The 141718-nt window shown below is 48.4% G+C and overlaps 6 protein-coding genes across 15 annotated transcripts in view; all 6 read right to left on the bottom strand.

Annotated features, from left to right (window-relative positions):
- LOC140404687 (interferon-induced very large GTPase 1-like) overlaps positions 1-3560 on the bottom strand; it is a 16100-nt gene extending 12540 nt beyond the window's left edge. Inside the window, exon 1 of the mRNA XM_072493348.1 lies at positions 3214-3560. Within this exon, the coding sequence (XP_072349449.1) occupies positions 3214-3517 (304 nt within the window). The 5' untranslated portion in view covers positions 3518-3560. The remainder of the gene's footprint in view (positions 1-3213) is intronic.
- A 24089-nt stretch (positions 3561-27649) lies between these two features.
- LOC140404809 (transmembrane protein 272-like) lies at positions 27650-33814 on the bottom strand. Of its 4 annotated transcripts, none has more exons than XM_072493544.1 (5): positions 33745-33814; positions 32492-32595; positions 30295-30345; positions 29639-29842; positions 27650-28038 (listed from the first exon to the last, which is right to left on the bottom strand). In XM_072493544.1, the coding sequence occupies exons 2-5, from the start codon at positions 32565-32567 to the stop codon at positions 27833-27835; spliced, it is 537 nt and encodes a 178-aa protein (XP_072349645.1). In that variant the 5' UTR covers positions 32568-32595; positions 33745-33814; the 3' UTR covers positions 27650-27832. The 4 variants fall into 4 exon arrangements, with proteins under 4 accessions (XP_072349645.1, XP_072349644.1, XP_072349648.1 ...); XM_072493543.1 differs by having other exon boundaries at positions 32492-32627; positions 33745-33779; XM_072493547.1 differs by lacking the exon at positions 33745-33814 and adding an exon at positions 32967-33537.
- Positions 33815-41563: 7749 nt separating this feature from the next.
- LOC140404807 (transmembrane protein 272-like) lies at positions 41564-63730 on the bottom strand. 3 transcript variants are annotated; one of them, XM_072493540.1, is made up of 5 exons: positions 63583-63730; positions 53847-53950; positions 44862-44912; positions 43667-43870; positions 41564-41977 (listed from the first exon to the last, which is right to left on the bottom strand). In XM_072493540.1, the coding sequence occupies exons 2-5, from the start codon at positions 53920-53922 to the stop codon at positions 41781-41783; spliced, it is 528 nt and encodes a 175-aa protein (XP_072349641.1). In that variant the 5' UTR covers positions 53923-53950; positions 63583-63730; the 3' UTR covers positions 41564-41780. The 3 variants fall into 3 exon arrangements, with proteins under 3 accessions (XP_072349641.1, XP_072349642.1, XP_072349643.1); XM_072493541.1 differs by lacking the exons at positions 53847-53950; positions 63583-63730 and adding an exon at positions 51620-51762; XM_072493542.1 differs by lacking the exons at positions 44862-44912; positions 53847-53950; positions 63583-63730 and adding an exon at positions 51620-51812.
- Positions 63731-64411: 681 nt separating this feature from the next.
- On the bottom strand, positions 64412-82333 carry LOC140404684 (uncharacterized). 3 transcript variants are annotated; one of them, XM_072493342.1, is made up of 7 exons: positions 82256-82333; positions 80829-81768; positions 79447-79497; positions 78284-78505; positions 66975-67116; positions 66102-66242; positions 64412-64936 (listed from the first exon to the last, which is right to left on the bottom strand). In XM_072493342.1, the coding sequence occupies exons 2-6, from the start codon at positions 81043-81045 to the stop codon at positions 66119-66121; spliced, it is 756 nt and encodes a 251-aa protein (XP_072349443.1). In that variant the 5' UTR covers positions 81046-81768; positions 82256-82333; the 3' UTR covers positions 64412-64936; positions 66102-66118. The 3 variants fall into 3 exon arrangements, with proteins under 3 accessions (XP_072349443.1, XP_072349444.1, XP_072349445.1); XM_072493343.1 differs by lacking the exon at positions 80829-81768; XM_072493344.1 differs by lacking the exons at positions 64412-64936; positions 66102-66242; positions 66975-67116; positions 82256-82333 and adding an exon at positions 76984-77134 and having other exon boundaries at positions 80829-82249.
- Positions 82334-88958: 6625 nt separating this feature from the next.
- On the bottom strand, positions 88959-106962 carry LOC140404686 (uncharacterized). Of its 3 annotated transcripts, none has more exons than XM_072493345.1 (4): positions 106852-106962; positions 99663-99713; positions 94285-94443; positions 88959-89460 (listed from the first exon to the last, which is right to left on the bottom strand). In XM_072493345.1, the coding sequence occupies exons 1-4, from the start codon at positions 106874-106876 to the stop codon at positions 89084-89086; spliced, it is 612 nt and encodes a 203-aa protein (XP_072349446.1). In that variant the 5' UTR covers positions 106877-106962; the 3' UTR covers positions 88959-89083. The 3 variants fall into 3 exon arrangements, with proteins under 3 accessions (XP_072349446.1, XP_072349447.1, XP_072349448.1); XM_072493346.1 differs by lacking the exon at positions 106852-106962 and adding an exon at positions 101037-101166; XM_072493347.1 differs by lacking the exon at positions 99663-99713 and having other exon boundaries at positions 106852-106928.
- Positions 106963-116960: 9998 nt separating this feature from the next.
- Positions 116961-139752, bottom strand: tm4sf21b (transmembrane 4 L six family member 21b). Its single transcript, XM_072493341.1, has 5 exons — positions 139324-139752; positions 123538-123603; positions 121122-121279; positions 120001-120202; positions 116961-117240 (listed from the first exon to the last, which is right to left on the bottom strand). The coding sequence occupies exons 1-5, from the start codon at positions 139501-139503 to the stop codon at positions 117229-117231; spliced, it is 618 nt and encodes a 205-aa protein (XP_072349442.1). The 5' UTR covers positions 139504-139752; the 3' UTR covers positions 116961-117228.
- Between the last annotated feature and the right edge of the window lie 1966 nt (positions 139753-141718).

Below are 141718 nucleotides of genomic sequence, written 5' to 3'. Positions count from 1 at the left end.
CAACAGGTGAGGGAATTCCCGCAGCTCCCGACGCAGGAGGTGCAGGATAGAGTGATCTCAGAGACATGGGTGGGGGATGGTAGGGTGTCGGATATATACAGAGAAATGAGGGACGAGGGGGAGATCATGGTAGATGAGCTGAAAGGGAAATGGGAAGAAGAGCTGGGGGAAGAGATCGAGGAGGGGCTGTGGGCTGATGCCCTACGTAGGGTAAACTCGTCGTCCTCGTGTGCCAGGCTAAGCCTGATACAATTCAAGGTTCTACACAGGGCGCATATGACTGGAGCACGGCTCAGTAAATTTTTTGGAGTAGAGGATAGGTGTGCGAGATGCTCGAGAAGCCCAGCGAATCATACCCACATGTTTTGGTCATGTCCGACACTACAGGGGTTTTGGGTGGGGGTGGCGAAGGTGCTTTCGAAGGTGGTGGGTGTCAGGGTCGAGCCAAGCTGGGGGTTAGCTATATTTGGGGTTGCAGAAGAGCCGGGAGTGCAGGAGGCGAAAGAGGCTGATGTTTTGGCCTTTGCGTCCCTAGTAGCCCGGCGAAGGATATTGCTTATGTGGAAGGAAGCCAAACCCCCAGGCGTGGAGACCTGGATAAATGACATGGTAGGGTTTATAAAGCTAGAACGGATAAAGTTCGCATTAAGGGGTTCGTCTCAAGGGTTCACCAGGCGGTGGCAACCGTTCATTGACTACCTCACAGAACGATAGAGGAAATGGGAAGGCAACAGCAGCAACCCAGGGGGGAGGGTTCTCAGGGATGTCTCTGTATATGTATAGATATTTGTATTAGGTAATCTATATTGGACTGTTGGATTGTATTTTTGGAGAGTAATTATTTTTGATAAGGCAGTTGCCATTTAGTTTTTTGTTTATATATTATTTATTTATTTGTTAAAAACTGGCCACTGTTATTTATATTGCTTTATTGTTGTTAAAAAGGAAAAACTTTGTATTGTTATGTTTGGCCAAAAAATTTGAATAAAATATATATATATTTTTTTTTAATGAATCTTGTCAAAAAGAAAAAGGAAGCATCCGTACGGTCTAAAAGGCTTCGGACAGATGAAGCCCTTGAAGAATACAAAGCAAGTAGGAAGGAACTTAAGGTAGGAGCTAGGAAGGCTAAAAGTGGTCATGAAATGTCATTGACAAAATCCTACGGCGTTTTATACATATGTAAAGAGCAAGAGGGTAGCCAGAGAAAGGGTTGGTCCACTCAAGGATATTGGAGTGAATCTATGTATGGAACCAGAGGAAATGGGCAGATACTAAATGAATTCTTTGCGTCAGTATTCACCAAAGAGAAGGGCTTTGTGGATGAGGAGTATAGGGTAGAGTGTGTATATATTCTGAGTCATGTTGATATTAATAAAGAGGTGTTGGGCTACTTAAAAAGCATTAAAGTAGGTAAGTCCCCAGGGCCTGATAGGCCGATGGGCCTAAGGTCAGTGCAAGGGAAATTATTGAAAAAGATTCTTAGATACAGGATTTACTCACATTTGGAAACAAATGGACTTATTAGTGATGGACAGCATGGTTTTGTGAAGGGGAGGTCGTGCCTCACTAATTTGATCAAGTTTTTCAAGGAAGTGATAAAGATGATAGATGAGGGAAAACCAGTAGATGTTGTATACATGGACTTCAGTAAAGCCTTTGACAAGGGACCTCATGGTAGACTGGTACAAAAGGATCAGAGGAGAGCTGGCAAGTTGGATACAGAACTGGTTTGGGAACAGAAGACCGAGGGTAGCAGTAGAAGGGTGCTTTTCTGAATGGAAGCTGTGACTAGCGGCGTTCCATAGGGATCAGTTCTGAGGCCTTTGTTGTTCGTGGTGTATATAAATGGTTTAGAAGAAAATGTAGCTGGTCTGATTAGTAAGTTCGCAGACGACACAAAAATTGGTGGAGTTGCGGATAGTGAAGAGGATTGTCAGAGGATACAGCAGGCTATAAACTGGTTGGAGTCTTGGGTGGAGAAATGGCAGATGGAGTTTAATCCGGACAAGTGTGAGGTAATGCACTTTGGAAGGTCCAATGCATGTAGGAATTACACATTAAATGGGAGAACTCTTGCGAGTACTGACAGCCAGAGAGATCTGGGCGTGTATGTCCACTGATCACTGAAAGTGGCAATGGATGTGGATAAGGTGGTCAAGAAGGCATGCGGCATGCTGGCCTTCATCGGTCGGGCATTGAATATAAAAATTGGCAAGTAATGTTGCAGTTGTACAGGACCTTAGTTAGGCCTCATTTGGAATATTGTGTACAATTTAGGTCGCCACACTACCAAAAGGATGTGGATGCTTTGGAGAGGGTACAAAAGCGGTTTACTAGGATGGTGCCTGGTATGGAGGGCACTGGTTATGAGGAGAGGTTAGATAAACTCGGTCTGTTCTCACTGGAATGATGGAGGTTGAGAGGCGACCTGATAGGAGGTCTACAAGATTATGAGTGGCATGGACAGAGTGGATAGTCAGATGCTCTTTCCTAGGGTAGGAGATTCAAGAACTAGGAGACAGAGGTTTAAAGTGCACGGGGAAAAGTTTAGAACTGATGTATGAGGCAAGTTTTTTTACACAGTGTGGTAAATATATGGAATGCGCTGCCTGGGGAGGTGATGGGAGCTTTTAGCGGCATTTAAGAGACATCTAGACAAATATATGAATGGGGTGGGAATGGCAGGATAAGGACTCCGTAAGTGCATACGGTTTTAGTTTAGGCACGTACCAAGGTCGGCACAGGCTGGGAAGGCCGAAGGGCCTGTTCCTGTGCTGTATTATTCTTTGTTCTGTTCTTTGTTCTTTCTTTGTTCTAAGCCGCAGGAGAGTGATGGCAGGAGGTGTGTTGTGGGGGGTTGGGAGGGGATAGGGGTCAGCAGCAAGGGCAGGGGGATGGTTCTCAGCAAGTTCCTCTCCCCTTTCCGATGCCAGACTCCTCTGTCAAGAACTGAGTGCCTTTGAACGTAGGGCACATCACCCTGGGAATCCACAAGAAACCCCACACGTGTTTGCTTATCATGCTCCCCATATGGCAAGCTCCTCGCCCACATCTGCTATAATAGCAAGGTCCTGTAGAGGTGGGAAGTGGTCAGGGTCCCCTCCTGCCTGATGAAATGCGCCCTGCCAATAAATGCGCCACTAGGAAGGACACAAGCTTCCACTGTAATCTTGCAATCTAATTGTTAAGTTAATAAATGCAAACACTTACCTCTTGTTGCAGGATTAAAGTCAGACAATACATCATCCAATCCTGGCAGTTCACTCTGTAAGCTTTGCAGAACCCCTAGAAAGTTCTCACAACTTCCCTCTCCCTTTTCAACCACAACATTTATAAGTTTTCTGATTTTTGCCATGGGGTCGGCGATCCCATCTATCTGATTGTACTCCTCAAATGTGATGATAAGTGTTGCATCCAACTCATCAAGGATGATGTTTGGTCGTTCTTGAAGAACGTTCATGAGCTTTCTCCGCATTTTCCGTACAATCTCTGACGGACTGTGTTCTCCAGCCATTCTCCAGCCAAATAGCAACACCTACAAGGAAAGCTGAACAGCCATTATATTTTGAAAGGATGTAACATGGAAACATTCTGTGTTGCATTCTTATCTGCTATGATATTGTAAAATCTGATTCCTAGCCACGGATTCAGAATAATATTCCCATAGTGCCAGTGAAAAATAATAAATTAAATTTAGTGCCATTTGAACTGTGATTTATAAATGTATAGATATATATATTAATGTGATGTGGACATCACTGGCAAGGCCAGAATTTATTGCCCATCCCTAATCTCTCTTGAAAAGGTGGGATTGAGCCACCTTCTTAAACCGCAGTTCGTAATCTGTCAATGCCCGCTGCTTTGGAGCTGGGCGGCAGCGGTGCGCAGGGGCCTTCTGGGAGGTGAGTAGTGTATTTAAAAAGCCTTACCTTTACAGGAGCAGCCCTTTGGATTTCGGCGGCAGCGGTGCGCAGGGGCCTTCTGGGAGGTGAGTAGTTTATTTAAAAGCCTTACCTTTACAGGAGCAGCCCTTCGGATTTCGGCGGCAGCGGTGCGCAGGGGCCTTCTTGGAGGTGAGTAGTGTATTTAAAAGCCTTACCTTTACAGGAGCAGCCCTTTGGATTTCGGCGGCAGCGGTGCGCAGGGGCCTTCTGGGAGGTGAGTAGTTAGTTTAAAAAGCCTTACCTTTACAGGAGCAGCCCTTCGGATTTCGGCGGCAGTGGTGCGCAGGGGCCTTCTTGGAGGTGAGTAGTTTATTTAAAAGCCTTACCTTTACAGGAGCAGCCCTTCGGATTTCGGCGGCAGCGGTGCGCAGGGGCCTTCTTGGAGGTGAGTACTGTATTTAAAAGCCTTACCTTTACAGGAGCAGCCCTTCGGATTTCGGCGGCAGCGGTGCGCAGGGGCCTTCTTGGAGGTGAGTAGTTTATTTAAAAGCCTTACCTTTACAGGAGCAGCCCTTAGGATTTCGGCGGCAGCGGTGCGCAGGGGCCTTCTTGGAGGTGAGTAGTGTATTTAAAAGCCTTACCTTTACAGGAGCAGCCCTTTGGATTTCGGCGGCAGCGGTGCGCAGGGGCCTTCTGGGAGGTGAGTAGTTAGTTTAAAAAGCCTTACCTTTACAGGAGCAGCCCTTCGGATTTCGGCGGCAGCGGTGCGCAGGGGCCTTCTTGGAGGTGAGTAGTTTATTTAAAAGCCTTACCTTTACAGGAGCAGCCCTGAGGATTTCGGCAGCAGCGGTGCGCAGGGGCCTTCTTGGAGGTGAGTAGTGTATTTAAAAGCCTTACCTTTACAGGAGCAGCCCTGAGGATTTCGGCGGCAGCGGTGCGCAGGGGCCTTCTGGGAGGTGAGTAGTTAGTTTAAAAAGCCTTACCTTTACAGGAGCAGCCCTTCGGATTTCGGCGGCAGCGGTGCGCAGGGGCCTTCTTGGAGGTGAGTAGTTAGTTTAAAAAGCCTTACCTTTACAGGAGCAGCCCTTCGGATTTCGGCGGCAGCGGTGCGCAGGGGCCTTCTTGGAGGTGAGTAGTTTATTTAAAAGCCTTACCTTTACAGGAGCAGCCCTTAGGATTTCGGCGGCAGCGGTGCGCAGGGGCCTTCTTGGAGGTGAGTAGTGTATTTAAAAGCCTTACCTTTACAGGAGCAGCCCTTAGGATTTCGGCGGCAGCGGTGCGCAGGGGCCTTCTTGGAGGTGAGTAGTGTATTTAAAAGCCTTACCTTTACAGGAGCAGCCCTTCGGATTTCGGCGGCAGCGGTGCGCAGGGGCCTTCTGGGAGGTGAGTAGTTAGTTTAAAAAGCCTTGCCTGGTCCCGTGTCTGTTCTTCTTTTCTGTTTTATTTGTTTTTATATAAGGCGGGAACCGGAAGTTCGACCTCTGGCAAGTCCCCCCCCCCCAACCAATAAATTCTGGTGGAGAGGAAACCCGAGACACTACACTTGTAGTGTCTCCCACCCGCCCTCCTCCTCTAACCTAATAATAAGACCCATTGGTGTAAGGTAAGTGCCATATTATATTATTATATTATTAGCATTGTGCAGGTCAAGGATCGGTGGTGGAGGAGCAGTCTCTGTCAGCGAGAGAACCTGAGAACATCTCAGACACTCAGAAGGTAAGTAAGTAAGTGATTTTTACTTTTATACCTTTTTTCAAATTGTGTGTGTCGGGGGGAAACTGAAGTGACATCACAGAAAAGCTGTGACCTGAGTGGCTGGTTGGGATTCTAACCTAAATTTTTAAAAAAATTTGAGTATTTGGGAACTAATTAAACATAATAACTTAATTATAATTTAGAGGATATCTAAGCCAGAGATCGGAGAGTATTATAGCTAGCTATCGCATTTCTATTAGAAATCTAGTGCTAGGAAACAGATAGTTGACAGTAACTTTGCAATTTAAAAAAAAAAGTAATTAAAAAAAGACAAATTTTAATTTTAATTAATTGACGCAATGTCAGTTAGAGGGGTGCTGTGCTCTGACTGTGAGATGTGGCAGGTCCGGGAGGCTTCCAGCGTCCCGGATGGCTTCATCTGCAGAAAGTGCACCCAACTGCAGCTCCTCACAGACCGCATGGTTCGGTTGGAGCAGCAATTGGATGCACTTAGGAGCATGCAGGTGGCGGAAAGCGTCATAGATCGCAGTTATGTAAATGTGGTCACACCCAAGGTGCAGGCAGAGAAATGGGTGACCACCAGAAAGGGCAGGCAGTCAGTGCAGGAATCCCCTGTGGTTGTCCCCCTCTCGAACAGATATACCCCTTTGGATACTGTCGGGGGGGGTAGCCTATCAGGGGAAAACAGCAGCAGCCAGAGCAGTGGCACCACGGCTGGCTCTGATGTTCAGAAGGGAGGGTCAAAGCGCAGAAGAGTAATAGTAATAGGGGACTCTATAGTCAGGGGCACAGATAGGCGCTTCTGTGGACGTGAAAGAGACTCCAGGATGGTATGTTGCCTCGAGGGTTGTAATCTCGGGATTACTCCCTGTGCCACGTGCCAGTGAGGCTAGAAATAGGAAGATCGAGCAGACAAACACGTGGCTAAACAGCTGGTGTAGGAGGGAGGGTTTCCGTTTTCTGGACCACTGGGAGCTCTTCCGGGGCAGGTGTGACCTGTATAAGATGGACGGGTTGCATCTAAACCGGAGAGGCATAAATATCCTGGCCGCGAGGTTTGCTAGTGTCACACGGGAGGGTTTAAACTAGTATGGCAGGGGGGTGGGCACGGGAGCAATAGGTCAGAAGGTGAGAGCATTGAGGGAGAACTAGGGAATAGGGACAGTGTGGCTCTGAGGCAGAGCAGACGGGGAAAAGTTGCTGAACACAGCGGGTCTGGTGGCCTGAAGTGCATATGTTTTAATGCAAGGAGCATTACGGGTAAGGCAGATGAACTTAGAGCTTGGATTACTACTTGGAACTATGATGTTGTTGCCATTACAGAGACCTAGTTGAGGGAAGGGCAGGATTGGCAGCTAAACGTTCCAGGATTTAGATGTTTCAGGCGGGATAGAGGGGGATGTAAAAGGGGAGGCGGAGTTGCGCTACTTGTTCGGGAGAATATCACAGCTATACTGCGAGAGGACACCTCAGAGGGCAGTGAGGCTATATGGGTAGAGATCAGGAATAAGAAGGGTGCAGTCACAATGTTGGGGGTATACTACAGGCCTCCCAACAGCCAGCGGGAGATAGAGGAGCAGATAGGTAGACAGATTTTGGAAAAGAGTAAAAACAACAGGGTTGTGGTGATGGGAGACTTCAACTTCCCCAATATTGACTGGGACTCACTTAGTGCCAGGGGCTTAGACGGGGCGGAGTTTGTAAGGAGCATCCAGGAGGGCTTCTTAAAACAATATGTAAACAGTCCAACTAGGGAAGGGGCAGTACTGGACCTGGTATTGGGGAATGAGCCCGGCCAGGTGGTAGATGTTTCAGTAGGGGAGCATTTCGGTAACAGTGACCACAATTCAGTAAGTTTTAAAGTACTGGTGGACAAGGATAAGAGTGGTCCGAGGATGAATGTGCTAAATTGGGGGAAGGCTAATTATAACAATATTAGGCGGGAACTGAAGAACATAGATTGGGGGCGGATGTTTGAGGGCAAATCAACATCTGACATGTGGGAGGCTTTCAAGTGTCAGTTGAAAGGAATACAGGACAGGCATGTTCCTGTGAGGAAGAAAGATAAATACGGCAATTTTCGGGAACCTTGGATGACGAGTGATATTGTAGGCCTCGTCAAAAAGAAAAAGGAGGCATTTGTCAGGGCTAAAAGGCTGGGAACAGACGAAGCCTGTGTGGCATATAAGGAAAGTAGGAAGGAACTTAAGCAAGGAGTCAGGAGGGCTAGAAGGGGTCATGAAAAGTCATTGGCAAATAGGGTTAAGGAAAATCCCAAGGCTTTTTACACGTACATAAAAAGCAAGAGGGTAGCCAGGGAAAGGGTTGGCCCACTGAAGGATAGGCAAGGGAATCTATGTGTGGAGCCAGAGGAAATGGGCGAGGTACTAAATGAATACTTTGCATCAGTATTCACCAAAGAGAAGGAATTGGTAGATGTTGAGTCTGGAGAAGGGGGTGTAGATAGCCTGGGTCACATTGTGATCCAAAAAGACGAGGTGTTGGGTGTCTTAAAAAATATTAAGGTAGATAAGTCCCCAGGGCCTGATGGGATCTACCCCAGAATACTGAAGGAGGCTGGAGAGGAAATTGCTGAGGCCTTGACAGAAATCTTTGGATCCTCGCTGTCTTCAGGGGATGTCCCGGAGGACTGGAGAATAGCCAATGTTGTTCCTCTGTTTAAGAAGGGTAGCAAGGATAAGCCCGGGAACTACAGGCCGGTGAGCCTTACTTCAGTGGTAGGGAAATTACTGGAGAGAATTCTTCGAGACAGGATCTACTCCCATTTGGAAGCAAATGGACGTATTAGTGAGAGGCAGCACGGTTTTGTGAAGGGGAGGTCGTGTCTCACTAACTTGATAGAGTTTTTCGAGGAGGTCACTAAGATGATTGATGCAGGTAGGGCAGTAGATGTTGTCTATATGGACTTCAGTAAGGCCTTTGACAAGGTCCCTCATGGTAGACTAGTACAAAAGGTGAAGTCACACGGGATCAGGGGTGAACTGGCAAGGTGGATACAGAACTGGCTAGGCCATAGAAGGCAGAGGGTAGCAATGGAGGGATGCTTTTCTAATTGGAGGGCTGTGACCAGTGGTGTTCCACAGGGATCAGTGCTGGGACCTTTGCTCTTTGTAGTATATATAAATGATTTGGAGGAAAATGTAACTGGTCTGATTAGTAAGTTTGCAGACGACACAAAGGTTGGTGGAATTGCGGATAGCGATGAGGACTGTCTGAGGATACAGCAGGATTTAGATTGTCTGGAGACTTGGGCGGAGAGATGGCAGATGGAGTTTAATCCGGACAAATGTGAGGTAATGCATTTTGGAAGGTCTAATGCAGGTAGGGAATATACAGTGAATGGTAGAACCCTCAAGAGTATTGAAAGTCAAAGAGATCTAGGAGTACAGGTCCACAGGTCATTGAAAGGGGCAACACAGGTGGAGAAGGTAGTCAAGAAGGCATACGGCATGCTTGCCTTCATTGGCCGGGGCATTGAGTATAAGAATTGGCAAGTCATGTTGCAGCTGTATAGAACCTTAGTTAGGCCACACTTGGAGTATAGTGTTCAATTCTGGTCGCCACACTACCAGAAGGATGTGGAGGCTTTAGAGAGGGTGCAGAAGAGATTTACCAGAATGTTGCCTGGTATGGAGGGCATAAGCTATGAGGAGCGATTGAATAAACTCGGTTTGTTCTCACTGGAACGAAGGAGGTTGAGGGGCGACCTGATAGAGGTATACAAAATTATGAGGGGCATAGACAGAGTGGATAGTCAGAGGCTTTTCCCCAGGGTAGAGGGGTCAATTACTAGGGGGCATAGGTTTAAGGTGAGAGGGGCAAGGTTTAGAATAGATGTACGAGGCAAGTTTTTTTACGCAGAGGGTAGTGGGTGCCTGGAACTCACTACCGGAGGAGGTAGTGGAAGCAGGGACGATAGGGACATTTAAGGGGCATCTTGACAAATATATGAATAGGATGGGAATAGAAGGATACGGACCCAGGAAGTGTAGAAGATTGTAGTTTAGTCGGGCAGTATGGTCGGCACGGGCTTGGAGGGCCGAAGGGCCTGTTCCTGTGCTGTACATTTCTTTGTTCTTTGTTTTGTTCTTTGGCACGCAAACTTGATTGTAGCTTTGGAGCGACCAAAGTTCGCAGCGCTGGCTGCCTAAGCACTCAACAGGGGCGGGGGGGGGTGGGGAATGAGCAGCTTTCGCGGGGAGAGCTCATGTTAGAGACAGCCAGCTCTGCTCTTCTGAACGGCAGTCTGTCCCACTTACAGTATAGTGACAGTAGAGTGCTCCTGATAAATTTCACTTACAGGTAAAGTGTCTCAAATCCGGCTATTGGAAAACCAGTGATACCTGAAAAATGGCAATTTTCTTTTAGCCTGCTTATAACCCGCGTGGCTTTGGTTGCTGGCTGACATCTTTGGTCTATTTGTGTAGCTGGAAAATCCTTGGAGCTGCACCAATTTGGCTCTAACTCCATTGGGCTCCAATTCCATCTCCAGGTTTGCTGATGACACGACAGTAGTGGATCAGATCTTGAACAAGGATGAGTCAGAGTATAGGAGGGAGATAGCGAACCTAGTGGAGTGGTGCAACAACCACAATCTCTCCCTCAACGGCAGCAAAACTAAGAGCTGGTCATTGACTTCAGAAATTGATACACCCCTGTCTGTGGAGGTGGAGATGGTTAACAGTTTGAAATTCCTAGGTGTGCACATCACCAACAATCTGTCCTGGTCCACCCATGTCGACGCTATGACCAAGAAAGCACAACAGCACCTATACTTCCTTAGGAGACTAAGGAAATTCGGCATTGACTGTTACAGCCTCTCTTCATAGCTGAAACGCTCCAGCCTAAGCAGCATCCTGGTGAATCTCCTCTGCACCTCCACATTGACTGTTACCAATTTTTACAGATGGATCATAGAAAGCATCCTATCTAGCTGCGTCAGAGCCTGGTATGGAAACTGCTCGGCCCATGACCGTAAGAAACTACAGAGAGTCGTGAACACAGCCGAGTCCATCACGCGAACCTGCCTCCCATCCATTGACTCGGTCTACACCTCCCGCTGCCTTGGGAAAGTGGACAGCATAATCAAAGACCCCTCCCAACCAGGATATTCTCTCTTCCAACCTCTTCCATCAGGCAGGAGATACAAAACCCTGAGAACATGCACTGACAGATTTAAAAACAGCTTCTTCCCCGCTGTTACCAGACTACTGAACGACCCTCTTATGGACTGAACTGATCTCTCCACACATCTTCTCTACTGAGTAGTACTACACTCCGTATGCTTCACCCAATGTCAATGTACTTACATTGTGGATCTATCGTATTTATTAATGTATGGAACTATCTATCTGGACTGTACGCAGAACAATACTTTTCACTGTATCTTGGTACATGTGATAATAAATCAAATCCAAATCCAATGGACTTTCATTGTAGAGCAGCAGGAACTTAGACACATGCAAAACAGAGCTTCTGCCATGTTTCTGGCAAAGTCACATTAGTGGGCCTGAAGCAGCTCCAAAGAATTTTGTGGCTTATCTTGCAGCATTGCATCTACTTATTTCGAAACTGCTCTTTGTAATCCTTGCTTAAAAAACACCCCCTCGACATTCAAAGGCAATTAGGGATGGGCAATAAATGGCTTGCCTGTCCAGTGATGCCCACATCCCAGGAATGAATAAATACCCAATCCTATCTAACCCAAACCACCTCACCTCAGAGCAGGGAAGATCCAAAATCCAGCACAGACTCAGCCACAAAGTTGCCAGTTTTGAGACACTGGGCTTGTACAGTACTGCAATTCTAACACAATGAAGATAGAAACATCACGGCAGAGAGAGAGAGCTGGTTCACTGATGCAGACCTGTCATACAGTGCAGAGGAGGCCCTTCGGCTACACGATAAAACTACACCAAATATACATTAATCCTGCTTTCCAGCACTTGTGACATTTCAAGTAATCATCCACATACATTTTAAAAGTTTATAAGGTTTCCCGCCTCTATTATCCTCCCAGGCAATGCATTCCAGATTTTCACCACCCTCAGGGTGAAAAGGTTTTTTTCTCAAATTCCCTCTAAACTTCCTGCCCCTCACATTTAAATTATGCCCGCCCTGTTATTGATCCTTCAATTAAGGGGAACAGCTGCTTCCTATCCACCCTGGCCATACCCTTCATAATCTTTTACACCTTAATCCGGTCGCCTCTCAGCCATCTCTGCTCTAAGGAACTGTGGTAGTCACCACTGATGTATATATTGTATATATAGGATGTTGATATAGGTGCTTTACGGTACCTATGCTGGCTCCGCCCAGTAGGGGGAGTATAAATATGTGTGCTCCCAGTACAGCAGCCATTTCGTCAGCTGCTGTAGGAGGCCACACATCTCAGTGTAATAAAGCCTCGATTACATCCTACTCTCGTCTTTGTGTAATTGATCGTGCATCAGGAACACAACCTCAGCCTTTCCAGCCTCTCTTCATAGCTGAAACGCTCCAGCCTAAGCAGCATCCTGGTGAATCTCCTCTGCACCTCCTCCAGCCAAATCACATCCTTCCTATAGTGTGGTAACAGGAACTGAACACAGTACTCCAGCTGTGGCCTAACCTAAGTTTTATACCGCTCCAACGTAACCTCCCTGCTCTGAGTTTATTAACTTGAAACCAGCGGACCGAGGATTTATTGAACGATATACAATACTCTGCCTATGGCAGAAACTCTCTCCCAATCCAGTCTTTGTTGGGATAACCAACAACTCCGGGCCCCGCTCGAGCCAGCTTTATACGCAAGTCTAACAAGCTCCAGCTGGGTGGCCTCTGCTCTCCGCCCCCCTACCTGGGAAGCTCGTACTCCGCAAGCCTCACGGGGAGATCAACAATGGTTTCCTCGTGGGGGTTATGACTGTAGCGCACAAAGACTCACGAGAGACGAATAGAGATGAAGTCGATGAGGCTTTATTAAGCGTGACTTGTTCCCCGCAGTTCAGTAACAGACTGGCCTGCGGGGGAGAACTCCTGGTTCTTATACTCCGCCTTCAGGGCGGAGCTAGAGGTCAACAGCCAACCAGGACCCGGGATCTGTCAGCCAATGACATCACGGCTTCACAGTCCCACATGACCCCTAATGCATACTACCACAATGACACTGAGCAATCTGATGGAGTAAACAAGCTACTTCACATGAACCATTTAATCCATTGGTGGTTTGAATTATGTTATCTCTGTACCTGGTCTCTAATTAAACACAACCACATTACAGAGGATTACATCGAGCACACGGCGTAGAAACAGGCTATTCGGTGTAACTAACCCGTCCAAACTAACAATTATGCTTCACTTGAGCCTTCTTCTAATTGTACCAGTGTAACCCTGTGTTCCTGTCTCTAATTATTATTCGCGTTAGTTAACCTTTCCAAGAGTGAGTTTACTGTAATTACTGAACAAGTATAGCAGCAGCACACCATTAAAATATCCTGACAGGTGCTTCAGTAACAGTGACAAACCACTAAACAAATTTACAAATCTTTGTGAGATTTCCACCTCGCTGAGGCCACTAAAATGAAATTCATTGACTTTAACTAGAACCAGTAGTTCAGTAAAGAAAAAATCAATGACTCACCTAAACCATTAGTTGTGTGTTATTCACTCCTAAGATTAGCTCCGGTTCTCGGCTGGAATGAGTAGTATTTGCATAACAGCTTATATAGTTTACCTGGGGCCCGCCCATCACATGCTTTCCAATAAATATTATAGTTTCCGTTTCATTTTTTCCCCAAGACATTTAAAGTACCCAATTCATTATTTTTTAAGGGACAATTTAGTGTGGCCAATACACCTACCCTGCACGGCTTTGGGTTTGTGGGGGTGAGGCCCACGCACACACGGGGAGAATGTGCAAACACAGATGGTGACCCAGGGCCAGGGTCGAACCCGGACCCTTGGAGCCGTGAGGCAGCAGTGTTAACCACTGCGCCATTGTGCCGCCCAGTTTTTGAAATAGTTGAATACTGCCCCCTACTTCCACCCATAGCAAAAAGTTACTTTATAAACACAATGAGTGGACAATTCCTCCGAGGATCTCTTTCCATAGAACCCCTAGAGTGCATTGAATCTGCACCAACCCTCTAAAAGAGCACCCTACCGAGGCCCATATGCCCTATCCCTGTAACTCCACCTAACCTGCACATCTTTGGATACCAAGGGGCAATTTAGCGTGGCCAATCTACCTAACCGGTACATCTTTGGACTGTGAGAGGTGTTGTGCCTTCTAAACCACAGTGTGTATTTAACCCGTATACGATGGACAAATGTCCACACAAGTTGCTTAATACAATAATTGTTTATTATACACACATAAGGTTAATGTTAGTCAATCACATACACACACAAGTTGAACTCTAAACTAATACACTAGAAAGATCTTAACTTAACTTCCAGGTGACTGACAAGTACAGATCAGATATGGCCTTATCTGTAATCTTATAGTCTGGCAGTACTGGATGTCTGTTGCTGGTCGTCTGTGTCCTCAGCTCTGGTCCCTCTGTGGATGGTCTTCCTCTTGGCTGGTGAAGGGTTCACTGCTGTTGGCTGTCGAAGCTGCAGTCAAGAGAGCGATTCTAAGGTGGTGCAGCACTTTTTTTAACCTGCTTGGATTTTTGTGGGCGGTCTCTGGGTTATTGTCAATCAATTGATAAGGGCTCGATCACCCTGATCAATCAAGTCTAATCAGGGGCTGCCACATCGATTTTGGGGTGGGCACTCAGTAGCCATGCCTGGAAGTGTTGGGGGGCAGGCCGCTGTGTCTGGTAAACAAGTGTGATTGACAGGATAGTCCTATGGCTCCTGGGGTGGCCTGGAGATGGTTAAAAACGTCTGAGCTGCAGCTTTTGTGTATCTGCAAGCTGCAGCTTGCCTGTCCCTGACTTTGACCATTTTTCCCAGCGTGCTTTCCGGGAGTCCATTTTAGATGGCCACAGAGGAAACTGGAGCACCCGGAGGAAACCCACGCAAACACAGGGAGAATGTGCAAACTCCACACAGTTGGAATCGAACCCGGGTCCCTGGTTAACCCACTGAATCTCTGATTCAAGGCCTGTTTTCCGGGTTAGAGATTCCTGTTGGAGTTGCAATACAAGACTGGGAGAGCCCTTCAGGACTACTAACCTTGTGCATGATTTTTCTCACTTTCAGGGAAATTTTGATAAAATGACAGCGGCTGTCATTTTTGGTGAGATTTGGATCAGTGTAATTCCAGTGGTAGAGAACCTGAGAACGGAATTTCCCGCACACAAGCTGTCCAATGGCTAACTGCACAAAGATCAGACTTGCATTTATATGGTGCCTCGCACAACTTCTGAACATCCTCAAACACGTAATGACCAAAACAAAAGGCTTTGTGGTGCATTGTTGTAATGTAGGACCGTGGCAGCCAATTCACACACGGCAAGAACCCAAAAGGAGCAATGTGACAGTGAACAGGTTGAGTCAGAGCCGTTCATGACACAGAAGAAGGCCATTCAAATCCATGCCTACTGTGGAAGTGTAGGTTTCTGGCTAATACATAGATACATAGAAGATAGGAGCAGGAGGAGGTCTTTTGGCTCTTCGAGCCTACTCCGCCATTCATCACGATCATGGCTGATCATCCAACTCAATAGCCTAATCCTACTTTCTTCCCATAGCCTTTGATCCCATTCTCCCCAAGAGCTATATCTATTCGCCTCTTGAATATATTCAATGATTTAGCATCAACTACTTCCTGTGGGCTGCACAGTAGCATAGTGGTTAGCACAGTTGCTTCACAGCTCCAGGGTCCCAGGTTCGATTCCTGGCTTCGGTCACTGTCTGTGTGGAATTTGCACGTTCTCCCCCGTGTGTGCGTGGGTTTCCTCCAGGTGCTCCGGTTTCCTCCCACAGTCCAAAGATGTGCAGGTTAGGTGGATTGGCCATTCTAAATTCCCCTTAGGCAAAAAGGTTAGGTGGGGTTACAGGATAAAGGGGGATAGGGTGGAGGCGTGGAGCTTAAGTGGGGTGCTCTTTCCAAGGGCCGGTGCAGACTCAATGGGCTGAATGGCCTCCTTCTACACTGTAAATTCTATGGTAATGAATTCCACAGGCTCACCCTCTTTGGGTGAAGAAACATCTCATCTCTGTCCAAAATGGTTTACCCTGAATCCTCAGACTGTGACCCCTGGTTCTGCACACACCCATCATTGGTAGCATCTTCCTTGCATCTACCCTGTCTAGTCCTGTTAAAATTTTATAAGTCTCTTTGAGATCCCCCCCCTCATTCTTCTGAACTCCAGCGAGAACAATCCTAACCTAGTCAATCTCTCCTCATATGACAGTCCCGCTATCCCAGGAATCAGTCTGGTAAACCTTCGCTGCACTCCCTCAAGAGCAAGAACATCCTTCATCAGAGAAGGAGACCAAAACTGCACACAATACTCCAGGTGTGGCCTCACCAAGGCCCTGTATAATCGCAGCAACACATCCCTGCTTCTGTACTCGAAACCTCAGGCAATGAAGGCCAACATACCTTCTTTACCGCCTGCTGCACCTGCATGCTTACCTTCAGCAACTGGTGCACAAGGACACCCAGGTCCCACTGCATACTCCTCTCTCCCAATTTACAACCATTCAGGTAGTAATCTGCCTTCCTGTTTTTGCTCCAAAGTGTATAACCTCACATTTATCCAAATTATACTGCACCTACCATTGATTTTCCCACTCGCCCAACCTGTCCAGATCATGCTGTAGGATCCCTGCATCCTCGTCACAATTCACCTTCCCACCCAACTTGGTATCGTCTGCAAACTTTGAGATGTTACATTTTGTTCCCTCATCCAAATCATTAATATATATTGTGAATAGCTGGGGTCCCAGCACCGATCCCTGTGGTACCCCACTAATTACTGCCTGCCAATTTGAAAAGGACCCTTAATTCCTACTCTTTGTTTCCTCTCTGCCAAGCAGTTTTCTATCCACCTCAATACATTTCCCCCAGTCCATGCGCTTTAATTTTGCACAATAATCTCTTTTGCGGGACTTTGTCAAACGCCTTCTGAAAGTCCAAATATACCACATCGACTGGTTCCCCCTTGTCGACTGTACTGGTTACCTCTTCAAAGAATTCCAACAGATTTGTCAAGCATGATTTTCCCTTCATAAATCCATGCTGACTCAGACTGATCCTGCCACTGTTTTCTAAATGTTCCGACATAAAGTCCTTGATAATGGATTCAAGAATTTTCCCCACTACCAATGTTAGGCTTACTGGTCTATAATTCCCTGCTTTCTCTCTACCTCCCTTTTTGAATATCGGAGTGACGTGAGCTACCCTCCAATCTGTAGGGACCGTTCCAGAGGCTATAGAATCCCAGAAGATGACCACCAATGCATCCACTATTTCCAGAGCCACCTCCTTAAGCACTCTGGGATGCAGATTCTCAGACCCTGGGGATTTATCCGCCTTCAATTCCATCAATTTTCCCAGCACCATTTCTCTACTAATGTTGATATCCCTCAGTTCTTCCCTCTCACTAAACATTTCATTCTCCAACATTTCTGGTATCTGATTTGTGTCTTATTTTGTGAAGACAGAACCAAAGTGTGTATTCAATTGCTCAGCCATTTCTTTGTCCCTTATTATGCATTCCCCGGTTTCGGTCTATAGGGGGCCTAAATTTCTCTTTACCAATCTCTTTCTCTTCACATATCTGTAGAAACTCTTAGTGTCAGTCTTTATGTTCCCTGCAAGCTTCCTTTCATACTGTGCTTTCCCCTTAATCAATCCCTTCGTCCTTCTTTGCTGAATTCTAAACTGCTCCCAATCCTCAGACCTGTTATTCTTCTTGGCCAATCTGTATGCTTCTTCCTTGGATTGGATACTATTTCTAATTTCCTTTGTAAGCCATGGATTGGCCCTCTTACCCATTTTGCTTTTGTGCCAGACAGGAATGAACAGTTGCTGTAGTTCCCTCATGTGTTCCTTGAATGTGTGCCATATGTTTAATATAACCAATGCATGATGGTATGCTTGGCCATAATTATAATGTCCCCACAAAACTACTGATAGGGCAAGAATAGGAAACTACCTATTTGAAAAAAATATTTGCATAATTCACACCTAAAACCACCGACCTTGTACAAAGCGCTTTGACCTGGTTAAAGTGAGTATGCAGCCCCGTCTTTAATCAGTACAACTAGACAAACAAACCAGACATCTGGTTATCAAAAACTGTCACATATGGATAGAAAACCTATTGTATTGTAGTTTTGTTTCTTCAATCGATAAGTTTTTGAACATAGCTACACACATAAGCTAATTAACTCAGTCATGATTACCGGTTTACTCCAGCTTATAAATATAGCAAATAATAATAACCTTTATTATTGTCACAAGTAGGCTTACATTAACACTGCAATGAAGTTCCTGTGAAAAGCCCCCAGTCGCCACATTCCGGCGCCTGTTCGGGTACACAGAGGGAGAATTCAGAATGTCCAATTCACCTAACAGCACATCTTTCGGGGCTTGTGGGAGGAAACGCAGCACCCGGAGAAAACCCACGCAGACACAGGGCGAACATGTAGACTCCGCACAGACAGTGACCCACGCGGGAATCGAACCTGGGACCCTGGCGCCGTGAAGCAACAGTGCTAACCACGGTGCTATCATATTGCCCAGCCTTCACCTTCCTCCACCTTCACCCGATTTTTATTTCTATCAATGTATTTCCATTTTCTTCATCGATCTGTTTTTCCCTCACCATTGTCCCTCCCCCCCACCCCACCCCACCCCACTTGGGCCATCTGTTACCTTTTCCAGTTGCCCTTTGACACACTGCTGACCTTTGTTCTTGCCATTGACACATTCTGATCTCTCAATGTGCCACTATCAGCACTCTTCCTAGCCTTGAGCACCCCCATTTACATTCCTTTGGTTTCCTGTCCTTGACATCTTTGTCAATCTCCACGCATCGCTGGCCCCCTATCCAGCTCCACCGCTCCAAGCCCCCACAAATGTAAATCTGACCCTCTTTCCAGTTCTCTCCAGCTTTGGCAAAGAATCACCCAGCTCAAAACGTTAGCTCCCTGCTCTCGCCATAGATCACAGAATCGCTACAGTGCAGAAGGAGGCGATTCGGTCCATCGAGTCTGCACCAATCCTCTGAAAGTGCACCCCACCTCGGCTCACACCCCTGTAACCCCATCTAACCTTTGAATACTAAAGGACAATTTACAGGGATGGGAAGTTGTGTGTGGAGTCTGAAGAGATAGGCGAGATACTAAATGAATATTTTTCGTCAGTATTAACTCAGGAAGAAGAGAATGTTGTGGAAGTAGGCTGCAAGTGTTGGGCACACTGGATAAGTGGAGCTTGTTCAAGGATCAGCTACTGCGTGTTCTTGATAAATATGTACCGGTCAGGCAGGGAGGAAGGCGTAGAGCCTTCTGTTGTGAAGGTGACTGAACAGGTAGACGAGGGTAGAGCAGTTGATGTGGTGTATATGGATTTCAGCAAAGTGTTTGATAAGGTTCCCCACGGTAGGCTATTGCAGAAAATACGGAGGCTGGGATTGAGGGTGATTTAGAGATGTGGATCAGAAATTGGCTAGCTGAAAGAAGACAGAGGGTGGTGGTTAATGGGAAATGTTCAGAATGGAGTACAGTCACAAGTGGAGTACCACAAGGATCTGTTCTGGGGCCGTTGCTGTTTGTCATTTTTATCAATGACCTAGAGGAAGGCGCAGAAGGGTGGGTGAGTAAATTTGCAGACGACACTAAAGTCGGTGGTGTTGTCGACAGTGTGGAAGGATGTAGCAGGTTACAGAGGGATATAGATAAGCTGCAGAGCTGGGCTGAGAGGTGGCAAATGGAGTTTAATGTAGAGAAGTGCGAGGTGATTCACTTTGGAAGGAATAACAGGAATGCAGAATATTTGGCTAATGGTAAAGTTCTTGGAAGTGTGGATGAGCAGAGGGATCTAGGCGTCCATGTACATAGATCCCTGAACGTTGCCACCCAGGTTGATAGGGTTGTGAAGAAGGCCTTTGGAGTGTTGGCCTTTATTGGTAGAGGGATTGAGTTCCGGAGTCGGGAGGTCATGTTGCAGCTGTACAACTCTGGTACGGCCGCATTTGGAGTATTGCGTACAGTTCTGGTCACCGCATTATAGGAAGGACGTGGAGGCTTTGGAGCGGGTGCAGAGGAGATTTACCAGGATGTTGCCTGGTATGGAGGGAAAATCTGATGAGGAAAGGCTGATGGACTTGAGGTTGTTTTCGTTAGAGAGAAGGTGGTTAAGAGGAGACTTAATCAAGGCATACAAAATGATCAGGGGGTTAGATAGGGTGGACAGTGAGAGCCTTCTCCCGCGGATGGAAATGGCTGGCACGAGGGGACATAGCTTTAAACTGAGGGGTAATAGATATAGGACAGAGGTCAGAGGTAGGGTAGGTTCTTTACGCAAAGAGTGGTTGAGGCCGTGGAATGCCCTACCTGCAACAGTAGTGAACTCGCCAACATTGAGGGCATTTAAAAGTTTATTGGATAAGCATATGGATGATAATGGCATAGTGTAGGTTAGATGGCTTTTGTTTTGGTGCAACATCGTGGGCCGAAGGGCCTGTACTGGGCTGTATCGTTCTATGTTCTACTATGGCCATTCCACCTAACCTGCACATCTTTGGAATGTGGGATGCTGTCAGACCGGCTGAGATTGTCCAGTGTTTTCGTTTCAGATTCCAGTATCCGCAGTAAATTGCTTTTAGCTATAATCTGTGTTCCTTGTGCACTTATCATAGAATTTACAGTGCAGAAGGAGGCCATTCAGCCCATCGAGTCTGCACCGGCTCTTGGAAAGAGCACCCTACCCAAGCCCACACCCCCACGCTATCCTCATAACCCAGTAACCCCACCCAACATTAAGGGCAATTTTGGACACTCAGGGCAATTTATCACGGCCAATCCACCTAACCTGCACATCTTTGGACTGTGGGAGGAAACCGGAGCACCCGGAGGAAACCCACGCACACACGGGGAGAACGTGCAGACTCCGCATTGACAGTAACCCAAGCCGGGAATCGAACCTGGGACCCTGGAGCTGTGAAGCAACTGTGCTAACCACTATGCTACCATGCTGCCTTATCATCCACTAAAGGGAAATTCCTCCTGCCATAATCATGGACAGCATTGTCAAATCCCCCCTTTACTCCAAGGAAACCAACCTCAGCATTTCCGACCTAACCGGATTGCTAAAATCCCTCAAACCTGCAATCATCCGGCCAATTCTCCTCTGCGAATTCTCTGGGATCCTCCTAAATTGTGGTGACTAGAACCGGCCCAATACTCTAGCATTACAGACAACAGTCGGAATTCTCTAGCCGTTGGGATTCTATCTGTTGGCCCAGGATATACAAGACGAGCTCTCACAGGAAATCCCTGAAACTCCCAGGGACGTAGCAATTTAATCTATTAACGTGTTCTGCTGTCAAGAACTGTGGAATTCTAGGACCAGCGTGTTTACTGAAGTTGAAAGAAGTGGAATCAGGTAAAATGTATGGTTTAGAACTCTGGAAACTGAAACTGCCTCTGACACAGATTTAGTATTTCCTGGAAGTCATGTGTTGAGACTGAGTAACGCGTGTTGTATAATGCCACCCACAGTAGGCAAATAAGGAACAGAAGATTTTCAGGATAGCCACAGGATATCTTGTTTGTGAAGTTAGTGGTAAATAAGCACCATTAGTCACCGGAGGATTTTCCAACAGACATTTACAACCGGCACCTGCTTAGTTCGATCACAGGAGTGAGATATCGCTGTACAGGCTCCCTAAGTTTAAATTGCCTTTGGCACAATCATTGGCCAGATGCACACTCAGTGGGCCTGGAGATGGACACGGAACACGTGCCCAGCCGCGGTTGGCCCTGGAACACAACTTCAAGCTGGCTGACCGATTAACGACCATGCAGCCTGAACCCGCACTGGGAAAGGCTGAGGCTGTGTGGGGAGGACGGGAAGTGGGCAGGAGCCACGACAAGGGAGGGCGGGGGCCATTCTTTCGAATGCGCTCACCCCGGGGGGGAACAGCCCCCCGCGAAGCTGTCTCAGGGAGCTGCTGACCCATGCAAACTCAATATCGGTGTTAAAACAGTGCCACGGATGTCTAGGCAGCACAATCAAGCACATTTGTTAACTTTATTTTAGCCTTTAAGCTTCACCCCAACCTGGATCGAGACAATAGCTAAAGTGTAATGGTCGCCTGGCCATTCAACCCGCACTGTAAAAGCAGACAGGCCACGTAAAATTGCATTCAGCTAGCCCCTTAATGGACTAATAATAATATTTATTATTGTCACAAGTAGGCTCACATTAACACTGCAATGAAGTTACTGTGAAAAGCCCCTAGTCACCACATTCCCGTGCCTGTTCGGGTATACGGAGGGAGAATTCAGAATGTCCAATTAACTTAACAAGCACGTCTTTTGGGACTTATGGGAGGAAACCGGAACACCCGGAGGAAACCCACGCGGACACGGGGAGAACGTGCAGACTCCGCACAGACCGTGACCCGAGGCCGGAATTGATCCCGGGTCTCTGGCGCGATGCTTGAAGCAACAGTGCCAACCATAAAGCACCTGCTTGATTTTCAGTGGACATGCTTGTGAGTTTCACACACACCACTGACCAAAATATTACTCAAACGTGAGTCGATGTGGGAACATTCTCACGATTTCCCCTGCTTCTGAGTTGGGCACACACAAATCGCCCAATCAATGTAACATTCTGACCATAAAAGAGACTGGAGAGACCAGGGCTCCTCATTAGGACAGGTGTTCAAAAAAATGTTAGTGCGTCATTAACTGGAAGATACCAATTTATTATCACCAGCAGAATTTATTATCACCAGCAGAATGAAGTGAGTGGCTAGTTTTCCTTCTGCGCAGAGAATTGCGAACACATTGAATCACACAACATAAAAAAGCCACGAGGTTTGCTTGTGTCACACAGGATGGTTTAAATTAGTCTGGCTGGGGGGGGGGGGGGGGGGTACCGGAGCAATAGGTCAGGTGGTGAAAAGATGGAGGGAGAACTAGGGAATAGGGCCAGTATGGCTCTGAGGAAGAGCAGACAGGAAGATGTTGCTGAAAACAGCGAGACTGGTGGCCTGAAGTGTATATGTTTTAATGCAAGAAGCAGAACAGGTAAGGCAGATTAACTTGGAGCTTGGATTAATACTTGGAACTATGATGTTGTTGCCATTACAGAGACCTGGTTGAAGGAAGGACAGGATTGGCAGCTAAACGTTCCAGGATTTAGATGTTTCAGGCAGGATAGAGGGGATGTAAAAGGGGTGGAGGAGGTGCGCTAATGGTTAGGGAGAATATCACAGCTGTACTACGGGAAGACACCTCAGAAGGCAGCGAGGCTATATGGGTAGAGATCAGGAATAAGAAGGGTGCAGTCACAATGTTGAGGGTTTACTACTGGCCACTCAACAGGAGATTGAGGAACAGACAGGTAGACAGATTTTGGAAAGGAGTAAAAGCAACAGGGTTGTTGTGATGAGAGACTAACTTCCCCAATATTGACTGAGACTCACTTAGGGCTAGGGGCTTGGATGGGGCAGAGTTTGCAAGGAGCATCCAGGGGGCTTCTTAAAACAATATGTAGATAGTCCAACTAGGGAAGAGGCGATACTGGACCTGGTATTGGGGAAATGAGCCCGGCCAGGTGGTAGAAGTTTCAGTAGGGGAGCATTTTGGGAACAGTGACCACAATTCAGTAAGTTTTAAAGTGCTGGTGGACAAGGGCAAGAGTGGTCCTAGGGTGAATGTGCTAAATTGAGAGAAGGCTAATTATAAACAATATTATGTAGGAACTGAAGAACCTAGATTGGGAGCGGATGTTTGAGGGCAAATCAACAACTGATATATGGGAGGCTTTCAAATGTCAGTTGAAAGGAATTCAGGACCGGCATATTCCTGTGCGGAAGAAGGATAAATATGGCAAATTTAGGGAACCTGGGATAACGAGATATTGTAGGCCTCGTTAAAAAGAACAAGGAGGCATTTGTCAGGGCTAGAAGGCTGGGAACAGACGAAGCCTGTGTGGAATATAAGGAAAGTAGGAAGGAACTTAAGCAAGGAGTCAGAAGGGCTAGAAGGGGTCACGGAAAGTCATTGGCAAATAGGGTTAAGGAAAATCCCAAGGCTTTTTACACATACATAAAAAGCAAGAGGGTAGCCAGGGAAAGGGTGGGCCCACTGAAGGACAGGCGAGGGAATCGATGTGTGGAGCCAGAGGAAATGGGTGAGGTACTAAATGAATACTTTGCATCAGTATTCACCAAAGAGAAGGAATTGGTGGATGTGGAGTCTGGAGTAGGGTGTGTAGATAGCCTGGGTCACATGGAGATCCAAAAAGGTGACGTGTTGGGCGTCTTGAAAAATATTAAGGTAGAGAAGTCCCCAGGGCCTGATGGGATCTACCCCAGAATACTGAAGGAGGCTGGAGAGGAAATTGCTGAGGCCTTGACAGAAATCTTTGGATCCTCGCTGTCTTCAGGTGATGTCCCAGAGGACTGGAGAATAGCCAATGTTGTTCCTTTGTTTAAGAAGGGTAGCAAGGATAATCCAGGGAACTACAGGCCGGTGAGCCTTACGTCAGTGGTAGGGAAATTACTGGAGAGAATTCTTCGAGACAGGATCTACTCCCATTTGGAAGCAAATGGACGTATTAGAGAGAGGCATCACGGTTTTGTGAAGGGGAGGTCGTGTCTCACTAACTTGATAGAGTTTTTCGAGGAGGTCACAAAGATGATTGATGCAGGTAGGGCAGTGGATGTTGTCTATATGGACTTCAGTAAGGCCTTTGACAAAGGTCCCTCATGGCAGACTGGTATAAAAGGTAAAGTCACAGGATCAGGGGAGAGCTGGCAAGGTGGAATCAGAACTGGCTAGGTCATAGAAGGCAGAGTAGCAATGGAAGGATGCTTTTCTAATTGGAGGGCTGTGACCAGTGGTGTTCCACAGGGATCAGTGCTGGGACCTTTGCTGTTCGTGGTATATACAAACGATGGAGGAAAATGTAACTGGTCTGATTAGTAAGTTTGCAGATGACAAAGGTTGGTGGAATTGCAGATAGCGATGAAGACTGTCAGAGGATGCAGCAGGATTTAGATCATCTGGAGACTTGGGCGGAGAGATGGCAGATGGAGTTTAATCCGGACAAATGTGAGGTAATGCATTTTGGAAGGTCTAATGCAGGTAGGGAATATACAGTGATTGGTAGAACCCTCAAGAGTATTGACAGTCAGAGAGATCTAGGTGTACAGGTCCACAGGTCATTGAAAGGGGCAACACAGGTGGAGAAGGTAGTCAAGAAGGCATACGGCATGCTTGCCTTCATTGGCCAGGACATTGGAGTATGGAGTATAAAAATTGGCAAGTCATGTTGCAGCTGTATAGGCCACACTTGTTGGAGTATAGTATTCAATTCTGGTCGCCACACTACCAGAAGGATGTGGAGGCTTTAGAGGAGGGTGCAGAAGAGATTTACCAGGATGTTGCCTGGTATGGAGGGCATTAGCTACAAGTTGAATAAACTCTGTTTGTTCTCACTGGAACGATGGAGGTTGAGGGGCGACCCGATAGAGGTCTACAAATTTATGAGGGGCATAGACAGAATGGATAGCCAGAGGCTTTTTCCCAGGGTAGAGGGGTCAATTACTAGGGGGCATAGGTTAAGTTGCGAGGGGCAAGGTTTAGAGGAGAAGTACGAGGCAAGTTTAAAAAAAAAAAAAAAACAGGGTAGTGGGTGCCTGAAACTCGCTGCCGGAGGTAGTGGTGGAAGCAGGAACGATAGTGACGTTTAAGGGGCATCTTGACAAATACATGAATAGGATGAGAATAGAGGGATACGGACCCTGGAAGTGCAGAAGATTTTAGTTTAGATGGGCAGCATGGTCGGCACAGGCTTGGAGGGCCGAAGGGCCTGTTCCTGTGCTGTACTTTTTTGTTCTTTGTCATTTGGCTCCGAGTCCAAGGACCCACCATCTTCAGCTGCTTCATTAAACACCGTAAGGTCAGACGGGGCAGATGCTCGCTGATGACTGCACAATGTTCAGCACCATTCACAACTTCTTAGATACCGAAGCAGTCCTTGTTCAGATGCAGAAAAACCTGGACAATATCCAGGTTTGGGCTGACAAGTAACATTTGTGCCACACAAGGACCATCTCCAAGAAGAGAAAATCTGATCATCGCTCCACGACATTACCATTGCAGAAACCATCACTATCAACATCCTGGGGGTTGCCATTGATCAGAACCTGTATCAGTCATATAAATATGGCTACAAGAGCATGCCAAAGGCTGGGAACCCTGCGGGGCGTTAAGTCACCTCCTGCCAGTAACTACAAGGCACGAGCATGATGGAACACTCCTCACTTGCCTTCAACAAGACGATTCTTGACACCATCCAGGACAGCAGCCCCGCTTGAGTAGCACCACATCCACAAACATTCATTCCCTCCGCCACCAACACACAGTAGCAGCCGTGTAGATGTATTGTCGGAAGTCAATAAAGTTCTTTAGCACTTTCCAAACCCACGACCACTACCATCTAGAAGGACAAGGGCAGCAGATACCTGGGAACCTCACCACTGTTGGAGGGAGGGAAGGGGGAGAAGGAGGGGGACAGTCCTTCCCCATGCTTAATACCAAGCGTGGCCAAGGTGCAGAATATACTCTAGGTGAGGGACTTCAAATGTCCATCACCAAGAGTGGCCCAGTCTCCAAAGTAAAGGCGTAAATCTGTTATTGCTGTATGGACTTTGATCATCCAGTCCAAGTCTATGAATATGTAACAAACTTCTAGACACAGCAGGACAAAGAACAGACAAAATAAGCCATCAGACTCCTTAATGAGCTGATGGCTGGTCAGACAAAGGAGTTGCAGAGGACAAGGGTCTTGATTGGAACCACCATGGATAAATATCCTGTTTTTCCCATCAACCAGTTGGGGTCTGGCTCAGACAATGGCCAGTGGTGGGTGTATACATACGACTCAATCCAAGCTTCAGTACAAGAAAGCAGCATCTAACAGATAGTGTGATAACCTCAATCATCCATTGCAAGAAGAAAGGACCCTGGGTTTCAAACCCAGAGAAGACATCAACATTGAGTGATTGTAACTTGCCAGCCTCCTTTACCAAGTGTGGGTAAAACCTACAGCTCAGTTGGGAGTCTGAGTCACATTTTCTTGGGAGTATAAAATGTGAACCTGTTCATCCCATAAATAAGGGCACCAGAGTAAAAGTTAAGTAATCTGGTCAAACGCATCAGAAAGGTACAACAGATTGAAGAGTCATTAACAGTACTATCAGGTAGCACTCACTCAGCAATAATCTGCTCAGACACACTTCCTGACCCCATTACAAGGCTGGTTCAAACATGGACAAAGAAGGTGGGGTGGAGTTCTCACGTTCTGCCAGACCCATTTTCTGGTGCAGCACATCCCAGCAGCCAGCAGGGTCTCCGTTCCTGCAGATGACCAATTGGGTTTCCCCCATTGTGGCCACCCCCTGCCATTGGGTGCATAAACAACTTGTCTCCTTCACCTCAACCCCTTCTTAAAAATCCCGCACAAAACCCTGACGCTACGTGTTGTAATCTCTCAGGTACAGTCAATATTGAAACTTTTCCTTCTGGTAAATAGCCAAACAGATGTCAACTGTTTTCTCTCCCTCCAGTTGCCGAGATCAAGCATCAGATCAACCTCAAGATGAGGTGATGCTGTTTTTTGTCAGCTTGGATCTTGTAGGTTGCTCTCATGGAGACTAGTTTTTCCAGCATTCGGTTCTTACCCAACAACCACCCAATTTAAAAATAGATTAAACGAGAAGTTCTTGTTCAGAAAGTATGTAGAGTTTGGAGCAGGAAGACCAATGTTTCGTCTCCCTCTCTTCTCCTCCTCCCCCTCCCCCAGCACTTTGTGGCACACTTGAAAACATCAGACATATCCAACAACTTTTTAATAAAAATTACTTTCAGAATTGAATTACATACAAGTGAAGGCTGTGTAGCTTAAAGTTTAAAAAAAGTGGCCAAAACATGCACTGTCAGTTAAATCTGTAACTTCCTCTACCAAAGACAGGCACATCTGGCAGGGAGTCGGTGCAAATTTCTTTACATTCAAGTATTCACCCCACTCTCCCACACCGGAAGGTTCCACCCAAGGCACAGGCACAGAGCAAGCCACAAAACCCTAGAAACAACGCAATCCCAAGGAGGATGTAAGTGACAGTTGTGGCCCAGAAGGCAAAAAGGTATAAGGTTTTATCACAGTAATTAGGGGAAGCTTTATCAATGTAATCTGGCTCGTAGATTCTGTAGATCCAAACATTCCCTAGAAATGTCAGAAACACACAATTAGTTACTCCCATCACACTCTCAGGAAATTGCATTAAATCCAATGTGCTCTAAAAAAAATAAACCAGATACAGCATTGTTTGCAGTTCCCAGTTTATGGTGTAATATTTCTGACAAGTTTGGGCTGCACCATCCTAGAGGTCACCATCAATGTCACCACACGCATTGCAACTAACTGCACGTGGGGGGAATGCACCCTCTGCTGTTGTGGTACCAGCAAACAGTCAAAGCAATATTCTAGTTAGTCAATGTACTCTAAACTACTGGTTTTCAGAATTGCCTTGGAGGTTCCTCTGATCAACTCCTTACTGCCAGCGTTACTAGGGATGGGGGAAGTAATGCCATGTTTAAATCATTTATAAAATAGATTTGGTACCAGTTCTGGGCAGCTCAAGAAAGACCCACATTAGGTGAAGGAATCATAGCATTGCAAGTGACCACCTCAACCTTTTGGCCAAGGTGAGGCATCAGATTAAGCCCAAGAGGAGGTATTTTCATGTCAGCTTTGATCTGGTCAGTCTCCCTTGTTGAGACCTCAAATTTGAATTGTTTTTTTGAACAAGCAATGAGATGGAAGGGCTTACCCTGTCCACTGCACATTGACCAACATGGCCGCTCAGGGAAGCAACTGAGATAGCATCGATCGTTCATATAATTTTTAGATCCAAGCCTAGGATGTGAATCCCTGTTTTTCTGTCTCGTCATTGATTATTAGCTAGCAAGTCTGGAGTCAATGGAGGCAAAGGATAACGCAAGACAATAATGCCATATTTCAACTAGATAGAAACAATCAGTTTGTTTAGCAAGTTCTGGGTGCCAGTGGGGTAGAGAAGAAAGAGAGAAAGAGAGAGAGAGAGAAAGAAAGAGAGAGAGAGAAAGAAAGAGAGAGAGAGAAAGAGAGAGAAAGAAAGAGAGAGAGAGAAAGAGAGAGAGAGAAAGAGAGAGAGAGAAAGAGAGAGAGAGAAAGAGAGAGAGAGAGAAAGAGAGAGAGAGAAAGGGAGAGAGAGAAAGAGAGAGAAAGAAAGAGAGAGAAAGAAAGAGAGAGAGAGAAAGAGAGAGAGAGAGAGAAAGAGAGAGAGAGAGAGAAAGAGAGAGAGAGAGAGAAAGAGAGAGAGAGAGAGAGAAAGAGAGAGAGAGAGAGAGAAAGAGAGAGAAAGAGAGAGAAAGAGAGAGAAAGAGAGAGAAAGAGAGAGAAAGAGAGAGAAAGGAAGAGAGAAAGAGAGAGAAAGAGAGAGAAAGAGAGAGAAAGAGAGAGATCTGGGGCTCACTAGAGAAACCCTAAATTTGCCATTTTGATCTTAAACCCTAGGAGACTTATTTGCAACATTGACCTCACCTTGGACTGAACCTGGAGGTTTGTGGATGATGGCAGTGCGGGGGATAACTTTTAAAAACATTAAAATCAACAGCCAAAGTCGGTAAATTGTTGAAACAGGAGTTATGGTTTTCTCCCCTCTTGCACACTTTACTAGGGAAGGATGAGGGGAACACGCAGGGCAATTCTGAAAATTGGCACCCAATAGATACAACTTGCACATCCTAAATATCTTAACAAGCAGTACAATCAATTAAGTTACCTGTTATAAACCAGATGAAGGAGAAAAGGGATATCACACTTTTCCAAACCCGGCCAATTTTATGGATGGCCAGAATGTTGCTCTCATCGTTTGGGGTACATGAAACCACTGATATCATCATGAAGAAGAGCGTGAAGCTTCCAGAAACAATTAAATAAATTGGGATCAAGTATTGCTTGGTGCAAGAATCCAAATAGATGGTGCCTATAAGGAGAGGGGAAGAAATTTAACACTCTTGGAATTAATTCAGATGTCACAACACCAGGCGTAGACTATCCAGTATTCTTTCCCCAAGGATGTTCCTTGTCAAATTCCCTTATTCCCAGTTGTGAACAGCAACAATATCGCCAGAATTTGCTGCTTTTCTGGCATTAGGAGGAAAGAAATTTTAAATATATTGCCCCACTTATGAGTATTTTGATCTACCCAGTTAAATTCGATATTTTCTTTAATCTTAAAAGCTACTGGAGCTCTGGGCCAAATTCTTAAACCAACAACCTGTACTCCTAACCAAAAATGTCACATGTTTAAACAGTCTAAATAAACAGCATGACTATAAATTTACATCTCGATAATATCTCACTTCTGCAACATTAATGCAGAAACAAATCTAGATCAAGTTGAGGCACCAATATTCTATTTAATAGAAATCTCACCAATTGTGATGGAGGCGATTGCCAAGAGAGAAGTCATAATTTTCATGGACACTGAAAAGAAATTTAAGAAGTTCAATGTACAACACTTGGGAGGAATTATTTTCCAAACCACCACTAGAGGGGGCTGCTGGTCGGCTCAGCCAGTCTGCCCTTTGCGAGAGCTATCCAAATTGGTCAAATTCCACAATCCTCCCCTCCCAAATCAGTTTCCAAAGGAACGGATTTAAAAAAGTTTGAGGGCAGCACGGTGGCACAGCGAGTAGCCCTGCAGCCTCACGGCACAGAGGTCCCAGGTTCGACCCCGGCTCTGGGTCACTGTCCTTGTGGAGTTTGCCCATTCTCCATGTTTGCGTGGGTTTTGCCCTCATAACCCAAAAAGATGTGCAGGCTAGGTGGATTGGCCACACTAAATTGCCCCTTAATTGGAAATAATTGAATTGGGTACTGCAAATTTTTAAAAAAGTTTTATTGATTCGGTTGCCACCCTGTCAGGCGTTGCAAACAAAACAGGACTGGCTGTAACAAATTTGCTACTTTGAAAGGCAGAGGAGGAACAGGAATTTGCATAATTGTGCATCGATCTTTTATATGCAAGTGGAATTTGAGGTTTTAAAGGACAAAGCTCGCTAATGTGGCAGGTCACAAGACTAGAACTTCATCTACAGCAGCCCATTTTCCACAGCTGCCCTTCAATAAGAATACTTGGTTTACTAGCATGTGCATTTTTTTTAAATAATGAAGCACTGTGCGGTTCTTGGATCAGTTTGAGATAGGGAGGATGGGGAGGTTCTGGCAGGCTTAAAGTGGACAAACCCCTCAGGTCCAGATTAAGTGTGTCCCAGGCTGCTATGGGAGGCAAGGATGAGATTACAGAGGCTCTGACCCAAATTTCTGACCACAGGGAGGTACCAAAGGACAGTTAATGTGGTTCCACTTTCAAGAAGGGTGGCAAAAATAAGCCAGGGACTCATAATTGGTGGGGAAACTATTGGAGAAAATTTATCTCCACTTGGAACGGGGTTTGATCAGGGACAGTCAGCATGGCTGGTCAGAAAGAGGTCATGCCTGACAAATTGGATGGCGACAGGGTACAGATGAGGGTACTTGTTATAACCTGCCTACTGACGATTGGCTGGGGACTAATGGCTATCCCACAATCCTATGGGAGTATGAACTTCCCCAATGAGGGGGGCGGAGAAACTCCTACTATAAATAAGCTGGCCAGTCCAGGAACCAGGAGGAAGGAGAAGGTAGCAAGGGAAGTTACTGCTACTGCTATGTATATATTGTTATTAGTAAATAAACTTTATTATTTTGTATCCTTAAAACTCGTGCTGGATTCTTCGGGGCCCTTACAAAAGTACTGCAGTTAATGTAGTTTACATGGATTCAGCAAAGCCTTTGATAAAAGGGACCATAAGACCATAGAGTGGAAGGCCATTCGGCCCATCGAGTCCACTCCACCATTCAATCATGGCTGATTTCAACTCCATTTACCCGCTCTCTCTCCATAGCCCTTAATTCCTCGAGAAATCAAGAATTTATCAACTTCTGTCTTAAAGGCAGCAAAGGTCTTAGGTTACAGGGGGATTGGTCAGATTAACCCTGAAGAGAGAGTGATACACTTTGGAAGGTGGATGGTGAAAGGCAGGAAATTGAGAGGATTTGAAGAAAGTTTTTTTCCCCCACCCAAAAGGGTGGTGGGAGTGTAGAATGCATGGCCAGGGGGGCAGCACGGTGGCACAGTGGTTAGCACTGCTGCCTCATGGCAGCAAAGTCCCAGGTTCAATCCCAGCTCAGTCACTGTCTGTGGAGTTTGCATAGTCTCACCCCCACAACCCAAAGATGTGCAGGGTAGGTTGCCCCTTAATTGGGTCATCTAAGTTTATTTTTAAAAAGTATAAAGCATGGCCAACAAAGTTGAAGGGGGAGGAGTAGTTGAGACAGGAAACCTCAATATTTCCAAGTACTTGGAGGAGCACTTGAAATGTCATTACAGTCAAGGCCATGATCTGGGGATTAGTGTAGATTATAGTCATTCTTTTGGTCAGTGCCAGCTTGATGGGCCAAGGTCCCATCCGCCAAAGCAAGAAAATAGCTTCAATAGAGCATACACAAAATGGACATTCAATACATCATCACATTTCACTTGTTAGTATTGAATCAGTTCATCGATTCCAGAGAACTTAAATAGTACCTGACGCCAGTGGGGAAGACGGAGGCTCTTCAATAGTCCGGAGCAGTGGAGTGTACAAGCTACTTTCCAGGTCCATGTCAACAGCCACTTCCTATCCAATGAACCTACAATTAGGGCCACTTCCTATCCAATGAACCTACAATTAGGGAGGTGTATCCACATTAAACAGGCAGCTAACAATCATGGCCCAACTGACTCAGTCACAACTTGGGGGGAGCCCATCAGCCAGAGTGTAGACAACACATGGGAAAAAAATTCTCATCTATTCACACACACACCACCTGAAAAATTCCTGGCTTGCTGAATTAGCACATCAACTTCAAAATGAGATTGGAGAACTACCTCATTCTGCCTGCAAAGCAAGCATGTTGCTTTACCCACATGTCTACCAACATTGTTGAAACAACCAATCTTTGGCAGGCAGTAATACATCAGCATGTTACTGTCCCTCCCACTTTACCCATTCACCACTTACCAGTTTGAAGTTAGACACAAACAAGGGGGTATTGGGTAATGGAAGACCGTCCTCAAAATCGAATCTACCACAAATAGGAACGCTAGCTGATAATTAGTTTGGCACAGGTCACCCTTTTGTTTTTGGCTCTTCCCAAAAAGCACCAATTGGCACTTCCCACCCACCCCAAAAATACAAGAATGACAGGACAGCGCTGGATAATGGGAACAACGCATTTCAGATGACTGGGGGGTGGGGAAATCAGCCTGCAAGCAGAACAAGAATTTAAACTTTATCAAGTCCTAGGATTACATCATGGGTTCCTCAATTACATGAAACACCAATATATGTTTTCCTCCGTTGGTCAACACACAGACGCTACTTACTACCCGCAACTATCAACCAGGATTATACAGATTATCTTTGAAACGGTTTTTAAATTAAATCCGATCGGAATGATGATTTAAATAAGTTTAAAAACTCAGATGACAATCTGAGACACACTTAAACTGCCCCTCCTGGCCACCAAACAGCTGGGGCTGGAGCAACAAATTCAACCCAAAGTTGCCGTCTCCAGACACTGGTTAAGACAGGAGCTCTTGTAAATTTTAAATTAACCCCTTGAGGGTGTAGAGGCACAAGTTTTAACTCCCACTGCCTCAAGGTAAAAAGCTATCGAAACCAGAAAGCTGAGACTGTTGCTCAATAAGAACTATTCTGACAATCAAAGGCATTAATTTTGGAATGACCGGGGGGGGGGGGGGGGGGGCAGCTCCGGGTCTAATTCATCAGAACTCACCCAGCTCAACGAGCAGAATACAGAACTAACCCTCGCCATGTCCATTTATAAAAGGACCCTTTCAATTTCTTCAAACCCAAATTCTCCTGTTCACGTTTGACTTTTAATTGGCTGTTTGCAGAGAGCCAATCCAAACGCGGTTGCACCAAACGGCACATGAGAGTTTATCTGGGATTGCATGTGGGTGGCAAGTCATTGAGATTTCCAATGGTCGCACTCTTTACCTGCTGGAGAGGGAGGCCATTTATTTAATGGGTCACTAATGGCCCAGAATCACCAAGAAAACATGATCCAAAAGGACGAGTTCCCAACCACAGGAAGCTCCCACAACTTTACAACTAATTAAGTATTCTTTGAAATGTCCTCACTTAATGTAAATACTGTGGCTACCAGGGCAGGTCAGTGTTATGATATGCAGATAATGATATACAGACAGGCAGCTAATGAACACAGAGAATAGAGCATGACCAATGAGCAGGCAGGACACTCAGGGGTGGTATCTCACTATAAAAGGCACTGGGCACTCACAAAGAACAAAGAAATGTACAGCACAGGAACAGGCCCTTCGGCCCTCCAAGCCCGTGTCGACCATGCTGCCCGACTAAACTACAATCTTCTACACTTCCTGGGTCCGTATCCTTCTATTCCCATCCTATTCATGTATTTGTCAAGATGCCCCTTAAATGTCCCTATCGTCCCTGCTTCCACCACCTCCTCCGGTAGCGAGTTCCAGGCACCCACTACCCTCTGCGTAAAAAACTTGCCTCGTACATCTACTCTAAACCTTGCCCCTCTCACCTTAAACCTATGCCCCCTAGTAATTGACCCCTCTACCCTGGGGAAAAGCCTCTGACTATCCACTCTGTCTATGCCCCTCATAATTTTGTATACCTCTATCAGGTCTCCCCTCAACCTCCTTCGTTCCAGTGAGAACAAACCGAGTTTATTCAACCGCTCCTCATAGCTAATGCCCTCCATACCAGGCAACATTCTGGTAAATCTCTTCTGCACCCTCTCTAAAGCCTCCACATCCTTCTGGTAGTGTGGCGACCAGAATTGAACACTATACTCCAAGTGTGGCCTAACTAAGGTTCTATACAGCTGCAACATGACTTGCCAATTCTTATACTCAATGCCCCGGCCAATGAAGGCAAGCATGCCGTATGCCTTCTTGACTACCTTCTCCACCTGTGTTGCCCCTTTCAATGACCTGTGGACGTGTACTCCTAGATCTCTTTGACTTTCAATACTCTTGAGGGTTCTACCATTCACTGTATATTCCCTACCTGCATTAGACCTTCCAAAATGCATTACCTCACATTTGTCCGGATTAAACTCCATCTGCCATCTCTCCGCCCAAGTCTCCAGACAATCTAAATCCTGCTGTATCCTCTGACAGTCCTCATCGCTATCCGCAATTCCACCAACCTTTGTGTCGTCTGCAAACTTACTAATCAGACCAGTTACATTTTCCTCCAAATCATTTATATATACTACAAAGAGCAAATGTCCCAGCACTGATCCCTGTGGAACACCACTGGTCACAGCCCTCCAATGAGAAAAGCATCCCTCCATTGCTACTCTCTGCCTTCTATGGCCTAGCCAGTTCTGTATCCACCTTGCCAGCTCACCCCTGATCCCGTGTGACTTCACCTTTTGTACTAGTCTACCATGAGGGACCTTGTCAAAGGCCTTACTGAAGTCCATATAGACAACATCCACTGCCCTACCTGCATCAATCATCTTAGTGACCACACTAAGTGTGATGTACACTCCGCCTCTTTCCACTGATGAACATCGACAGAGTGAGTCAGGGTGTATGTACAGTATCACACCTCTAGCACGTGGCTAAGAGCTAGTCTGGTTCAGTCAGATAGAGTAACCACACTGTCCTGGCTTGATACAATTCACACCTCTTTAACCTGGGGTTACCCCATCTCTGGATCTGTAAAGATTTAATCACCTGCTAATGGTCGCATTCCAAGCATTGTTTGGCATCTTTGAATCTGTCTATATATGTGTTTCTGGAACATACCTCTTCATTCACCTGAGGAAGGAGCAGCGCTCCGAAAGCTAGTGACATCGAAACAAACCTGTTGGACTTTAACCTGGTGTTGTAAGACTTCGTACTACACTTAGGTTAGCAGAGAGTCAAACTCATAGAGAACTGTGCTACTGGTGCAATAAACCTGATTGAACTAACTTCAAGGTCTGGAGTATCTTTTGGTTAAAGCTGCATCCAGTTGAAGCCTGTGTTATCCCAGAGTACCTAACACATCGGTCAGAGGTTGGGAATCCTGCGGAGAGTAACTCACCTCCTGATCCCCCCCGCCCCCCCAAAGCCTGTCCACCATCTACAAGGCACAAGTCAGAAGTGTGATGGAATACTCTCCACTTGCCTGGATGAGCGCAGCTCCAACAACACTCAAGAAGCTCAACACCATCCAGGACAAAGTAGCCCCGCTTGATTGGCTCCCCCTTCCACAAACATTCACTCCCTCCCACTCCCTCCACTGCTGACGCACGATGGCAGCATCTTGACTTGGGAATATATCAGCCGTTCCTTCACTGTAGCTGGGTCAAAATCCTGGAACTCCCTCCCTAACAGCACTGTGGGTGTACCTACACTGGATGGACTGCAGCGGCTCAAGAAAGCTCACCCACCACCTTCTTGAGGGGCAATTGGGGATAGACAATAAATGCTGGGCCTAACCAGTGAATCCTTGTGGTAGTCACCACTGTTGTATATACTGTATACGAGGGGTATTACGGTAAGGCTCCTGTACTACAGGTACGGGGGTAGATCCCTGCCTGCTGGCTCCGCCCAGTAGGCGGAGTATAACTGTGTGTGCTCACCGAGGTGCAGCCATTTCGGCAGCAGCTGTAGGAGGCCACACATCTCTGCGTAATAAAGCCTCGATTACTCTCTACTCTCGTCTCGTCGTAATTGATAGTGCATCAATCCTCACATTCCAGAAAGGATATATTTTGAAAACAGTCATACTGTAGGAAAAGTGACAGCCAATTTTCGCACATCAAGCTTCTACAAACAGCAATGTGCTAACGGGCAGCTAATCCGTTTAGCAATGTTGGTTATGGAATAAATATCGGGCCAGGGTGAACTATTCTGGTCTCCTTTGAAATACTGGCATGGGATCTTTTACATTCACCTGAGAGAGGTGGAGGGGCCTCAGCTCTCCAGCTTCCAAGATGAGTCATATTGGATTCCAGATGTTAGCTCTTCCAGATGTTAGCTCTGTTTCTATCTCCATAAATAACAGCCTGTCCTGGTCCCCCCATGCCGACACTATAGTTAAGAAAGCCCACCAACGACTCTACTTTCTCAGAAGACTAAGGAAATTTGGCATGTCAGCTACGACCCTCACCAACCTCTACAGATGCACCATGGAAAGCATTCTTTCTGGTTGTATCACAGCTTGGTATGGAGCCTGCTCTGCCCAAGACCGCAGGAAACTACAAAAGGTCATGAATGTAGCCCAGTCCATCATGCAAACCAGCCTCCCGTCCATCGACTCTATCTATAATTCCCGCTGTCTCGGAAAGGCAGCCAGCATAATTAAGGACCCCACGCACCCCGGACATACTCTCTTCCACCTTCTTCCATCAGGAAAAAGATACCAAAGTTTGAGGTCACGTACCAGCCTACACAAGGACAGCTTCTTCCCTACTGCCATCAGACTTTTGAATGGACCTACCTCGTATTAAGTTGATCTTTTCTCTACACCCTAGCTATAACTGTAACATTATATTCTGCTGTCTCTCCTTCCTTCCCTATGTACGGTATGCATTGTTTGTAGAGCATGCAAGTAACAATACTTTTCACTGTATACTAATAAATGTGACAACAAATAATCAAATCAAATCACTAATGCTGTCAGACGTTTGAGATTTCCCAGCATCTCCTTCCTTTTCACCTGAGTTTAATGACTCACCCAAAAGACAGAATCTTCTGACAGTGCGGCAGTCTCACTGGAGGTGTTGTCTTTGATATTTGTGCTGCTTCAGAGGGGGCACTGTGGGTTTGAAGAAGAGCAAGAGAATCCTTCTTGGTGTCCTGGACAAAATGGCTTTTTCTGGTCACCATCACATTGGTGTTCGTGAGAGTTTCCTTTGTATAAATTGGCGGCTGCGTTTCTTACACCATAAGACCATAAGGCATAGAACATAGAACAGTACAGCACAGAACAGGCCCTTCGGCCCTCGATGTTGTGCCGAGCCTTGTCCGAAACCAAGATCAAGCTATCCCACTCCCTGTCATTCTGGTGTGCTCCGTGTGCCTATCCAATAACCGCTTGAAAGTTCCTAAAGTGTCCGCACAGCAGGCAGTCCATTCCACACCCTAACTACTCTCTGAGTAAAGAACCTACCTCGGACATCCCTCCTATACCTCTCACCCCTAACCTTATAGTTATGCCCCCTTGTAACAGCTACATCCACCCGAGGAAATAGTCTCTGAACGTCCACTCTATCAACCCCCCTCATCATCTTATAAACCTCTATTAAGTCGCCTCTCATCCTCCTCTGTTCCAAAGAGAAAAGCCCGAGCTCCCTCAACCTTTCCTCATAAGACCTACCCTCCAAACCAGGCAGCATCCTGGTAAATCTCCTTTGCACCCTTTCCAATGCTTCCACATCCTTCCCATAGTGAGGTGACCAGAACTGCACACAATACTCCAAATGTGGTCTCACCAGGGTCATGTACAGTTGCAGCATAACCCCACGGCTCTTAAACTCAAGCCCCCTGTTAATAAACATTAACACACTATAGGCCTTCTTCACGGCTTTATCCACTTGAGTGGCAACCTTCAGAGATCTGTGGACATAGGAGCAGAATTAGACCATTCGGCCCGTCGGGTCTGCTCCGCCGTTCGATTATGGCTGATATGTTTCTCATCCCCGTTCTCCTGCCTTCTCCCCATAACGCCCGATCCCCTTAACACCATAACAGTGACCAAACCTGGAAAGTCATTTTTTTCTCAACATTTCCTTCCCGTGGATGTACAAATACTGAAAATGGTGGGGGACATTATAAACTACAGATGTTTAGTCCTCCGTGCCCAGTGGGCACCACAGGGGGTGGAGTGTATCACCGCCCAGGAAATTACATTGTGGTTTAGTTAGCTACGTTTCCTTTGCCGTTTTGATATTTACAGTGCCCCCACCAGAGGCTATCACTCCCTCTCTTTTTTGATTTATTGAGTTTTCATTTCTCAAAAGATTATAAACATGTTGGGGGGGTGGGGAAAGTCATGGACCCTGTTTTTTTAAGTTGCGTTTTCTCTGCCCCCCCTTCTCCACCAAAGTAATTTATAGAACATACAGTGCAGAAGGAGGCCATTCGGCCCATCGAGTCTGCATCGACCCACTTAAGCCCTCACTTCCACCCTATCCCCGTAACCCAATAACCCCTCCTAACCTTTGTGGTCACTAAGGGGCAATTTAGCATGTCCAATCCACCTAACAAGCACGTCTTTCGGGACTTGTGGGAGGAAACCGGAGCACCCGGAGGAAACCCGCGCAGACACGGGGGAGAACATGCAGACTCCGCACAGACAGTGACCCGGCGGGGAATCGAACCTGGGACCCTGGCGCTGTGGAGCCACAGTGCTATCCACTTGTGCTGCCCAATTTAATCACTGCATTTGTGGAACTGGCTGAAGCTGAAATATGATTAGAAACAGAAGTTGCATTGTAGTTTGGCCAGCAGCTTAACTGTAAATGGTGCACATGTCAGGTGTGATTCATCAGGTACACTTTTGTGGGTGTGTCAAAATGGAGGCCCCCACAATCTACGGGCCATCCAGTGGCTTAAATTAAACCAGCAGGTTTATGGGAGGGACTTCAGTCAACGTGTAATCTCCTTCACTCGATGAAAACGGCTTAGCTTAAGGAACACAGTTCCTTCATAGTTAAACATGGTCTGTGGCACCTCAGAGCAATCACCCTCTTCCCCAGCAGAATGCGTAGATCATGCAGTCACTGAATCACAGAACCACGCAGTGCGCATGAGGCCCTCATCGACTCTGCACCGATGCAGGAAAAACACCCGACCTGTCTACCTGAAGCCGGTAGCATAACCAAAGACTCCCTCCCACCCGGGTTAACCTCTCTTCCATCGGGCACGAGACAGAAAAGTCTGAGAACACGCACTAACAGGTTCAAAACAGATTCTTCCCCGCTGTTACCAGACTCCTGAATGACCCTCTTATGGACTGAACTGTTCTCTCCACACATCTTCTCTACTGAGTAGCACTACACTCCGCATGCTTCACCCGATGTCCATGTATTTACATTGTGTATTTACCGTATGTCCTATGTTTTTCATGTATGGAATGATCCGTCTGGACTGTACGCAGAACAATACTTTTCACTGAACCTTGTACACGTGACAATAAATCTAAATCTAATCTGATCCCATTTGCCAGCTCTTGGCCCATAGTCTTGAATGTTATGACGTGTCAAGTTCTCATCCAGGTATTTTTTAAAGGATGTGAGGCAACCCGCCTCTACCACCCTCCCAGGCAGTGCGTTCCAGACCGTCGCCACCCTCTGGGTAAAAACGTTTTTCCTCAAATCCCCCCTAAACCTCCTGCCCCTCTTGAACCTGTGCCCCCTCGTGACTGACCCTTCAACTAAGGGGAACAGCTGCTCCCTATCCACCCTGTCCGTGCCCCTCATAATCCTCTCCACCTCGATCAAGTCGTCCCTCAGCCTTCTCTGCTCCAGCTAAACAACCCAAGCCTGCCCGACCTCTCTTCATAACTTAGACGTTCCATCCCAGCAACATCCTGGTGAATCTCCTCTGCACCCCCTCCAGCGCAATCACATCCTTCCTATAATGTGGCGACCAGAAGAAACTGGTGGAATTTCAATTTAATTCACAGAAAGACGGATGGAGGATACAACTTGCAACTAACCCGTAGGTCAGAATCAGAATCTCATGGGACCATAATTCTACTGTTGCTGATGCCTTGGAGGCCATGTTGTTGAACACCACCCAGTTTTAAACGGGAAGGAAGCTAAGGGCCGGTTTAGCTCCGTTGGCTGGACGGCTGGTTCATGATGCAGGGCGAGGTCAGCAGCGTGGGTTCAATTCCCGTAGCGGCTGAGGTATTCATGAAGGCCCCGTCTTCTCAACCTTGCCCCTCGCCTGAGGTGTGGTGATCCAAAGATAGGCGGGTTAGGTGGATTGGTCACGCTAAATTGCCCCATAGTGTCCAAAAGTTAAGTGGGGTTGCTGGGTTACGGGGATAGGGTGGAGGTGTGGGCTTAGGTAGGGTGCTCTTTCGAGGGCTGATGTAGACTCGATGGGCTGAATGGCCTCCTTCTGCGCTGTAAATTCAATGATCCCCCAGGTTAAATCACCACCAGTCAGCTCTCCCCCTCAAAGGAGAAAGCAGCCTGTGGTCATCTCGGACAATGGTGACTTTACCTTACAGGTTTGTGCAGTTAGAGGGAGATTGAATTTATAAACTCAACTCCCCACAGCAATGCCCACCATTCCCATCCCCCTTCAGCTTCCAGGAGTCAGGAAAAGTCAACTGCAGTCATAGCTTGTCAAGGAAGCCACCTATCTCTTTATCAATGGAAGTTGACGGGTTTAACAGACACAAGTTTCAGCTGCGCTAAAGTCCTCGACCTTTTCGTCAGACTAGACTTGGAGCTGAAGTTTGACGCAGAGCCATTTGCCTCAAAATTCATTCGCTGAATGGAGGGGACTGGAGTTAGTTACTGAGATGTTGGTGAGAAATATTTTCATAGACAAAGGCGTAAACAAAACATTTCCTGGCTCCCAGAATTGCATACCAGATAGGGTTTAATTCCATAAATGTAGAATGAGGTTGTACAGATAAAACATGAAGGTGCCTTTTAAGGTAATTTTTTAACAAACTGTCCAAAACATGCGCGACGAACTGGATTATAACCAAATCGCGCCATTCACAGAAACATTCGGTAAGGAGTTGGCGCAACTTTCTCATATTGAGATGAGACGAGCAATTTGTCCATTCGAGCATTTAGCCATCGCTTCGCCTAATCCAGGCCGTTCCACCCAAAACACAAGCGCAAAATCCCAGAAATAGCATTAACGCAAAGAGAATATAAATGACAGTGGTGGACCAGAAAGCAAAAAGATACAAGGTTTTATTGCAGTAATCAGGAGATGATTGGTCAATATATTCCGGTTTGTAGATGCTGTAGATCCAAACGTTCCCTAGAAATGAAGAGAATACGACATTTGTTACTTACTCCCCAAAACCTTCAGTGCCGAGAGCCAGAGATCACGTCCCCCATAAATGTTCGCACTTTCTGCACCTTCCTTCAGGAGCTGACTTGCAGCATCCATCAGCTATAAGAGTAATTCCAGAGGGCGGGAATCCTGTGGAGAGTAACTCACCTCCTTACTCCCCAAGGCCTGTCCACCATCTACAAGGCACAAGTCAGGAGTGTGATGGAATACTCTCCACTTGCCTGGATGAGCGCAGCTCCGACAACGCTCAAGAAGCTCAACACCATCCAGCACCATAGAAAGCATCCTATCGGGCTGCATCACAGCCTGGTATGGCAACTGCTCGGCCCAGGACCGCAAGAAACCTCAGAGAGTCGTGAACACCGCCCAGTCCATCACACGAACCTGCCTCCCATCCATTGACTCCATCTACACCTCCCACTGCCTGGGGAAAGCGGGCAGCATAATCAAAGACCCCTCCCACCCGGCTTACTCACTCTTCCAACTTCTTCCATCGGGCAGGAGATACAGAAGTCTGAGAACACGCACGAACAGACTCAAAAACAGCTTCTTTCCCACTGTTACCAGACTCCTAAATGACCCTCTTATGGACTGACTTCATTAATACTACACCCTGTATGCTTCATCCGATGCCAGTGCTTATGTAGTTACATTGTATATGTTGTGTTGCCCTATTATGTATTTTCTTTTATTCCCTTTTCTTCTCATGTATTTAATGATCTGTTGAGCTGCTCGCAGAAAAATACTTTTCACTGTACCTCAGTACACGTGACAATAAACAAATCCAATCCAACAAGGAAGCCCCGCTTGATTGGCTCCCCATCCACAAACATTCACTCCCTCCACCACCCACAGTGGCAGCCGTGTGTACCATCTACAAGATGCACTGCAGCAACTCACCAAGGCTCCTTTGACAGCGGCATCCAAACCCACCATCAATATATCACTGTTCCTTCACTGTGGCTGGGCCAAGATTCTGGAACGCCCTCCCTACACCCGGGCAGTACTCCGGGTGTATCTACACCTTAGGGCAACACCGTGGCACAGTAGTTAGCACTGCTGCCTCACAGCGCCAGGGACCCGGGTTCGATTCCAGCCTTGGGTGACTGCGTGGAGTCTGCACGCTCTCCCACTGTCTGCGTGGGTTTCCTTTGGGTGCTCCGGATTCCTCCCACAGTACAAAGATGTGCAGGTTAGGGTGGATTGGCCATGATAAATCGCCCCTTAGTGTCCAACGGTCAGGTGGGGCTACAGGGTTACAGGTATAAGGCAGGGTAGGCCTAGGTAGGCTGTTCTTTCAGAGGGTCAGTGCAGATTCAATGGGCTGAATAGCCTCTTTCTGCACTGTCGGGATTTTATTCTAATCTATGATTATGAGGCTTGGCCAACTGTGAATTTCCGTTGGGCATAGGATCCTTTGGGAAGTGGGCCGATGTTTTCTCGAAGCACACACGGGTAAGGCAATGGGACCTGAGGTATATCTGTCCCTTGTCATGTTGCTCGCGGCACGTGGGGAAGCTCTTGCAAGCAACCAAAGGGGAATGCGCATGACCGTAAGGCGTGAAGAAACGAGCAGAGTATCTTGCCCTTCGGCAGATCGCTACTAAGTACAGCGCAAGTTTCATCAAACAGGGAAGAAGAAAAAAACGTTACCTGCTATGAACCAGATGGTGGAGAACAGCAATTCCAATCTGTCGCAAACCCGGCCGATTTTGAGCAAGTTCGAATTATTACTCTCGTCATTTGGGGGACATGGAATCAGGGATATCATCAGGAAGAAGATTGTAGTGCTCCCAGAAACAATGAGAAAAATTGGGATCATGTATTGCTTGGTGCAAGAATCCAAATAGATGGTGCCTACAAAGGGAGGGGAATGAAACAGGGAGAAATGTTAGCAAAAGAGGCCTATGCAAGCCAAGCGTGTTTCGCACTATTGGAATCAGTTCAAAAGTCATAGGATTTAGGGTCAACTAGGCGGCACTCCCACTTCCACCCGCCTCCCCCATATTGCTGGGATTCCTTGCCCCACAAAAAGTTAGAAATCCTGGTCGTGAAAGCTCCCACAGAACTCGCAGACTTTGAGAAAAGGGAAGCTAAACGACCTAACTCTAATTTAATCGCCCCTCGCCCTCCTCCATCCTCCCGTGTAAATAGTTTGATCCACCCAGTTGAACCCTTCGCATTTCAAAACATGCTTAAATCAAATCAGATTTAGGGCAGCACAATTGGATAACATTGTGGCTTCACAGCGCCAGGGTCCCAGGTTCGATTCCCCACTGGGTCACTGTCTGTGCGGAGTCTGCACGTTCTCCCCGTGACTGCGTGGGTTTCCTCCGGGTGCTCCGGTTTCCTCCCACAGTCCAAAGACGTGCAGGTTAGGTGGATTTGGCCGTGCTAAATTGCCCTTAGTGTTCAAAATGGTTAAGAGGGGTTATTGGGTTCCGGGGATAGGGTGAAAGTGAGGGCTTAAGTGGGTCGGTGCTCGGTGCAGACTCGATGGGCCGAATGGCCTCCTTCTGCACTGTATGTTCTATGTTCTCTCAGATTGCTCCTGAATCTTACAAAGTAAGGAGTTCCTGGAGTTTCTTTCATTCGACTGCTCAACAACGAAAGGATCAAATCCTCAAAGCGACTGGCTTCTGAGCGAAAGCTGTTGCAGCCAGCATTGAAGCCCGACACAGGATGTTTAGTCACACCACATAAAGCAAAAAGCCACAACTAGACCACGATCCTTCTCCCCAGCCAACCTGTGTGGCATCCGCAATGAGCCAAAACAAACAGTGAAGCAGAACCTAGACGGGCAGCTTTTAATTGGAGACACCAATACCCTTTGAAATAGAAATCTCACCAATCGTGATGCAGGCAATTCCCAAGATAAGCGTCAAAAGTTTCATGCACACTGAAAAGGAATTTTCAAAAAATTTAATATGCTACATTTGAATATATTCTATTCCAGAACAATACAGTGCAGAAGGCTGTTTAACCCACTGTGCCTGGCCTTCAGTTACCTGACCCCTCCCGTTTCCTTCCAATCCTGCAAACATTCAAAGCCCAAGGGGCTGAAGTGACATATGAATTAGGAGGAGCCCCCTCCCCTTTTCAATAAGATCGTGGCTCATCTGACTGTGACGTCAACCCCACATTCCTGCCTCTCACCCCATAGCCCCTCACCCTATGTAACCTTTCACCCCCCTCAATCAAGAATCTATCCAGTCAATTACTAGGGGGCATAGGTTTAAGGTGCGAGGGACAAGATTTAGAGGAGATGTACGAGGCAAGTTTTTTACACAGAGGGTAGTGGGTGCCTGGAACTCGCTGCCGGAGGAGGTGGTGGAAGCAGGAGCGATAGTGACGTTTAAGGGGCATCTTGACAAATACATGAATAGGATGGGAATAGAGGGATACGGACCCAGGAAGCGTAGAAGATTTTACTTTAGACGGGCAGCATGGTCGGCACGGGCTTGGAGGGCCAAAGGACCTGTTCCTGTGCTGTACGTTTCTTTCTTCTTTGTTCTTTGCTCTGCCTGAAAAAATATCCAAAAATTCTGCTTCCACCGCCTTGTGAGGAAGAGCGTTCCAGAGACTCCGCCCCCTCTGAGAGAAAATATTTCTCCTCATCTCCGTCTTAAAGGGGCCACCTCCTTATTTTTAAACAGTGACCCCTGGTTCTAGATTCTCCCACAAGAGGAAACATCCTCTCCACATCCCCCCTGTCGACACCCCCTCAGGATCGATCGAGTCGTCTCTCACTCTTCAAACTCCAGCGGATACAAACCCAACCTCTTCAACCTTTCCTCATCAGACAACCCGCCCGTTCCTGGGATTAGTCGGGTAAACCCGCTCTGAAAGGTCTCTAACACATTGACACCTTTCTTTAAATAATGAGACCAATACTGTCCACAATACTCCAAATGTGGTCTCACAGGGAGCACAGTGGTTAGCACTGTTGCTTCACAGCGCCAGGGACCTGAGTTCGATTCCCGGCTTGGGTCACTATCTGTGCGGAGTGTGCACGTTCTCCCCGTGTCTGCATGGGTTTCCTCCGGGTGCTCCGGTTTCCTCCCGCAAGTCCCGAAAGACGTGCTGTTAGGTGAATTGGACATTCTGAATTCTCCCTCTGTGTACCCGAACAGGCGCCGGAGTGTGGCGACCAGGGGCTTTTCGCAGTAACTTCATTGCCTTGCTAATGTAAGCCTACTTGTGACAATAAAGATTATTAATTATTAACTGAGAGAGAATGCCACGCAGACACGGGGAGAAGGTGCAGACTCCGCACAGACAGTGACCCAAGCCGGGAATCGACCCTGGCGCTGTGAAGCAACAGTGCTAACCATAGTGCTGCCGTGCCGCTCATTATCGCCAATCGAGTGATTAACGGATTTCTAATGAGATTGAGGGGTTTGGGAATAGCGTGGGGGGGGGGGGGCATTGATGTAGACAATCGGCCACAACCATATTGAATGGGGGAGCAGGCTCGAGGGGCCAAATGGCCTCCTCCTGCTCCTATCTAACGAACTGAGCTGACCAGTCGCCTCCATCCAGTGGGAGCGATCCATCAAGCGTTTTTCAAAGATATGTTTTTATCGAATATTTTTTGATCAGTGCGCAACAATGAAACAGGAAACCAGCGGCCTGGCGGCACAGTGGTTAGCACCGCTGCCTCAAGGACCGAGGCCCCAGGTTCGATCCCGGCTCTGGGTCACTGTCCGTGTGGAGATTGCACATTCTCCCCGTGTCTGCGTGGGTTTCGCCCCCACAACCCGAAGACATGCAGGGTAGGTCACGCTAAATTGTCCCTTAATTGGAAAAAAAATAATTGGGGACTCTAAATTTAAAAAAAAACAACAATAAACCAGGAAAACAAATCCAAAACGCCAGTACAGATTAAACGGCTGTCATCTCTTGCAGAACCCCTCAATTGCACCCCTCATGGTGAACTTAATTTACTCAAGGATTAAAAACTCCAAAGAATCCCCCAGTCACACTGAGGTATTGGGTGGAGAAGCTGACCTCCTCTCCAACAGAACCCGCCTGCAAGCGATCAGCGAGACCTCCACCCCCGCAACCGTCTGAAGCTCCTGCAGGTCTACTCCATCAAGAGATTAATGTAAGTGCAGAGGCCGAGATGGGGGAGCATTGCAGGTAATCTTGCATCGATCTCTCAGATGCAAATTGGATTAGCCAAATGCAAAAGAGTTTAGGGGGTTTGAACACTCAAGGCTTGCTGATGTGACAATTCCCCCAGGGCTGATTGGAGGATCGCTGCACGGTCACAGACCCCTTAATAATGGATCACGGACCAATTATACAGGAGGAACAAAAAGCAGATTGGCAAGTATTCTTATTTCCCTGTTTTACTGGTTTCTTTCCGTTTTGGGTGGACCGGATTTCTCCCTTAGAGCCGGGAATCTGGAGCCCCCGGTTCAATCCCGGGTCTGGAACACACGGCTCTGTTGCCGGCTATGGTGATATGCCTGTGAATAATATTGTATTTAGTTAGCAATGCAACCTCCAACCAGCTGGTGGCGTCAGACGCCGGTCATGCGACATCAGACTCTCGCCAGTTGGTAGTACGGCGTACAACAGGACAGTCGCACATCGGGTAATTCCAGGAAAGTTCACAAAACTCAAATAGTAACTTACTCTGTATAGTATTTTGTTTGTTACCTTTCCACGTGTTAATCAATATACATCAATCTAGTTAAGTCACCAGCAGTCCTGTATGAATCATTGCAAAGACAAGGTAACAGAGCATAACATGGTACCAGGAGTTTTGAACATTTGAAGGTAACAGCAGAAAAAAACGAAGCCAAACCATCCGAAGAACGAAAAAGAGAAGATTCTTCCACCGACCTGGTGAACTACGGCCATTGGCGACTCAACGCAACAAACGGCGGTCAAGTTCGAGGTGGAAGGTTTAAAGGCAGCTTCAAGTCTCGGATAACGTAGACGAAAACGGGCGCATTTTCAAACAGCAGTTTAAACTCTATGTCTCAGCCCTTGCCCTGCAGGCACAGCCTGAGGAAAAGCACATTGCATTGCTGCTCATGGTGGCAGGTCCACAAGCATTTGAAATCTACAATACCTTCGCTTCTGATAGCGAAGAGGAAAGCAAGAGCTACGATGAGGTGATAAAGTACTTCGTTCGGCATTGATCTCCGAACAAAAATGAAACATTTGATAGATATATTTTTTGAATGCTTACCCAGAAATCAGGCGAATCTTTTGACAGTTTTGTAACTGACTTGAAGCTGAAGGCCCAGTCCTGCAATTTCAGCGATCTGAACTAAAAGTGAAGAAGTCCTTCTGAAAAGTCGTGACAATAGTAAGGACAAACCTGATGCCAGCGAAACCAGGTGGAAAACTTTAGTGTGGATGAACAACACTGGTAAGATGCGACCTCGACATGGGAACGAGGGCCAACCTCCTCAGCCTGTCTAATTTGCACAGGCTGCACGTTAAGCCGAAAGTTGACGATCGACTGGGACTGCCGATACACTACGGCGGGAAGGAGATTGGGCTGGGTGTAGCCATCCGGGGTGGCCACTCACAAAGGAAACATGGGCACTTGCAAAGACTCAAGGGAAATATGGCCAATACAGGATTCAGGCAAACTCAGAGCCGAAATGTATATTTGCTAACAGAGAACCAGACAGTATCGAAACCCCGAGCCGATTTGCATTCTAATGGCCCATTTCCCCAGGACAAAGGACTGGTACTCAGGTATCAGATACAGATCCAGACACATTGGCACCACTCCCTTCACCCAGGAAGCCCAAACAGCCAAGGTCAATAACCGTTCAGGCCACACCCCAGCCATCAAGGCACCCGCCCCTCTATTGGCTCAAATCGAAGGCAGTAATCGAAACCTGCCGAATTATTGGGTCCAAAGCTAAGGACCGCCCAAAACAGCGGGAAACCCAAAAGGATAAAGAGAGACACTGCACTGGAACTCTTCGGCCCGGCTTATACCTGAAGCCAACTGCAGCACCATGACCAGAAGCAAGTTCAAGATAAACGATCGCTACCAGACGAATGAGCCCAGCCGAACCGAAGTTACTTCTCCAGACCCAGTCGCTCCAGATCCGAACAAAGGCCTTGTTCCTCTGCCAAAGCTGGGTGCCTGAAGGTAAGTACAGGTTGTTGTAGTGTTAGGTATAATTTAGCTTGTAGTGTTTTTATGTTGCATGTGTGAGTTAATCTTGTGTGTAAATAAACTATTATTGAACTTGAATTAACTGACTGGTTGTTGGGTCTTTGATCAATATCCGGTTGAACCTTGTGGTGGTATCATTTGATGCCTGGCGACTCTGAAAGCAATATCCTCATTAATAACGGTCAGACTAGGGCAGCACGGTGGCGCAGTGGATTAGCCCTGCTGCCTCACGGCACCGAGGTCCCAGGTTCGATCCCGGCCCTGGGTCACTGTCCGTGTGGAGTTTGCACATTCTCCCCGTGTTTGTGTGGGTTTCGCCCCCACAACCCAAAGATGTGCAGGGTAGGTGGATTGGCCACGCTAAATTGCCCCTTAATTGGAAAAAATGAATTGGGTACTCTAAATTAAAAAAAAAAAAAATAACGGTCAGACTAATATCTGACTAAAGTAGATACCCCAGACTTGGCAACATTATTGGCGTCTCCGAGCCCAATTGGCAACATTATTGGTGACGCTGGTGGGATAGTATTCCACTCATTAAAGGAGCAACATGGGTGAATGTGAGCTGCAGTCATTCGATGAGAAGCTAGCGGAAGTCCAGGCGGAGGACGACAAATCAGATGAAGAGGTGGAAGAGCCAAAGGGAAGTCCAGATCTATGGTTGACAGTCTTCAGGAAGGTGTATATACTCAGCGTTATAATACAGGAGCATGAAATACGATGCAGAAAGTAGAGACTCGGAGGGTAAGTCAGATGAGAACGACTATGAAATGCTAGTCAGGTTGTTTTGCGGGAGTGATGGGAAGCTAGATGAGGAAGCCCACGAAGCGCTCCTCCGGTGGTTTGGCGGGAATGGCGAGCTGATCACATAAAAACTGGCTCCAGAGGCATACTGAAGCACGCCAACGTGAGACGTCTCACCCGACGATCCACACGCTAATGCTCACATGGCGAAGGCCAGGGGCAAAATGGGGGCTACCAACACCAAGTGAAAGAAGAGGAGCAGTCCCAAAATCAGTCGCAGAATCGTTCTCAAAACAAAAAAGGAAGAGAAGGAGAGTGGGGGATACCGTGGGGCCCACTGATGACACCGAGAAAGAAGGCGTCGACAGTGTGGCCGACAGGGCAGAGAATACACAACGACGCAGCAGCAAAACGCATTGTGTAAAGGCACGAAAAAAGCTGGTGACGCAGGCATGGTCAGCAAGGATACAAGTCTTCTGAACACATCGCGTCAAAAGGATAAGGCACAAAAGGTTGGCACAGAAACCAGTCTCCAGAAAGATGACAAGAGCCCAGGCGATCAGTGGGGTGATCCCGTCGGAGATGCACAAGGGATGCACTTAGTAGGCATATCATGTCAATGGAAGCAGAGTTAAATCTGTATATACAGATGCCACATGTCTAAAATAATGATACCAATCATGTTTTGTATATAAATGTTAAATCTCCAAGGGGGATGTGGTGATATGCCTGTGACGTACAACAGGACAGTCGCACAGAGGGTAGTACCAGGAGAGTTGACGAAACTCAAATAGTAACTTGGTCTGTGTAGTATTCTCGTTGTTACCTTTCCACGTGTTAATCAATAAATCATCATTCCAGTTAAGTCATCAGCAGTTCTTTATGAATCATTGCAAAGACAAGGCAACAGAGCACAATATCGGCCTGCCAGGAAGTGGGATTTTCCAGGCCGGCGGTGGGGGGGTTCAGTTAGCCCGGAAATTGAGCAAACGTGGAGCGGGCATGTTAACGGGCCCACGTCTGACCTTCCCAAATACATCGGCCGGGGGGCCTCCTCTTGGAAATCGCAGCAAACGCTAATGGGATGGCCTCGAAACCACTTCAAAATCTAAATGCATTTCCCCTTCACCCATCTGCTCCTGTTGCCCCCAAGCCTCCCCTCGCACACACACCCGGCCCACCCCCTTGACTGTTTAGCTAGCTTCTCTCAGGAGTCAAAGCGGCATTTTAAGGTGTTTATAAATACTTACACAGTTGTTCTCAGTATTTATAGACACTAAACACTGGATTGCATCCAGGAGCACATTCATCTCCCAAGTAAATAATTAGAAGTCAGGCATGCTAATCTCTGCAAACGTCTAAACTGCAATTGAGAGAAAACGCAGTCGAACGTGCTTCTGTAATCGGAACCTGTTACTTGTTTTACTCAGCTCTGGGTACAGACTGAAAACATATTTGCCGTTTGTTGTTATTTTGAACATCAGCTCATTTCTAGCCTTGCCCCACATCCGATCTCTCGCTCAACAGCCTGTCAATTGGCAGAAGCCAAAGATTTGGCCGGTGTCCTGTACAGCGGCGAGTTAGATTCCATCGTTATCGTGGTTCATCTAGATACTAGTCATGCTTCAGTAACCCGTAATTTTCTGATGAACTGGGGAGTTGGGGAGGAGGGGGAATAAAAAGGAGGTGAAACCATTTTAACTGACCTTTGAAAATCGTTTCCCTCTCCATCCAGCTGCTGTTAAACACGACAGCCGCGCTGAGCCGGGTAAAACCTTTGAGTATGTCAATCTGTAAATAAGAGAGGGTCTGTTCTGGGCCACGGGCACCCGCCTGCACACCCCCGGCCCTCCCTTTGGAGGGTAGGAATGAGGGCGTGACTTCCACTCGCCACAATAACCCTTCATTCAATTTGGGTGCAGAAGCATTTCATCACCTTCGAATTTGCCAGTAAAATCAAGCACTCACGTCAGTTATTTTTAGTGATGTGTTTCTCCGAGCTGTCATGCCAGAGTCGAGTGTGGATCAAAAGCAGACTGGCCAAAAATACCAAGCTCTGCCTGTGTTTATAACAGCAAAAGGGATTATTATTTAAATGATAAAATATTAAAACATGCTGCTGTGCAGAGAGACCTGGGTGTGCTAGTGCATGAGTCACAAAACGTTGGTTTACAGGTGCAACAGATGATTAAGAAGGCATATCATGTCAATGGAAGCATAGTTAAATCTGCATATACAGATGCCACATGTCTAAAATAATGATACCAATCATGTTTTGTATATAAATGTTAAATCTGGAAGGGGGATGTGGTGATATGCCTGTGAATAATATTGTACATAGTTAACACTGCAACCTCCAACCAGCTGGTGGCGTCAGACATCAGTCATGTGATATCCAACTCTAGCCAGTTGGTAGTAAGACGTGCAACAGGACAGTCGCACAGAGGGTAATTCCAGGAGAGTTGACGAAACTCAAATAGTAACTTGGTCTGTGTAGTATTCTCGTTGTTACCTTTCCACGTGCTAGAGGGATGGAGTTTAAGACTAGGGAGGTTATGCTGCAATTGTATAAGGTATTAGTGAGGCCACACCTGGAGTATTGTGTTCAGTTTTGGTCTCCTTACCTGAGAAAGGACGTACTGGCTCTGGAGGGTGTGCAGAGGAGATTCACTAGGTTAATCACAGAGCTGAAAAGGTTGGATTATGAGGAGAGGTTGAGTAGACTGGGACTGTACTCGTTGGAATTTAGAAGGATGAGGGGGGAATCATATAGAAACATATAAAATAATGAAGGGAATAGATAGGATAGATGCGGGCAGGTTGTTTCCACTGGCGGGTGAAAGCAGAACTAGGGGGCATAGCCTCAAAATAAGGGGAAGTAGATTTAGGACTGAGTTTAGGAGGAACTTCTTCACCCAAAGGGTTGTGAATCTATGGAATTCCTTGCCCAGTGAAGCAGTAGAGGCTCCTTCATTAAATGTTTTTAAGATAAAGATAGATAGTTTTTTGAAGAATAAAGGGATTAAGGGGAATGGTGTTCGGGCCGGAAAGTGGAGCTGAGTCCACAAAAGATCAGCCATGATCTCATTGAATGGCGGAGCAGGCTCGAGGGGCCAGATGGCCTGCTCCTGCTCCTAGTTCTTATGTTCTCAGAAACCCTCCTTCACAATAGCACACAATGTATGCAAGCCATGAAAATAGCCTGAACAGCTTTAATCTGCACTATCTCCGAGGAATATTGGGCACCTCCTGGGAAGGCAGAAGGAAGTTCACCAGTGTGCAGGGATTCTGGAGTCAGCGGTGATGCCATTGGCTGGGCCGTGTGACCCAAATGGACGACGGCCGCGTCCCCAAAGAGCTGGCGAGCTTGCTGTCGGCACAGCAGGCTGTGCGCGCGCCTGCGGCCCATGGACGTCCGCACGTGAGACGCCAAGCCGAGATCGGAGTCGATACGAGGGAATTCCTCGCTGGGGACGGACAGTCAGGAAGGGCACGGAGAAAGCAGAGGGAAAAGGAAATGGCCAGATGGCCAAATCTGTTCGAGGTCTATCCCGTTTAGGTGGTCGGGTCACACAACGCGAGGGAGGGTATCTGCAATGTGAAGACGGGACTCTGTCTCCACAAGGACTGTGCGGTCATCACTCCTAATGATATTGCCATGGGCAGACGCATCTGCCACACACAAATCAGCCCCTACAGCCATGTTTAATCCAGAAGTACCATTCCATTCTCCCTGGAGACGGACAGATGCCATCATCATCATTCTCGCAATTTTTAAGAACATTAACATTTTTTAAAAAAGGTGGAATTCAGACAACATGCACTGAATTGCAAGTTAATCCAATTGGACCACATCCAATAGAGCTTTTTACTGTTCGCATATCTGTCTGTTGAATATATTGTCCCAAAACCAGCCCATTGACTTCAACGCACCTGATGCCGCGGGGGAAGATGGAGGCTCTTCAAACGTCCACAGCAATGGGGTGTACAGGTTACTTTTGGAGTCCATGTCTTCAGTCACTTCCTGTCCACTGCACCTACATTTAGGGGGAGGTGTATCCACATTAAACAGGTAAACAAGCATCTTACTTTCACCCAACTAACTCAGTCATAGGCAAGACTCTTATCCGTTTCTAGGTCAATTTGCTTGGACACCCTGGCCAGCATCAAGCACCGCCATTTTAAGCTCGCTGACAACTGCACGCTAGCAATTCCGGGTTTTCTTAATTAGCGCGTCACCTCCAGACATAATGAGATCCAGTTTTCAGGGTCACCTTTTTTGGGAAGTCAGATAACCCCAAGAGGATAAAAAAAACGGCAAGAGGACAACGGAAAAACGCAGCACCTATAGGGCGAGAAACCAAAGCTAACGTTTCGAGTCCATCTGGCATTTCCCGGGCAAGAGAATAAATGCCTCGTGACCTGCATGTTTAACATTGCTGGAAATTTAGGGCAGCACGGTAGCACAGTGGTTAGCACAATTGCTTGACAGCTCCAGGGTCCCAGGTTCGATTCCGGCTTGGGTCACTGTCTGTGCGGAGTCTGCACATCCTCCCCGTGTGTGCGTGGGTTTCCTCCGGGTGCTCTGGTTTCCTCCCACAGTCCAAAGATGTGCAGGTTAGGTGGATTGGCCATGCTAAATTGCCCTTAGTGTCCAAAATTGCCCTTAGTGTTGGGTGGGGTTACTGGGTTATGGGGATAGGGTGGAGGTGTTGACCTTGGGTAGGGTGCTCTTTCCAAGAGCCGGTGCAGACTCGATGAGCCGAATGGCCTCCTACACTGTAATTTCTATGATAAATTTGAAGCGTTGGAAGCATTTCCGCTTTGCAGCAGCAATCTTCCAGCATCTTATCTCACAAACACAGCCTCCCACCCAGCCAGCAGACATGGCTGTTTCTGATAGGAAGCTACAAAGATCTAGACATTGACAGAGTAACACCCTTTGACGAGTAATACTTGTACCTTCTCTGCCATTAGTGGCTGAGCACTGTAAGAAGTCTCACAACACCGGGTTAAAGTCCAACAGGGTTGTTTCAAACACTAGCTTTCGGAGTGCTGCTCCTTCCTCAGGTGAATCTTTAGTGGGTCATTATTAGTCATTAGTGGCTGAATCAGAGAATCATCATGGAAAGCTCACACTGAAAAAAAAATAAAGGCCACTCGGCCCATATTGCGCTGGCCCAGTCTGATCCCACCTTCCAACACTTGTTCCATCGCCTCCCAGGTTATGGCGTTTAAGGTGCATATCCAGGCGCCTTTTTATTTTAAAAATGTATTGATTGAGGCTTTGCATTTTAGAGAATAACGCAATCAAATTACAAAGCTACAAGATAATACATGGCCATGAGCAAAACGGCTCAACCTGCATGAGTACAGGACAGAACAGGAGATCAACTTCACAACGGCTCGACTTAATCATCAGACAAAACGACACTCTCCTACGACCCCACCAAAAACCGAGCGATAAAGTCATGAAGACACAATAAAATTGCGCACACCTTCCCACGCCGCAATCATTGCAATAAATCAGGACAAACGCCTCGCGACGTGATCGGGGGCGCTCCAGAGTACAACTCCCCCGGCCCCAGCCTCGCCAAAGGCACCCGTGACCCATCACAGCCTCCTCTCCTCGGATATCGGCGGACCCATCTGCACCCGCGCAGGAGCCAAGCACGGATTCACCAAGCCCACCCTTGCCGCAAGAACAGAAGAAGATACACAAAAACCCCGGTTCAACGGGGGTTGTATACGTGCCGCGCAACGCAGCTTAAACCCCAACCCAGGCCCAGAGCAGGCCTAAATCATTCCCATATCATCGTGGAGAGGGGGCCAGCCACAGAATATTCAGATTACAATCGAATCACATCGGAGATCAAGAAGGAAAGGAGGACTCGGACCACCAGAACGAACCCGCCAGATCACATACCAGTGGTACAAGGAAGAAGTAAGTGTCGTGTTGGGTGTTCTGGTCTACAAACAGGTCAACATGGCTGGAGATGGTGTAACTCTATTTTATTAACAACTCAACTGTAATAACATACTGTAACTTTGGGTACGTGCATTACCAGCTTATCTGTGGACCCTGTCCTATCACTATCTAGGTGAGGCACTCAGCACATGGTGAATGTCTGAGAGGCAGGCTCTGAGCTCGGTGCTCTGAGCTGGCTGCTGCTAGAATGAGCGGGAACTCTGGTGTCCCCTGTCTTTATAGTGCATGTGCTCTCACTGGCGATTGGCTGCGGTGTTATGTATGCTGGTTGGTCCTACTGTATGTCCATCAGTGTGTCAGTGTGTGTGTGATTGCACCATGATATGCTGATGTATATCATGACAGTAAGGAGACTTAATGGCGGATCAAGGCCTCCCAAAGAATATAAGAGAAGGAAGAAGAACTGCCAGAACCAACCCATCAGATACCAAAAGGATCAGGACCCATCCTATACCTCAAACTTTCCTGGTGTCCATCAAAGAAGAGAACAGGCCCCTCAACAAGAAGCCCCCCCCCCACCCTCGGGGGGATAACAAGATATCCACCAAGTACAGAACCCGGCCTGTCCCCAGGCCCCCATGCACCCGGGAAGCAAAACCCAGCAGGCACTCCCGAAAAGGGACACCCCAGGCTTTCAGGGGCAACGGGAAGGACTGATTCCCGGGATGGCGGGACTGAGGATGGGATTGAGTGGGTGAGGATTGTACTCGCTGGGGTTCAGAAGAATGAGGGGGGGGGATCTCATAGAAACCTATAAAACTCTAACCGGACTGGACAGGGTAGATGCAGGAAGGATGTTCCCGATGGTGGGGGGTGTCCAGAACCAGGGGTCACAGAGGATACGGGGAAGACCATTTAGGACAGAGATGAGGAAAGATTTCTTCACCCAGAGAGTGGTCGGCACAGAAAATAGATCAGGCCAAAACATTGTATGTTTTCAAGAAGGAATTAGATTTGGCTTTTAGGGTGAAGGGGATCAAATGATATGGGGAGAAAGTGGGAATTAAGTAATTCAGTTGGATGATCAGCCCTGATCATAATGAATGGCGGAACAGGCTCGAAGGGTCGAATGGCCTCCTCTGCTTCTATTTTCTATGTTTCTCTGTCTAAACTAGCCAAGGTACCGGGTCTGGCATAGTCAAAGCACCACCCCCAACACAGGAAACTCCAATCCAACACACCCCAATAATCTACGCCCCAGCCAAGCCCACATCCTTCCAACCCTGGCCAAGGCAATGCACTGTCCCCACTCACAGTGAAAAAGCGGGGACAATTATTCCAACCCGAGCCAAATGGGGCTTCAACACCGGGGAGAAGAACCACCAAGACTCCCAGCAACTGGGCGCCCAGGAGGGAGGGCCGATTCCCCAGATACAGAAGAGAAAAAGACGCTTGTGAGATGCGTTGGACTGAGTTCACACACTCCGCAGCTTCTTGCGATCTTGGACCGAGCAGTTGCCATACCAGGCTGCGAAAAATGAAAATCGCTTATTGTCACAAGTAGGCGTCAAATGAAGTTACTGTGAAAAGCCCCTAGTCGCCACATTCCGTCACCTGTTGAGGCTGGTACGGGAATTGAACCGTGCTGCTGGCCTGCCTTGGTCTGCTTTCAAAGCCAGCAATTTAGCCCTGTGCTAAATCAGCCCCTGCTGTGATATGACCTGATGCAGCCAGATAGGATGCTCTCTTTGGCACAACTGTAGCAGTTTGTGAGAGTCGATGCAGACATGCCAAATTTCTTTAGCTTCCGTAGGAAGTAGAGACGTTGTTGGGCTTTCTTGACTGTTGCATCAACGTGAGTGGGCCAGGACAGATTGGTGATGGTGACCCCCTGGAACTTAAAGCTATCAACCATCTCTACTTCGGAGCCATTGATGTAGATGGAGCTGTGTGCCGTGCTGCGTTTCCTGAAGTCGATGATCAGTTCCTTGGTTTTGCTGACATTTAGAGAGACGTTGTTTTCGGTACAACAAGTGACCTAACTCCCTTCTGTGGTCCAGCCAAGAGGTGCTCCTCCACCTCTTCCACATGAAACCATTCTAGCTGAGCACACACAAAAGTGCTCTGTACCAGTCCTGCAATTGACTCCTCACACTTTCGGACTCACCCGGCCGTCCCATTTTTCTTCCTCCCCTGGGGGTGACACTCACCCCAGGAGACACCCGACCCACACAGCCCCATGTGGTGAATGTAAATACAGTTAATTCACCAGCTATGTTCTATATTATTAACCCTGTGGGTTTTATCTGTGGGCCATTGTATGGCTTCACCCACAGGGGGCGATGTTGGAGGATGTTGGAGCATGTAAGGGCTCAGCCCATGGCTCCGCCCCTTTGAAGGAGTATAAGAGTAGCTGGCCTGTGGGACTGTCCTCAGTATGTACCAGTCGCAGGCAGGCAGAGTTGATAGTTAATTAAAACCACTGTTTTACTCCGACACGGGTTCTTGAGTGAATTGATGGTCGCATCACCCCATTAAACAAGGATTGCGAAATCTGTAAGGGACTATTACACACATATACAATTCAGAGAGGTTGTAATGTACTACATTTGGTTTTTGTTACAGTGTGGGGGAAGGGAATCGGGTAGTAATAAGAATAACGGACGTGACCTTAAACTCCCCTCCAGAATGAACTCCATACTACTTTTCTATCTGGGTCTCCTCATCCCAGAATGGTCACAACAACCCCGGATTCCGGAGGCCACACCAATTGAAGAGCAGAAGATCAGCCTCTGATACCCCGGATACATGTGGTTCATCCCACCGTACGCAGGCGAGTGTGAGAATGGTATCCTATGAGTACACCCGAATCAGAGTGTCACTATGGGTGTAACAACCAAAGAGCGATGTACAGGAAGGATAATGGGAGCTCTGATTAATGCTCCCGAAGGACCACCCTCACTAGAGATTAGAACATATAACAGTACAGTATAGGCCCTTCAGCCCACGATGTTGTGCCGACCATTTATCCTAATCTAAGATCAACCTAACCTACACCCCTTCAATTTACTGCTGTCCATGTGCCTGTCTAAGAGTCACTTAAATGTCCCGAATGACTCTGACTCCACCACCTCTGCTGGCAGTGCATTCCACACACCCACCACTCTCTGTGTAAAGAACCTGCCCCTGACATCTCCCCTATACCTTCCTCCAATCACCTTAAAATTATGTCCCCTCGTGACAGCCATTTCCACCCTGGGGAAAAGTCTCTGGCTATCCACTCTATCCATGCCTCTCATCACCTTGTACACCTCTGATTGGTGGGCACATACCAACCATGGGTGCATGGAGCTGGCTTGCCCAGCCCATGGCCCAGAAAAAGGGCTGGAACTAAGACAGAGTTGCCCCGGTGAGGTTATTCAGGGTGAATATGTATACTACAAAATTTGGAATGGGTTAAAACCTACAGTAACCACATCCCTTCCCACTTTTCCCGAAACCACCCCAGGCCCCCAAAATAGGTTAATACTGAAACATACAGGGACATTGGTATTTTAGAAGACAAAAACAGGAAGGCAGATTACTACCTGAATGGTTGTAAATTGGGAGAGGGAAGTGTGCAGTGGGACTTGGGTGTCCTTGGGCACCAGTCGCTGAAGGTAAGCATGTCGGTGCGACAGGCGGTAAAGAAGGCTAATGGTATGTTGGCCTTCATTGCGAGAATGAAAAGACTTAATTACCTGCAAAGATTCGCATTCAAAGTATCATCTTGCAACATTGACTTTGTCTATACATGTGTTTGTGGAACCCACCTCTTCATTCACCTAAGGAGCTGCGCTCCGAAAGCTAGTGATTCGAAACAAACCTGGTGTTGTAAGACTTCTTACTGTTTCATAGCAAGAGGTTTTGAGTATAGAAGCAGGGATGTCTCGCTTCAATTATACAGGGCCTTGGTGAGGCCACACCTGGAGTATTGTGGGCAGTTTTGGTCTCCTTCTCTGAGGAAGGATGTTCTTGCTCTCGAGGGAGCGCAGCGAAGGTTTACCAGACTGATTCCAGGGATGGCGGGACTGTCATATGAGGAGAGATTGGCGAGGTTGGGATTGTTCTCCCTGGAGTTCAGAAGAATGAGGGGGGATCTCATAGAGACTTATAAAATTCTGACAGGACTAGACAGGGTAGATGCAGGGAAGATGTTCCCCATGGTGGGTGTGTCCAGAACTAGGGGTCACAGTCTGAGGATTCAGGGTAAACCATTTCGGACAGAGACAAGGAGACATTTCTTCACACAAAGAGTGGTGAGCCTGTGGAATTCATTACCACAGGAAGTAGTTGATGCTAAAACATTGAATATATTCAAGAGGCGGCTGGATATAGCACTTGGGGAGAATGGGATCAAAGGCTATGGGGAGAAAGCAGGATTAGGCTATTGAATTGGATGATCAGCAATGATTGTGATAAATGGCAGAGCAGGCTCGAAGGGCCAAATTGCCTCCTCCTGCTCCTATCTTCTATGTATCTATGCACTACGAATTGGTACATGTAGTGGTAGATCTGGACGGGCTACAATTATCAGACTGGTGTCCCTCCCCATTAAGGAAATTGTACCTCCACCTGACCCAGAGGTTACTTAACACAAAGACTGGGACAGACTAGGGAAGAGAGGTACCCAGACGTAAGGGGCGCAAGAGGATGGAAACGTGAACGATCTGGCAACCGCATATGGGGCAGGGGTATCGAGCGTCAACGCGCTTGATTTGGACGACAAGCTCAGAGTCTTAACCCCACAAATTGAACGGATCTTGGACAGCTGAAATGACAACACTTGGCCAGACGCTGAGGGAGATCTGACAGGGAACACGGCCAGTAGCCTTCTGAAATGAAATGAAATGAAAACCGCTTATTGTCACAAGTAGGCTTCAAATGAAGTTACTGTGAAAAGCCCCTCGTCGCCACATACCGGCGCCTGTTCGGGGAGGCTGGTATGGGAATTGAACCGTGCTGCTGGCCTGCCTTGGTCTGCTTTCAAAGCCAGCGATTTAGCCCTGTGCTAAGCAGCCCCTATTTGGTTACTGTCCTGGAGGGACACGCCCAAACGATAAATCGGATTGCCCGAGGGAGGGTGGAGGATGATGCCAGGCAGCAGAACTGAACGCTGTGCATCATAGATGACCAGTGGATGGTCAGGCAGCTGCGTGAGAACCTCGACCCGGTTAGCAACGGGAAAGTTGCGTCCTGGATCGGCGATGGACCAAATTGAACATCAACACTGGGGAAAAGACACCCCCATGCAACGAACTGCCAATTGCAAAAGATAGCCAAGATCTGGTCTAATGATAGTAGGGAAACCCCGGGAATTGGGCGCAGGATGATATTAGGGATCGCAGTTATACTCAAAGACAAAGTCGAGTGTGAACTCTTCGACGTTGAAAATATTGGAGTCATTCAAGGATGGATGTGGATGGGGTATCAGGGAACTCTCCCATAGGTTATCGAAAAAGGAGGGAAGTTCGTGGCACCGGTCTGGACTTATGTGAACACACGGACAAAACGGTCATGTGCCCATACCCGGTATATGAGAATGAGCAAGCCCCGGGTGGATTCAGGACAACCACCAACCTGAATTGTACACTTGAAATTAGAAATCTGGAAAGGAATGTCACCGGGTAGCACACAGAGAGACGAGGGAATATTGCATCACGACCTCACTAGCAAACTACCAATATGGGGCGGCCGCACGTACCAGCCACAATACTTCTTTCTGTTTTACACCACATATTCCCGCTGGGTTAGAGTTTACTGAGATGGTCGACATACACCAGAGGGGAAAAATTATTTATTAATGCGAGCAGTGGAATTAAGACAAAATTAGGCTGAATATTTCAAAATATTGGACAGCACTTGTGACCGAAAAGCTCTAACAAATTTGGACACATAATAATAATCTTTATTATTGTCACAAGTAGGCTAACATTAACACCAATGAAGTTACTGTGAAAATCCCCTCATCGCCACATTCCGGCGCCTGTTCGGGTGCATGGAGGGAGAATTCAGAATGTCCAATTCACCTAACAAGCACGTCTTTCGGGACTTGTGGGAGGAAACCGGAGCGCCCGGAGGAATCCCACGCAGACACGGGGAGAACGTGCAGACTCCGCACAGACAGTGACCCAAGCCGGGAATCGAACTTGGATCCTCAGCGCTGTGAGGCAGCAGTGCTAACCCACTGTGCCACCTGGGAGCAAAACAATTGTTTTATTTTTTTGGCTAGAACTATACAAGGCGCCAGTTAGACCACACCTGGAATACTGTTTGGTCACCTTATCTAAGGAAAGATATACCGGCATTGGAGGCCGTCCAGTGAAGGTTCACTCGGTTGATCCCGGGTAGGGAGGGATTTGCTTATGAGGAGAGGTTGAGTAAGTTGGGCCTGTCCTCATTGGGTGTTTAGAAGAATGAGAGGCGACCTTATTGAGATATATCGGATTCTCAGGGGGTTTGACGGGGTCGATGCTGAGAGATTGTTTCCCCTTGTGGGAGAGTCTGGGGCCAGAGGGCAGAATCTCAGAGTGAGGAGGGGGGGTCGCCCATTTCAGACAGCGATGAGGAGGAATTTCTTCTCTCAGAGGGGAGTGAATTTGTGGAATTCTTTACCGCAGAGCTCTGTCGTGGCCGGGTCGCTAAGTATGTTCAAGGCCGAGATAGATTGTTAATCAGTGAGGGGATCGAGGATTATGTGGATGAGGCGGGAAAATGGAGTTGAGGATTATCACATCATGGGGCGAGATTCTCCCCTACCCGGCGGGGCAGGCGGTCCCGGCGCTGAGGAGTGGCATGAACCACTCCGGCCTCGGGCCGCCCGGAAGGTGCGGAATCCTCTGCACCTTCAGGGGCTAGGCCGGCGGCGGCGGGGTTGGCGCCGCGCCAACCGGCGCAGAGGGGGCTTGGCGCCTCGCCAACTGGCGCAGAGGGGGCTTGGCGCCGTGCCAACCGGCGCAGAGGGGGCTTGGCGCCGCGCCAACCGGCGCAGAGGGGGCTTGGCGCCTCGCCAACCGGCGCAGAGGGGGCTTGGTGCCGTGCTAATCGGCGGCGAAGGGCCTCCGCGAGTTGGCGCACGCGCGGGAGCGCCAGCGCGTGCTGGTGTCATCCCAGCGCATGCGCAGGGAGGTTCGTCTGCGCACCGGCCATGGCAGAGGTCCACAGCAGCCGGTGCGGAGGGAAAGAATGCCGTCCGCGGATCGGTGGGCCCCAATCGTGGGCCAGGCCACCGTGGTGGCCCCCCCGGGGGCCAGGTCCCCCCACGCCACCCCCCCCCCCCCGAGGACCCCGGAGGCCGCCCGCACAGCCAGGTCCCGGAGGACCTGGGGCCGGAGAATCGGCGGGGGTGTCCCTGCCACCGACCGATGCGGCACGATTCCTGCCCCCGCCAAAACCCCGGCACCAGAGAATTCGGGGCGGGATTCACGCCGCACCTTGCCGATTCTCCGACCCGGCGGGGGGTCGGAGAACCCCGCCCCAGATTAGTCATGGTCTCATTGACCTGATGGGCCGAATGGCCGAACCTTTGCTCTTACAGCTTGTGGTCCTCTGACTAAATGTTGTAACAGTAGCTACGGTTACATAATTACATTGTGGGTTCCTCATTCTGACTTTAGAATAAGCGGCAGTAAATTTGCCACCACATCTCCCCCTCTGTTGTGGCCCAGTTGATACACGGGAGACCGGCAGCACCAAACCTACCTGCGACCAACCAGGGACGTCCAAAGTTTAGAAAGGAATCCAACGGAACGGGGTCTGAAAGAGCTGAGCTGAGCAGCTGACTGCCCTCCTCTGCTTCTTCGAGCGGAAGGTTGATTTGTGGATCAAAACAGGAACTGGTAAGAAGGAACTGTTCGGCAGTCGGAGGGAGGGCAGCTGAACGGAGTACTTCCTCCCTGTAACACCCCCAACTACAGAGGAACACTGTGTGTGGTTTTTCGAAGACGGTCAATTCACCCCCCCCCCCCCCCCCCGCCCATCCCCCCTCCGCCAAAAAAGGACGTCAAAGCTTTCAGAAGGTAACACCTCCGGGCAAAATAAGTGGTTGTGAGATCAACTGGGAGCAATTAAATTTAAAACGAATTGCAAAAAGTCACCCCAGACCTGATTAACAATAACCACTCTATCTCGTTCACCAAAGTCTTGACACTTAGCTCGCGCAGAAGAGCAGCTATGACCGCTGGAGGAACTGGTGGCTGCCCCAATTCTGGTGTCACTGGTTAGTGAGTGCAGAGACCCTGTGTAGTGCTCTGGGACCTGGGTTCGGACCCTGCCACAGTGGAAATATATTGGCCGCTCCTTCACTGTCGCTGGGTCGAAATCCTGGAAGTCCCTCCCGAACAGCACTGTGGGTGTACCTACGCCACAGGGACTGCAGCGGCTCAAGATGGCGGCTCACCCACCACCTTCCCGAGGGGCAGTGAGGGATGGGAGCTGGGTCAAACCAGCGACGTCCACACACACCCCGTAAATTGATTTTAAAATATACCTTTCAGTTTGCAAGCTCCATATCAAAGAATAAAGAGATGCGTAATTTTGATGAAGTTTATTGCTTACAAAGAGATTTTTACAGTTGTGAATAATCCCACCAAATAATACTCTGCTCAGAATTATGCTAAATTATGGGTGATGCAAATTAGACTCTGGTAACATTATTCAGATTAATAGTCAACGTGGCCAATCAGAATGATGCTCTGGGTGAGTAAAACAAACTCAGTGTCAACACAATTGTTCGTTTTGCTCTATCCGAGTTTCTCTTTGCGACACAGCAGGTAAGCCGGCAGTTTCCGTCGTCGCCACGGTTACGGGATGCAAGGCGCACGGGCGCATGTTTGGGACCACCGCTTCTCAAGGGCCCTGCCACCTCCTTCGGTGTCTCACAGCATCTCTCTTAGCCGATGATAGTCCCAGTACCTCGACAAGGTTAGGATCAGATAGACGGCATAAGAGCCCAGGTGGGTGTAGAGAGCGAAAAGGTACAGGGATTTGGCACAGTATTCAGGCGAGTTCAGACTTTCATAATTTGGCTGATGGATGGAGTAGATGAGTAGGTTCCCTGTGTTAAAATGGAAGAAAAGGAAAGAGTTAAAGTTTGTTCGAACGTGCCTGCAGTGGGGGTGTGGTGGGGGGGTGCGTTCCCCCAAAAATACACTGACTGTAGCTCTGGTCCTAACTGGGCAAGTCCCTCCTCATGCAGACTGGCGGTTGAGAGGCGTGGATTTCCACTCGCCCTCCCCTGGATGGAGAGTTTTGCACACGTTCAGGTGCACACGCATTCTGGGCTACCTATCCTACTGCCAAAAAAACGTTAGTATCAGGGCGTCGCGGTGGCTCAGTGGTTAGCACTGCTGCCTCACGGCGCCGAGGACCCGTTGTTCGATCCCGGCTCTGGGTCACTTCCCCGGGTGGAGTTTGCACATTCTCCCTGGTGTCCGCGTGGGTCTCGCCCCCACAACCCCAAAATAGGCGCAGGGTAGGTGGATTGGCTGCGCTAAATTGCCCGCGAATCGGAAAAAAACTTGGGTACTCTAAATTTAGTGTTTGGAGAGGCAGGGGTGGGGGAAGGCTCTTGGTTAAAAAAGACGTGCGCAACTCTTGCATTTTAGTCATTGGCCACAAAGAGAAAAAACATAGAGGTGCCATGCTCCTAAAAACAGAGCAGAGGGTTTATTCAGAGATGTCCCTTCTACTGGGCAAGATTGCGAACCTAAAATGGCTGATTCCCGAGTAAAATGGCCAAACCCCGATCTAAAATGGCGAACGAAAGAGGCTGATGGGAAAATCAGCCAACAGGACTCAAACGGCCAGCTGCAGGCAAGACAGTGTATTCGGCTCTGGGGAAGTCGGCCCTGACCGATACCTGCAACCATTAACAGCACATCAACCCAGCCATTTGCATTTTAATCAGCCATCCCCGGGAACAATTGCTACAAATTAGCAATTGAAAGCCGATCCAGACTTTTCGGCGCCAGCAGTGGCTGAGACAAAGAAAGGTGGACGACCACCCCCCGATCAAGGAATCGCCCCATTATTTGAGCATATCGAACCCAGTGATTGGGACCAAGTCCAATCACTTGGAACCAGGGTCAAGGTCCGCCCCGAGAGGCAGGAAACCCCTAGGGACTATAAAAATAGGGGCCAAGTTCAGATCGACCCTTCTTCTACTCGCAACCTTCGAGACCCTTCGACGAAGAAACAAGTGTTACTCCAGCGATCGCTACCTGATAGGTGTTCCAGACTATCGACTCGTACCAGCCCTTTTGAATCCCGCAGGCCAGACCCAATTCGATAGACCATTCGTTTCCCTGACCTGGTGGGCCATCACCAAAGTTAAGTATTGGCCTTTAGTGGTAGGTAATAGTCTAGAAGTAAGATTATTGTACAAGTATTTATTGCTGTATATAATAAATGATCGTTGATTTAACTTTTACTAAGCGGTGTGCTGCATTATTAATCATTACTTGAGCTTGAACCACGTGGCGGTATCAGAAAGATACCTGGCGACTCGTGAGCAAAGGTGACAGAATTAGAGCTAATAAAACTAAGGCTAATAAGAGCAACATTTTGGCGACATCCTGACGGGACCCGATCTAGAAGTGGAAAACCACTCCGGGAGAACCCAAGAAATTTTGAATTAGAATCCAATTGGAAACAAAAAAAAACCCACAAGTGTTCAAGCGGTTCTGATTAATAATTAATAATTCGGAAGTGTGTGTATGCATGCAAAACTAACAGGGCTATAAGGTAAAACTGATAGATTTTTGTTGCGTCAAAACTGTCGGAAGTCTGTATTTTCGGAAATTAGCGCAAGCCGTACCCGCATCTACGACACCACCTTAGCCCCCTGTTCCAAATTTAACCGAAGCAAGCGGATAGGAGAGATGGCCATGCAGGCAATGCAACGCCTCATGAACCCCGAGGAATTTGCAGTCGCAGCGACTGCTTACAGCAGGTAAGCCGGCAGTTTCCGTCGTCGCCACGGTTACGGGATGCAAGGCGCACGGGCGCATGTTTGGGACCACCGCTTCTCAAGGGCCCTGCCACCTCCTTCTATGTCTCACAGCATCTCTCTTAGCCGATGATAGTCCCAGTACCTCGACAAGGTTAGGATCAGATAGACGGCATAAGAGCCCAGGTGGGTGTAGAGAGCGAAAAGGTACAGGGATTTGGCACAGTATTCAGGCGAGTTCAGACTTTCATAATTTGGCTGATGGATGGAGTAGATGAGTAGGTTCCCTGTGTTAAAATGGAAGAAAAGGAAAGAGTTAAAGTTTGTTCGAACGTGCCTGCAGTGGGGGTGTGGTGGGGGGGTGCGTTCCCCCAAAAATACACTGACTGTAGCTCTGGTCCTAACTGGGCAAGTCCCTCCTCATGCAGACTGGCGGTTGAGAGGCGTGGATTTCCACTCGCCCTCCCCTGGATGGAGAGTTTTGCACACGTTCAGGTGCACACGCATTCTGGGCTACCTATCCTACTGCCAAAAAAACGTTAGTATCAGGGCGTCGCGGTGGCTCAGTGGTTAGCACTGCTGCCTCACGGCGCCGAGGACCCGTTGTTCGATCCCGGCTCTGGGTCACTTCCCCGGGTGGAGTTTGCACATTCTCCCTGGTGTCCGCGTGGGTCTCGCCCCCACAACCCCAAAATAGGCGCAGGGTAGGTGGATTGGCTGCGCTAAATTGCCCGCGAATCGGAAAAAAACTTGGGTACTCTAAATTTAGTGTTTGGAGAGGCAGGGGTGGGGGAAGGCTCTTGGTTAAAAAAGACGTGCGCAACTCTTGCATTTTAGTCATTGGCCACAAAGAGAAAAAACATAGAGGTGCCATGCTCCTAAAAACAGAGCAGAGGGTTTATTCAGAGATGTCCCTTCTACTGGGCAAGATTGCGAACCTAAAATGGCTGATTCCCGAGTAAAATGGCCAAACCCCGATCTAAAATGGCGAACGAAAGAGGCTGATGGGAAAATCAGCCAACAGGACTCAAACGGCCAGCTGCAGGCAAGACAGTGTATTCGGCTCTGGGGAAGTCGGCCCTGACCGATACCTGCAACCATTAACAGCACATCAACCCAGCCATTTGCATTTTAATCAGCCATCCCCGGGAACAATTGCTACAAATTAGCAATTGAAAGCCGATCCAGACTTTTCGGCGCCAGCAGTGGCTGAGACAAAGAAAGGTGGACGACCACCCCCCGATCAAGGAATCGCCCCATTATTTGAGCATATCGAACCCAGTGATTGGGACCAAGTCCAATCACTTGGAACCAGGGTCAAGGTCCGCCCCGAGAGGCAGGAAACCCCTAGGGACTATAAAAATAGGGGCCAAGTTCAGATCGACCCTTCTTCTACTCGCAACCTTCGAGACCCTTCGACGAAGAAACAAGTGTTACTCCAGCGATCGCTACCTGATAGGTGTTCCAGACTATCGACTCGTACCAGCCCTTTTGAATCCCGCAGGCCAGACCCAATTCGATAGACCATTCGTTTCCCTGACCTGGTGGGCCATCACCAAAGTTAAGTATTGGCCTTTAGTGGTAGGTAATAGTCTAGAAGTAAGATTATTGTACAAGTATTTATTGCTGTATATAATAAATGATCGTTGATTTAACTTTTACTAAGCGGTGTGCTGCATTATTAATCATTACTTGAGCTTGAACCACGTGGCGGTATCAGAAAGATACCTGGCGACTCGTGAGCAAAGGTGACAGAATTAGAGCTAATAAAACTAAGGCTAATAAGAGCAACATTTTGGCGACATCCTGACGGGACCCGATCTAGAAGTGGAAAACCACTCCGGGAGAACCCAAGAAATTTTGAATTAGAATCCAATTGGAAACAAAAAAAAACCCACAAGTGTTCAAGCGGTTCTGATTAATAATTAATAATTCGGAAGTGTGTGTATGCATGCAAAACTAACAGGGCTATAAGGTAAAACTGATAGATTTTTGTTGCGTCAAAACTGTCGGAAGTCTGTATTTTCGGAAATTAGCGCAAGCCGTACCCGCATCTACGACACCACCTTAGCCCCCTGTTCCAAATTTAACCGAAGCAAGCGGATAGGAGAGATGGCCATGCAGGCAATGCAACGCCTCATGAACCCCGAGGAATTTGCAGTCGCAGCGACCAGCAGCAGTAGAGTGGGACAGTGCCCCACTTGGGAAGAGGAAATTCGGAAATACCTCAAGGGCAAAGGATGGCCCATGTGGAATGATTTCTGTAATAATGACGACTCAGGTCCCGGAAGTATAGGGCATACTTGGTGGGAGAACATGAGTGAGATCCATAAAAAGAACTTAGCAAAAGCTCGCAAGCCGATGGCAATTGTGTCCTGTTTGGCACAATTGCGAGGCACAGAGGAGGTCGTCAGGACGCTCCGCAAAGAAGTAGAGGACATACATCGTATGAGTAAAGTCGATGTATGCGAGGTGGAGAAAGAGAATCTGGAATTAAGGCGGAAATTAGCAGCAAAGGACGAAGAGGTGGCTGGCGCCAAACGGGGTCACCAGTCTTGTCTGGCGCATTTGAGTAGCTTCCAGTCCCAATACGAAAAGGCTTATCAGGACACGCAGCGAGCAGTCCTGGTAAAGAAAGAAACAGAGAAGCAGGTGGAGACGCTACAGAAACAATGTAGTGATCTCAAGGCAGCCTTGAGAGCGCTCCACGCTGCAACCACAGAACAAAGGCAGAGCACCATAGACCATGCAAAGTGCCGGAAGCAAATTGCAGACCTGCAATCACTGCTTTCTGTCCAAAAGGGATTCCAAGACACCTTTGGGGAAAGTTTAGACCAGGAAGACGGCCCTGATTGGGAAGAATTACAGGAAACAGCGCAGAGATATGTTCAGGGAACATGTGCGCAGGGAAAGCCCCAAAGGAGAAAAGCACCCCCACCCCCCACACAGGCTCCCATGAACCCTGTAACAACCCACCGCACAGCCACATCAGACGAGGCGGAATTCCTATATTCCACCCCCCTCACAGTGACCCAATTACGGGACGCGTGTGCAAAAATCACACCGTTTCTCCCCGCTTCAGACCCACACCATTTCTTTGCCACCATCAAACATCAGGCGACCATGCACGGCCTGGATGAGAGAGAGCATGTAAAGCTCATGGTTCTCAGTTTGGATCCATCGGTAGCATCAGCCCTTCTCGACCCACTGGACGTAGGAGGAGGCACCCTTGCAGAAATGCATACCGCAATCCTGGATGCGATCGGGTATAACCAGGGTGACCCCGTAGATGGCCTAAATAAGTGTAGGCAGAAGAAGTCTGAGCACCCCACAGCGTTCGCAGGACGCCTGTGGATTCACTTCAAAGCCGTTTTTGGAGACGTAGACCGTGCCCATTTGTCCCCAGACAATATGGCCAAATGGACCCGCACCCTTATCTCCCATGCCACAGAGGCAGGACAGAATACCTGCAATAGTTATGATCCCTCGGAGAGGCTCATAAAGAGAAGTGGGTGGTTAAAAGATTGTCCCGCGTTTGGGAGCAATCTGTTCACAATCGACCCGCCGCTAAAACCACAGAGGAAAAGCAAGCCGCCGCAGACATGCAGGCAGTAAAAGCCACACCTCACAACCCCGCCTGGGTAAATGAGGGAAAGAACAGCCCCCCAACAAAACCGCAAGAATGTTACAACTGCGGACAGTTGGGACATTTTGCAAAAGAGTGCAATGTCCTTAAAAAGCCACAGAGAGCCCAACAGACAGACACTCTGAGTAAGAAAAAGGCAGAGCCCATCCATAGCGTTAGCGCCCGTTCGGATCAGACAGACTTGACCGAAACAGACTGACGGTGTACGGGCTCCCCCAGTTGGGTCTGCGATACCCTTTGGGATAGGTCAGGACGACCCGTTGTCGCAGCGAAAATTCGGGGACAGCCTATCGAGTTTCTTTGGGACACAGGAGGGTCCCGCACCACCATAAATTCCTCCACCCTTTTTCAGGACACATGGCCCACTACAGCCACTATCACCCTCAGCGGCTTTACAGGCCACTCACAGCAGGGACACATCACAGCCCCTGTACCCATTCAAACTGGAAACATTACCACAAAACACCCCGTAGTTTTAGTCGACCTGCCCCACACAGCAGAACACATTCTGGGAATCGACTTTATGAATTCCCACCACCTATCTTTCGATCCAGTCAACCAGTGTGTCTGGAAGATGGCGAAATCCGCTAGAGCCCCCGCAACGCTCAACATAGGGGACTATATGAACAAAATTAGCGCAGTAGGCGAGTTTTGGTTCAACCCCACCACACTCAGCACGGACCGGCAGGTTAGGGCAGTCCTGCAAAAGAACAGAGCAGCATTCGAGACCCACAAGCACGACTGTGGACGGATGACTGGCTCCGTACAAGTAACAGGACCGGACCCTAGACCCCCAAAACAGTATGGATTCCCCCTAGAAGCAGAGGGAGAAATCCTAAAAGTTATAGAGAGCTTATTAGAGCAAGGCGTACTAAGACCGGTAGCCTCTACTAATAATGCCCCGATTTGGCCAGTGAGAAAGCCCGACGGATCATGGCGTCTGACCATTGATTATCGGGAACTCAATAAAGTCACCCCCGCAGCAGCCCCCACCGTGGCAACAAGTCCCGAGACCATGCTCAAACAGGGACTCAATTCCCGATATTTCACGGTTTTGGACGTCAGTAATGGATTCTGGTCCATTCCATTGGCAAAGGCGTGCCAGTACAAATTTGCCTTCACTTTTAAAGCGCAGCAGTACACGTGGACACGTGCCACAAGGCTTCCACAACTCCCCCTCCATTTTCCACCGACAGCTGGCAAATGGACTAGCAAAATCTTCTCGCCCCGAATGTCTGGTACAGTATGTAGACAATCTACTACTGCAGACAGACATAAAGGAAGAGCACATTGAGCTTCTGTCCGAACTCCTGGAATTGTTACATTCCATTGGCTGTAAAGTAAACCCCAAAAAGGCCCAGATTTTGGAAGAAAAAGTGGTATATTTGGGTACAATTATCATACACGGCAAACGCGAGATCGAGCATAAAACAATTGACTCGATCGCTAAATTGCCCCTTCCCCAGAACGTTTCAGCCCTCTGGTCGTTTTTAGGACTGGTTGGCTACTGCCGAAACCACATTGACGGTTTCGCCAGCAAGGCAGCGCCCCTCTCAGACCTCCTAAAGAAAGGAGCCCCCTGGGAGTGGCTTCCGCAGCATACGGATGCTGTGGAATCATTAAAACAGGCGCTCATAGCCGCCCCCGCACTACAAGTTCCAGACCCGCTTTCCCCTTACACCATAGAGGTAGCGACCACAGACCGCACCCTTTCAGCCGTGCTCCTGCAGGAACGGCACGACCAGTTAAGACCCGTGGCTTATGCCTCCCGGATTTTAGATGCTGTGGAGCAGGGATTTTCAGCCTGTGAGAGGCACCTGCTCGCAGTTTTCTGGGCAGTCCAGTACTTTTCCTATATTACCGGACTGAACCCCATCACCATTTTGACCGAGCACACCCCCACCCAACTTTTACTGGACGGACGACTTAAGGACGGTACCGTCAGCCAAATACGTGCAGCTAGGTGGACCCTTCTCTTGCAAGGACGGGACATCACAGTCAAACGGACAAAGACCCACATATACTTAGCGGACAATTTACAGTACCCCGGAACCCCCCATGAATGTGAAATCATCTCTCCACACCATAATACAGGCCCCTTTATAGCTAAAACACCCCCCAGAAAATTAGCAAATCCATCTCAGAGCCCCCCTCACCCGGACACGTGTGACCCCATTAAGATTTATGTGGATGGATCTTCCACAGTCTTAGATGGGCAACGCATAACAGGTTGCGGGATTTATGTTGAGGACGCGCAGGGACGCGCCCTCAAGGTGATAGCATTAAAAATCCCCGGACACTTAGGCGCACAGGCAGCAGAGCTTGCGGCCATCGCGTACATTGTAGACCACCCAGATTCCTTCCCGAGCCCAGCAGACATATACTCAGACAGCCTATATGTCTGCAACAGCCTTACAGAATTTCTGCCCCTGTGGGAAACAAGAGGATTTGTTTCCGCGGATGGGAAACCCCTCCCCTCAGCCCCATTGCTCCGCCATATTTTACAAAAAGCCCGGGACAGGACTTTTGGCATTAGAAAAGTCCGCAGCCACCATCGCTCCTCCCCCCCCCGGAAATGTAAAAGCCGACGCACTGGCTAAGGCAGGATCCAGGCATGGGTATTTCTGGAAACCCCCAGAAAGCGCGCCAGTGAGTGCGCCAGTGAGTGCAGTTCAGGTCACGCAGACTAGGATCGAGGATCTAGTAGAGGCCTAGAAGCAGGATAGCGCTCTCACTGAGATTGTGAAAGGGAAGTTTCCAGCCTCCTACGAGAGGTACAGAAATACACTAACCACACATGACGGTGTGGTGCTAAAGGACACCCTTTATGTAGTTCCTGAGCAGGATAGGAATCAAATGATCTGTTTATTCCATGATGGTCATGGACATCGGGGAATCGAACCCACCGCAGCCCACCTCAAACAGCTTTGTTGGTGGCCAAATCTCAAGGAAGATGTAAGCCATTACATTGAGAATTGCCTCATCTGTGCGCAGAACAACCCCGATAGATATGCCAAAAAGGCCCAACTCAGCCACACCCGACCCGTTAATGGCCCCTGGACTAACCTCCAGATTGATTTTATAGGTCCATTGCCCCCTTGCAGGAATGGCTATAAATATGTTCTGGTGGTCATAGACACTTTTACAAAGTGGGTGGAAGCATTTCCAGCCCGCACCAACATCGCGAAAACCACAGCCAAGATCCTAACCCACCACATCTTTACAAGATGGGGACTCCCCCGCAGTATTGAATCGGACCAAGGTTCTGACTTTACGGGACGCGTCATGCAGAACGTCCTCACGATATTTGGCATCACCCAAAAATTCCACATTGCGTACCACCCACAGTCGAGTGGTATAGTGGAGCGCATGAATCGGACCCTAAAAACCACCCTCCGAGAAATGGTCCAGCAGAACAACACCACTTGGGACTCAGTCCTCCCTTTTGCGCTGATGTTTTTGCGTAACACTGTTTCCATCTCCACAGGTTATACCCCACACATTCTTATGACCGGACGCCCCATGAAAGGGACAGAATACTTGTTAGGTTTAGACCTGACCAGCCCTGAAGTTACGGCCCTCACCCACGAGAAAGCCGTGGAGCAATTAGTTGCTAATGGCAAAACGGCTCAGTTAGCAGCCGCAGTTAAATTGGGCACCAAAAAGAAACAGAGCAAGGCCTGTTTCGATAAGGCAGTGCATGCAACGGAGTATGATATCGGACAGCAAGTGATGTTGTCTGTATATAACCCCAGCACATTCCTGTATCCAAAATACTCGGGTCCGTACTCCATTACGGATAAAGTAAGCCCATCGGTATACAAAATAAAATACCCAAATGGTAAGACTGCGTGGTTTCATATAAACCAGTTAAAGGCTTATGGAGCACAGTCAAACCACGGCCACCACGTCATGCTTGACGCAGCAGACCACACCCCGCCCACAGCCAACGTAACCAGACCAACCTCCACCACGTCCAGCCCCGCTACAGACTCGCACTCGACTCCACCCCCAAAATCTACACTCCGCCCCGGAACGCCCACAGACTGCAGCAGCAGAGACAGCGACTGTGACTCGGACAATAGCCACAGCACGCCTCCCTACTATCCCCATACAACCGGACCCACACCCAGCAACTCCGATTTCGACTCCAGTGATCCCTTCATGATCACTTTTCTAAACAAATCCTACCACCGACCACCGAACGACACGGACGACCCCGACTTTGTCCCCACACAACTCGACACAACTCATTGGCACCGCGACAACTCCTACAGACTCGACCGCAACGACGAAAGCAACCCCAACTCACACCACGCAGCCCTTTCAGCCTTAATTCACTCCAGAGTTTGGCACCCAGGAGAAGGGGACGACCTCAAGTCTGACTCCCAAGCCGCCAACCCCTTTGCGACCCTGTTCACAACAGAGAACTGAGGTGTCCACATGATGTTCAAAGGAAACGCTTGGGAGAAGTGCTGTCCTTCCTGATGGAACCTGCAGGATGTTTTATGTTGTTCGTACGATAGGAGAATTTTTTCCAGCCGCTTGTTCAGCGGTACCAACTTGTCAACAGACACTGGTCAACAGACCACACGCTTGTTCAGTGGAACTAGCTTTTCAGCAGATACCTGCTCACCAAACGCCCGATCATAACTGCTCTTCTGATTCAAGGATAGAATCACTATGGCAGCCCCACCCCGATGACTACATTTTTGCCCGTTCTTGTCGGTTGCTCAGGCAGTGGAGAAACAGCGTGAGACCCGCCCTGCCTGGGGATCCCCCCGTTGGTCAAACACGCTCGGGTAGGGGAGATACGGCATTGGTAGCCGTCCTACCCGGCGACTCCATCCAAATCTTACCCGTCGCGGCCCATACGCACCTCATTTGACATTTTTCATTTCAAAAAGTTTTTATTTGTTTAGGCGACGTTTAGGTTGCTGCCATATGCTATTTACATCCAGGAACATTTGGATGGTAAATCAGCACTGGTCCGTCATTGGGAAGTGTGCCGTGTCCTAAAATTTATTTTTAGAAAAAAAAAATGAGGGAGTCACACATAGTGACCAATTATAAGAGAATAATTGGCCCCAAAAGGACAGACACACTAACATACCGGATATTAAACCAAGGTAGTTACAGATACTATGCTTGATTTTCACAGAACTCCAGAGGCTCCAGGACCGGAGAAAACAAAAGAACACCAGAAGGAAAAGGAAAGAGGACAGCCAGGACAGCCATGAGGACTTCTTTCATCGTGCTCAACACCCTGTTCATGGACACTTGGTTGCGCGGGACCGCGGACCCCATTACTTCAAACCTCCCTGCCGTTAATGTTTCACTGCCCCGCAGTACCCAAAGCCCAGTCACCAGCGACACTGCATCTTCCTGGTGTGCCAGGTTCATAACCTGGTACTCCCTGTCCTACGTGATTGAAGCACTGTTAGCGTTGGCGATACTCTGCTGTGCAGTGCAGACTATGCGCCTCCGCAAATGGAGAAGGAGAGCGTACCGCGCTCGAACCCCGGTATATCGGATCCGATCCCCTATATTCGGTTATGACCAGACCCCCGACCCCCGCGACCTATCACAAAATAATAAAGAACATGCACTTGCGTTATTACTGTAAATAAAAAGATGTACAAAACTTTTCATGAACAAAAAAAAAAGTGTATGATCCTGAGCTTGACTGCCAAGCCAGGAAAAAGTATATTAAATGTTGTGATTGTTGTTGTATGTTTTAGGACGATAGGATAATGCAATATTTAGTGAGTATAGTGTATTTAGGTAAAATTAGAGGTTCCAAGTTTGTTATTTTGTAAATGCATGCCCCTGTCTGACATAGCGCCCTTAGAATTGTTTAGGTAAAAAAAAATTGTGCATAGCTAGGGTCAGAGTCGAGGCCATGTAGGAGGTGTCCTCCCCCGGTCAGGGAATGGAAAGAACAAAATTTATGTGATCCTTCATGCTTTGCGTTAGGATCACAAGGAGGGAATGTAGCCACCTAAAATGGCTGATTCCCGAGTAGAATGGCCAAACCCCGATCTAAAATGGCGAACGAAAGAGGCTGATGGGAAAATCAGCCAACAGGACTCAAACGGCCAGCTGCAGGCAAGACAGTGTATTCGGCTCTGGGGAAGTCGGCCCAGACCGATACCTGCAACCATTAACAGCACATCAACCCAGCCATTTGCATTTTAATCAGCCATCCCCGGGAACAGTTGCTACAAATTAGCAATTGAAAGCCGATCCAGACTTTTCGGCGCCAGCAGTGGCTGAGACAAAGAAAGGTGGACAACCACCCCCCGATCAGGAAACCGCCCCATTATTGGAGCATATCGAACCCATTGATTGGGACCAAGTCCAATCACTTGGAACCAGGGTCAAGGTCCGCCCCGAGAGGCGGGAAGCCCCTAGGGACTATAAAAATAGGGGCCAAGTTCAGATCAACCCTTCTTCTCCTACTCGCAACCTTTGAGACCCTTCGACGAAGAAACAAGTGTTACTCCAGCGATCGCTACCTGATAGGTGTTCCAGACTATCGACTCGTACCAGCCCTTTTGAATCCCGCAGGCCAGACCCAATTCGATAGACCACTCGTTTCCCTGACCTGGTGGGCCATCACCAAAGTTAAGTATTGGCCTTTAGTGGTAGGTAATAGTCTAGAAGTAGGATTATTGTATAAGTAGTTATTGCTGTATATAATAAATGATCGTTGATTTAACTTTTACTAAGCGGTGTGCTGCATTATTAATCATTACTTGAGCTTGAACCACGTGGCGGTATCAGAAAGATACCTGGCGACTCGTGAGCAAAGGTGACAGAATTAGAGCTAATAAAACTAAGGCTAATAAGAGCAACAGAACTCCCCCAAGCCTACGCAAACACTTTGTTGGCATCACTGCAGATCATGTGACCTACCACCAGCAGGCAGTGCCACCTGAATACATGGCACCCCTCCCCCTTTGCTCCTTTCTAACCAACAACTTTTTCTTTTGAACACCAGACCCAACTACATGTTCATTGCATTTCACCATGGTGCCATCTATACATATCTACATGAGGAAGACAGTCTCTTTGGAGGATGTCCAGGAATCTGGCTGTTTGAGATGACGGAAGTGTGGGCAGCACGGTGGCATTGTGGTTAGCACAATTGCTTCACAGCTGCAGGGTCCCAGGTTCGATTCCGGCTTGGGTCACTGTCTGTGCGGAGTCTGCACATCCTCCCTGTGTGCGTGGGTTTCCTCCGGGTGCTCCGGTTTCCTCCCACAATCCAAAGATGTGCAGGTTAGGTGGATTGGCCATGATAAATTGCCTTTAGTGTCCAAAATTGCCCTTAGTGTTTGGGTGGGGTTACTGGGTTATGGGGATAGGGTGGAGGTGTTGACCTTGGGTAGGGTGCTCTTTCCAAGAGCCGGTACAGACTCGATGGGCCGAATGGACTCCTTCTGCACTGTACATTCTATGATATCTATGATAAGTGCCTCCCTGTTCACTTGTTGGTGCTCCTTGTTGAGAAACTAACTTGGTATCCGTCTCTGTTGGTACTGACGATTCTGCAGGGACAGATTCAGGGATTTCCTCTGTAGTATATCTCGGTTCTGATGTATCACTGCCAAGGAATGCCGAAAACCGGCGTCGGAGAATACGGCAGTCGGAGTGGCGGGGCAGGATTCACGCCGCCCCCCCCCGGGGATTCTCCGACCTGGCGGGGGGGCGGAGAATCCTGCCCCCTGTGTATGTATTTACAGTGTGTATTGATTGTGGATTCACGCTTTACAATCGAGAAAAGGCAATGTGCGTCGAGATACCTGCGGCAAACAGGAGAAAGTTGGCAGGCTCTGGGACGTATTCCCATTGTTCATGAAACGAATGAGACAGGCTGAATAATCGCCGCCCTCCCGACCTGTCCCAATTGTCTGGAGTCTGCGGAGTAAGCGAAATGATTGTAAAGACGAGATCGCAGATTCCACAGGTGACCAGGTAGAGAGGAAGGGACCGCGCCTTGGTGCAAGAGCCATGATAGGTGATACCTGCAAGAGAGAACGAGAGTGATGCAACTTACTTCATACCGACTGATTGGAAAACTCCCGCAATCTGATGTATACCTTTGTCGACTTTATCCCCAACCCGTAAGGTTCCCTCCACCCCCTCCCGTTCAGGCTTTGGGCCTGAATAGACTGGATCCCAAGTTACCCTCTGGGATTTTCCTGAGAGACTCCATATCAAGGCAGTAACCATGTAGTGGAGGCCCTTGTGACCCAGCGGGTAGCTGCCCTCTGTGCCACGTACAAGTCTCATAGCCTTGGGCAGAGCCAAAGATGTTCGACCCCGATATTCTCCAAAAGGGGAAATGTTGGCGTGAACATTTGAAACTAAATTGCCTCCATGTCGGGCGGAACCCAGCCTGGCTCATTCCCCTCTCCTCCAATTGACCTTTCTACCAGTCTCCTTTCTGTTCCCTTCGCCTCCAATTCCGCCAGCAATGAATGCCCATTCCAAAATGTCTGCCCCTTCCCCAACTTGCCCCTTCTGGTCGGTGATTGCATTGACTTCCATTTTGGGGCGTGCATTGACTCACGAGGGCAACACTCTTGTCCCTTACGCAGGTCTGCCTGTCTGGCCTGCCCCAACCGTTAGGCTGGCGGCCCGGCCATCATCAAATCGCATCTTCCTCTGCCACACCCAAAGCCCCTTTCCCCCCCTCCCCGCCCCCCACACACACACAAATCTCACTCCTCTGAGGTTCCCTCCTCCAAGCACCTCATCCTGACCCATGTCTCGCACACCTGTTTCATCCAGCTACCTCCCCCCATTTGCCCATCCCCCACCAACAAGCGTCACCCACTAAACCTCACCTTGAGTATCATACTGAGCATCTGCGTGGAGTAACCCGGCCAGAATACGTGTAACCCCTGCCACCAAACCCAACCCCCGTCTCCGGCCTTTTCCTGAGGCTCTTTGTTCTACTCACCAGTGATGATGTAGGCGACATCCATCAGTGAGGTAAGGACTGTCAGGAATTCTGCGGAAATCAAATTTTTAACCCACGTCAGATGTCTGCCTCGAATGAACAGATGCAACGTAAATTGGCGACAACTTGCGCCCACGTGTAATGTCGTGAAGGCCCAGGGTTGCTTCATAGAACCGACACAAGGTGGTAACGGGTGAGACAGGGGATGTGAATAGCGGCTGGGGGCGTCGGATTGGAAAAGGGTGTCACACCCATTGAAGGAGTTCAAGTAGAGGAGAGAGGGAAAGAATTCCAGTTTACAGGGACTCAGTGGGCTGGAGGCCCTAGCACCATTAAAATGAAGTCAAGAATAGGCTCTAGGGCAGGCGGGAGGGGCAAAGTGGTCAAGGTATTTTCTTACAGCCCCTATTCAAACCTGATTTAAATCCGGATGAGCAGGAGGGGTTTTGAGGGCGTGGTCAATTAGAGGATTGGAAAAGGTGGCGCAAAGTCTCCATTTGGAGGGGTGCGGAGAGTCACATACAACAACAACTTCTATTTTTATTAAAAAATCCCTTTGGTGGCACAGAACGTGATATCGGCGAAAAGAGAGACGTGCTGCGGAAGTTTTTCGCCTCACACTCACCAGGACAAACACAAGAATACCAAACTTCAAACGATCACAGCAATCTACGCTCCAGGACAAAAGGGTGCTGATTGGCTGACTCTGATCAACTGAGGTGTTGCCATGAAGATAGCAACGGGGAACTATAGGCTCCCCAAGCCTCCAGCCAATCAGCAACCTCTTCTACAGTGATACAAATTGTGATTGTTTGAAATTTGGCATTCTGGTGTTTGTCATGTCGAAGAAGCTTCAACAAGATGTATCTCTTTTCAGCAAGGTTCAAGTTATATTTGTGTATTGACCGGAATCTTCTGCCCCCATCGGAGATGAAGAAGGAGACGGACGGGCCTGAGAATTTGCGGGTTAGGGTTGGGGCTCAGATGCGTCGTAAGTAAGTTCCAGGCTGGTAGGCCCATATGATCGGCCTCCTATCCCCCCCTCCACTTGAGTCCTTTAAGCGGCCAACTAATGAATACCTAAGGGCCTCTTCCAGTCTCTACTGCAATTGTCCCAGCTCTAAGCAAGCCTAGACATGTAGCCTGGTAAAAGTGAGCGGGCTTCATGTCAGCTGGAGGAAGAGGGGGGTTCCTCGATCTGCACAAATATGTGCATGGTCAAGGGCATGGAGATGGCGAAGGGAGGTTGGCGTTTAACTGCCACCATCCCCTCGACCTTGCTCTGACCCCGGTGGCTCCTCATGAGCCCCCCCCCCATTCCCTCCCCTTCCCAAAACCCCCACCACACACAGACATACACACACACAACTACAGCACTTAACCTTTTCCTGGGTCGCTCTGCAATCCTGAGATCCCAACAGGTGCTGTACCAGCAGCAGCCACATCTTCCTCTGTTGCGCTGCCGAGTGCAAGAGCTGCTGCCCTCTGATTGGCAGGAAGACATCTTGCGGGGTCCTCGATCTGGAGGAACAGTTCCGCTGAGCTGCCCGGTGGGCCTTTGTCCTCAGAGTCAGCGCGGGCAGTGAGCAAGGCACCCATCGAGGGGGAAAGAGTCCCCCCCCCCCAACGCTTTTAATGGAATAAAATGTTCCAACTAAGGCACTTCACAGACGCCTCATAGAGCACATTTTGACACCGAGCCCAGAAGGAGGTGACCAAAAATGTGCCTGAGCAGTCGATATTGAGGAGAGTCTGACAGGAAGTCGGTTTAGGGAGGGAATTCCAGGGCCTAAGGGCCCAGGCAGCTGAGGGCACGGTCACCAATGGTCACAAAGATTGTAGATGGCCTAAAAACAATCAAGACGCGATTCTCTGGCTTCCCCCAGGGCAGGACTGAGGGACTGCTGCGCTGTCGCGGATTCAGAAGACCCCATGGGTACTATTTGGAAGCAGAGCTAGGGGAGCTCTCCCCAGGGGAACTGGACCAATATTTATCCCTCGCTCGACACCGGAACAATCCGATCATCTGGGTGATTGTCGCGTTGCTGTTTGTGGGATCTTGCTGTGTGCCAGAGGGCAGCCATCTTTCCGACAGTAGCAGCAGTGGCTACACTTGAGGAAGTGCTTCACTGGCCGCAAGATGCTTTGGGATGTCCTGCAGTTGTGAAGGGAGCTGGGCGATGCAAATCGTTCTCGTTAAATGACGTCAGGGTCACGTTTGCTGTCAGTCAATGCAATCAGTGGAGAGTCAAAGAATCAGAGAGGTCGGCAGCACAGAACAGGCCCTTCGGCCCATTGCGTCTGCTGGTCAAAAACAATCACCTAAGTGGAGAGAAACCAACAAATTTGTTAACAATCGGTGTGGGGGGGGGCCCTTATTAAAGTTTGCTCGCCAGGTGCCCGCCTTGGGAGGCCAGTTTGGATCCATGCTGATCTGCCCTCATGCCTTCGTGAATGGTCTCTCTTACACGGAGGGTAAAGGTATAATTCAGACGTAGAGGCTTTATAATTGGTCGATAATGTTGCAAAATGATGTTCCCGACCGTTCAATGGCAGGAATTGCGCCCCGTCACGGAGGGGGGGGGGGGGAATGGACAATCGCGCTGCGTGCTCACACCAGTGTGAAACGGGACTTGGCCTTCTCGCAGGGATTTTCCACTCCCCTTTGCCGAACCTGCCCCCCCCCAAACGGGGACGGGAAATTCGAGTCCTGTTGCGGATTTTTTCCCCAATTCCTTTTTCTCCCCACCACTTTGAAAGCCTGGGTTCAAAATTGAGGTTAGAATTCAGGAGGTCAGGTTCCACTCACTGTGTCTGTGCGCAGGCTCCATCCGGACCTCCGTCACTTCCTTTTTGCCTGATTTTCACTCGCGGCCCATGGAAGGGAAAGGTTTACGCCATCCCGTCCCCCCCCACACTGCCGTCCTCCCCCCCCCAGCCACACTCCCCTCCCCATCTGCCCCCCCGTCACTTTTCAATTCACTTGCAAATCAGAACAATCAGGAGTTTGCACACAATTGAGATTGTGATGTCAGGGTGGACCTGAATGGTCAAATATCTGGACGTGTCACTGCTGTCTGTACAGCGGGTGGCTTTGTTGCTACCTGTTGCTAACTTTTGGTTGGTTCAATTGGCTCTGTTTTATAACCTTTGCTCTCGAGTCGCCAGGTATCTTTATGATACCGCTACGAGGTTCAAGTAAGATTCAAATCAAAGCACATTTATTATACACAGTAATCGCTACTCATGCATAAATTCTACTTCTAAGCTTCTTCTACAACTAACAGGCCTATACTTAGCTTCGGACTGGCCCACCAGGTCAGGGGAACAAATGGCCTTTCGTTCGGGTTCTGAGTCTGCGGGATTCGAATTTGGTACTGATTGGTAGCTAGGAGCACCTATCTCGTAGCGAGCATTGACTTAAGACTTACTGGCTTTTGGCGGCAGCTGAACCGGCCACTGTCAAGGGTTGGTTCGCGTTGCTGAGTGACCCGGTCAAGAAGGACGATTTGAACTTGGGGGCTTAACTTTATAGTCCCCAGGGGCTTCCCGCCTTTCGGGGCGGACCCTGTACCTGGTTCCAAGTGATTGGACTTTGTTCCAATTGTTTGGTTCGATTTCCCCAATACTGGAGCGGTTCCCTGATCGATGGGCAGTCTTGAGGTGTCCGTTAACCTCTTTTGTGTTGGCTCCTGCTGGCGCTGAGGAGTCTGGCCTGGCTTTGTTTATCCCAAATGTTGCGATTGTTCCCGGGGATTGCTCATTAGTATGTAGATGGCTGCTACATTATTATGCAGATGGCTGCTGGTATCGATGCTGTCTGGGCTTTTGCAGAGTTTAATACACAGTAAACTTGCACCTGCTGGTTTCTGCCTCTGAATTTCCCTGCAGCCTTTGCTGTTCTCCATTTTACGTCGGGAGTTTGCCAACCCAGGTGGCTACACTCCGCACATTTTAGGCCTCGAGGGAGGTGCAGAGGATGCTGCCTGACCGTGGCGTCCTGGTGGGAGCGCTGTGGGGAGTGGGGTCTCAGGGCCTTGGCACCTGTCCGAGCGACCCTCTTGAAGCTGAGGTGCTCTCTGGGTGGGGCTCAAGGATCGGGATGGCCTCCTCCCCGTTCCTCATGGCGTGGGGCTCCTTGCTGCTGTGGGAACGTGGGCCCCCAATCAATCTGGCGCAGCGAACAGCTCAGGCACTTGGCATCACACTGTCGACCGAGAAAGTGTGACGTACGTTCAAAATGTTCTGTCAGGAACGTCATCACACTGAAAAGAGAGTCATGTTGCTGAAGCTACTGGTCTCGCACGGATCAGGACAATTACAAGAATACCAAATTTCAAACAATCGCAACTACAGGGGAAAAAATGGGTGCTGATTGGATGGCAATTCGACCCTCAGAGGCAGAGTCATTTGCATCAGAGCGCAATGAGGAACTATATGATGCGTGCAAGATGAAAGATTCAGTAACTTCGCTTTTTTTTTAGCAGTATTCAAGTTTTATCACCCAGAAACTACCGGATTCCCTGTAGCCTTACATACAGCTAACTTTGGAATCTCACCTGCCCTTGGGCCTAGTGAGGCCTCAAATGCCAATGGCCATTTAATTTGGAGCCTCAATCCGCCACCCCCTCCCTCCACACCCCCATCGCTAATTGACCTGCAGTATGGGAAGGCCTTGACATGTGGGAAGCCCCGACGTTTTAGCAGTGTGGTTTGTTGGTCAATGGGGGTGATGGGATTCAGGTCTTCCTTTGCAGGCCCTACGCGCCCATCGGACGCACACCCCCAACCATCCTCCACCTCACACCCTCTTTATCTCTCCCCTCACGACTCTCAAAGACGGCCTTTCACACCTCCAGCAACCACCATCCAACACTCCACCCCCCCCCCCCCCCCCCCCACCCCCACTCCCAGACCCCTATAGCAGGGCCTGCCTGGTAGCCAGGACTAACTTTAAGTCTGGACGCCTTTTCGTCAGGACAGTCTGAGATCGCAGTCGTGACCATCGCTCCCGTCCGCTGCAAATGGACCTTCAGAGCTGTCGGACAATCTCTAAGGCAGAATATCCTCCCGGGAGCGGACTGGAGGACTCGCCTCAAAGCAATCGACACGGCGGCCAGCGTTAGGTTACCGAGTGATGGTCGCCACTCTGGGCGAGCTCACCACAGACCCTTCAACTGGGCGGTCAGGGTACCAGGCCATCCCGGTGAAATCCAGCCTTTGGGGGTTCAAGTCACATTGCAGAGACTTGAGCCCATGCTCTCGGCTGGCAGCCACAGGGAGCACTGCACTGCACGGTCAGATTTGGCCACAAAACCTGGCCGAAGGAAATGAGGGGAGTCAAATTTGGAGGAGCGCAGAGATAGTGGAGGGTGCTAGGGGCTGTGGTGCTGGCCGGGGTTACGGTGGGGGGAGGAGGTGTCATTACAGAGGGAGAGAAGGCCCAGGCCACATATGGATTTGAAAATTGGGTCACTTAACATCTTGCTTCACTTTTATCAAATCGCCCCTGTAACCTTCTAAATTCCAGGTCTGTTAGTTTGTGTAAAGGGGATCAAGGGTATGGGGAGAAGGCAGGAGAATGGGGATGAGAAAAATATCAGCCATGATTGAATGGCGGAGCAGACTCGATGGGCCGAGTGGCCTAATTCTGCTCCTATGTCTTATGGTCTCATGGTGTAATCTTTCCTCGTACTGTAACCCCTGGAGTCCAGCTATCATTCTGGTATATGTACCACCCGCAGTACCATCCAAGGCAAATATATCTTTCTGAAGATGTATGTGGTGTCCAGTACCTGGTCACAGTTCTCCAGCTGTGGGTTTGTAAAGCTGAAACTTGACTGTTACCTCTTGCTGTGCTTCCCTACATTACGCCAGTTCAACACAATTTATGATACGCCAAGTGCCTTTGGACGTTCTGAGAGGCCACTATTAAATAGTTTAGTTTCTAACAATGAGTAACGTTTTGGCATCTGTTTGCGGGGAACAAGGTCTTATTCCTTCAAACCTTTCAATAAACATTTGAGAATGTTAAAGGGGGGAGACGGTGTTGCAGTGGTATTGTCACTGGGCGAGTAAGCCAGAGATCCAGAATAATGCCCTGGGAACCTAGGTTCGAATCCCACCACTGTGCCACCGTGCTGCCCATTCAAAGTCTAATGATGACCGTGAAACCATTATCCCATTATCGATTGTCGGGGAAACCTACCTGGTTCACTAATGTCCTTCAGGGAAGGAAATCTGCCGTCCCTAACCGGTCTGGCCGACATGTGACTTCAGACCCACTGCCATGTGGTTGACTCTTAAATGCCCTCTGAAACGGCCTAACAAGCCAATCAGAAGGTCAAGGGCAATTCGGGATGGGTAATAAATGCTGGTCCATCCCATGAATGAATTTTAAAAATGTATATATAAAAAGCGGTGATTTAGCCTCTGTCGCTATATTGATTGACCACTTCAAAGCCTCCGTTTTAAGACGAGCTCATTGTAAGAATGGATGTTTTTTGTACTTATTAATGGGGAATGTTGTGTTATCTGTAGAGAAGGCTGTCGGTCTGTGTGGGAAAGGCCATCAGGGACAGGTTGTCCGGGAGGTTTTAGGCATGAAAGAATACAACGAGGTGAGAGGTTTGTGCATTTGTAATGAGGTATTATGGTGGGTTTGAAGTACAAGGATGTAGGTTGGATCTAACATTTGCATTTTTGGATAAGTTGAGAGTTAATTTGAATATCAAAAGGATGTCAGACTTATCAAGAAACATTGTGCACTTTACATGTTAGTTCCATGGGTCAAAAGAAGTGAGAATATTACATTTCATTGACCCTGAAGCAGAGACAAAATAAAAACGGAATATTTGGGAAGTATCTGAGTTTCAAAGAGGTGTGAGAACATGGGAACCTGAAATAAAATGGGAGTGGAGGGGAGGTACATTAGAGTTACTGTGGAGAGCTTAGTTGTTGACTGTAAGAAAGATCTCCTGTAAATAGTTCTGGGCTGGGAGAAGGTGCAGTTTGAATAAGCCAGCCAGCCAAGCCTCAGGCTGCAAAAAGCAGTCTTTTCCTGAAGGTTTTATAGAATAGAATCATAGAATCCCTGCAGTGCAGGAAGAGGCCATTCGGCCCATCGAGTCTGCACCAGCCCTTGGAAAGAAGACCCTACTTAAGCCCAGTCCTCCACCCTATCCCTGTAACCCAGTAATCCCACATAATCCTTTGGGCATTAAGTGGCAATTTAGCATGACCAATCCACCCTAACCCACACATCTTTGGACTGTGGGAGGAAACAGGAGGAAACTCATGCAGACATGGGGAGAACGTGCAATCTCCACACAGAGAGTCACCCGAGGATGGAATTGAACCCGAGTCCCTGGCGCTGTGAGGCGGCTGTGCTGACCACTGTGCCACCGTTTCTTGGATTTCCACAGCAGAGCGGAAGTCAGTTTGAGAGATCATGTGGTATACCTTGTTAAAGCAGTAGCAGCTTAGCCTCGGGTCTAATTACCGAATTGTCATAGCAAAGCCTCCATAAGGGAGTGTTTCCTGGAGTGTATTTATTTGTGGGTCTGACCAAGCAGGGAGTATTTTGAAGAGAATGGTTTGTAAGACTAATTTTAACTGTGTAACTGTAATCTTGTGTGCTTAAGTTTTCTTTTCTTCTTGTTAATACTCCTTTTAATTTTATTTTTTAAAACCCCAATATGTTACTGGAATTCTTGCTGCTGACATTTTCTTCTAATTTTTTGAATACCAAAAAAAAAAGCTATGGCCCATGAGCCACCTTTCCCTCTGGAATGTGGTTCCCTCAGCAATTAACACATGTTGCGGTCATAACACCCATAAACCATTGAATTATCTGAATAGAAAAAATTTACAGGCCGATGAGGCAAAAGCAGCAGGTTGGGTATTGGCTGAGGTGCTCTTGCAGTTAGCCAGCATGGATACTACGGAATGAATTACCTCCTCCTGTGCCGTAAGCATGCTGTGATTCTATTCAAAGCACAGTGTGTGTAGGGCAGCCTTCCATTTAGCAGAGTGAAGGAAATTTTGGGGGATACCTTGAGCCTTTTTGTAAGGTAAGCGCGTAGGTACAGCTGGCGGTAAAGAAGGCAAATTGTATGTTGGCCTTCATAGCGAGAGGATTCGAGTACAGGAGCAGGGATGTGTTGCTGCAATTATACAGGAGTCTTGGTGAGGCCACACCCGGAATATTGTGTGCAGTTTTGGTCCCCTTATCGGAGGAAGGATGTTCTTGCTCTAGAGGGAGTGTAGCAAAGGTTTACCAGACTGATTCCTGGGATGGCAGGACAGACGTACAAGGAGAGGTTCAATTGGTTAGGATTGTATTTATGGTGATATGCATCACTGTAAATACACAAGGGGTTAATGTAAATACACTACAACTAAGGAAACACTAGAGGGAGCACTAGAGACAGCATGACATGCAGACATACAGCTAATGAACACATAGAATAGGACACGACCAATGGGCAGTCAAGACACCCAGAGGTGACACTACCACAAGGGGGCAACCCATATACAAGGACAGGGCACACATGCTCTGTCTCTTTCCACAGGCGACACTTCGAGAGAAGGACAGGAGCAGATCAGAAGCATCACACCCACCACGTGGCTTAGAGCAGACTGGTTAGTTAGACTGAGTTACTGGAGCAAGATTAGCAGGAGAGTCAAACTCATAGAGAACTGTGCTAATAGTTCAATAAATTGCATTGAACTTACTTCAAAGTCTGGAGTATCTTTTGGTCAAAGCTGCATCGAGTTGCAGCCTGTGTTATCCCAGAGTACATAACACATCATGGTCTATGTGTTCATTAGCTGTATGTCTGCATGTCATGCTGTCTCTGGTGCTCCCTCTAGTGTTTACTTAGTTGTAGTGTATTTACATTAACCCCTTGTGTATTTACAGTGATGCATAAGAGTTCAGAAGAATGAGGGGGGATCTCATAGAAACCTATAAAATTCTAATAGGTGGGGGGGGACTGGACAGGGTCGATGCAGGAAGGATGTTCCCGATGGTGGGGGGGACTGGACAGGGTCGATGCAGGAAGGATGTTCCCGATGGTGGGGGGGGGACTGGACAGGGTCGATGCAGGAAGGATGTTCTCGATGGTGGGGGGTGTCCAGAACCAGGGGTCACAGTCTGAGGATATGGGGGAGACCATTGAGGACAGAGATGAGGAGACATTTCTTCACCCAGAGAGCGGTCGGCCTGTGGAATTCGCTACCACAGGAAGTAGTTGAGGCCAAAACATTGCATGTTTTCAAGAGGCAGTTAGATATAGCAATAGGGGTGAAGGGGATCAAAGGATATGAGGGGGGGGGGGGGGGGGAACAGGATTAGGCTATTGAGTTGGATGATCAGCCATGATCGTGATGAATGGTGGAGCTCAAAGGGCCGAATGGCCTCCTGCGCCTATTTTCTATGTTTCCATGTATGGTATTGCTGTGATGATGCTTTCCCCCTGGGGAAGAATGAATATGACGGCAACAGGAAATATTGAGCAGAATACAATTTATATTTTGTCATCAATATGCTCAGTGAAGTGGGTGATCTGGGCAATGCGCCATCTTCTCAAAATCCATGCATTCAAGAGGGGCAGTGGGGAGCGTGGGGGCACGATCAAAAAAGTTTCCACTTGGACTCTGGCTTCTCCTGCTTCTGAGTGCTCGGTTTCGGAGGTGGCGGCGCAAACATGGAGGCGTCCGCATCGTCGACGAAGGACGTGGTGAATATGCGGAGCGGGGGCAGCGAGGTTGACTGGGGTGGCGGTGGTGTCGGGGGCACCTCCTCCGGCTCCGGGGGAGCAGGCTTCCTCCCCGCTCCCTGCCTCGAGCTGCAACACTTTATGCACAGTTCAAAAAGCAGAGAGGTGACAAAAATAAAGCTGGAAAGCGGGATAGTAAAAAGGCAAAAGGCATAAAACGTTCGGTGACAGTACTCGGGTGACGTTTCTCTGACAATGTCTGGTGGATAGATTTCATACGTCCAGTAGGAACCTGCGTGGAGGAGAAAGCAATAAAATAAACCCCACAGACTGGGCTTCAGATAAACAATTTGCAAAATCCAAAATGGCGGCGATATTTCAGACAGTTTTCTCACTGGAGGACTCAAGGCCACACGGTGGATGGTCCTGCGTACTTCTGGTGTTGCCAACTGTGATTGGGGCAGCACAGGTGGCGCAGTGGGTTAGCTCTGCTGCCTCACGGCGCCGAGGTCCCAGGTTCGATCCCGGCTCTGGGTCACTGTCCGTGTGGAGTTTGCTCATTCTCCCCGTGTCTGCGTGGGTTTCGCCCCCACAACCCAAAGATGTGCAGGCTAAGTGGACTGGCCACGCTAAATTGGCCCTTAATTGGTCAAAAATAATTGGATACTCTCAATTTATTTAAAGAAACAGGTGATTGGGGCGGCATGTGGCGCAGTGGATAGCACTGGGACTGCTGCGCTGAGGATCCGGGTTCGAATCCCGGCCCTGGGTCACTGTCCGTGTGGAGTTTGCACATTCTCCCGGTGCCTGCGTGGGTTTCACCCCCACAACCCAAAGATGTGCTGGTTAGGTGGATTGGCCACGCTAAATTGCCCCTCAATTGGGAAAAAACAATAATTGGGCACTCTAAATTCATCAAAAAAGAACTGTGATTGGACGCATACTGTCACAAACACCCATCCCTCCCCCTTCCCTCCCCATCACACCCCCGCCCCCAACTATTGCCACCCCCTTCACGGGACGCCACCTCTCCACGCTAATTTGAAGACAGATGTGCGTGTCATAAACATGCGGACTGTTCTGGCCTCGCAACCACACAGCCCCGTCTCCGACATTATTTCCAAACCAGAACGCGGGAGGTCTTCCGAGAAGATGAAATGTCCCGCGGGAATGGGAAATCCCATTGACGTGCGGCGGGGAGAGAGGATCCGTACCGCCAGCGAACGGCGCTCCGTCGAGGAACACGCGGCTTGGGGGGGGCAAAATCCAGCCCGTCGAGTTTGGCGGGTTTTTGGCCCACGAGGGGAGTCATGGGTTACAGGGGGAGAGGCGGGAAAGCGGGGTTGAGATTCTGATCAGACCTGCTATGATCTTATCGAAGGCCTGCTTACTCCTGCTCTTAAATCTTTATGTTCTTTGTATGTTCCTGTGTTTAGGTACAACAGTGCCCTGGGGTGGGGTGGGGTTGGGGTTTACCCATCCAATTCCTTGCTGTAACTATCTTATCAAACACACTGTTAAAAGTTTGTTGATGTGATTTCCATTGCTGGCGGGTATTTGAACACGTATAAATAGGGGCCAGACGGGACACAGGGCGGAGGTGAACAAAATCAATAGGCCCTTTCAGAGGGAAAAGAATTGATGGGAACCTGAGGAGGGACTTTTTTTTTTTGACACGGAATGTGGACTGAGCTGCCGGAGGAAGTGATTGAGGCAGGGACATTGACAACATTGCAAAGGCATTTGGGCAGATACAGGGATAGGATATGGGCCAAATGCAGGCAAACGGGGTGAGCTTCGATGGGATTTTTGGTTGGCATGGACCAGTGTGGCCCGAAGAGCCTGTCTCCGTGCCGTAGATTGATGATTCTATCTCAGTGAGGTAAGGTTCGATGGCTTAGATCCGACTTCACCGACTGGTCTGAATCCAGTGAAAGACCCCACGGCGGCCCCGGGGTCTCAAAAAGTATCTTACCCATGGGAACAAACTTTTGAAACTTTTGTCCATTGGAACCATAACTTTACGTGAGAGTTGTCAGTACTGGTAACGGAGATTCTCTGGTTGGGGAGCGGAGACAATTCCCTTTACAGGAGGAGATGCAACCCCCCGTAACCAGCCTTAACACGAGTGGCCTGCGGTGTTGCCATGAGAGGCAATGAGACCACAGGGAAACCGGACTGGTCTGATTGGCTCCCAGTAGTAAGATAGCAGAGGTTCAGCACGGTAGACTGAATGGCTCCCTGCGCTGTAGCATTTTCTCAATTCCGAAGCAGAACCTGACAGCGCTCCTCTCCTCCCAGCAGAGGCTAACCACCTCCTGGACTCTGTCTGAATGAGATCATGTGGTATACATGGTATTGAATTAGGAGCTGCTTCAAGCTCACCCCCCTGCGTGTACAGGTGCAGAGGGACCTGGGTGTACAGGTGCAGTGGGACCTGGGTGTACAGGTGCAGAGGGACCTGGATGTGCAGGTGCAGAGGGTCTGGGTGTACAGGTGCAGGGGGCTCTGGGTGTACAGGTGCAGAGGGACCTGGGTGTACAGGTGCAGAGGGTCTGGGTGTACAGGTGCAGAGGGACCTGGGTGTACAGGTGCAGGGGGCTCTGGGTGTACAGGTGCAGAGGGATCTGGGTGTACAGGTGCAGAGAGACCTGGGTGCACAGGTGCAGAGGGACCTGGGTGTGCAAGGGCAGAGGGACCTGGGGGTGCAGGTGCAGAGGGACCTGGGTGTACAGGTGCATAGGGATCTGGTTGAACAGGTGCAGAGGGACCTGGGTGCACAGGTGCAGAGGGATCTGGGGGTGCAGGTGCAGAGGGATCTGGGTGCACAGGTGCAGAGGGATCTGGGTGTACTGGTGCAGAGGGATCTGGGTGTACAGGTGCAGAGGGATCTGGGTGTGCAAGGGCAGAGGGACCTGGGGGTGCAGGTGCAGAGGGACCTGGGTGTACAGGTGCATAGGGATCTGGTTGAACAGGTGCAGAGGGACCTGGGTGCACAGGTGCAGAGGGATCTGGGGGTGCAGGTGCAGAGGGATCTGGGTGCACAGGTGCAGAGGGATCTGGGTGTACTGGTGCAGAGGGATCTGGGTGTACAGGTGCAGAGAGACCTGGGTGCACAGGTGCAGAGGGATCTGGGTGTACAGGTGCAGGGGGCTCTGGGTGTAAAGGTGCAGAGGGATCTGAACATAGAACATAGAAAATACAGCACAGAACAGGCCCTTCGGCCCACGATGTTGTGCCGAACCTTTGTCCTAGATTAATCATAGATTATCATTGAATCTACAGTGCAGAAGGAGGCCATTCGGCCCCCTGAGTCTGCACCAGCTCTTGGAAAGAGCACCCTACCCAAACTCAACACCTCCACCCAACACCAAGGGCAATTTGGACATTAAGGGCAATTTATCATTGGCCAATTCACCTAACCTGCACATCTTTGGACTGTGGGAGGAAATCGGAGCACCCGGAGGAAACCCACGCAGACACGGGGAGGACGTGCAGACTCCGCACAGACAATGACCCAAGCCGGAATCGAACCTGGGACCATGGATCTGTGAAGCAATTGTGCTATCCACAATGTTACCGTGCTGCCCTCAGATCAGGTGCAGAGGGATCTGGGTGTACAGGTGCAGAGGGACCTGGGTGTACAGGTGCAGAGGGACCTGGGTGTACAGGTGTAGAGGGACCTGGGTGTACAGGTGCAGAGGGATCTGGGTGTACAGGTGCAGAGAGACCTGGGTGTACAGATGCAGAGGGACAAGGGTGTCCAGGTGCAGAGATCATTGAAGGGAGCGGGACAGGTGGAGAGCAGTGAATAAAGCAGTGAGTGTTCTGGGATTTATTAATAGGGGCAGAGAGTACAAGAGCAAGGAGGTTACACTGAACTTACACCAGACACTAGTTAGCCCTCAGCTGGAATATTGTGTACAGTTCTGGGCCACACTATCGGAAGGATGTGAACACATTGGAGAGAGCACAGAGGAGGTTCACAAGAACGGTTCCGGAGGTGAGAAACTTCAGTGATGAGGATCGATTGGGAGAGGTCGGGACTGTTCCCCTCGGAGAGAACACGGAGGAGATTTGATAGAGATGTTCAAAATCACGAGGGGGCTGGACAGAGTAGATCGGGAGAAACTGTCCCCCCCTCGTAACAGGATCGGGAGCGAGAGGGGGCACAGATTTAAAGTGATTTACAAAAGAAGCAAATGCGATTTGAGAAAAACCTTTTCACACGACGAGTGGTTGGGGTCAGGTTCAATTGAGTCGTTCTGGAGGGAAATAGATGGTTATTTAAACCGAAACAAGGCGCAGGGGGTTACGGAGAAGAGCATCACTGAGTCACGATGCCTGTTTGGAGAGCCGGTTCAGCGACGATGGGCCGAATGGCCTCCTTCTGCTTCTTAACATCGTGATTCAGTCTGGGGCAATCGCATTCATTTCTGGGCCCCGCACCTCAGGAAAGATATCCTGGCCTTGGAGGGGGTGCAATGGAGATTTCCCAAAATGACACGTGGGGTTACCAGGATGAGGACTGTTTAGAGATAAGGCTTATATTGAAGAGTGTAGAAGATTAAGGGGTAATCGAATTATTTAAGAAAATTAAAGAACTTAATAGGATGGCCAGAGAAAACTGTTTCTCAGCTGGGGGAGTCCAGAACAAGATCATCTCGGAATAAGAGGAAGTCCTTTAACCCTTTGATTGCGTTCTGCCATTGAGAGAGATTATGGCTAATCTACCACCTAACTTCATTACCTGGCTTTGCTCCATATCCCTACACACCTGCGTCCACCAATAATCTGTCAGTCACAGTTAGAATTTACAACTAATCGATTGCCGTAAAAACCCATCAGGTTCCCTAACGTCCAAAAGGAAATCTGTCGCCCTTACTGGGTCTGGCCTGCATTGTGATTCCAGACCCACAGCCAATGTGGTTGGACGCTCCGAAATGGCCTCTCACTTCAAGGGCAATTAGGGCTGCGGCCAGCTACGGCAAAACCACCCATGAATAAAAAGTTTCTTTAGCTTTGGCCAGGGCCAAAAGGTGGAAACATTTGTAACGCTCCGCAGACGTTGCCGTAACTACTGTCTGCATCTCGCTCACAATTCGCTTCAAATTACCTGCAGCAAGCAAAGCCCCCTCAAGGATCTTGGCGAGAACGGAGAAACATTTGGACCATTTATCTCCAAAATACATTGCTACAATATTATAGACCGCAGAAACAACATTATAGAGAGGAAGCATTTGACCTTTTGGACAAGAATCTATAAAGTACACAGCTGAAAGACAAAACAAAAAGATATGCGTTACAATCAGAATAACACAGTGGTAAAGACTATTTTGTTAACCTAGTTTATGCTCCGCCAAAACTTACAACGGTCGGAATTTTGTAGCTTGTTAGAAATACACTTTTTAACTTGTGGCTGCTCTAATTTCATTGTCTTTTCCAGTAATATTCCTTTGCGAGTTCTCTTTCTCTTCCAACCCCACAAGCATTGAATCTCTACAGTGGTGAAGGAGGCCCATCACATGCTCACCAGCCCTTGGGAAGAGCAACCATCCTAGGCCCACTCTCCTGCCCTATCCCCAGAACCAATCCTAACACTTTGGACACTAAGGGGCAATTTATCATGGCCAATCCACCTAACCTGCACATCTTTGGTCTGTGGGAGGAAACCGGAGAACCCGGAGGAAACCCACCCAGATACAGGGAGAAAGTGCAAAGTCCACACAGTCACCCGAGGCCGGAATTGAATCAGTGCTAACCACTGTGCCACCTTGCCACCCTGGAAGATATTTGCCCTCCTCCAATAGCGGCCTCTTGCGCATCCCTCGATTCCTGTCGCTCCACCATTAGAACATAGAACATTACAGTGCAGTACAGGCCCTTCGGCCCTCGATGTTGCGCCGACCTGTGAAACCACTCTAAAGCCCATCTACACTATTCCCTTATCGTCCATATGTCTATCCAATGACCATTTGAATGCCCTTAGTGTTGGCGAGTCCACTGCTGTTGCAGGCAGGGCATTCCACGCCCTTACTCCTCTCTGAGTAAAGAACCTACCTCTGACATCTGTCTTATATCTATCTCCCCTCAATTTAAAGCTATGTCCCCTCGTGCTAGACATCACCATCCGAGGAAAAAGACTGTTCACCCTATCTAATCCTCTGATCATCTTGTATGCCTCAATTGACGGCCGCGCCTTCAGCCGCCAGAGCCCTGAGCCCTGGAAGCCCCTCTCTAAACCCCTTGGCCCCTCACAACCTTTGTTTCTTCCTTGAAGGCATCCCTTCAAACTTACCCCTCATTGACCAACTCTGTGGCCATCTGCTCTAATGCGAGGCTTGGCATCTAACTTTTGCCTTGTAACACACTTGTGAAGCACCTTAGGATGCTTACACCATTCTTGTTCAGTCCCTTGATACAATTTGTGGCTTTTGTATAGCATTTAATCAGTCAAATAAATCTGACTAAATTCGCTTAGCCTGCACATGTTGGTCTGATGATGGATGATTTCCTGCCCTGCAGACAGGAATGGAAAATGGAGTGGGCATCCTAGCAGGCAGCCCCCATTGTGGTCCATCTTCAAATGTTTGCAGGTGACTACAGAGACAGTATGAAATGAAATGAAATGGAAATCGCTTATTGTCACAAGTAGGCTTCAAATGAAGTTACTGTGAAAAGCCCCTAGTCGCCACATTCCGGCGCCTGTTCGGGGAGGCTGTTACGGGAATTGAACCGTGCTGCTGGCCTGCCTTGGTCTGCTTTCAAAGCCAGCAATTTAGCCCTGTGCTAAACAGTATATTATTATAGACATAATCGTCCTGTGTGGATAAGTAGAAAATGTGTTGGGAAACAGTCTCGATGGGGGAGATTGAATAGAGGTGCGCTGGATTATGTCAGGAGAAGGTCGACAAAGGAAAGTTGTTCCCATTTTATGGACGGTACAGGGATTTAAGGCCTTTGGAAGTGAGGTGAAGGCAAGACGTTCAACACAGCAAGTGGTAATGAGCTGGAACCCGCTGCTCACAAGGCGGGGTGGAGACGGTGAATGATTCCAGAAGGAAATTGGAAGGGCGCTTGAAGGAAATGGTTCTGACAGGACGCTCAAAGTGCGACGTTCTAGCCAAATCCTTGATGATCCCCCATTTAGATAAAGGCCGACAGGCAATTTATTCTGAAACAAAAAACAGATAAAAGATTGCAAAGAAAGATGCGGGGCTGGCACCCCGCCAAGTTACCCAAGTGGCCTGGGTCACCTGTCTCGGTTGGCTGTACAAGACGTACATGAAGTACATTTGGAACCCCTTATTCTGGCATTCAATGGATAGGGGGGCTCATAAAAGGACTTTAGCTGCAGTTATATGACTTTTCAAGCACCTCAGAGTGTCCCAAAGTGCTAACATTTACTGTTGTAATGTGGTAAAGGCCGGGGACAGCGAAATCCCAGACAGCAATGTGACCACTGGTCGATCCTTGCTTTGAATTGGGATAGATCTCTGTTCGCCCAGAAGTCACTCCCCTGCTCCACACAAATCCTGCAGTTTGGCAGTGAATTAGCAATCTCACCCAGCAACAAGAGTTCCTGGCGTTGGGAAAGGAGATGGTAAAATTCACATTGGCCCAGTTAGGGTGGGGCAATTTATCAGGGAGATGGGCGGAGTTTACAGAAGGGAATTATACAGGGGAGCGAGGTGGTGGCACAAAGGTACTGTCACGGGATCTGTAATTCCGAGACCCACGGCAATGCTCTGGGGAATCCCAGACACTGGGAAGTTCCGAGGAACAAAAGGACCTTGGCGTGTTTGCCCGCGGATCTCTGAAGGCAGGAGGACAGGTTAATAAGGTGGTGAAAGAGGCAAATGGGACACTCGCCTTTATCGATCGAGGCACAGATTACAAAAGCAGGGAGGTCATGTTGGGAGTTGTACAGAACATTGGTGAGGACACAGCTGGAGTACGGTGTGTAGTTCTCGTCGCCACATTATAGGAAGGATGTGATTGCACTGGAGGGGGTGCAGAGGAGATTCACCAGGATGGAGCCTGGGATGGGACATTTAAGTTATGAAGAGAGGTTGGATAGGCTTGGGTTGGTTTCGCTGGAGCAGAGAAGACTGAGGGGCGGCCTGATCGAGGTGTACAAGGGGGTTGAGAGGGGGGGGGGGGTGTAACCGAATCAGACAAAGGATGAAGAGGGGGGAGAGGGATACCAGAGAAGGGAGGGGGGGGGGGGAAACACCACCTAGAACACAGGGGAAGCAGGGCAGAGGGGCCAAAGGGCACCTAGGAGTGGGTGACCCAAGAGGAGTGCCACAGCAACCACAAGAGGGCGCACCTAGGTGACCCTGAACAAGCCAATGTTCCAACACCATGGGGCCACATGTAAACAGTGGAATAACGTGGCTGGGATAACCAACTACTATGGGCCTGAGACCAACAGGCCTCAAATCTCGATATACCTTACCCATGTATCTCGACCACTTTGTTTCCCCATTTTCCTCATGTTTTATACTGTGTGTTTTCTTTGGACTGTTTGTTCACCTTTTTGGTTTATTTTAAAAAACACTTTTAGCAATATTGTTACAAGTTAAATGCAAAATCAACTTTTAAAAATATTTTTTATAAACCCATCTGGTTCACTAATCTCCTTTTAGGGAAGGGGAAATCTGCCGTCCTTACCCAGTCTGGCCTACATGTGACTCCAGACCCCACAGCGACGTGGTTGATTCTTAAATGACCCTCTGAAACGGCCCAGCGTGACCACTCGGTTGAAGGGGAATTAGGGTTGAGTAATAACTGGCTCAGCAGGTGTCGGCCACAACACAGGAACAAATAAGAAAAACATTGAAGCGGATGTTCCCATTAATTAATGGGAGTGTGGAATCAGTTAATTCCCACCAAGAAAGAAAGACATTTATTAAACATGAAAAAATTGGATTGTGATAATATATTCCTTTACTCTCCCTTTAGCACAGATTTTAAGATATCTTCCTGGCCTCTCATGATCCAATGCCTGTTCAACTCTCTGTCAATTTAGTGAACAGTAATCTATTCCCGTTCCCAATTTCATCTATTCCGCTAACTCCTGACATCTTAGAAACTTCTCTTCATTTCTCTAGTTTCCGTCACTAGCTGGACTATAGGTTCCCGGCAACTGTTTTCTTTTCAAAAAAAAAAATTTAGTGTACCCAATTAATTTTTTCCAATTAAGGGGCAATTTAGCGCGGATAATCCACCTAGCCTGCAAATCTTTGGGTTGTGGGGGTAAAACCCACGCAAACACGGGGAGAATGTGCAAACTCCACACGGACTGTGACCCAGAGCCGGGATCGAACCTGGGACCTCGGCGCTGTGAGGCTGCAGTGCTAACCCACTGCGCCACCGTGCTGCCCGGCACCTGTTTTCGTCACCATCACTCCATAGTATGGCTATTCCTCTGGCAAGGTTGAGAGAGAAGAACCTCCTTTAGCCTTCTGGAACCAACTGCTTCTAGCAGAGCTATGAGAGTTGCCTTCTCTCTCACTACCTACCTCCAACTGCAATCAAATTAGCTAAACTACAACTTAAATATTTCTCTACATACAAGGCCCTGGTTGCTAGTTTATTTACTCTTCACGCCGTAGCCCTCTCCAAGCACAACATAATCAAAGTTGGAATTGAAACCAACCCCCACACATACAAACACCCTTGTCCAGCATGAATCTAACCCTTCCAGACACAGAAATATTAAACTAAACCCTCTTAAAACTATACCTTGTTTCTAATGTTTGCCAATACAACTTTAAATCCCTTAAAACTACCTTTGATTTCCTAACATACTTAAAATAAATGGTTATATTCTGAAGGAAACAATGTGTCCTGAATTCTTCCGACACCACTGTGCCTTATTACAGCTGTGCAAACTTGGATAAAAGTTAACTTGTTTACTCTACCGCAATTGTGTTAAACCAAGGAGTTAATCCAACTGCCGAATTATCTTTTCAGGGCCTTGGATCACGTTGGAAGGCTGGGAACCAAATTTGGGGTCCCGCATCGAACACAGGTCACAAAATGTCACTCCAATCAATAAGGGGAGATGGTGACTTGGAGCAATGTCACTTCATCAGTAATTTAAATCTCGCACTTTGGTGGGAAATGGGTTCAAATCCCACCAAGGCAGCTGGTGGAAATTTAAATTCAATCAATTGATCTCGGATTGAAAGCTAGTCTCAGTAATGGTGACCATAGAACTCTCATGAATTGCCGTAAAAACCCATCTGGTTCACTGATGCCCCTTTAGGGAAGGAAACCTGGCGTCCTTACCCCGTCTGGCCTACATTTGACTCCAGACCCACAGCCATGTGGCTGACTCTGAAATGGCCAAGCTAGCCACTCAGTTTAAGGGCAATTAGGAATGGGCAATAAAAGATGCCCTTGCCAATGAGGCCCACATCCCAGGAAAGAATTTTAAAAAAAAATCTAGCCACTATACAGTTCCAACTTTTGTTTTGAACTTACCAATCCCGATATATCCAAAATCCACCAACATTAAAAGAACAAAGAAAATGTCTGTGAAAATAAGCAAGTGATTAACAAATATATCAAAAGAAATGTCTTGAAGTGTATTTTTCAAATTAGCATCATAATATAGACATAATAGAGGATAAGACATACCCTGCAGCAAGTGACAGGGCAGAGACAGATTGCTGAGATGCATAGTGTGTAGCAAGAGGCTAGTATCACCCAAATGTTTACCCTGTTCTTTGCAGACAGAAGGCACATGTACACACATTGCGCCTGTTTCAGCTGAACAAAATTTCTCATATCCATGCGCTGGTTCATTCCTCAGGGTAATGACTTGACCAATCAGAGTCAAGCTGGCTGGTTTAAATTTTAAACAATGCTTAGCATTGGTTCTGCCAAATGATGGTATCTGACAGACACCATCAACTGGTGCATTTTTGATGGCGCCGCCTCTACCAATCAATTTGCCAACCAATCAGCATTCTCATGCAGTATAAATTTTTTATTTCCCTTACATTATACTCTTGTGCATGGTCGGCACGGGCTTGGAGGGCCAAAGGGCCTGTTCCTGCGCTGTACTGTTCTTTGTTCTTTGTTCTTTGTTCCTTTATTCATGAGATGTGGGAGTCGCTGGCTGGACATTCAATGCCCATCCCTAATTGGACCTTCAACTGAGTGTCGCACTCGTGCCGTTTAAGAGTCAACTGCTATGCTGTGGATCTGGAGTCACATGTAGGCCAGACCGGGTAAGGACGGCAGATTTCCTTCCCTAAAGGGGACATCAGTGAACCAGATGGGTTTTTACGATAAATTACAATGGTTTCATGATCACCCAGGTTTTTGTTGAATTCAAATGTCACCATCTGCCAAGGTGGGATTCGAACCCGTGTCCCCCGAGCATCGCCCTGGGTCTCTGGATCAGTCAAGTGACCGCCTCCCCATAAAGCTCCCCACCAATGGGAGAGCTAGTTTAGGCTCAGAGAAGGAAAAAGACTATAAGACTTGGGAAATAGCTGGTGTTGGTCTGACCTTGAATTCCACTTTCAGGAATACAAGACCAGTTTGAACATTGTCGGTCTTTTCCCCGAATGTTGCTGTTTAATTTCCTCTTGAGCTGGCTGAGGACAGCTCCTGCACCCGCGACCTCCCACCCCCCACCGCACCAGGAAAAGGGGCTCGTACCCTACCATCGAAGACAGGAAGAAAGCAGGAACCATAAACAAATGCCAGATAAACAAACAATTGAAATCATCTTAGTTTCCACAGTAAACCAACACAAAACACCAGCTCCTGCCCCACCACCTTTAGGAAAGAGGCTTTGGAAAGAGATTTATAAGAACGATTCCAGGGATGAGGGCTGACAGTTACCTGGATTGACGGGGGATAGTGGAGTAATTCTTCACCGAGACAGGCTGAGGGGAGATTTGATAGAGCTGTTCAAAATACCAAAGGTGGGACAATCCAGCCCTTCCCACCAGCGGGATCTTCCTGTGCCGCCAAAGCTGACCTCAGTGAGGGACTAGAGGGACTGAGCGTGCATCAAGTCAAAAATGAGGTTGAAACCCAGGGTCAGAGACAAGAAATACGAGCAAGCAGGTGAGCTGAGAAACATCAACTCTCAAAGAGATTAATTGCAACTTTATTTTGGCGACCGATTCAACAATGTGTGGCTTTACTTGGTGAGGATTTGACTGAATGGAACACATAGAATGTCATTAACCTTGACGACCATCTATTATCTGTAGCTATGAGGTTCTTTACCGGTGACCAGGACCCCGTTAACCTAAATGGCCCAGTCTCTGCACTGATATCAGCATCCATTTGTCGGGTCTTCTGTATCGAAGATTATGGGTTGATTGTTATGGGCCAGGGTTTAGAGAACCCCAAAGTGTATCATGGAGTTCACCTGACCCACAACGTTTACTAGATTGTGGTATGGGGAGCACACGGCCCACTCTACAGGTGTGGGACAGCAGAAATGGAAACGTATTTTTAAAAACAAAACAATGTTTATTCTATGAACTCAAGTTAACCTTTTTGAAACAAACAGTGAACATCTTAGCAACGATCAATTCAAATACAACCCCCAAAGAATACAACACTAAGTAATCCTTAATAACTTCCCAAACAACATCCAGAAGACAAAAGAAACACCTTTTAACAGAAGCACATTAGGTTTACATTCACTACTGAGAACATTTATAATTCTGAATTTACCAAATGATCAAGAGATAGTCTTTTCATGGTAGAGAGATCAACAGTACACCTGCTCTGCCTGGCTTCAGCTCCAACACTGAAAACAAAACTAAAACACACCCTGCAGCAAACAGCCTAAAACGAAAGTAAAAATCTGACAGACTGCCCAGCTCCAACCACACTCTGACATCACTGATAAACACCCATTTCTTAAAGGTACATTTCTTAAGCACCCATTTCTTAAAGGTACTCTCACATGACAGGGATGTACTTTATTTTGAATTCCTTCATACAATCTGGGCATCGTTGGCAAGGCCACCATTGATTGCCCATGCCTAAATGCCCTCGCAGTGGTGATGGCTAGAAGCCTTCTTGAACTGCTGCATTCGATGAGCTGTTAGGGAGGGGGGAGGTTCCTCGGTTTTGACCCAGCGACGGTGAAGGAATGGCCACATGTTCCCAGTCAAGACGGTGGTGACTTGGGAGGGGAACGTCCAGCTACTGGTGCCCAGTTCTCATCGTCCTGCTACATAGTAGAGGTCTTGGGTTTGGAAGGTGCTGTTACAGGAGCCTTGAGGGTTTATTGTAGCGTCTTGTAGATGGTGCTCACTGCTGCCACTGTGCGTCGGTGGTGGAGGGAGGGAATGCTTATAGTGTGTTATGGGCCAGGGTTTAGAGAACCCCAAAGTGTATCACGGAGTTCACCTGACCCACAACTTTTACTAGATTGTGGTACGGGGAGCACACGGCCCACTCTACAGGTGTGGTGCAGCAGAAATGGAAAAGTATTTTTTAAAGCAAAACAATGTTTATTCTGTGAACTCAAGTTAACCTTTTTAAAATGTAGTGAACACCTTAGCAACCATTAATTCAAATACAACCCCCAAAGAATACAACACTAAGTAATCCTTTATGCTTTTCTTTTAACATCATAAGACTTAAAATACCTTTTACCAGAAGCACATTCCCGTAACAGCCTCCCCGAACAGGCGCCGGAATGTGGCGACTAGGGGCTTTTCACAGTAACTTCATTGAAGCCTACTTGTGACAATAAGCGATTTTAATTTAATTTAAAGTCACTACTGTTATTAGTTTTAAATCACCAGGATCGATTTACAGTCTTTAGATTACAGAGAGAGAGACTAATACACCTTCTGGCTGTGACTGCAGCTATCCAGCTCTGAAAACGAAACTAAAACACACCCTGCAGCAAACAGCCTAAAACAAAAGTAAAAAGCTGACATAAAGCCCAGCTCCACCCACTCTCTGACATCACTGCAGTAGTAAACACCCATTACTTAAAGGTACTCTCACTACAGATATTTATATACGCACCCATTTATAAACACCCATTTCTTAAAGGTACTCTCACAAGACAAGTGGTGGTTGGGGTGCCAATCAAGTGCACTGCTTGGCCCTGGAGGGTTACAGCACAGAAGGTGGCCATTGGGCCCAATTTCCCAAAGAGAAAATCAGACATTTCCTCTTGCCAACTCTTTCCCTGCATCCATGCAAGTTACTGTCCCTTTTAGATGTTTACCCAATTCCCTATTCGAAGCCACGACTGAATCTGTCTCCGCCACACTTCGAGGCAGTATACACTGTTTAGGAAGGTGACTCTTCATGTAGCCGCTTGTCCTGTCATTTTTCACCTTAAATCTGTGACCCCCTGCTTCTTGACCCTTCCACCAATGGGGGGCAGTTTCTCTCCATCTCCTCCGTTCCGCCAACTCATGATTTTGAACACCTGGGTCAAATCTCCGCCCAGCCTTCTCTTCCCCAAGGAAAACAATCCCAATTTCTCCAATCTCCTCACCCCTAGAACCATTCTTCAGAATCGTTTCTGTTTCCTCTCTACTGCCTCACATCCTTCCCAAAGTGTGGGATCCAGAATTGGACAGGATGTTCCAGTTGAGGTTGAAGTAGTGTTTTATAAACGTTCACCACAACCGCCTCGCTTCTGAATCTATACCTCTATTTGTGGAGCCTCAGGTTCCTTCCAAATACATTCTTAACGGTTTCTCAATCGGACACGGCGCCTTGAGTGATTTGTGCACACGTAACTCCAGGCCTCATCCTGGACCTCCATTAGAATTCCACCCTTTATTTTGTATCATCCCTCTGCATTCCTCCCACCAAAATGTATCGCTACACACTTCCCTGTGTTAACTTTCATCTGCCAAGGCCAAGCCCATTCCACCAGCCTGTCTACATCCTCTCGAAATCTATCACTATCCTCCTCACAGCTCACAATACTTCCAAATTCTGTGCCACCTACAAATTCTGAACTTCTTGAGTGTTGTTGGAGCTGTGCTCGTCCAGATAAGTGGAGAGTATTCCATCGCACTCCTGACTTGTGCCTTGTAGATGGTGGAAGGGCCTTGGGGGTTGGCGGGGGGGGGGGGGGGGGGGGTTAGGTGGTGAGTTACTCTCCACAGGATCCCAAGCCTCTGACCTGCTCTGGTAACCACAGTATTTATATGGCTGGGTCCAGTTCAGTTTCTGGTCAATAGCAACCCCCAGGATATAACGATTTGAGTGTGAAGGGGCGATGGTTAGCTCATTCGGACAGGATAGATGCTGGAGAGATGCAGGTTCACTCTTGACTGGAGACAGCCACAGTATTAATGTGGCTGGGTCCAGTTCAGTTTCTGATCAATGGTAACCCCCAGGGTATTGCTAGTGGGGGGTTCTGGGATGGAATATCATTGAATGTCAAGGGGAGATGGTTAGATTCAGCGGAAGATTAAATGACAATGGACGTTCTGCATGTGGGCAGGGACTGTTTCATTATCTGAGGAGTCGTGAATGGTGCTGAACATTGTGCAGTCATCCGCAAACATCCCCACTTCTGACCTTCTGATGGAAGGAAGGTGATTGATGAAGCAGCTGAAGATGGTTGGGCCTAGGACACTACCCTGAGGAACTCCCACAGCGATATTCTGGGGCTACGATGATTGATCTCCAATAACCACCATCTTCCTTTGTCCTCAATATTACTCTCGGGAGAGAGTTTCCCCTGGGTTCTCAGTGACTCCAGCTTTGCCCGGGCCACACTCGGTCTACTGCTGCCTTGATGTCAAAAGGTAGTCACTCGCTTTGGTCCATGTCATGAGTTGAGTGACCCTTGCAGAACCCAAACAGATCATTACTAAGTACTTGATGGCAGTGTCGATAATAATCTTCAGCTAAGTGATGGGAGGTGAGAGTAGACTGACGGGGCAGGAATTAGCCGGATTGGATTTGTCCCGCTTTATGTAGACATGGCATACCAGGGCAGTTTTCCATATTGTTGGGTAGATGCAGGTGTGGCAGTTTGGCTAGAGGCCAGTTCTGGAGGACCAATCTTCAGCATTGCTGCCGGGATATTGTCGGGGGCCATAGGCTGCGCTGCGTCTAGTTGGAGCATTTGTGATGATTAAAGGATTTGACAAGGAAGTGAGGGGGTTAGTAAGGAACTATTTGCTCTGATGAATGGGAACCGGGTCCATGAAAAGGGGGCATTGCCTTATTACTAGAGCTTGTTGGCGCTCCCTCGTAATTGAGGATGATGTCCATCAGGCTTGCGGAGTCTTCAGGTGACTGAGGAACCCGATTCTAGAGCGACAAGCTCTTCCACAGTGGGGGGCATGTTGTTGTGTGGGTTGGCTTCCCTCGCCTTCCTCTGCCTCGCTATCGAGTCGCTGAGGTTCAGAGCGGGCTTGTGTCCTGATGGGCCAGGTGGATCCGTGCTGGACAGGCTGAAGCCGTCTCCACCCAGTCAATAGTGGCAATGCCTCCATGACTTAGGGCAGCCTTAAGCGTATCCTTATACCTCTTCCCTTGGCCATCCCCGGAGCTTTGGGCCAACGGAGAGCTGGGAGAAGAGAGCCTGCCGAGTGAGGTGGTTTACGGGCACAATGCCCATCCATCGAAGTCAGATCCACAGGAGCGGGGCTTTGATTCTGGTAGGCGCAGGTTCATGGAGAATGCTCCAGTTTCATCCAGGATTGGAAGCAAGTGCCGCTCATAATCGAATATTCCAGACCTGGAGTATTGTGTTCAGTTTTGGTCACCATGCTAACGGAAAGATGTTATTAAACTGGAGACAGTGCAGAAGAGATTTACAAGGATGGTGTCAGGACTCAAGGGACTGAGTTACAGGGAAAGATTGGACAAGCTAAGACCTTTTTCTTTGGAGAGCAGAGACTGAGGAGCCTAAGGTGTGATCTCATACACCTCTATAAGAGCATGAGAGGCATGGATAGGGTGAATGCACTCAGTCTTTTTCCCAGGGTTGGGGAATCGTAAACTCGAGGGCATAGGTTTAATTGAAGAGGGGAAAAGAATTAATGGGAACCCAAGGAGCTACTTATTTTTTTGACACAGAGGGTGGTACGAATGTGGACTGAGCTGCCGGAGGGAGTGGTTGAGACAGGGACATTGACAACATTGAAAAGGCATTTGGACAGATACATGGATAGGAAAGGTTTAGAGCGATTGGAGGCAAATGGGGTTAGCTTAGATGGGCCTTTTGGTTGGCATGGACTAGTGTGGGCCGAAGGGCCTGTCTCCATGCCGTAGATTCTATGTCAGGAAGCACTTCTTCACTCTCAGGACTGTGAAAATGCGGAGAACTCTGCCTAAATGAGGTTGGAATACATTTGGAATTTGTTTTGTCAGGCAGGCGATGGGCGGAGTTAAGGTGCAGACACAATCGGCTGGTGGGACAGACTTGAGGGGCTGAATGGCCTTCTCTTGTCCCTAGATCTTTACTGATGTGGACAGCAGTGACCCAGGCCACCCTGAGCTCTGACTTGGGTTTTATATAATAAAAGACTCGTGCAAGCTTAGGAAAGAGTTACACTGAATGCCTGGGAGGGTCGTATGTTTTACCTGGTGGAGGGCTGGGACGGAGAGGAGGGGGGCGGGGGGGGTTGGGAAAGATCACCTGGGTCGCTTTTCACTCTGGCTGTTTAACAACGCAGTTAACTTGTTTATAACTCACTTTCCAGGCGTTTCGCCGGAGTCATAAGTAATCATTGCTCATCCTTCACCCTCCAGGAAACTCACTCTTGTCCATTGAGATTTTTAATGTAACATTTCCTGAAACTGATCACCCCGGCAACTGCACTCCTATTGTTCCTGATTGGTCAGATCAACGGCGTAATTCACCATGATTGATCGGAGCAAAGAACCGAATGGAAAACTTCCGGAGATTCCGCGAAGGGTTAAAGTTACCCAGTTTAATGTGGGGTTAAAGTTATCCAGTTTAGTGTGGGGTTAAAGTTATCCAGTTTAGTGTGGGGGTACAGTTATCCAGTTTAGTGTGGGGTTAAAGTTATCCAGTTTAGTGTGGGGTTAAAGTTACCCAGTTTAGTGTGGGGATACAGTTATCCAGTTTAGTGTGGGGTTAATGTTATCCAGTTTAGTGTGGGGTTAAAGTTACCCAGTTTAGTGTGGGGATACAGTTATCCAGTTTAGTGTGGGGTTATAGTTATCCAGTTTAGCGTGGGGTTATGTTTACCCAGTTTACTGTGGGGTTATGGTTACCCAGTTTAGTGTGGGGTTAAAGTTATCCACTTTAGTGTGGGGTTAAAGTTATCGAGTTTAGTGTGAGGTTATAAAGTTATCCAGTTTAGTGTGGGGTTAAAGTTATCCAGTTTAGTCTGGGGTTAAAGTTATCCAGTTTAGTGTGAGGTTAAAGTTATCCAGTTTAGTGTGGGGTTAAAGCTATCCAGTTTAGTGTGTGCACAGTAAGAAGTCTTACAACGCCAGGTTAAAGTCCAACAGGTTTGTTTCGATGTCACTAGCTTTCGGAGCGCTGCTCCTTCCTCAGGTGAATGAATAGGTAGGTTCCAGAAACATATATATAGACAGATTCAAAGATGCCAGACAATGCTTGGAATGCGAGCATTAGCAGGTGATTAAATCTTTACAGATCCAGAGATGGGGTAACCCCAGGTTAAAGAGGTGCGAGTTGTGTCAAACCAGGACAGTTGGTAGGATTTTGCAGGCCAGATGGTGGGGGATGAATGTAATGCGACATGAATCCCAGGTCCCGGTTGAGGCCGCACTCATGTGTGCGGAACTTGGCTATAAGCTTCTGCTCAGCGATTCTGCGTCTTCGCGCGTTCTGAAGGCCGCCTTGGAGAACGCTTACCCGGAGGTCAGAGGCTGAATGCCCTTGACTGCTGAAGTGTTCCCCGACTGGAAGGGAACATTCCTGCCTGGTGATTGTCGCGCGATGTCCGTTCATTCGTTGACGCAGCGTCTGCATGGTCTCGCCAATGTACCACGCTTCGGGACATCCTTTCCTGCAGCATATGAGATAGACAATGTTGGCCGAGTCGCATGAGTATGTACCGCGTACCTGGTGGGTGGTGTTCTCACGTGTCATGGTGGTATCCATGTCGATGATCTGGCACATCTTGCAGAGATTGCCATGGCAGGGTTGTGTGGTGTCGTGGTCACTGTTCTGAAGGCTGGGTAGTTTGCTGCAAACAATGGTTTGTTTGAGGTTGCACGGTTGTTTGAACGCAAGTAGTGGGGGGGTGGGGATGACCTTGGCAAGATGTTCATCTTCATCGATGACGTGTTGAAGGCTGTGAAGAAGATGTCGTAGTTTCTCCGCTCCGGGGAAGTACTGGACGACGAAGGGTATTCTGTCGGCTGTGTCCCATGTTTGTCTTCTGAGGAGGTCGGTGCGGTTTTTCGCTGTGCCGCGTTGGAACTGTCGATCGATGAGTCGAGCGCCATATCCCGTTCGTACGAGGGCACCTTTCAACGTCTGTAGATGTCTGTTACGCTCCTCCCTCGTCTGAGCAGATCCTGACTATACGGAGAGCTTGTCCATAGGGGATGGCTTCAGTTTAGTGTGTGTCTAAGGTTATCCAGTTTAGTGTGGGGATAAAGATTCCAGTTTAGTGTGGAGTTAAAGTTATCCAGCTAAGTGTGGGGTTAAAGTTATCCAGTTTAGTGTGGGGATAAAGTTATCCAGTTTAGTGTGGGGTTAATGTTATCCAGTTTAGTGTGGGGATAAAGTTATCCAGTTTAGTGTGGGGTTAAAGTTATCCAGTTTAGTGTGGGGTTAAAGTTATCCAGTTTAATGTGGGGATAAAGTTTCCAGTTTAGTGTGGGGTTAAAGTTATCCAGTTTAGTGTGGGGATAAAGTTTCCAGTTTAATGTGGGGTTAAAGTTATCCAGTTTAGTGTGGGGTTAAAGTTATCCAGTTTAATGTGGGGATAAAGTTTTCAGTTTAGTGTGGGGTTAAAGTTATCCAGTTTAGTGTGGGGTTAAAGTTATCCAGTTTAGTGTGGGGTTAAGGTTATCCAGTTTAGTGTGGGTATAATGTTATCCAGTTTAGTGTGGATGTTATCCAGTATAGTGTGGGGTTATAGTTACCCAGTTTAGTGTGGGGTTAAAGTTATCCAGTTTAGTATGAGGTTAAAGTTACCCAGTTTAGTGTGGGGTTAAAGATATCCAGTTTAGTGTGGGGTTAAAGTTATCCAGTTTAGTGTGGGGTTAAATTTATCCAGTTTAGCGTGGGGTTATAGTTATCCAGTTTAGTGTGGGGTTCAAGTTATCCAGTTTAGCGTGACGTTATGCAGTTTGGAGTGATGCTAAAGCTCTATAGTTTGGTGTGTCTCTAAAGTTATCCAGTTTAGTGTGGGGTTATAGTTATCCAGTTTAGTGTGGGGTTTAGTTACCCAGTTTAGTGTGGTGATAAAGTTATCCAGTTTAGTGTGGGGTTAAAGTTATCCAGTTTAGTGTGAGGTTATAGTTATCCAATTTAGTGTGGGGGTTAGTTACCCAGTTTAGTGTGGTGATAAAGTTATCCAGTTTAGTGTGAGGTTATAGTTATCCAGTTTAGTGTGGGGTTATAGTTATCCAATTTAGCGTGAGGTTATAGTTATCCAGTTTAGTGTGGGGTTAAAGTTATCCAGTTTAGTGTGGGGTAATAGTTATCCAGTTTAATGTGGGGTTATAGTTACCCAGTTTAGTGTGAGGTTAAAGTTATCCAGTTTAGTGTGGGGTTATAGTTATCCAGTTTAGTGTGGGGATAAAGTTATCCAGTTTAGTGTGGTGATAAAGTTATCCAGTTTAGTGTGGGGTTATAGTTATCCAATTTAGTGTGAGGTTATAGATATCCAGTTTAGTGTGGGGTTAAAGGTCTCCAGTTTAGTGTGGTGATAAAGTTATCCAGTTTAGTGTGGGGTTATAGTTATCCAGTTTAGTGTGGGGATAAAGTTATCCAGTTTAGTGTGGGGATAATGTTATCCAGTTTAGTGTGGATGTTATCCAGTATATTGTGGGGTTAAAGTTATCCAGTTTAGTGTGGGGTTAAAGTTATCCAGTTTAGTGTGGGGATAAAGTTATCCAGTTTAGTGTGCGGATAGAGTTATCCAGTTTAGTGTGGGGTTAAAGTTATCCAGTTTAGTGTGGGGATAAAGTTACCCAGTTTAGTGTGGGGTTAAAGTTATCCAGTTTAGTGTGGGGTTAACGTTACCCAGTTTAGTGTGGGGATAAAGACACCCAGTTTAGTGTGTGGTTAAAGTTATCCTGTTCAGTGTGGGGTTAAAGTTATCCAGTTTAGTGTGGGGATAAAGTTATCCAGTTTAGTGTGAGGTTAAAGTTACCCAGTTTAGTGTGAGGTTATAGTTACCCAGTTCAGTGTGGGGTTATAGTTATCCTGTTCAGTGTGGGGTTAAAGTTATCCAGTTTAGTGTGGGGATAAAGTTATCCAGTATAGTGTGCGTCTAAATTTATCCAGTTTAGTGTGGGGTTATAGTTATCCAGTTTAGTGTGAGGTTATAGTTACCCAGTTTAGTGTGGGGTTATAGTTATCCAGTTTAGTGTGGGGTTCAAGTTATCCAGTTTAGCGTGAAGTTATGCAGTTTGGAGTGATGCTAAAGCTTTATAGTTTGGTGTGTCTCTAAAGTTATCCAGTTTAGTGTGGGGTTATAGTTATCCAGTTTAGTGTGGAGTTTAGTTACCCAGTTTAGTGTGGTGATAAAGTTATCCAGTTTAGTGTGGGGTTAAAATTATCCCGTTTAGTGTGGGGTTATAGTTACCCAGTTTAGTGTGGGGTTATAGTTATCCAGTTTAGTGTGGGGTTTAGTTACCCAGTTTAGTGTGGTGATAAAGTTATCCAGTTTAGTGTGGGGTTAAAGTTATCCAGTTTAGTGTGAGGTTATAGTTATCCAATTTAGTGTGGGGTTAAAGTTATCCAATTTAGTGTGGGGTTATAGTTATCCAGTTTAGTGTGGGGATAAAGTTATCCAGTTTAGTGTGGGGTTATAGTTATCCAATTTAGTGTGGGGTTTAGTTACCCAGTTTAGTGTGGGGTTATAGTTATCCAGTTTAGTGTGGGGTTTAGTTACCCAGTTTAGTGTGGTGATAAAGTTATCCAGTTTAGTGTGGGGTTATAGTTACCCAGTTTAGTGTGGGGTTAAAGTTATCCTGTTTAGTGTGGGGTTATAGTTACCCAGTTTAGTGTGAGGTTAAAGTTACCCAGTTTAGTGTGAAGTTATGCAGTTTGGAGTGATGCTAAAGCTCTATAGTTTGGTGTGTCTCTAAAGGTATCCAGTTTATTTGCAGAAATCTGTTGAACTCATGTGACCTCAGGGCTGTAACGTGCCTAATCTCAAGATTGGATGCTGGTCCTCCAACTTTGGACTGTGATTTCTGCTCCATCTTTCGCCTTCATATCCCATGTATTTTGGTCGGAATGCAAAAACCCTCCTTCCCTCTTCTCTGTCCCCCTGCACCTGGTCATCTGTCTCTTTCTCTTCAGATCGCTGCAACACGTTGATGGAATCTTCCCAACTACAGTATAGAATAGGTTTTCCCTCTCTCCCCGTTCTGACGAGATGCCCATCGAACGTGACACGTTATCTCTCTGTCTCTCTCTCTCTCTCCTGACGGATGTTGCCAGACTTGCCCAGATTTTATAGAATTCTCTGTTTGTTTTGGATAGCTGGATCCTGCAGTATTTTGCTTGTTTGAATACCACTGCACTTGTTGAAATGACCTTTTTGAAATGTCTACAATGTTCTTTTGATTGTACTGAGGCGCCTCGGAATGCCTCGTGATTTTATAGAAGATTTGAAAGACCATCACACTTTGTGTGTCGGCCATTTTGAAATGCTCTTCAATGTTGATGCGACCATCAATTCACTCGAGACAGAGAATAGAAGTGAACAGAGGCTTTAATCAACTAGAACAGTACCTGCCTGCGACTGCTCCGATATGAGAGCTGCCTACAAGGCAGCTGCTCTTTATACCTCCCCTCAAGGGGGTGGAGCCAGGGGCGGAGCCCACAAGGGCGCCAACATGATACAATCAGTGTAGTACAGCACAATGGGCCATAGGTGGAGCCCACATGGGCACAGCGTGATACAATGTCGTACAGTGGTGAATGGTTACTACAATACGTTCACCACAAATGTCCCCTCAGGTATTTTAGGAACAAAGTGTACTTTTGCAAAAAAGAACGTTTTTCTTGCTTCCTTCCAATAGTTGGGAATTGTTGTAGAATCTAAGGAGTTCTGGAAGATGGAAAGCAGAGCGCCTACTCTCTCTAACACATCTATTTCTTTCAGAAAACTTTGATTGTAGATTATCAGGTCCTGGGGATTGATCATCACTTAATCCTATTAATTTCTCCAGTACTTGCTACTTATTTCACATGATAATTAACTTTAACAACATTTACAACCGGTTCTGGCATCTATTGCTAGTCTACAATCAAGTTCTCCTTCAGGTCCCAGGCCCTCGAGAGTGTTTTGGGGACCGTGGTTTCCCATTAGGTTGGCCCATGATGTGCCTGACTAAGTACTGCAGTGGTTTTGTAGAAACACAGAATATAGGAGCAGGAGGAGGCCATTCAGCCCCTCACCCTTCTCCAAATTGATTATGATCTTGATCATTTAACTCAACAGCCTTGATCGCTGAGACCACTGGTTTTCAATCCTCAAGCCAATGGGAAGATTCTCTATTCACTCTGTCCAGACCCCTCATTGATTTCGAACATCTCAATCCAATCTCCTCTCCGCCCTCTCTCGTCTCGGAGGAGAACAACCCACGCCTCTCCAATCTATCTGCGTAACAGAACTACTCTTATCCCTGGAACCTATTCTCATAAATCTTTCCTGCACCCCTCTCTAAAGTGCCCACCTCCCTTTCTCAAATGCAGTGCCTGAGTTTGGACACAGTGTTCCAGTTGAGAATGAACGCCTATTGGTATTGTGTGCAGGCATATCATCAAATGAATTCAGAACAGGAGTAGGCCATCTGGCCCCTCGAGCCTGCTCCGCCATTCAATGCGATCATGGCTGATCTTTTGTGGACTCAGCTCCACTTTCCCACCCGAACACCAGCAGGGGCAGCACGGTAGCCTTGTGGATAGCACAATTGCTTCACAGCACCAGGGTCCCAGGTTCGATTCCGGCTTGGGTCACTGTCTGTGCGGAGTCTGCACATCCTCCCCGTGTGTGCGTGGGTTTCCTCCGGGTGCTCCGGTTTCCTCCCACAGTCCAAAGATGTGCGGGTTAGGTGGATTGGCCATGCTAAATTGCCCTTAGTGTCCAAAATTGCCCTTAGTGTCCAAAATTGCCCTTAGTGTTGGGTGGGGTTACTGGGTTATGGGGATAGGGTGGCGGTGTTGACCTTGGGTAGGGTGCTCTTTCCAAGAGCCGGTGCAGACCCGATGGGCCGAATGGCCTCCTTCTGCACTGTAAATTCTATGATAACCCTTTATTCCTTTATTCTTCAAAAAACTATCTATCTTAAAAACATTTAATGAAGGAGCCTCACTGGGCAGGGAATTCCAGAGGATCAAACCCTTTGGGTGGAGAAGTTCCTCCTAAGCTCAGCGATAAATCTACTTCCCCTTATTTTGAGGCTATTCCCTTAGTTCTGCTTTCACCCGCCAGTGGAAACAACCTGCCCGCATCTATCCTATCTATCCCCTTCATAATTTTATGTTTCTATAAGATCCCCCCCGTATCGTTCTAAATTCCAACGAGTACAGTCCCTGGGACTCTTCCCAGAGGCTTCCTCCACTTTCAATAATGGCTAACTTTATGGAATTTTATTGCTAGGCCATTTTCCACATCTTGTCCACCTATCCTTTACAGAACTTAGAACAAACAAAGGACAAAGAAAAGTACAGCACAGGAACAGGCCCTTCGGCCCTCCAAGCCTGTGCTGACCATGCTGCCCGTCTAAACTAAAATCTTCTACACTTCCTGGGTCCGTGTCCCTCTATTCCCATCCTATTCATGTATTTGTCAAGATGCCCCTTAAACGTCACTATCGTCCCTGCTTCCACCACCTCCTCCGTGGAAGCAGGGACGATAGTCTTCTTACAAAAGAACACAAGATCATAACAAATAGGAGCAGGAGTGGGCCATTCGGCCCCTCGAGCCTGCTCCACCATTCAATAAGATCATGGCTGAGCGAACTGTGACTTCAACTCCACTTTCAATTTTAAAAATCTGTCTGACTCAGCCTGGGATGCGTTCACTGACCCAATTCCCACTGCTCTCTGTGAGAGAGAATTCCAAACACTAATACCTCCCACCCAGCCTGAGAGTAGAAATTCCTCCTCGCCTCCGTCTCAAATGGGGGACCTCCTACTTTAAAACTGTGCCCCCAGTTCCAGATTCCCCCCACGACAGGTAACAGCCTCTCAGCATTTACCCTGTCAAGTCCCTCAGTGTCTTATGTTTCAGTAAGATAAATGAGATAGGCTACATGGGATACTTCACTTGATTAAAAAAAACTTAATTAGGTTCAGGTAAAGACTTGTAGTCATTTGATAGTACGGAATCTGAGTGGCGCTGGAAAACTCAGAGTCTACTTGCCAACCAGTCAGGACTCTCTTCCCATGAAGTGTAAATTGTTGTTTGTTTTACATTTAGTATTGCAGATGCAAGCATTCTGATGAGTGCAAGGCAAAAAACTTCAACATGATTTGTCTTTTTCAGCGATAGTGTCTTTACGTCAAGGAATCATTTCTTTTCTGAAGCACATGATTTGCCGTAAGATTGGAAATGCATATACAGAAGTTGCAATACCCCAGCTATGTGATAATGACCAGATGATCTGTTTTTGTGGAGTTGATTGATTGAGCCTCCCCAGTGGAAAGACAGCACCTCAGCCAATGCAGCACTCACTGGGGCCTCAGTTTAACATCTCCTCCCAGGGAAGGCGCCACTGACAGTGCAGCCCTCTGTACCCCAGTGGGAATGTCAATTTGGATTTTTGTTTTCAATGCTCAAGACACCTGGAGTGGAGGCCAGACCGGGTGAGCAAGGCAGATTTCCTTCCCTACATGGAACATACAGTGCAGAAGGAGGCCATTCGGCCCATCGAGTCTGCACCAACCTACTTAAGCCCTCACTTCCACCCTATCCACGTAACCCAATAACCCCTCCTAACCGATTTGGACACTAAGGGCAATTTATCAAGGCCAATCCACCTAACCTGCACGTCTTTGGACTGTGGGAGGAAACCGGAGCATCCGGAGGAAACCCACGCAGACACGGGGGAACGTGCAGACTCCGCACGGACAGTGACCCCGCGGGGAATCGAACCCGGCACCCTGGCGCTGTGAAGCCACAGTGCTAGCCGCTTGTGCTACCATGCATGGACATTAGCGAATCAGATAGGTGTTTCCCAGTCACCGTTACTAAAACTTTTTTATTTCAATTGAATTTAAACTCCACCAGCAACCTTGGTGAGATTTGAACCGTTAAACCCACTTTCCCAGTGCATTGGTGTGGTCTAGTGACATTACCCACTACTCCACCATGTCCCTGCCGCGACCTGAAATGAAAAACAGACCTTTAATAAGCCTTGGTGTTCAGGTTTCAGAATGCTATTAGATGGCTACCCATGCTGGTCACCTGAGATGGTCACAGTCCTGTGTGACAGGTTGGCTATACCCGGTGAGTATCATTAATCCCATTGTGTATAATACGGTTTAACAGCCGGTTACTTATTAAACAAGTGTGGTGTCTCACTCCTCGTGGGTGAGCTGTGAGTTTACAGTCCTGTACTTATTAACCAAGTGTGGTGTCTCACTCCTCGTGTATGAGCTGCCAGTTGATGATCCTGTACTTATTAAACAAGTGTGGTGTCTCACTCCTCGTATATGAGCTGTGAGTTGATAGTCGTGTACTTATTAAACAAGTGTGGTGTCTCACTCCTTGTGTATGAGCTGTGAGTTGATAGTCGTGTACTTATTAAACAAGTGTAGTGTCTCACTCCTCGTGTATGAGCTGTGAGTTGACAGTCCATTACTTATTAAACAAGTGTGGTGTCTCACTCCTCGTGTATGAGCTGTGAGTTGACAGTCCATTACTTATTAAACAAGTGTGGTGTCTCACTCCTCGTGTATGAGCTGCCAGGTATTTTAAGCTTGGACTGCAGGCAGTGGCTGCCTCTCAGGTGCCCTTTAAATATGGCGACTGGTCCTTCGAACCCGTGAGGCAGTGGGAGCAGTGCCGACTTTCTGCCCACCCTGCTTCAGGGTTCACCGCATCACACGCACACGAATTAGCCACGAGCAGAGAGGCGCGCAAGGGCAAAAGTTCATCCCAAGACCGCTGAGGAGCAGCTTCAACGTTGGCCTTCAACGCCATCTCCGCACTGAGGCTGGAAGGTTCCAGCCCTTCACGAGGGTGGAATCCTGCCGACGTGAACGGGGAGGTTTCAATGGCTAGGCAGACTCGCCCTGGGATCAGTGCAGGAAAATCCCAGCCTGAGAGTGAGAAAGGGAAATTTAAGTCCCTTGCCTCGTTACAACCAAAGAAGCATTAATTATCTGAAGTTTAATAACTGATGTAATATCAGAAACACTGCAGCTAATTTATATACAATTTTTTCTGGACTAACATACTCAATTCGCACTGGGCCCGATTCGGGAGTAGAAACATAGAAAATAGGAGCCGGAGGAGGCTGCTTGGCCCTTCGAGCCTGCTCCGCCATTCATTCCGATCTTGGCTGGTCATCCAACTCAATAGTACTTGGGGCTCACATGCTGAGCCAGGATTAATCTCTTTCGCCGAAGTCTAAACGTGAAATAAAGTCAAGCTGGAAAAGTTGAAGAACTTAGCAAAACATCAGGATTCCTGTTTTATTATTAACTGGTCCAACATCACAGGGATTAACAAACATGAATCATGATACATCGAAACAGAGCTGTAAAGGCAAAGAGGGACCTCTGAAGAATTGAACGAGTTCTGGAACCGTCAGGTTGGGAAACCACGTTGAAGACAAAGATAAATTATTTTCCTTGCAAGACGTCGGTACGATTTAACTTAGTGACTTCTAGCCAGTCGGAGATCAATGCACTTCTTTTCCGACCCGGCTCGGGTTACACTGGGCCCTGTAAAGGTAGAAGAGAATCGTAGAATGATTACAGCAGAGAAGGAGACCATTCAGCCCTAGGGCTCTCAGTACGAACACTCCCCCCCACCTACCGCTGCAATTGTTTCACGTTTTCAGGTAAATACCCTACTCCCTCGATTGGACCTGCCCCCACCACACGCTCTGACAGTACATTCCCCATCCTAAACGCTCGCTGTGCGAAAAGGTTTCTCCTCATTGCTTCCTTGGCCAATCACCTCAAATCTCAGCCCCCTGGTTCTCGATGCCTTCCCCCTCCCCAATGGGAACTGCGTCTCCCTATGTACTCCTCCCGGACCCCTCATGGCTTTGAACATCTCTATCAGATCTCCTCTTGGTTTTCTTCTCTCCAAGGTGGACCCCCCCAAATCTGTTCACCATCCATATCAACGATTTGGATTTGGGGATATTTCCAAATGTGGACATCTAATTGCTCCAGGTTTACTAGCCCCTCAGCTCCTTGAGCCTCACCCACCCACCATCCAGCAGAGCCACATTTACCCTCTGACCTTTGGATATCAAAAATCTTTTCAGTTTTGAAATTAACCATGGATTCCGGCATCAATTGCAGTTTGCGGCTGGAGAGAATTCCAAACTTCTCCCACCCTTTGTGTCTGGAAGCGCTTCCTCGATTCGCTCCCGAAAGGTCGGGCTCTGACTCTCTGGACGCGATTTAGCGGCACGGAGAGGCTGCTTTTCGCCGCCGAGAGACACCCCTCTTTCGACGGCACTTTGCTGGGTTTCTTTTGGCCTCGGTGAGGAACGTCCCTCTGTCGAGGCCGCACTTACATCATTTCCTGCACTGACAAGCCTCAGCTCACCAGGAAGCGTACTCGGGATGGGGAGGGGGGGGGGGCACCATTTTTTAAGGCGTCCCCAATCTTTCCAACCCCCTCAGTGACTCCACTGGGGCCTCCAGATGACCCCCCCCCCCCCACCACTGCACCCAACCTACCTCTTCCAGGGTCCTCGAACCCCACATCTTAAGGTCAAGGCCAGACCCCTTGCACAGGAACCTGACACCCGGGCTCCTTGGCACTGCCAGAATGGCACCCTGGCAGTGTCCCTGCCAACCAGGCAGTGCAACCTGGGCACCTTGGCAGTGTCACGGTGCTGGGGGGAGTACCAGGGTACCACGTTCCCCGAGCCAGACCATCCGGGGGCCTCCAGTGGCCTGGATGGACCTGCCCCCACCCCAGGTGCTGTTACCAGTACTACTCAGTCAAGGCCTCGCTGGGGAGGGTCGTTAGTTCCTGGGCCCGGGGAGAAAGTGGCACAGACATAATTAAATTAGCCTGACGGCTTATTAAACATATAGATCTGGATCACGCCCAGTGAGGGCGAGATCCAGATCGTGGCGTCTCACGAGGTTTGGTCGAATCTCGCGAGACAGCTCAAACCTCTCGCGAGATTTAACAGCCTCGTCGCATCACCAAATCGGACGTGACGAGACCAGTAATTCCCGCCCTTAGACTCTGAACCCTAGTCCTAGATTCCCTGACCAGGAGCGATGTCTCTCTATCAGGACTCTTGCCATCTTAAAACCTTTGATTATATCATTTTCTAAATTGCCTGGGAAAATTTGCTGGGTTGAGTAATCTGTTCTTGTGATTTAAGCCTTCGAGTCCAGGTAAATTCTGGTAACACTACAATGCACTCACTCCGTGGCCAATATATCCTTCTTAAGTGGTGCCCAGAACTGAACACATTAATGTTGAGGTCTAAAATATTCTCCCATCTGTAATGTTCTTTGATTGGGCTAATATTAAAGCTTGATATTGTAGCGTGAACAAAGAACATTAGACTTTCTATTGTAAACAAAGTTATTTATTGCTAACACTGCACTAACGAATTTCCAAAGATACTGCAGAGCTACTTTAATATGCGACTGCTATCAACTCCTCACTACCACCTTCTCCTGGAACACGTGGTGAGTCTGGGTCACGTGTCTGCATACTCACACCACCTGGTGGTCGGATGCTGGAACTACAACAGTTATACATATATTATTATTTACATACAAACAAAGAACCATACAGCACAGGAGCAGGCCCTTCGGCCCTCCAAGCCTGTACCGGTCATGATATCAACCTTTGCCAAAACCCTCAGCACTTCCTTGTGCCGTATCCCTCTATACCATCCTATCCGTGTATTTGTCAAGATGCCTTTTGAATGCTGTTAATGTATCTGCTTCCACAGCCTCCCCTGGCCACGCGTTCCAGGCACTCACCACCCTCTGTGTAAAAAACCTGCCTCACACATCTCCTCTAAACTTTACCCCACGGACCTTGAACCTATGCCCCTTGGTGACTGAGCCCTCCACCCTGGGAAAGAGTGCCTGCCCATCCACTATATCCATGCCCCTCATAATCTTGTAGACCTCTATCAGGTCGTCCCTCAACCTCCGTCTTTCTAATGAAAACAGTTCGAGTCTATTCAGCCTCTCCACATAGCTAACACCCTCCAGACCAGGCAACATCCAGGTAGACCTCCTCTGCACCCTCTCCAAAGCCTCCACGTCCTTCTGGTAGTGTGATAATAACAGACGATAATACAGATGACAATCCACTTATCATCACACTATCCGCCTCACGTGCGCAGGGATCTGTTCGGGAGGCAAGGCTGACGGATGCTGATGTGAATCGGCCAGGCATTGCGTACTCATCGGGAGTGGCGCAGTCCGATAGGGACTGGCTGCCCGGTCAATGCTGAAGCGTTGACGTTAATGACTCGGACTTACCGCTCTCCTTTTCACACACGTTCCACAGATACACCCAAAGAGACCATTGACCATCTGAAACAGACACAGGACCAGCTCGATGACACCGAAGCCTATCAGCAAGGCGAAGAGGACCACATTGAACAGCACCACGTCCTTCGGCTCCTTGCACATGTCCCACATTTCGGAGTGAAAGAGATAATTCTCCTCGCTGATGGAGAAACTAAACATTGAGTTAATCTTAGGGAGTGCATCCTTGTAGATTGGTGGAAATTGAAAAGTTGAAACATGTAACTAAAGAGGACAGGAAACAAGAGTTATGCATTACGCTACGTCATAATTCATATTATGGTTCACGTTAAGTTCCATCTTGTCTCTGCCCTTGTCTCAACCTGTGCACGGCCGTTTTGTCCTGAAGGTTCAATCTATTCGTCTTATATTAACGACAGCTCCTCAGGGACGCCCCAGAAGGACTCCGAGAACTGCTGACAAGGAGGTCGTCGAACACAGAGGCTGCCTGACCTACTGAATATTCCTGTTCGTAGCCACAAACATACGCTGCTGTATAAATATCAATACAAAGAAACATACTCTTCATATCCTCAGAATGCTCCCAAAACACCGGAAAATGCATGAACGGAGTGTGGTCAATGCTGAGATAATGTAGGAAGACTGGCAGCTGATTTACGCACAGCAAGCTCCCACAGACTGAAATGCGATAATGAATGTATCTGGTTTTACGTTTTGCTGATTGAGGGATAACTGTGGGCTTGGAGAACCTGGGGAGGGGGGAGAGAAACCCCCCTGGGCTTCTTCAAAATGGTGGCTGTTGTACCCGCCTGAGAGGGCAGGAGGGCGTCTCATTTGAAAGACGGCACCTGCAACAGTGCGCCGCACCCACCGCGCCCCCCCCCCCCCCCCCCCCCCCCAGAGTGGGAACCGTAATCTACAACCGTGTGACTGCACGGTTACCGAGCATTACCAACTCACACACCGTGCCAAGCGCAGGCGATGACGGTGGAGTGTCGGAACTGGAGCCTAGAATTCCCCGCCCGCCGATGCGCGTCACAGTAACTTCACCGCAGTGTTAATGTAAGCCAAATTGTGGCGATAATAAAGATTATTATTATTGTGAGTCTTACTTCAGGTTAAGCTTTGTAGAGTCAGAGGAGAAAGGTCTTGTCCAGTTTCCTGTTCCAACATCGCATAGTGGCCCATTCGCCAAGCCCAACGAGGAAGTAATTACGCAGTATGCCGAACCCAGAACTCCCAAAGCAGCAAACAGTACGGAGAGGAACATCTGGAAGATTATTGGGATACAGCTTTATTAGGACATTCAAGGGTGTGTGAACGAGTGCTGCAGGTGACAGAGTGTGTGAGACACAGACGCAAAAACTCGGCCAGCAGTTTGTTTTTGCAGGAATAACCCTCTCGCTCTGGTTGTGGAATAAGCCAATCAGCAAAGACCAAAGCTGCAAAGGAAACAGGGAATCTCAAACCTGACTATTTGCCTGCTGAAGTCAGCAATGGCCGCGACGCTCAATCATCTACTCCTCCCGAGTCAAGGACTGTTTCGTGTACAAAAAATTGTTGAATGTAATAAGTACACTTCAGCTTTTAGATTATTTTGTTCTAATTCGTATGGGCAATATTAAATTGATTGTGATTCGGGAAATGAGGGATGAAGGGGAGACTATGGTGGACGAACTAAAAGGGAAATGGGAAGAAGAGCTAGGGGAGGAGATCGAGGAGGGGCTGTGGGCAGATGCCCTAAACAGGGTAAACTCGTCGTCCTCGTGCGCCAGGCTAAGCCTGATTCAGTTTAAGGTATTACACAGGGCACATATGACTGGAACACGGCTCAGTAAATTTTTTGGGGTGGAGGATAGGTGTGCGAGGTGCTCGAGAAGCCCAGCGAATCATACCCATATGTTTTGGTCATGCCCGGCACTACAGGGGTTTTGGGTGGGGGTGACAAAGGTGCTTTCAAAAGTAGTAGGAGTCCGGGTCGAACCAAGCTGGGGGCTGGCTATATTTGGGGTTGCACAAGAGCCGGGAGTGCAGGAGGCGAGAGAGGCCGATGTTTTGGCCTTTGCGTCCCGAGTAGCCCGGCGCAGGATATTGCTAATGTGGAAAGAAGCCAAGCCCCCGGGGGTGGAGACCTGGATAAATGATATGGCGGGGTTCATAAAGTTAGAGTGGATTAAGTTCGTCCTAAGGGGGTCGGCTCAAGGGTTTACCAGGCGGTGGCAACCGTTCGTCGAATATCTTGCGGAAAGATAGATGGGGGAAAAAAGAAGGCAGCAGCAGCAGCCCAGGACTTGGGGGGGGGGGGGGGGGGGGGGGGTGGCCTGAGACAAGGCAGTTGCCAATTAGGGCTAGTTTTTATTTTTTTGTTATTTAATATTTATTTATTTGTTGTTGTTTTCTTTTGTTCTTGTTTAAATAAAAAAGGTCATTATTATCTGTATTGTTATAATGTTGTGTAAAGGATGCACAATGTACTGTGTTGGTTGACCAAAAATTTTCAATAAAATATTATTTAAAAAAAAAAAAAATTGATTGTGATTACTGAAGTAAATCTAGGTTAAAAAGGCTTATCCATGTGAACGCCTTAAACCTCACGGGTCTGCTTTATAACTGCGGTACCGTTGAAAAAGGAGACAAGAGCCGGAACCTTCTGGACGTTCACGCCGGTGTGAACTTCCGCTCTCGCCGCCGCTGCGTGTTGCGCAGCTGTCGAAGTTTCGCGTCTTCCACTCATTAGGACAGACGCAAGAATGCCAAATTTCAAAGGGAACAACGATTTGTACTGCATGAGGAAAAGGGTGCTGATTGGTTGATAAGCAGTTACCATGGCAAATGCGCTATGGAGCTATTGTCCCCCCGGTGCTTTTCTTCATCCAAAATAAGGTGCAATGCCTGGACCTATTCCTTTTGCCTGCAGAGGACAGTTCCCTGCATTATGAATATATGTGGCTTCCAGCAAGCATAGTGGAGCTATATTGTGAGCCCAACTGGTTAACTTAAATTGGTTGTGTAATTCTTAACACACTAAACTTTGTGCTACTTTATATTTCTCTTTAAATGAACTTTGAATTCACAATCTGAATTATGGGTCTAAGTCTCATTCGAACCACAAAGATCGAAGGATTTAGTTGATAAAGTTTTTCACAGTATTTAATCAGAATTTTGTCGGAGCCAAAGGATCGGTTTCAAATTCAGGACACAGGACAAATTCTGAAAGCCCTCGGAAAGGTACATAAAGAAAAACCTACAGCGTTATCATCATTCCCTAGCTAAACAAGTTTCTCTTGAATTCCCATCTCTATTAGGTGAACCCCATAAACCTTTTCTTTTTTAAGAATCTCTTGTCAGTTCTGGCATTATCCTTCTGTATCTCCCCCCCCCCCCACCTCCCCCCCCCCCACCCACCCCCACCCCCACCCACCCCGCACCCCCACCTTCTCAAGTGCTCCCATGTCCTTTTTTATAATCGGGAGACCAGACCAGCGCACAGAACTCCAGCAACCAGAATCCAGAACCCCATCAACTCACCCCACACCTGTTTGCACAGCATCCTCGATTGCCAGTGGCGTGAATGTGTATCGCCGGGAACAAAATCTATCGGAAGAGATGGTTAAGAACAGACAATTAGAATGTGCTCACACGGCCCTGAGGAGACAATGTCGCAGAAGGAGTTATTCTCGCAATCAAGGGCACTCTTTCGTTGCCAGCAGGTGCACACGTGTGGGCGAAGGTTGAGGGTCGAGCTGGGGCCTGCTTTGTTAATGGTATAGTCACTGAATGTCACAGTGTAGTTTAGCGCTGTGTATCAACAGGACTTGTGCTCCTATAGGTAGGAGGGAGACACGTTGGCAGGATTTTCAAGTGTGATAATCTATTTGGCAACATTGTGACCAAAACTCTCCTGGTCATCAAGTCCTGAGGTAGGCCTCGAAACCAGAGCCTCGAGGCAGGACCGTTACTGCACCACAGGATCTCCCAATCGATATACAACGAAATGTTTACAATTACGCCACTCCTTCCATTATTTCATACTCTATTATTATTTCACTGATTGTCCAGGGGCTATGTCACAAATCATTTTCTTAAAATTTAGAGTACCCAATTCATTTTTTCCAATTAAGGGGCAATTTAGCGTGGCCAATCTACCTACCCTGCACATCTTTGGGTTGTGGGGGCGAAACCCACGCAGACACGGGGAGAATGTGCAAACTCCACACGGACAGTGGGCCCAGAGCCGGGATCGAACCCGGGACCTCGGCGCCATGAGGCAGCAGTGCTAACCACTGCGGCACCGTGCCGCCCTTATGTCACAAATCAGAAACACTTGTTTCATTTATTTCGCGACCACGCTATTTCTGAAAAATCCACTTTCAGCGGAGGCCGCCACGTTTCCTGCATTTATCCCGTCTTATCCAAAATGAGGGCGGCTTTGAATGGACAACCAGTTCACGATCGTGAGTCACGTTGGCCATTTCAATTCCTGTGTGCGATGATTGCCATAAATTGTCAGCTGTCACCATGTGATTGGGGGACAACCACAATCTTTGTTAGGTTGGGAACTGGGGCGTGTTTGCTTTGCCCACTGAGAGATGGCAGCACGGTAGCATTGTGGATAGCACAATTGCTTCACAGCTCCAGGGTCCCAGGTTCGATTCCAGCTTGGGTCACTGTCTGTGCGGAGTCTGCACGTTCTCCCCGTGTGTGCGTGGGTTTCCTCCGGGTGCTCCGGTTTCCTCCCACAGTCCAAAGATGTGCAGGTTAGGTGGATTGGTCTTGCTAAATTGCCCTTAGTGTCCAAAATTGCCCTTAGTGCTGGGTGGGGTTACTGGGTTACGGGGATAGGGTGGAGGTGTTGACCTTGGGTAGGGGGCTCTTTCCAAGAGCCGGTGCAGACTTGATGGGCCGAATGGCCTCCTTCTGCACTGTAAATTCTATGATAATCTATGATTGCGGCCAATGCCAGTACAACCCCAGGGAACTGCCAATCCAGCTCTAATCGCTCATTTTCTCCGCCCCCCCCCCTTCTACCTGTTCCAGAATTCCATTCGGGCTCATGGGCCTGAACTTTGCCCCCACCTGTTGGGCAGGGAAGAGCATGTGAAATACGGGCCCGCCTCCAGGCCGCTACGAATTAAGTGTGACGGCAAATCGCGGTGAACGGTGGCCATCCTCCGCAGTCCAGCACCCGGTATTCAGTCTCCAGACATCTTTCCCTTTCCTATTAAGGCATCTTATCCCAACCCTCGCAAAGTGTGAGGACTACCAGAAGGTGATACTCCTGACCGGCCCCTAACTTTGGCATCATTAAAAGCCTGACCTACCCTGCGGCCCCACATTCCACAACCTTTGACGAGCTGATGCCACTCGTGGCGGACCACTCTGACCCCAAACCATCGGTAACTGTCCAAAGGCGCAGGTTCAACAAGGCCTGGAGAATCCCGGGGGGATCGGTCACAGAATCTTTGGCGCCTAAGCAAGCTGACCGAGCACTGCGATTGTGACATCGCCACTATGCCAACCTCTGTTGGCCACAGGGATCGCGGCCAATTGGGAGCCCCCGTTACACTCCCGGCCTTAAAGGGGAGTCCAGTCAGACTGAAGCTCGAGCGAGAGGGGACGTACCTGACTCCAAGGCCAGCAGGTATAAGACGGCTGCGCAAGCTGCCACCTGCCACTGAATCCTCTCCACCCTCCGCAGGTTCAAACCCTCCAACCTCCGATCAGAGCACAACGGCTGAGATTCCGGAAAGAGGGAAAAAATCCCAGCCGGGGCTGTCACATTGCGGAAGGAAATATTTCGATTTCCACACACAGCAGGTTCCAGACGGAATTTAAATCTGTGCCTTTATTTCTTAAAGGGACTGTCTGCAAGGAGGAAGTGTTAGAAATCTAGCTGTGTGTGTGTGTGTGTGTGTGTGTGTGCGGGGGGGAGGGTTAACAAAAGGCCCTCTGTGCCTTTAATTGAGCCTCTTTTTTGCAGCGTGACTCAAGAGGTTTCCAGGAATTAAGCCACGGCAGTTCAGAAGGGAAAATTGAAAGTTAGGGACTATCCACAAATGCTGGGGACTCTCCGACAGTCGGCACAGCTGATGTTCTGGGGCAGGGGCAGACGGGTTTGAATCCCACAGCCGCAGCTGGAGGGGTCTCAATCCAATGATTAAAATCTCGAATTGAAAACTCGTCTCAGTAACGGTGACCAAGAAACTGTCGCCGGTTGTTACAAAAATCCACCGGGTTCACCGATGTCCCCTTTAGGGAAGGAAATCTGCCGTCCTTACCCCGGTCTGGCCTACACGTGACTCCAGACCCCACGGCCAATGGGGTTGACTCTGGACTGCCCCTCTGAAATGGGCGAGCGAGACAGGCGGTTCAAGGCCAGTTAGGGACGGGCAGTAAATGCTGACCTCGCCCAGCGATGCCCTCATCCCGTGACAGGGTTTTTTTAAAGGCAGCTGACGGGTCCGGTTTCGCTCTTTGCCAGCCTGCCACCGCTCTGCGAGTGCCCGTCAATCCCTTCCTGCCCTCCTTGTCTCCCATTGCCAGCCTTTACCCTCCGAGACTGAAAGTCCTGGATTCAAGCCCCAGCTCAGAGAGACTCGGACACCAAACTCCAGGCCAGCACCCCCCCCCGCCCCCCCCACCCTGCCGTGCATGAGGGGGCGCTGCATTGTCAGAGGTGTTGGGGGGGGGGGTGAGGGGGTGCTGCATTGTCAGAGGTGTTGGGGGAGGGGGGGGAGGGGGTGCTGCATTGTCAGAGGTGTCGGGGGGGTGAGGGGGTGCTGCATTGTCAGAGGTGTTGGGGGAGGGGGGGAGGGGGTGCTGCATTGTCAGAGGTGTCGGGGGGGTGAGGGGGTGCTGCATTGTCAGTGGTGGGGGGGTGAGGGGGTGCTGCATTGTCAGAGGTGTTGGGGGGGGGTGAGGGGGTGCTGCATTGTCAGAGGTGGGGGGGGTGAGGGGGTGCTGCATTGTCAGAGGTGTTGGGGGAGGGGTTGAGGGGGTGCTGCATTGTCAGAGGTGTCGGGGGGGTGAGGGGGTGCTGCATTTTCAGAGGTGTTGGGGGGGTGAGGGGGTGCTGCATTGTCAGAGGTGTCGGGGGGGTGAGGGGGTGCTGCATTGTCAGAGGTGTCGGGGGAGTGAGGGGGTGCTGCATTGTCAGAGGTGTTGGGTGGGGGGGGGGGGGGGGGTCGGTCTCTGTGAGGGAGGCTAAGTGCCGACTCCGGGATGGAATGGTGGGTGATCCAGGATCTTGATGGCGGAGCCGATCCCGGAGTAATTCAGGATCTGCCAATGGGTCAGGATCCGGCCACATGGACCCAGTTCGATTCCATCTCACGCCAGCCCGCGCCGGATTGGCTGCGGTCGGGAGTGGCACCGGAGAGCCTGACAAGCTGGAGCCGCGGATATCCCTCACCCCCACACACTCTCATTCCAGCCGGCAAGATGCCACCCCGGAGAGCGTCCCGGGAGTCGCGGATGAGAGCTCGAGACACTGTTGGATGTCGTGGAGGAGAGGCGGGACACCCTGTTTCCCGGGGTGGGAAGGATGCTGTCACCCGCCAACGTTAACCGGGCCTGGGCGAGGGTGGCAGAGGCCGTGAGCGCCGTGGGCCCCACCATGAGGAGCGGGCAGTAGTGCCGGAAGAGGCTGGACAGGTATGGTACCTGGTGTCAGCCAAGGAGCGGACAGTGTGACAGCATGTGTGTAGCGCACATACCACAATGTGGACCAGCTGGAAGGCAGAGAGCCCATACCAGGAGCTGCTCTGCCGGATGAGTCAGCCCTCCATCCCTCCTGCCCGTCACCCTAAGGGCGAGAGGCAACAACCCTCCCCCCCCCAGGGGTCAGGACACAGAGATGCGTGAGGTGGAAGACTCAGGGCTAGACATGGAGCGTTCGCCGACAGCAACCCCCCCCCTCCCCCAGACGATCGGCGCAGAAGCGATGCTCCCCAAAGTGTTACACGCCCCCACCGACCCAGCCCCTCGACCAATGGAAGTACAAGCACGGGCAAAGTGAAGAAGCACGCCACCTCCACCGTCTACGACAGAGGGACTTGCGGACTTTGGGTTGAGGGCGGTGGAGATGCAATTACCCTCATGAGATCCACGGGGACGACCCAATTGATCTGCCCGTGGGGCTGGTGGAGTACGAGATCCCCTGCTGAGGAGCGGAGGTGAGAGATCGGGGCTCGTTAAAACGGCCCGGATGGGGACCGTCATCTTCGGGTGGTCCGGCTGGGTCTAGATGTAATCCCCATCGCTTTGCACCCTTCCCTTTATTTGGTAAATAAACCTCTCTGTTTAAAACGTTCTTGGGACTCCTGTGAATGGAATAGTCTAGAACTCACAATCTCGGGATGAGGCAGCGGCCATTTTGGACTCAGATGTGAAACTTCATCACTCGGAGGGTTGTGAATATTTGGAATTCTTGACCCGGATGTGGATACTGTGTCACTGAGCATATTCGAGTTGATGATAGATTTTTTTTCGGACACTGAGGGAATATAGGGCTGGGCGGGGGGAAAGTAGAGTTGACGTAGAAATTCAGCCATGATCACATTGGATTGTGGATCAGGCTTGAGGCCTCCTCCAGGCTCTATTCTCTTTCACATCATCTTTGCAATGATAACATCTGCCCTGAGACCTGGGAAAGCTTGAATATCGCTGCTTGGAAGAATATTTCCCTCTTCCCAGGGGAAATCCCACTGGAGTCAGTAAGGAACTGTGATAAGGTGCACATTTATTTATTATGGGCCTACTTATCACTTGGGTGAAACCTGCCGTTAATGACTAACTAGTTTGTTTTTGTGATAAGACTATGATTTTTTTTAACACAGACGAACTACATAAACTTCCTTTGTCAAAAGCAATCTCTGCATATGTTTAGAACATAGAACATAGAAAAATACAGCACAGAACAGGCCCTTTGGCCCACGATGTTGTGCCGAACCTTTGTCCTAGATTAATCATAGATTATCATAGAATTTACAGTGTAGAAGGAGGCCATTCGGCCCATTGAGTCTGCACCGGCTCTTGGAAAGAGCACCCTACCCAAGATCAACACCTCCACCCAACACTAAGGGCAATTTTGGACACTAAGGGCAATTTATCATGGCCAATCCACCTAACCTGCACATCTTTGGACTGTGGGAGGAAACCGGAGCACCCGGAGGAAACCCATGCACACACGGGAAGGATGTGTAGACTCCGCACAGACAGTGACCCAAGCCGGAATCGAACCTGGGACCCTGGAGCTGTGAAGCAATTGTGCTATCCACAATGCTACCGTGCTGCCCTTAAGAACAAATTAATCTACACTATATCATTCTACCGTAATCCATGTAGCTATCCAATAGCTGCTTGAAGGTCCCTAATGTTTCCGACTCAACTACTTCCACAGGCAGTGCATTCCATGCCCCCACTACTCTCTGGGTAAAGAACCTACCTCTGACATCCCCCCTATATCTTCCACCATTCACCTTAAATTTATGTCCCATTGTAATGGTTTGTTCCACTCGGGGAAAAAGTCTCTGACTGTCTACTCTTATCTATTCCCCTGATCATCTTATAAACCTCTATCAAGTCGCCCCTCATCCTTCTCCGTTCGAATGAGAAAAGGCCTAGCACCCTCAACCTTTCCTCGTAAGATCTACTCTCCATTCCAGGCAACATCCTGGTAAATCTCCTTTGCACCTTTTCCAAAGCTTCCACATCCTTCCTAAAATGAGGCGACCAGAACTGTACACAGTTCGCCAAATGTGGCCTTACCAAAGTTTTGTACAGCTGCATCATCACCTCACGGCTCTTAAATTCAATCCCTCTGTTAATGAACGCTAGCACACCATAGGCCTTCTTCACAGCGCTATCCACTTGAGTGGCAACTTTCAAAGATGTATGAACATAGACCCCAAGATCTCTCTGCTCCTCCACATTGCCAAGAACTCTACCGTTAACCCTATATTCCGCATTCATATTTGTCCTTCCAAAATGGGCAACCTCACACTTTTCAGGGTTAAACTCCATCTGCCACTTCTCAGCCCAGCTCTGCATCCTATCTATGTCTCTTTGCAGCCGACAACAGCCCTCCTCACTATCCACAACTCCACCAATCTTCGTATTGTCTGCAAATTTACTAACCCACCCTTCAACTCCCTCATCCAAGTCATTAATGAAAATCACAAACAGCAGAGGACCCAGAACTGATCCCTGCGGTACGCCACTGGTAACTGGGATCCAGGCTGAATATTTGCCATCCACCACTACTCTCTGACTTCTATCGGTTAGCCAGTTCGTTATCCAACTGGCCAAATTTCCCACTATCCCATGCCTCCTTACTTTCTGCATAAGCCTACCATGGGGAACCTTATCAAATGCCTGACTAAAATCCATGTACACTACATCCACTGCTTTACCTTCATCTACATGCTTGGTCACTTCCTCAAAGAATTCAATAAGACTTGTAAGGCAAGACCTACCCCTCACAAATCCGTGCTGACTATTCCAAATCAAGCAGTGTCTTTCCAGATGCTCAGAAATCCTATCCTTCAGTACCCTTTCCATTACTTTGCCTACCACCGAAGTAAGACTAACTGGCCTGTAATTCCCAGGGTTATCCCTAGTCCCTTTTTTGAACAGGGGCACGACATTCGCCGCTCTCCAATCCCCTGGTACCACCCCTGTTGACAGTGAGGACGAAAAGATCATTGCCAACGGCTCTGCAATTTTGTCTCTTGCTTCCCATAGAATCCTTGGATATACCCCGTCAGGCCCGGGGGATTTGTCTATCCTCAAGTTTTTCAAAATGCCCAACACATCTTCCTTCCTAACAAGTATTTCCTCGAGCTTACCAGTCTGTTTCACACTGTCCTCTCCAACAATGTGGCCCCTCTCATTTGCAAATACAGAAGAAAAGTACTCGTTCAAGACCTCTCCTATCTCTTCAGACTCAATACACAATCTCCCGCTACTGTCCTTGATAGAACCTACCCTCGCTCTAGTCATTCTCATATTTCTCACATATGTGTAAAAGGCCTTGGGGTTTTACTTGATCCTACCCGCCAAAGATTGTTCATGCCCTCTCTTAGCTCTCCTAATCCCTTTCTTCAGTTCCCTCTTGGCTATCTTGTATCCCTCCAGCGCCCTGTCTGAATCTTGTTTCCTCAGCCTTACATAAGTCTCCTTTTTCCTCTTAACAAGACATTCAACCTCTCTTGTCAACCATGGTTCCCTCACTCGACCATCTCTTCCCTGCCTGATAGGGACATAATATCAAGGACACGTAGTACCTGTTCCTTGAACAAGTTCCACATTTCATTTGTGTCCTTCCCTGACAGCCTATGTTCCCAACTTATGCACTTCAATTCTTGTCTGACAACATCGTATTTACCCTTCCCCCAATTGTAAACCTTGCCCTGTTGCACGTACCTATCCCTCTCCATTACTAAAGTGAAAGTCACAGAATTGTGGTCACTATCTCCAAAATGCTCCCCCACTAACAAATCTATCACTTGCCCTGGTTCATTACCAAGTACTTTTGTGAGGGCCACGAAGAATCCAGCACGAGTTTTAAGGATACAAAGTAATAACATTTATTTACAATACATATATATATATATATATATATATATATATATATATATAAAACAGCAGCAGCAACTTCCCTTGCTGCACACTCCTTCCTGCTGGTTCCAAACTGGCCAGCTTTATTTATACTTGGAGTTTACTAATGGTTTCTCCGCCCCCCTCATTGGGGAAGCTCATACTCCCACAGGATTGTGGGATTGTCATTAGTCCCCAGCCAATGGTCAGCAGGCAGGTTATAACAAGTCCCAAATCCAATATTGCCTCCCCTCTGGTCGGACAATCTACATACTGTGTTAGAAAAGCTTCCTGGACACACTGCACAAACACCACCCCATCCAAACTATTTGATCTAAAGAGTTTCCACTTAATGTTTGGGAAGTTAAAGTCACCCACGACTACTACCCTGTGACGTCTGCACTGTTCCAAAATCTGTTTCCCAATCTGTTCCTCCACAGAGGTTTATAAGATGATCAGGGGAATAGATAGAGTAGACAGTCAGAGACTTTTTCCCCAGGTGGAACACACCATTACAAGGGGACATAAATTTAAGGTGAAAGGTGGAAGATATAAGAGGGATATCAGAGGTAGGTTCTTTACCCAGAGAGTAGTGGGGGCATGGAATGCACTGCCTGTGGAAGTAGTTGAGTCGGAAACATTAGGGACCTTCAAGCAGCTGTTGGATAGGTACATGGATTACGGGAAAATGATATAGTGTAGATTTATTTGTTCTTAAGGGCAGCACGGTAGCATTGTGGATAGCACAATTGCTTCACAGATCCATGGTCCCAGGTTCGATTCCGGCTTGGGTCATTGTCTGTGCGGAGTCTGCACGTCCTCCCCGTGTCTGCGTGGGTTTCCTCCGGGTGCTCCGGTTTCCTCCCACAGTCCAAAGATGTGCGGGTTAGGTGAATTGGCTAATGATAAATTGCCCTTAATGTCCAAATTGCCCTTGGTGTTGGGTGGAGGTGTTGAGTTTGGGTAGGGTGCTCTTTCCAAGAGCAGGTGCAGACTCAAAGGGCCGAATGGCCTCCTTCTGCACTGTAAATTCAATGATAATCTATGATTAATCTAGGACAAAGGTTCGGCACAACATCGTGGGCCGAAGGGCCTGTTCTGTGCTGTATTTTCTATGTTCTATGTTCTATGTTCCACATCTCTGCTACTATTGGGGGGCCTATAGAAAACTCCTAACAAGGTGACTGCTCCTTTCCTATTTCTGACTTCAACCCATACTACCTCAGTAGGCAGATACTCCTTGAACTGCCTTTCTGCAGCTGTTATACTATCTCTAATTAACAATGCCACCAACAACCCCCCCCCCCACCTCTTTTACCACCTTCCCTAATCTTATTGAAACATCTATAACCAGGGACCTCCAACAACCATTTCTGCCCCTCTTCTATCCAAGTTTCCGTGATGGCCACCACATCGTAGTCCCAAGTACCGATCCATGCCTTACGTTCACCCACCTTATTCCTGATGCTTCTTGCGTTGAAGTGTACACACTTCAACCCATCTCCGTGCCTGAAAGTACTCTCCTTTGTCAGTGTTCCCTTCCCCACTGCCTCATTACATGCTTTGGCGTCCTGAATATCGGCTACCTTAGTTGCTGGACTACAAATCCGGTTCCCATTCCCCTGCCAAATTAGTTTAAACCCTCCCGAAGAGTACTAGCAAACCTCCCTCCCAGGATATTGGTGCCCCTCTGGTTCAGATGCAACCCGCCCTGCTTGTACAGGTCTCACCTTCCCCAGAATGCGCTCCAATTATCCAAATGCCTGAAGCCCTCCCTCCTTTTTCCCGATCGGGGTCATGGAATGGTGCAGCAAGGGAGGAGTCCATTCAGCCCTTTGAACCTGTTTTGCGAGCCAAAAAGGTCAGGGCTGATCTGTAACCTAACTCCACCTCTGCCCCATCTCCCTGAAAACACAACTTGTCAATCTCAGTTCTGAAATTAAGAACTGACCCAGCAGCAATCGTGAAAGAAAGGTACAAACTTCAACCCCAGTTTGTGTGCGTTATGTGTTTCGGGGGTCTCCGGCAATGGGACTGGGGCGGCATGCTGACACAGTGGGTTAGCACGTCTGCCTCACACCGCCAGGGACCCGGATTTGATTCCGGCCTTGGGTCACTGTCTGTGGGGAGTCTGCACCTTCTCCCCGTGTGTGCGTGGGTTTCCTCCGGGTCTCCGGTTTCCTCCCACAATCCAAAGACGTGCAGGTTAGAGGGATTGGCCGGGCTAAATTGCCCTTAGTGTCCAAAAGATTAGGTGGGGTTACTGGGATAGGGACCAGGTAGGGTGCTCTTTCAGCGAGCATGGGCGCAGACCCGATGGGCCGAATGGCCTCCTTCTGCACTGCTGTGATTCTATTCTATCCCGTTGGTGGAAACGGACAGAAAATCCTCAATGGTAGGCTCCCAGTGGAAGCAGTTCTCACCCCCCCCCCTCCCTGCCCCACATCTACACTATCTGTTCCTCGAGGTATCTAAACAAACATCTCCGTCCACTCGCGTTTCAGATGTGTAATAGCGCCCGTGAGCAATTGTTACGTCAGCTCGGTTATAACAGCCCAAAGTGAAGATTCTGCCTCTCTGACCTGGGGCTGGACCGGGTTGGGGCCGGGGTGATCGCGACCAGCTTAACTCCGGGGTGAGGTATCGGTGGTCACAGGTCCGTCACTGCTGGCGGAGGGAACGGGGGTGTATCAATGGGCCAAGTGTCGTGATGACTCTCCGATGACGACTGGCTGATGACATTACAGGGTGGAGGCTGGGCAAAGACTTTCCCCGGCTAATACATTAAATAAGTTTGATGAGGACAATGCTAACTAACCGTAAGTTAATTCTGAAAGCTTCCCTTTGGCATTTCGATTGGCGTTTGTATAAGCTTCCAATTGAACAATAAGGTTAATTGACTTCAGGGAGCAAAGTACTGTCCACACCCCTGTCAGCATCAAGGGGGCCGAGGTGGAGATGGTGAGCAGTTTCAAATTCCTAGGGGTGCACATCTCCAAAAATCTGTCCTGGTCCACACACGTCAACGCTACCACCAGGAAAGCACAACAGCGCCTATACTTCCTCAGGAAACTAAGGAAATTCGGCATGTCCACATTGACTCTTACCAACTTTTACAGATGCACCATAGAAAGCATCCTATCGGGCTGCATCACAGCCTGGTATGGCAACTGCTCGGCCCAGGACCGCAAGAAACTTCAGAGAGTCGTGAACACCGCCCAGTCCATCACACGAACCTGCCTCCCATCCATTGACTCCATCTACACCTCCCGCTGCCTGGGGAAAGCGGGCAGTATAATCAAAGATCCCTCCCACCCGGCTTACTCACTCTTCCAACCTCTTCCATCGGGCAGGAGATACAGAAGTCTGAGAACACGTCCGAACAGACTCAAAAACAGCTTCTTCCCCGCTGTCACCAGACTCCTAAACGACCCTCTTATGGACTGATTTCATTAACTCTGAACCCTGTATGCTTCATCCGATGCCAGTGCTTATGTAGTTACATTGTATATGTTGTGTTGCCCTATTATGTATTTTCTTTTATTCCCTTTTCTTCTCATGTGCTTAATGATCTGTTGAGCTGCTCGCAGAAAAATACTTTTCACTGTACCTCGGTATACGTGACAATAAACAAATCCAATCCAATCCAATCCAACATTGTGTACCTTGTGTTGTCCTATTATATTTTCTTTTTTTCTTTTCATGTACTTAATGATCTGTTTGAGCTGCTCGCAGAAAAATACTTTTCACTGTACCTCGCTACATGTGACAATAAACATATCTTTTTTAAAAATAAATTTAGAGTACCCAATTCATTTTATCCAATTAAGGGGCAATTTAGCGTGGCCAATCCACCTAGAACAAAGAACAAAGAAAAATCACAGCACAGGAACAGGCCCTTCGGCCCTCCCAGCCTGCGCCGACCCAGATCCTCAATCTAAAACTGTCGCCTATTTTCTAAGGATCTGTATCCCTCTGCTCCCTGCCCATTCATGTATCTGTCTAGATACATCTTAAATGACACTGTCGTGCCCGTCTCGTGCCGGCAATGCGTTCCAGGCACCCACCACCCTCTGCGTAAAGAACTTTCCACGCATATCTCCCTTAAACTTTTCCCCTCTCACTTTGAACTGGTAGCCTGCACATCTTTGGGTTGTGGGGGCGAAATCCACGCAAACACGGGGAGAATGTGCAAACTCCACACGGACAGTGACCCAAGGCCGGGATTTGAACCCGGGTCCTCGGCGCCGTGAGGCAGCAGTGCTAACCCACTGCGCCGACCATAAACAAATCTAAGATTTCTCAAGACGGTGTAACTTAGCTAACAGAGGGGAAAGAGCAAAGAGTGCGTTTGTTAGACTTTGAGTAATTGCTACCGAAAGGCTGTGTATTCACTGGTTAATGGTTACTCATTGATCCTCGGGCCTGGTCCCTATAATCCTGGTTCGTAATATCTGGACGTCAATGTCCATTTCCTTTGCTTCTGCGCTGCCCACACCAGCTTGTTTAGAACAGCGCAAAATACTGGTCGAGTGTGAGGACAAGGTTACGAAGAAATCGGAGCAGGAATTGGCCATTTCCCCGTCTCACTTCGGACTTGGGGCTGATGGGGCTGTTTAGCACTGGGCGAAATCGCTGGCTTTGAAAGCAGACCAAGGCAGGCCAGCAGCACGGTTCGATTCCCGTAACAGCCTCCCCGAACAGGCGCCGGAATGTGGCGACTAGGGGCTTTTCACAGTAACTTCATTTGAAGCCTACTTGTGACAATAAGCGATTTTCATTTCATTTCAATTCAACTTGCACCGCCCTCCAACACGATCAAGACAGGGCTGATCCGTTCGTGGTTCCCAACCCTCCAGGTTGCCCTGGACTCTCCAGGAAGTAAAGATGGGTCTCCCGGATACAGCTGGGACGAACGTCTCAGGGAGTTAGACATAGGCCAAGTGTAGTTTTTCCAAGAATAGGTTTGAAAGACCCGTGTTTATTAATCGGAGATGGGTAACGAAGAGGCTATTTGGCAGGGGGAGGAGGGGGAGGGGAGGGTGGTGATGGTGACAAGGGACCATGTAACAAACCTCCAGGAATACATCCAACCAGATTTGGCAACTGTGGGTCTGATTGTGGCCTTAACGCCGCTTTGCTGTCTGTTCCCCGTAACCCTTGACCCCCTTGAAGTTAAAAAAAATCTAACTGAGCCTTCATATGACCAGCCACTGCTGCTCCAAACACGAACAGGCCTCGGAGAGGTCAAAATCCTGATCCCCGTCTTGATAGGAGGCCCCGTTGAAACTGTGCCCCCGAGTTGTAGATTCCCCCAGCATCCACCCTGTCAAACCGCCCCTCAGAATCCTGTTTCAATAAGATCGCCTCTCGATCTGCTGAACTCCAGTGAGTGTAGGCCCATTCTGCTCGGCCTATCCTCAGAGGACAAACCCCCCGTCATCCCAGCGACCAACCTTCTCTGAACGGCAAGGAGGTCCTTCCTTCGAGAAGGAAATCTGAAAAACTCTACTCGGTACACGAGGTGTCACCAAGGCCCCCTTGTGCAAGTTGTGACAAGGCTTCCCGACTCCAAACCCTTCATTCTCGCTTGGTCAATACCCTGGAACTCCCGCCCGCTGCGGGTGCGCCTACGCCACGTGGACTGCAGTGGTTCAAAATGGCGGCTCACCACCACCCTCTCCAGGGCAGTTAGGGATGGGCAGCAACAATGCTGGCCTAGCCGGCAATGCCAGTATTCCTGAGACAGAACATCAATAAAAGACCCCCATCCCCCTTACAATAAATGATGAGCAAGCGTACACCGGTGTATATATGTGGGGAAGGGTGTGTACAAGTGCAGGAAAATAATCTCTCGACCCAACAAGCTCGCATGAATATTCTCTTCAGCTCCCTGAAGCCTTTCACCCCCACCCCGCCAACCCCCCACCCCCCCCCCCCCCACACTCCTCAATGTCCAATTTAAGCCAATGTGCAGACATATGATGCTCTGTGGGCAGCACGGTGGCAAAGTGGTTGGCATCGCCGCCTCACAGCGGCAGGGAGCCGTGTTCCATTCCGGCCTTGGGTGGAGTTTGCACGTTCTCCCCGTGTCTGCGTGGGTTTTCCTCCGGGTGCTCCGGTTTCCTCCCACAGTCCAAAGATGTGCAGGTTAGGGGTGGGGATTGGCCGTGCTAAATTGTCCCTTCGTGTCCAAAAGGTTAGATGGGGTCACTGGGTTGAGGGGATCGGGCGGGGGAGTGGGCCTAATTAGGCCGCTGTTTCAGAGGGTCAGTGCAGGTTCGATGGGCCGAATGGCCTCCTTCTGCACTGCGGTGCACCTATTCCATCATTCTGTGTCTACTTGTGGCTAAATCACTCTCAGTTGCTTTCTCTAATGTAGTCACCTGGAAATATTCTATCATTCCCCAGAAAGAGACGTCAGTCAAGTTAAATAGACACCTGACGGTTGAAAAGACTTTGCAGGTGCATTAGAAACAAGAAAGAAAATGACAGCGAACCATATAAGGAGACAGGGTGAGTTGATCAAGGTTCGGTCAAAGCGGCTGGGTCAAAGGGGAGCGGTACAGGGAGGACGGTGAGGGAGAGAAGAGGAGGTGTAGGGAGGGCATTCCGCATCTCGGGGCCCAGCTAGCTGAAGGGACGGCCACCAATGGTGGAGCGATTCAAACCAGGAATGTGCCGGAGGCCCGAAATTCAGGAGTCCGGAGATCTCGAAGGACTGTGGGCGTTGGGGGAGGTTCCAGAGACAGGGAGGGACGGAAGCCATTGGAGGGGTCTGGAAACAAAGAATATCAGTTTTAAAATGGCGGGGTTGCCGGAATTCTATCAGTACAGGTCAGCGAGCGCATTAAGTCCCGAGAGACGTGCTTGTTGGGTGAATTGGACATTCTGAATTCTCCCTCTGTGTACCCGAACAGGCGCCGGAAGTGTGGCGACGAGGGCATTTTCACGGTAACATCATTACAGTGCTAGTGTAAGCCGACTTGTGACAATAATAAAGATTATTATCAACTCCATATCCTCTCTCCAACTTCGAAATAACACTCGGCTACCCGTCCCTTCAAGCACATCTTGAGCTGGTGGGAAAATATTCCGTCCACCTCGAAAGTACAATTATTCCTCCACCCACTCCCCCGCCTGCACTCCACCCCTAACTCCTGACTACCTCAAACTCGGGTTGCCAACCCTGATATAGCCGGGGGGGGGGGGTTACGCATGTTCTTCCATCTCCGAACGCTGCACTTGGTCGAATAGCCTTGATGTAGGATAAGCAAATAGGCAATAAACGGGTTAAATGCAATTGCCAATTGTAAATGAAAGAAAAAAACACATTTTCTAAATGCCCTGTTGCTGTGCTCCTGGGCTTACTCGCTGCAGTAGGCTGGAGATGGATCCTTACGGCGCCAGGGAAACCATGGAGGGTTGGCAACCTCTACCCCGACCCCCTGGCAAAGGCAGTTCACCCAATCTCTCCTGCTTGCTGGCATGATGTTGCTTTGAATGGGCAACGATTCAACGGGCAACATCGCAGTTACTGCCTGTCAGGTTACTTTAGAAGAACAGAACGTATCCGTCAACGTAATGATTTTAAGTTTGAATGGGGGTGGGGGGGCCGGCAGGGTTGACTCCCCCCCTCCCTCCCCCTCCCCCACCCCCTCTCCCTCCCCCTCCCTCCCACCCCCACCCCTTACGGAGGCTAAAATAATCGCTCACCAGGATTCCGCCTCCGAAAATCCCACCGAGGTACAAGATCTCCGGTGTCAACTTGGCGGTGTCCTGCACATATTCCACTTCAAAGTTGGGGAATAAGAGGAGGATGTTGGCCACAATACAGCAGCCAGCAAGGGGGTACAGGGAGGTCCCGATACACTTGGCGCATTTTCCTGTGCACATCCTGCTCCGGCGGGATGGGGGGGGGGGAGACGACTGATTGAAACGGTGGCCCTGAATGGAAATCGTCAGGTTTTACCGAGAGGTTCGGAAAGGAGCTTTCGATAAGGTCGGTTGCTACATTTCCTGCCAATAAAGAGGAGGGTTCGCCCAATGAACGTACAGAGGGCCTGATTTTTTTTTACCCTCTCTCTCTCTCTCTCCCTTTATCTCTGTTTGCGTTGCTTCACATGTCCGCCAATGAAGGGGAAAATAGTCGAAAGGGAAGGAGGAAGCATTCGAGAGCAAAGGCCAGACGCTGAAGCCTTGAACTGCAGAGCCCAGCAATAGATTATTCATGTGTAAAATGATTAACAATCTGATAGAATGAGCTCATGGAACAGCAAGGGAGCAATGACCCAGTTTTGGGAGATCCCCACGTAGTGAGTCACAGAATCCCTGCAGTGCAGAAGGAGGCCATTCAGCCCATCGGGTCTGCGCCGGCGCTCTGAAAGAGCGGCATACATAGGCCCACTCCCCCGCCTATCCCCGTCACCCCATGTAATCTTTGACACTAAGGGGCAATTTTAGCACGGCCAATCCACCAAACCTGCACATCTTTGGACACTAAGGGGCACTTTTAGCACGGCCAATCCACCAAACCTGCACATCTTTGGACACTAAGGGGCAATTTTAGCACGGCCAATCCACCTAACCTGCACATCTTTGGACACTAAGGGGCACTTTTAGCACGGCCAGTCCACCTAACCTGCACATCTTTGGACACTAAGAGGCAATTTTAGCACGGCCAGTCCACCTAACCTGCACATCTTTGGACACTAAGGGGCAATTTTAGCACGGCCAATCCACCTAACCTGCACATCTTTGGACACTAAGGGGCAATTTTAGCACGGCCAATCCACCTAACCTGCACATCTTTGGACACTAAGGGGCAATTTTAGCACGGCCAGTCCACCTAACCTGCACATCTTTGGACACTAAGGGGCAATTTTAGCACGGCCAATCCACCAAACCTGCACATCTTTGGACACTAAGGGGCACTTTTAGCACGGCCAGTCCACCTAACCTGCACATCTTTGGACACTAAGGGGCAATTTTAGCACGGCCAATCCACCAAACCTGCACATCTTTGGACACTAAGGGGCAATTTTAGCACGGCCAATCCACCTAACCTGCACATCTTTGGACACTAAGGGGCACTTTTAGCACGGCCAGTCCACCTAACCTGCACATCTTTGGACAGTAAAGAGCAATTTTAGCACGGCCAATCCACCAAACCTGCACATCTTTGGACACTAAGGGGCAATTTTAGTACGGCCAATCCACCTAACCTGCACATCTTTGGACACTAAAGGGCAATTTTAGCACGGCCAATCCACCAAACCTGCACATCTTTGGACACTAAGGGGCACTTTTAGCATGGCCAATCCACATAACCTGCACATCTTTGGACTGTGGGAGGAAACCGGAGTACCCGGAAGAAACCCACACATACACGGGGAGGACGTGCAAACTGCACACAGTCACCCGAGGCCGGAATCGAGCCCGAGTCCTTGGCGCCGTGAGGCAGCATTGCTAACCCTCTGAAAGGAATGCTAACCCACCGCAATCTCCCTTGACTCGGCTAGGTTTATAGTCTAGAGCGTGGGCTTGATTTCCTGGTGCTAGGAAATGGTGTGCCCTCGACCACGCCTGTCATGGACCCTAGGGTAATGGCAGCCGGGTTCGAATCCCACAACGGCAGATGGTGAAATTTGAATTCAATAAAAGTCTGGAATTAAAAGCCTAATGATGAAACCGTTATCGTTTGTTCGCCAATGCCCTTTTGGGGAGGAAATCTGCCATTCTGACTGGGTCTGGCCTACATGCAACACGTGTCCTCTGAAATGCCACTCAATTGAAGGGCATTTTAAAACGGGCACTAAACGCTGGCACAGCCAACAATGCCCACATCTCATGAATAAATGAAGTCCTCTTTTCACCCTCTTTCTTTTCCAGATGTGCCTCTTTTTACCGACCCCCTACCCGCCACTCGAAAGTTTCCCCGTATGTACGCGATCAAAACCCCTCATGGTTTTGATCGCCTCGATTAAATCTCCTCTCGACCCTCTCTGCTTGAAGGAGAACAATTCCACCTTCTCCCAGTCTCTCTCCCATGTACCCAAAGTCCCTCATCCCTGGTGCCTTCCTAGTAAATCTCCTCCGCACCCTCTCCAAC

The sequence above is a fragment of the Scyliorhinus torazame genome, chromosome 31 (assembly GCF_047496885.1).
Source record: "Scyliorhinus torazame isolate Kashiwa2021f chromosome 31, sScyTor2.1, whole genome shotgun sequence".
Taxonomy (NCBI): domain Eukaryota; kingdom Metazoa; phylum Chordata; class Chondrichthyes; order Carcharhiniformes; family Scyliorhinidae; genus Scyliorhinus; species Scyliorhinus torazame.
The sequence above is the reverse complement of the archived record's forward strand: the minus strand, read 5'-3'. Positions and strand labels throughout refer to the sequence as shown.

What these genes read in the sequence shown, in the direction of transcription:
- LOC140404809 (XM_072493544.1), bottom strand. Translation starts at nt 32,567, where the DNA reads ATGGACCTGGAAAGTAGCTTGTACACTCCACTGCTCCGGACTATTGAA. An exon ending in GTCTTCCCCACTGGCGTCAG is followed by an intron (nt 30,346 to 32,491) that starts GTACTATTTAAG and finishes ATTTCTTTTCAG; the next exon opens with TGTCCATGAAAATTATGACT. An exon ending in AATCGCCTCCATCACAATTG is followed by an intron (nt 29,843 to 30,294) that starts GTGAGATTTCTA and finishes CTCTCCTTATAG; the next exon opens with GCACCATCTATTTGGATTCT.
- LOC140404807 (XM_072493540.1), bottom strand. Translation starts at nt 53,922, where the DNA reads ATGGACTCCAAAAGTAACCTGTACACCCCATTGCTGTGGACGTTTGAA. An exon ending in AATTGCCTGCATCACGATTG is followed by an intron (nt 43,871 to 44,861) that starts GTGAGATTTCTA and finishes CTCCCTTTGTAG; the next exon opens with GCACCATCTATTTGGATTCT. An exon ending in CACCATCTGGTTCATAGCAG is followed by an intron (nt 41,978 to 43,666) that starts GTAACGTTTTTT and finishes CTTCATTTCTAG; the next exon opens with GGAACGTTTGGATCTACAGC.
- LOC140404684 (XM_072493342.1), bottom strand. Translation starts at nt 81,045, where the DNA reads ATGGGTGCCTTGCTCACTGCCCGCGCTGACTCTGAGGACAAAGGCCCA. An exon ending in CTTTCTCCTGTTTGCCGCAG is followed by an intron (nt 67,117 to 78,283) that starts GTATCTCGACGC and finishes ATTTTAACACAG; the next exon opens with GGAACCTACTCATCTACTCC. An exon ending in CTGATCCTAACCTTGTCGAG is followed by an intron (nt 66,243 to 66,974) that starts GTACTGGGACTA and finishes TCTTACTTCTAG; the next exon opens with ACTATTACCTACCACTAAAG.
- LOC140404686 (XM_072493345.1), bottom strand. Translation starts at nt 106,876, where the DNA reads ATGACTCCGGCGAAACGCCTGGAAA. An exon ending in TCCGGCGAAACGCCTGGAAA is followed by an intron (nt 99,714 to 106,851) that starts GTGAGTTATAAA and finishes TTATTTTCACAG; the next exon opens with ACATTTTCTTTGTTCTTTTA. An exon ending in GGGGGCTTTGCTTGCTGCAG is followed by an intron (nt 89,461 to 94,284) that starts GTAATTTGAAGC and finishes TCCTCCACGCAG; the next exon opens with GTTCCTACTGGACGTATGAA.
- tm4sf21b (XM_072493341.1), bottom strand. Translation starts at nt 139,503, where the DNA reads ATGTGCACAGGAAAATGCGCCAAGTGTATCGGGACCTCCCTGTACCCC. An exon ending in TTTTCGGAGGCGGAATCCTG is followed by an intron (nt 123,604 to 139,323) that starts GTGAGCGATTAT and finishes CTCTTCCGATAG; the next exon opens with ATTTTGTTCCCGGCGATACA. An exon ending in TCTACAAAGCTTAACCTGAA is followed by an intron (nt 120,203 to 121,121) that starts GTAAGACTCACA and finishes CTCAATGTTTAG; the next exon opens with TTTCTCCATCAGCGAGGAGA.